At 38.4% G+C, this 144,179-nt stretch overlaps 2 protein-coding genes across 10 annotated transcripts; both read right to left on the bottom strand.

The window, feature by feature from the left end:
• Positions 1 to 37,682: 37,682 nt before the first annotated feature.
• On the bottom strand, positions 37,683 to 104,369 carry mtss1lb (MTSS I-BAR domain containing 2b). 6 transcript variants are annotated; one of them, XM_048185210.1, is made up of 16 exons: positions 103,770 to 104,369; positions 90,668 to 90,729; positions 90,484 to 90,557; positions 52,599 to 52,683; positions 51,210 to 51,301; positions 51,051 to 51,125; positions 50,122 to 50,130; positions 49,255 to 49,412; positions 47,822 to 47,929; positions 47,604 to 47,701; positions 44,459 to 44,678; positions 42,007 to 42,081; positions 41,579 to 41,728; positions 40,977 to 41,153; positions 38,588 to 38,753; positions 37,683 to 38,504 (listed from the first exon to the last, which is right to left on the bottom strand). In XM_048185210.1, exons 1-16 carry the CDS (start codon positions 103,851 to 103,853, stop codon positions 37,744 to 37,746), a joined length of 2,394 nt encoding a protein of 797 aa, XP_048041167.1. In that variant the 5' UTR covers positions 103,854 to 104,369; the 3' UTR covers positions 37,683 to 37,743. The 6 variants fall into 6 exon arrangements, with proteins under 6 accessions (XP_048041167.1, XP_048041169.1, XP_048041168.1 ...); XM_048185212.1 differs by having other exon boundaries at positions 44,459 to 44,591; positions 103,770 to 104,367; XM_048185211.1 differs by lacking the exon at positions 50,122 to 50,130 and having other exon boundaries at positions 103,770 to 104,368.
• Positions 104,370 to 135,322: 30,953 nt separating this feature from the next.
• cpeb1b (cytoplasmic polyadenylation element binding protein 1b) lies at positions 135,323 to 144,023 on the bottom strand. Of its 4 annotated transcripts, none has more exons than XM_048185202.1 (12): positions 143,928 to 144,023; positions 142,828 to 142,996; positions 141,871 to 142,068; positions 141,107 to 141,315; positions 139,276 to 139,528; positions 138,944 to 139,057; positions 138,545 to 138,649; positions 138,138 to 138,274; positions 137,395 to 137,593; positions 137,066 to 137,160; positions 136,736 to 136,816; positions 135,323 to 136,655 (listed from the first exon to the last, which is right to left on the bottom strand). In XM_048185202.1, the coding sequence occupies exons 1-12, from the start codon at positions 144,006 to 144,008 to the stop codon at positions 136,545 to 136,547; spliced, it is 1,752 nt and encodes a 583-aa protein (XP_048041159.1). In that variant the 5' UTR covers positions 144,009 to 144,023; the 3' UTR covers positions 135,323 to 136,544. The 4 variants fall into 4 exon arrangements, with proteins under 4 accessions (XP_048041159.1, XP_048041160.1, XP_048041162.1 ...); XM_048185203.1 differs by having other exon boundaries at positions 138,560 to 138,649; XM_048185205.1 differs by having other exon boundaries at positions 143,812 to 143,944.
• Positions 144,024 to 144,179: the final 156 nt, after the last annotated feature.

The raw sequence follows: 144,179 nt of genomic DNA, 5'->3' as shown, positions 1-144,179 counted from the left end.
CTTTCCTTAAAATTTCTCTGATAAGCTTCATGTAACACTCTGCCCTGCCCCCCTTAAAAAACTCAGACCAGTCATAACTATTGTTACATGTCAACAAGTGTTGAAGCAACAATACAAGATCAGTTATTGTGATTGGCTGTAAAAATTTAAAGAGATATGACCCTACAACCTTATTTGGTCCATTTTACCTGATAGCCCATTTTAGCTGACTTCACCCCTATTATTATTATCATTATCATTATTAATTAAATAATAAATCTGCCCCAAGCACAAAAGTGAAACTCCACCTATGACTCCACTCTTCCACCAAAGCTTTGGTGATTCTCGAACACATCTGGGGGAACATATGGTTACATGTGGTTTGCCATTGCAAGGACGATCGGTTGTCCTTCCTGTCTCCCTGTAACACTTTCAATTCACATTGCACCGACAGATGCAATCCAACGCCGACAGTCACCAGATTACAGCATGCCACTTCTTAGACATTCTAATTCCAATTCAAATTCATGTTCAATCAGTGAAAACGAGCTCCAACAGAGTCCAACAGGGGTAACACAGGGGCTCCGACAAAAACCAACAAAGGGTCTGTTGCTGTCTGTCGGTGTCTGTTTGTGCGGTGTGAATTGGCCTTTGCATTACGGACATTGCAGTTTATTGCTCTGGCCATATCTGCTGTCCTCACGCCTCCCTGCTACAGGACTAAGGCATGTTTAATTGGATTTTACAAAATTATCTTTAAAATACAGTATCCTGAAAAAGGGATTAAGATGTTCACATGTATTGCATAAATAAATAAAAAACAAAAAACAACAACATGCAAAGAGTACATTTCTGTGAACTTGGCATGTTTCTTTTTTTTTATTTCTTTTTTTTTTTTTTTTTTATTGTGGACACTCTTATATGTCATCGACCCAGGAAAGTGTTTGGACTGAAACACTCCCCACAACCAGCCCTTCCTTATGGATCAGAATCATAACAGCACAATCCTGAAGGGCTGAATAGTATGGGAAGCCAAACACACCAAAAGTGGTACGAGGCAGCGGGGTGTTACAAAGCTCGCGCCGCGCTGACATGTCATCTGCGAGGATCAATGGACCGAGCCGCGCGACCAACTCGTCAGCGCAGCGCGGACGTGTTTTCTAGCGCCACCCAATGGGCAGCGCGGCGCGAGCTAATCTCATCCAATAGTATCCAGCTGCAGACCCGCAGCACCACAGTTTCAGAACCGCAGTTTCATGATGTCTACAGTATTTAACAACAATACTTTTAAATAAAGTCATTTTTCTGTTCATATAGGCCTAATATGCATAAGATATCATGATGTACAAAGAGCAAAATTTTAAAACAGCCTATATGCTTAATGTCAATGAATGGATACAAACACAGTCGTGTATAGGCTACTGCGAGAATAGGCTACAACTACGCCGTTTTTATTTTTAAATTATTTTCTCCACGTTATAAATAGGCTAATACAATGACACAGAGTTTGAGAAGATTTTTTTTTTTTTTTTTTTTTTTTATTAATTCAAACATATATTAATACATGTGTAACATTTGACTGTATATTTGATCGTATTATTTCGCGCTGCGCTGACGAGTTGGTCGCGCGGCTCGGTCCATTGATCCTCGCAGATGACATGTCAGCGCAGCGCGAGCTTTGTAACACCCCGCTGCCTCGTACCACTTTTGGTGTGTTTGGCTTCCCATAGAATAGCATTGCATTTGGGAATCCAGCACTCATGCCTTACAGCATGTCTCAAAGTAGAGTGTATAAATGAATGCCATTATAACTGGATGAATCATTTCTTCATCAGGAGTGTTCATTCAGCTTGGCAGCTGGAAGCCAAAACCTCAGTGGGAGTAAAGCATTACGAAAAATTTCTCTGAACCCTTTATATAAAACTAACGATGGAATAAACTGCTCACAACAGCGACAAACATCATTGTAAAATGCAGCAGTTGTGTATTCTTTGATGCCAGCTCTCCCTAAGTGTGAAATATTAAGCATGTGAAGCATTCAGACATGTTATACACTGAGAGTATTTAGATTCACTGGAGAGGCGAACAAAACAGAGAGTCTTTTACTGCAAGAGGGCCTGCAATTCACAAGCATCTAACAAGTGTGAAGAGTCATAAAGAATCAATGGAATATGGATCGCGAGCAGTGTATGAGGACTACGGCAGTATATCGATATGAAGTGCTTCTTTCTCTTTATGGCTCAGGATAGACTTTTAAGAGATCTGCAACATCAAAGGAGGAAAACAAGCCATCACAAGTAATGTAGATCAACAGTCTTTGAAACAGCAAAACATCAAAATCTGAGAAAAGATGAAAGTACAGGCAAAATATAAGGCCATTGTAGTAAACATGAGCAAATTGATGAGAGATATACATGGCAGCTTTCTTTTCCATTGTTCGGTGATCTCTTTCAGGGACTTGGAGAGGGGGCAATTTCACAGAAAAAAGCGGGTTCATTTTTTTTTTGCCGGAACAGATAAACGTGAATATTGTACGTTTTTATGACATAATGTGCCATAAAAAGCATCCGTAATCATACCGTTTTAGCTTGTTTAAGTCTCTCTTTGAGCTCTTTTACCGTGACTCGCTTTTCACGGGATTCGTATCCAAGGCTTCCTCGTCCTAAATACAACTCCGTATCAGCTGAGCTACCGAGAAAGCTTGTTATGTCAGGAAAGTGAAACATATAAGAGAGGCTGTGCTGTATCGTGAATAAGTCACGGCTGAAGGGCGCTGCTAGGCACGATGCAAAGCGAAGCGTTTTTATAAAATGGTTACCACACAATACAAATATTAAAGCCAAAAAAATATGTATCAATGCAACTTTCATGAAGTAAAATCACTAAAAGCCTTCCTTCCACCGGAAAAAAATAGTCCCTGATCGTGAACAGCAACAGAAGTTACATTAATACGCCATTAGATGGCAGCAAAGACTGTCTTTAAGAGTGTGTCAGTCAGTAGCGAAGACTTTTATATTGAAAAGACTGAATTGTTGTGAACACGGAACAAAACGCAAATGACAAATGCTTTGACTAGTGCTGTCAGTCATGGGAAAACCCTTTAACTGTTAAAAGGACAAGATATTGGACATTTAAACAGATTTTTTTATTATGAACATAGGACTGACCTGAAGGAAAAAGCTAAATCTAAATGCAGGTAATAAACTCGCTCACTCAATCTTTTTCTCACAATACTCTTCTACATAATACAGTAAGCTTCAATGAACAATATCAATTGAGAACAAACTGTTTACTTTGCTATGAGTGGTTGATAAGTGTGTTGTGTAATGATACACAGAACCGTTGAGTGAAGCGGTCATAGCCGTGTTTTTTCTTGAATAAAACACAGCTATTGACCAATCAGAATCAAGGACAGGAACTAACCATTTTATAATAGTATATAAATAATATTAAAATTACACTTATAAAGCTCAGCAGATTTTTTACGCTGAGTGGAAAGTTGTCAGCCATATTATTAATTTTTAAACATATCGCAGGTTTATAGTTATCAGTATCACGAAAATCCAGAAAACATAAACAACCACATTAAACTAATAGTGGACAAAGGAACCAAATGAAACTTAGGGCTTAAATATGTGGGGAAAGTCATCAAGATGGACAGAAACAGATGTGTGGAAACTAATTAACAGCTTCTCAGGCAAGCAAAACAGGAACAGAATACAGTGAAAACGAAACCAAAACAGACTATAAACTTTACAATTGAGGCAACCCATGATTTTTTTTTTTACATCTGTTGAACATCCTTGCTACTCTGAACTGTTTTATTCTGAGATGATATATGCTCATCTAGCCTTTGAAAGCTGACACAGTTCTTCGCTACAATGTCTATTGGTCAGACCGCTGGAGGACAGGAGCCCCCAGGGCAAAGAACATGGCGAATGGCTTTCATTATGATTGGAATCCAGATCTATAAAGTGGGGCTCCAGATGCCTCTCTGTTATTTTCAGGCCCTCTGGCAACAGCTTCCAAACGTTGGAACATATTCAATTATATTCATCACACAGTTGACAAATATAGAACAGATTTGTATTATTTAAATGCAACCTGGGAGAAGGCAAAAAAGACTGCGAGCGATAAAAATTACAGAGAAAATATGCAAATTGTGTAAGAAGATTAAGAAGATGAGCAGGGGCTGGTGAACGCAGAGCAGAGGGCTTATGACGAGAGCAGAGAGGGATGATGTAGGAGAAGATCAGAAAGACATGAGGAAAGAATGTGGGAGAAGAGAGAAACTTGGAAGAAGGTGAGATTGGATGGGAGCAGGACGCTGAAAGGGAAAAAATGAAAATTAACTGAATACAAACAGCAATGAATAAAAAAAAACAAAAAGTGGAGAGAAAATGGTTCTGGGGAAGACAAAGCCTTACAAAACTGCAGGCTGTTGTTTAAGGATTCAGATGTTGCTACAAGGAAAAGAAAGAGAAGACTGGGTAAAAACAATGATTTCTTCAACTTGTCCACTATAATTTTCTCTTTATACAATAAGGCATAGGGTTTCACACTTTTGGAGAAAAAGTTTTTAAGCTTTTTGAGAAAAGTGTTTAAAAATGCTGTCAACATAATGCAAAATATATATTTTCTGGATTTTTTATTTTATTTTTTATTTTAGTACAATCACAATATATCTGCCTATATATCTGACTTTTTGTTTAGGAAGAGGGTCTCTAAGCAGGGGATCCTCATATTTGGAGGTCCTGGCATCACAAAAAAATTCTAATAACTCCAAAAACTCTTCCCAATCAAATACAAGTTCTGCCATGAAACTCTAGATGTCGCAGGCTGATAGGTCCTTAACTCTGCTTGCAATCACCTTGGCCACATCCAAAATCACATGCTTTCTTGAGTAGGCCCTTTTTTTGAATAAGTAATTACTTCACGACTGCTAAAAAGTATGTTCTATATAGTGTGAGTATGTGTAGTATGAATGCAATCTGGATGTACTACTTACATTCTCCATGCTCATTATCATGTGACCTATCAGCGTCAGTTACGTCGTTTCACTGCTGTTTCACAACTCCTCTCCCGTGGTCTCAAGGGATAGTAAAGTGTCCATCTTATGCACACTTCAGAATCTCGCCAGTAGTAGTATCCAGGTACTGTTTGCTTACTCTTTTATGAGTACTGTGAATTCAGACATACTTCCTTTGTCACATACTGTTTTTCGCCTACTATTTGGTAGGGAAGTATGCAAATTCTGATGCAGCCAGTGTTCTCTAAAGAGCAGTGATGATTGGTTCCTGCTGTATCAGCAGCCGATGAGCTTGCTACTCAACTTTCAAATACTTGGTCAGCGTCTGCGAAGCAGTTTGCGGCGTGCTTTAACCCTTAAATGTATACCTCGGGTCTTTACTGACCCGGGACGTCATTCACTACCCTCCTCCTCGTTAATTTTTTAAAGTTAGACATCAACCTTCTTGGTATTCCTCAATCAATTTATTATAAAGAATATAACAAGAAAAAATTCATAAAATTATAAAAGAATGCTATTTTTGTATTCATTTTTTGTAAAAATTGTATAGGGTCGCTAACGACCCGAGGTGTGTATGAGTATACATATATTTTTTCTGCACAACAATAATTGAATCTTAGATGACGGAATAAGTGCAATTCACCTTTATTCCACAAGGTGGCAATGTCTGATACACAATGCTGAATTGACGACTCATTCAGACAGAAAACGAAATAATAAGAAAAACATGAAATGGCTCAGCGATTTACTGCAGAACAAGTAGTGAACGCAATAAAATATGACTGTAACTGTTACTGGATGGATCTGGTGAAGCTGTTAGCGTTCGAAATATTGATTTTGAAGATGTTGAAAATTATATAGTTTTGAGAATATGTTTGAGATCGCGAATAGGCTCATATTCGTGACCTCAAACATAAAAGTAGCCTATTATTTGCTGCATTTACTGGGAAATGAGCTCTGACGAGGACAGTGGTGATGGCATAAAACATCTGCTCAAATGGAGCCCTTTCAAGCTCCAAAAGGTAACAAAATATGCTTTGTTTTATTCTTCTGTAATTGTTACTCTAATATCAGAGGGGTTTTATATTATCACGACAGGCAGAGATCCTTCCGTGTTAGATATTGATCTGGGTCGATAAAGACCTGAATATGTAAGAATGATTGGCGAAACAGTCATGCATTTAAGGGTTAAGAAACCCTCCACCTTCCCCAGGACCACTTCCACCAGATCTGCTATGGGTAATTTATGTATGCTATTGTACAGCAGCAGCATGTCTTACTTGCTCACAGCAACGTGTCATGTATGTATTGGTAGCAAGTCCCATACATGCTTTGCAGCAGCAGCAGAAATAACGAACTGCAGTAGAAATAGCAGTAGCAGCAGCATGTTAACATTGTCTTATCTGTTACCATCCATTTCTGCAGCTCTTTCAAAGTATATTTGTCATCCATTTTTTGCACTTTACTGTTTCAGCTTCATATCACATTTTATGAAACCATCTGTTTCTCCTATTGTTTGAGTTTGTGAAGAAATAAATAGCAGTTTGTAAGGCAATGTCTTACTGAAGCTGCTATCTTGTTGGAGCAAAGCATCTCATTCAGGCATAAAGTTTCATTACGGCTGTGCCTCCAACATATCAGTATAACAGATCAGATGAGATGATAACAGTTCAAAGAAGTGTGATATGGGGAAAACAGAAGAACAGAGGATAATCTGGAAGGCAAAGGCAGTGAAAAATAAATAAATAAATAAATATTCATCAAGGATCAGTACAACTAATTATCAAGTACAGTCTGAGATATTCCCATATATAGCTCTAATAAAAGTGATGTTAGCTATTTTTAATACCTCACATAATATGTTCCTGCTACCTTAATGATTATTGAAATAGTAGATGTCCACACAAATCACATCTGTCTAAATGTAGTTTTATGCTTTTTAAACAAATAACAAGAGTCAGGGAAATGGCCCAGGTTGCAATTGCTTACAGAAGCTTTAACTCGAACAGCCTAAAAAACTTGTCCAGGTTATATTTCACAAGAAAATCTAAAGGCAAAAAAAGGGGGGAAAAAAATGTATTACACATTAAGTAATTGACTATTACTATTAGTATGTGACATGAACTAACAATGAAAAATATTTCTAAAGCATTTATTAATCACAGTTAAGGGTTATCTTAACACTAATACATGATTAAAATCAAAAGTTGTTAGTTAATGTTAGTTAATGCATTAACTAACAATGGAACCTAACTGTAAAGTGTTACCGTATGTTATAAAAATTTATGTTTTACATTGTAATATTATGCCTATAACAGTAAGGCAAATCCTAGCCTGATTCATATTACTGTAAAAAAAAAAAAAAATAAATAAATAAAAATTGAAAATTTTTCACATCATGGTATTTGTTGTACTGCTTTTAATTTTTGCTAAATTAAAAAAAAAGAAAAAGATTCCCATTACTGCATTATATAGTAATGCTGTATTTATTCTTTTTTTTCTTCTGATTTTGGGCTAAAAATGTGGTGTTATTTATCAACTGGTGTTGGGCTGTTTACCTCTTGGTGTTATTTACCCAGCCAAACCAAGGTGTTTGTGAAGTTTGTGTGGATAAAGAGCATCTTGTTCACCCCAGGTGAACGTCTTTCCCATGCAGCCTTGAATGAAGCACCAGTCTGTGAGAATCAAGAAGAAAGAATCTTTGATTTCATGATGTGCACACCTTCATATTGTGTCTGAAATAACATTTTCTTCTACACTGCTCTGTTTGGTCTATCATTAAACCTGCAGTATTACTGTGACAGCATAGACTACAGTTTGTCTCTGCCACAGTATATCAAGCATGATGTAGATGTGGTGGCTCTTTAGTCAGAGTGTATTTAATATTCTAGCTATATTACTCTCCATGGTAATACATTATTGACTACAGCGTAAGGCTGCACACTACAGGTCATGGCCTGTAAGTTGATCAAAGCGAGATTTTCGGTCTCAGGGGAGTTTCACGAGTCACATTTTCTCTTTTTCAAATGTCCTCTTTGAATATAAATTAATGTAGTTTTTACTGCAAATGACAAATTCCAGCAGAAGAAACATTTTGTATACTCACAAAGAGTGATAGTGTTAAATACATAATTTTGGTTTTGCTCTTCTTGTAGGGTTTGCTTGAGGGTGAAGCATATTCAAAGCAATTGTGTTTGTTTCTGAGGGTCAGAGTTTTGTTCGGCATAATGAATTCTCAATACTCAAAACAGATGAGGATGAAACACTGTGGCCTGTGGGGAAAAAAAGCATACAAAATATCAGCGTTTATTTAAAAGGCTATGAAGAACGCACTGCCAGCCTGACGTGCCAGGTTACATTTTTCACAAGCTATTTCTAAATTTGCGTTGCTAAAATTCTAAATGGCTTATTGTCTGTATCTTATATTTCTTCTTTTCATTAATTACTACAGCTTCTAAGCAAACATAAAATGTGCAAAGCAAAGAGCTAATTAACCAAGAGCCAAACTGAAAATGACTGCATTACCAAAATGTTCATCAGAGACCATCATAAATGTGTCTTTCAAAATCCAAATGCTTCAGCCTACTTTCAAAGAAGCAGTTTGTTTTTTGTCCTTTAATGATTCTGTCATTAATGTGAATATTCATGAAATATTCCTTGAACTAGGAACAGGCAATTGAGTCAGTTTACCCTGTGGGCTTGTCTCTGTATTTTGCCTTTTCAGAGGTCTTTCAAGTATTATTGCATTTGCAAACCAGTAAACACTTTGCAAATGTATCTCTTAAATCTGCAAAAGGAAACAACACATTTCTCACAGCTTGTTTTGGAGATTGAAAAGTGCACATAATTGCTGAACACACAATTAAAAAATAATTCCAATTAGCAACATTACCTCCTTCAAGAAGAAACTGTGTCCAAATAAATTGCTGTTAATTACACCCATGGAGAATATGTTTTGGTTAAAGAAGCTAATTAATTCTTCTTTTTGTCCTCATTCCTTCGCCTTTAAAGTGTGATGGAAAAATGCTGAATGAGACACCTTGCCAGATCCAACAAAAAAGCCATCTATTAAAACATGACAGGGAGTCAGTCTTTCAAGATGGCTACTTAAAAAGCCCTGTGTTCGCATGCCACCCTAAGCTTGTTTAAAAGTGAGAGTGAGTCTTTGATGAATAAATACTATGATAAAGAAAAGGTCACGTCACACCTAAGCAGCCCTGTTGAGTGTCATGATACTTCTTGCCCTTGTTTTTCCCACTGCTAACCTGTTTCAACTGCTATCATTTCCTCTTTTTTCTTTTTTTCCTGTTCAGTCATCTTGAATAACATACCATAGGAAGGTGAAAAAAGTTACTGATTCTATGTCATTCTGTTGAGTTTGGTCTCTGACAAGAATGAGGGAGAGGTGCATGTCAGAAATTATTAATTTCCGCCCTTCCATTCAGCTGTACTTTTCAGAAATCCATGATTCCTTAAATTTTTATATCGGCTAAAACAAAGCATACAAAAATATTGCAAAAAAAACAAAATGTCTATCAATAACATCTGCTCCAGCAAAAATGCAATCGTTTCAAAATGGACCCTTTTCACATACTGTGATTTAAACAAAATGTTAATTTAGAACTCTGCATACCAATAGACCAATAGCACAGATACGTGTGTAATATTGGTTTTAAAATAAAATAATTCCACAGCAGAATTAACTATTTTGTATTTCCGAGCAACACACAGTAATGGTGTGTCGTTCCTGAATGAAAGAGTGTTTTTAAAGAAATCGGATGAGTGAATGATTCAGTGACTCACTCATTAAGGCGGCTGTACTTGTTTTATTCTTGAATGGATCAGTGGTTTTAATTAATTAGTTGGGTGAATAATTTAATCACTCACTCATAAAGACAGTCACATTTTTCATTCCTGATTAAGTGTTTGTAAGCAAATCGGTTAAGTGAATCATTCAATGACTCACCCATAAAGCCAGACACTTGTTCATTCCTGATTAGAGCTGTGTTTTGAACAAATCGGTTGAATTAATAGCTGTCTCATTTCGAAGGCTGCGTCCTCCAGAGGTTGCATTTGAAGGCTGCATCATCGAGGTGGTCTCATTTAAGAAAGGTAACCACTAGATTGCAAAGTAAGAAAGAAATTAATTTCAGTATTTTATACCTCACAAGAAATAACAGTCAATTTTATTATGGTTACTTTTCTTAAATGAGACCGCCTCGATGACGTACAGTATGCAGCCTTAAAACGCGACCTCCAGAGGACGCAGCCTCCGAGATGAGACGCAGCTAATGATTCTGTGACTCACTCATAAAGGCACCACCTACTGGTGTAAAAATGTAACTTGCAGAAAATACACACTAAATACACAGACTGATTGTCTGGAACAAACACAGACAAGTGGAGTGATATAAACAGTGAAAAATCTCAGTGCTATTTGAACTGTATACCAGAACTAACTGTTGTATAATATACATAATCTCCACCTTACTATGAAGCAGTTTAAGTAAATAGGCAGTAAATTCCAGAACCACTTCCATCAAAAAAAACCCCCATATTTGGCAATTCTCCTAAAAATGGCCAAATAAATGGCCCTGAGCTCCTTCTGAAAACAGTGTATCATTTTCAGCTGCATAGTATTGATGGGAAATTCAACAATACAAAAACCATATTGATTTCCATTACCCATTCAAAGAGAGAGAGAATAGGGTATAAAAACGCAGCTATGCACATTGTTTCTCCTGTCTGTGAGGCATGCTACAAAAGAATAGCAGACCAAATTAGTCTTATTAAAAAAAGAAAGGGAGAAAAACAGAGAAGCAGAGGTTGTTTCATGAGTTGAGCTTATTTAATTAATGGTGTTTTTGTGAGGTATCGGCCATATGCTTTTTCTTCTGCTAGAGATGAGTCTGTATCGTCCATGCTTGGATAGAACAGACAGGAAGGGAGTATTGATATGCTAATGTTGCTCCTCATTAGCTGCAATTAATTAGAACTGGCCGACTGGGCACTGCTGTGTTAGTGTGCCGGCGAGCCGTGCTGTTTATCTGGAAATAAGAGGCACTGCACCGTGATGCTAAAAAGACTGACTGAATGACACAGAGGAGATGATGATGTGAAAGAAAGAAATAAATACCAAGCACCAGACCTTGATGAGGAGTCACATCATGACACCATAAGAAACAGAATGGTGCTGCTCAATGGTTTTGTAAAAAGAGAGAGAGAAGGACAGGGAGGATGATAAGTGTTTTGACTTTTTCTGACAAGTCTATCTTTTTTGGTAAGTATGTTTAGACCCCAGGAAACAATAAAATTATAACATCAGTATGTCTGAAGACACTTAGAATAACTTAAAGGGATAGTGACCTAAAAATGAAAATTCTGTCATCATTTATTCACCCTTGTGTTGTTCAAAACCCGCATGATTTTATTTCTTCCATGGAACACAAGAGGAAATGTTTGAAAAATGTTGGGGTCAAAACAGTATTGGACCCCTTTTACTTTAATTGTATGGAAAGAAAAAAAAAGGAAAGTCATTCAGGTTTTCAAACGAAACGAAGGGGAGTAAACGATAACAGATTTTTAATTTTTGGGTGAACTGCCTCTTTAAGACACATTGCCTTTCTGTTCCTCTTATTTTGTATATTCTTTTTTCTCTGTACCAAACAATTGGATCCTTGGCTCTGCAGAACACAACACAACACAACATCATTTACCAAGCAAACAAAAGTTGACAATACAATGTAATTAGCCCAAAACATAACAGAATTAGTTCACAACCCAACAGAAGCAATTTGCCCTGATGGAGCAATAAAGAATTTGTAATTGTTTAATGCAACAGCTGATATTTTATTGAAATCTTGCATTCATATGCATTTCTGGATTCCTGGTTTGCCCTTTCTCCACAATTTCATATCTATTGTTATTAATTTTGGTCATTTTCTGTACAGATATAAATGACTGAGAAAAGAGAGATGGCTGCCTGCAGGTGCTTGTGTATCACACCTGAATCTGGAATAACACTGATCTACTTGCACTGAGATGTGTATAGAGATGATTAGAGAGAATCTACTTACAGTACAGAGACCAAGAACAGGTGCAGCCAGTTTTGTTACACTGTTCTCTGAAATACTTGACTTTGATTGGTCAATTACGACATTCCGTGGTCAAATATTTCTCTGAAATCACTGTAGGCCTAATGGTCGTCATTATGAAGTATTGTAACATTGCCTCCAAGGTCAAGCAAGAGTCTGGATCTAAATGTAAATAAAAAGGTGTTTAATGGCTCTAAACATGATAGGCTACATATCCATGACTTGACCGTGGAAAACATGCAGTGGTGTGTAACGAAGTAATAATACTGTACGTTGTTACAGTACTTGAGTATTTTTTGGGAGAATCTGTACTTGAGTTTTTATATTTCTGTCAACTTTTACTTTTACTCCACTACATTTCCTAAATAAAATGTATACTTTTACTCCAATACATTTTCCCAAAGCATTTTCGTTACTTACTGGACAATAAAATTGGAAGAACACAGACTGCAAGCAACCATGTGCAAACAAGTGCTCGCACAACCGCGGTTGATTTCATTTTCCGGATGGGGTCCGTTGCTGGAGCTGAGAAGAGTGCGCTGTCATTATAAAGTGCGAGAGCGGCCTCTAGAGGCGAAATAAAAACTATCACTGATGCCTCGTAGAGTTTGTTTTGACACGTGACTTGAAGCTGCATGCTGCACAGAGCAGGACATTTCAATAATGGATTTAAAACATAGACAACAAAACGGTATGTTATACAGTGTACACCAGTGTTTCCCAACCTGGGGATCGCGACCCCCACTAGGGGTCGGTAAAGTTTTACGAGGGGTCGCCAAGCTCATATCCTATAACGTAATTCTAACATTCTCCTAATGTTATTCTAACACTATTTTAACATTCCCCAAATGTTATTTTAACGTTCCCTTAACATTATTCTAACGTTCCCCTAACGTTATTCTAACATTTCCCTACCATTATTATAACGTTATTCTAACATTCCCCTAACGTTATTATAACGTTATTCTAATGTTCCCCTAACACTATTCTAACATTATTTTAACATTATTTTAACATTTCCCTGTTATTTTAACACTCCCTTAATGTTATTCTAACGTTCCCCTAATGTTATTCTAACGTTCCTATAACGTAATTCTAACGTTCTCCTAACGTTATTCTAAGATTCCCCTAATGTTATTATAATGTTATTCTAAGATTCCCCTAATGTTATTCTAACGTTAGAATTATGTCATAGGAACGTTCAAATAACATTAGGGGAAGTTAAAATAATGTTAAAATAATGTTAGAATACGGTCAGGGGAACGTTAGGGGAATGCTAGAATAACATTATAATAACGTTAGGGGAATGTTAGAATAACATTAAGGGAATGTTAAAATAACATTAGGGGAATGTTAAAATAACGTTAAAATAATGTTAGAATAACGTTAGGGGAACATTAGAATAACGTTATAATAACGTTAGGAGACCGTAAGCATTATGTTATAGGAATGTTAAAATAATGTTAGGGGAACATTAAAAGTACGTTCTACAAACCAAAACCTAACATTCTATTTCATTTTAGAAAACTTTCCTGGCTAACCAAAAACAAACCGTAAAAAAGAACATTATGGGAACCAGAAAACTAATGTTCTGGCAACCAAAAATTGTTAGCTGGGCCCCAGTAAAAAAAAGAACGTTCCCCTAATGTTAGTATTTGGCTCCTGTATGTTTTTTTGTTTTGTTTTGTTTTTCTGAGAATCAAATAACAACGCAGGAACGTTCTTTTTAGGTTTTCTTTTTGCAACCAAAAAACAACATTCCCAGAGCATTGCAGTGTGGTCATCTTTCAATAACCTAAAAATAACTTATATCCACCTTATTCCTAATGAGCCTACTGTGTTTTGAATTAAGGGGTGGTTCAACGCGATTTCACTTTTTTAACTTTAGTTAGTGTGTAATGTTGCTGCTTGAGCATAAACGGTATCTGCAAAGTTACAGCACTGAAAGTTCAATGCAAACGGAGATATTGTCTTTTAAAGTTTAATGCCTACAAACACGGCCGGCTTTGGACTACAATGGGTTGGTGACATCATAAACCCTGCAAAATGCGCCCCCGGGAACACGCAACAAAGTGGGCGAGGCCATGTGGTGCAGCATAATGGAAGCAGAAGAGTTGTGTACACCGGACGTGAGCGGCGCGACACGTCAAAAGATAATAGAACCCATTATAATCTGTGATATTTTCTACACTGGATGCAGTACTGAAGACAGCTTCCAGAATCTACATGAGTTCAATGCTGGATAGCTATTACTGAATGCACAAAGGCTATTACTGAAAGATGAAGCAGTTCCCACTTTAAAAGCAGAAGCTGCTGTTTATTGCCCCAAACTGTAAATACATTTTATTGTTTGTACATGTCTTTTAAACCTATAGTTCTGTTGCTATTTTTGGTTGCATCAAGGACATATACAAAGAGCAACTAGTTTTTGCTTCGCTAGCCAAACACCAACAAACTTCTGTGTTCATAGACAAACAGTTGTTCATGCTATAAATTAAAAGCTACCTTTACAAAAATGCGACTACTCAGTCATGTATTCGGCTACAGTAAAGCTTTAATCAGGATAAAACTGTATATTGAAAGTACAGTTTTATTGTGATTGACCCTCTTCATCTGGGTCTAATTCAGGCTCAATTTGATAAAGCAATATAGACGCAATTATTTACATTTTAACTGAAGCAACGAATGGTAAGGGGCGTGTCGTTTCCGGACGCTTCAGCGAATCACGATACACTCAGAGCCATAGAGCGAGTGGCTCTGGATACACTGGGCCAGCTACCAACCTGCTAACCAATCTGAGCACATTGCGTAATTTGGAGGGAGTGGCTTCATAGAAGCAGGAAGTCAAACGAGCCATTCATATGACAGTGGAAACAGAGGTGTAGAATAAAGATAAAATATATGAAAAATACAGCGTTTTCAAAAAAACAAGGCATTAAGTAAGACATGTTAAACTCTGCCCCAAAAACACAATCAAGCCTAGAAAAAAAAAACACTTAACCACCCCTGCTAAACTGTATTCATCGCACACAACACAATAGGCAATATTAATATAATAATTTCTTAATTCCACGCTTTTTCTTAATTAAAAATAAATATTATTAGGCCTATCCATTTCTGATAATTCCAGGTTGCCATGGTCGCGCAGGTTGTTTACACATTTAACTCGTGGCCACGAGACAAATATATCGTTCCCTCACCATATGATCTTGAGGCCACGACTTTACATCGTGTGATCACGACATAGAGATGTCGTTACCTCAAGTGATCGCGTGGCCACGACTTATTGTCATGTTCCCACGAGTTAACATGTTGTGGCCACGACAAAACTAAGTGAACCAAACATGTCCCCTCCCAGTACCTTGTTGATGCTTTTACACTTTTAAATGTCCTTTTAACGTTTGATGGTTGAAGGGTGAGTAGAATAAATGTCATCTCATTGTACCCAGTTTTTAAAAAAATGTATTATTGCGTTCATAGAGCACTTAATGGAAGCGTCATGGGGCGTAGGAATAAGGTGGAGCCGCTCTGGGTGGATAGAGCATTTATTATAATGTTGATAAGCCTCCATCCAATTTCTATATCGCTATACTGGGTTGCGGGTGAGCTGGATGATTACTGATGTACAGCATTACTGACGTTAGAAATTAGAATATCATTAGGGAAACTTTAGTATAAAGTTAAAATAACCTTATACGAATGTTAGAATAACGTTAAGGGAATGTTAGAAAAACATTAGGAGAACATTAGAATTATGTTAGGAATGTTAGAATAACATTAGGGGAATGTTATAATAACGTTAGGGGAACGTTAGAATAACATTAAGGGAATGTTAAAATAACATTAGAATAATGTTAGAATAACATTATAGTAATGTTAGGGGAATGATATAGCATTAGGAGAATGTTAGCATTATGTTATAGGAATATTAAAATAACATTAGGGCAACTTTAAAATAATGTTAGAATAACGTTCTACAAACCACCATCTAAAGTTCTGTTTCCATTTAGAAAACTTTCCGGGCTAACCAAAAACAAAACGTAAAAAAGAACATTCTGGGTTCCCGCTTGGTTATTTTTATTTTATTTTTTTATTTTTATTTTTTGAGAATCAAATAATAATGTTCTGGTAACGTTCTTATTGCAACCAAAAAAGAACGTTCCCAAAAATAACGTTTATTTCAATGTTAACATTAGGGCAATGTTAGAATAATGTTCCACAAACCAAAAACTAACGTTCTATTTCCATTAAAGGGGTCATGAACTGCGTTGTTTTATTGTTTTATAATGTTTCCTGGGGGTCACTTATAATGTTAGTATGCTTTTTACATCCAAAATTGTCATAATTTATAAATAAAAGGCATTTTTCCTACCCTGATTTTAGCCCTCTGGTTTGAACGCTCTGTTTTGAGGGGCGTGTCTGCTCTGAGACTTGTAAATGCCCACTGCTGTGATTGGCTAACATCTTTCCATTTGAAATAGCCAAGTATTACTCTTTCTTTTACCTCATTTTTACTATTACAGCTCTCAAGGTTAACTAATCGTGAAAAGTGTTACATTACATTTAGATCTATGGCATTATATTTAGATCATGGCATAAAAGGTTGCAGAGATGAACACTGTAGCTGATCACAGACATGTTGAGTGAATGAAAGCAGTGATCTCGTCATTGCAACTCAATTTCTGCACACTAACTAAACTTTCATCTTCACTAACAGTGCAAACGAGATATAACTAAGAGATTATTTTGCAGAGTTTTGCACGTCAGTCAGTGGCAGGAGCCAGGGTTTTTTCATAAGGGTGGCCAGGCAGGGGCCAGCAACTGGTCTGGGGTGGCATAGAAATCTTCATTATTTCAACATAAAAATGAGTCTAACTATAATGTAGGCTATATTAATAAAGGGGCTCTCACTATAGCTATTTCAACTTGTTCAGTCAGCTTGTTCTGGTTCTCAAAACCCCCAATAGCTTGTTCTCCATTGTTGCATCTTCAATAGATGAGACGTGCAGCAGATACTGTAGTTCAAAGATTATTCAGCCTTCATTGAATTTCATGTATAATCAATGAACTCTTCAAACAATTTTGTTTCAAAAACTAACCAAAAAAGTAAACACTTAATGTTTAACTTTCTATATTGTCAAAATAAATAATTGCAACAGTTCTATCATACCTAAATTAAACTCAGTACAAAAAAAACAAACAAAAAAAACTGACACACAGACAAAGAACATCTGACTGTATGAATCATTACATATCAGATCAGGCATTGTAATTAACTCAGTTACTTACATGTTGTCGCGTTACTGTCGAGTCCAGGCACTGCACAATATTTTGTAATCCTCAACGGCATGTTTATTGCTTCCCAGCTAACAGGGAACGTTCCCATAACTTTCACTAACGTTATGTAAAAGTTTTGTAAATGTTAGAAAAAACATTTCTAAAATATTGTTTCAGGAACATTCTTATAATGTTTTCATAGTTAAAATACATTCTCATAACGTTGAGAGGAAACATTCTTAGAACAACATTGTTGGAACGTTCTTACCATGTTATTTGTACTTGACTGATGTTCTCATAATGTTGAGCAAAAGCGTTCTCATAACAACGTTCTTGAAACGTCTTTATCACGTTATTTGTACTTGACTGATGTTCTCATAATGTTGAACAAAAACGTTCTCATGACAACGTTCTTGAAACGTCTTTATCACGTTATTTGTACTTGACTGATGAGAACATACTTTTAATGTTATTATTATTTGCTGAATGTTTTCATAATGTTATCATAATACGTTCTGAGTACAACGTTTATAAAAAGCGTCCTTACATTGTAATCTGTACATAATGAATGTTCTCATTATATAGAGAAAACGTTGTGAGAACAACATTCAAGGAACGTCCATACAATGTTATTTTTTACTAAAAGAACATTCTCATAACACTGAGAGAAAACGTTCTTAGAACAACATTGCCATAGCCGTAACGTCTTTATGATGTTATTAATATTTGCTAAATGTTTTTGAAGTTCAATGTTTTAAATGTTCTTATGTGACCATAAATTACCCAAATTGGAATGTCCCCCTAAAGTCATATAAGGAACCTTGAACTGCAGCACTTTCATTACCAAAAGAGGACGTTTATGTCACAAATATTCTGTAAAATGTCAGAATTTTTGTCACTTTTAGAGAACTTTTAGGCAAAGTTAAACAAGGTCACGAGAACATCACCTTCTACGTGTGTGCTTTATAGAAAATAATAAAGAAGTCACCGTTATAGAGGTGAGTGTTTGCTTTAGGTGGGCTCTTGATTCTTGACATATAACATTAGTATTTCTCTGTCTGCTTCAACTGTGTTATCAAGACGAACTAGTTATAGCAATAAATGCAAGAGAATTTCTCATCAGTTGGCTTGGGCTGTTAAGTGGTAGTGATTCACTGATAATCACTAAAGCCTCAAACTGTGAATGCATTAACTGTTAGTTTTATTAATGCTTTTTTTTTATTTAATTCTTTATACAGATGAGTTTTGAGGAGGATTTTTCTTTCTAACTTTAACACAGACATCATGAATCAGCGTATGATCCTCAACAATGGTGACACTAAACAAAAATCTTTTTTTGTGATGTTCAGAGTTAATCTGTATATCTGAAAATTTTGTCACCATTGTTGAGGATCATACACAGAATCTTGATGTCAGTGTGAATCTATATGATGCTGTCTGAATAATTTCTGCCCAATAATGAAAACTTTCAAAATATCAAAACATTACAGGATACATTATCATTGGACTACAACATAAAAGAAAATACAATATTCAGAGACCAGAGAATAAGGCCACTGACTGATGAGAAAATCATCAACAATGAGCAGCCAAATTCATATGATCAGATATCTCTAACAATTTCTATTGCAATGAATGCTTTAAAAACACAATTCCAACAATTGGGGGAAAAAAATAATCTAAATGTCAAGGGTCAGGAGCCCAACTAAAACAAGCGCTTACCTCCATAACGGTGACATTTATAAATTTGATAAAACACCAACACCTCATTAAGAAGATTTGTATGAAAGAAACAAAGTCAGAGTGGTTTGTAATGTGAAGATGCAGAGATCTAGAGAGATCTGTTAGTGTTTAATGCTGTTTCTGTTATCTGAGTTTTGTGAGGTTACCATTGTGCTGGAGAGTAGATCCTGTGCTTCAGTCAGTGATGATCCAGAAACACTGATGATTTGCTGCATGTTACTTTATGTATATATATATTAAATGTACTTAAATATTGAAAGTAAAAGTAAATGTAAAATATAAAAGGAGCAAAAAATATTATTAAAAATTGTTCTGTTATATTTAAATGTTGAAATGAACATTGTTAATGTTGAAAGTAACATTGAACAATACTTTTATTAACCTTATTTAATGGTACATATATATATATATATATATATATATATATATATATATATATATATACAGGGATGGGCAGTATTTATGATACATGTATTTCAAATACGTATTTCAAATACAAAATAGTATTTTGTAATTTGTATTTGAGAGGGTTGATGAAAATGGCTTTGTATTTTGTATCAAAATACTTTAGTGTTTTGTATTTTTGTATAGTTGTCTTCTTATGAATGACTTGTTTGTCATTGAGTCAGTGTTGCTGAGGCAAAGTAGGTCCTTTGTTACCAAACACCAAATAACTAAATTAGGATATAATTATGAGTCATTCGCAAACATTATACTGTTGGTTACTTTAAAACTAACCTTCATCTGGGAGATCACAGGGATATGTGAATATCTGATCTGTTAAAGCCACAATATGTAAATTTCCTTGCTAGAGGTTGCTTATTCAGTCGCTTATCCTTGATTTTGTGGAATCATAGGAGGTGTTGTCTTCACGTCTACAGCCAGTGGAAAAGAATCAGAAATCGGTCAGAAATCATGTTCATGGATGAGATTATTAACGTTACCGATTGATGTTGGAGCTGAACGAGACTGCTGGAGTGAATGTTAATGAGAGACGAGCGCGACACAAGCCTTGAGAGCAGTGGAACTTTTATTATGCCACAGTCGCTGCTTCCACTTTTTTTCAGTCTAGCATATGTGGAGTAACACAGCGCTGTTGTCTGTTGATGAATGAATCCAAACAGTTCCTCACTTGTCTAATAAAACACATAATATACTAAGGCGTCTTTGATGTTTCCATGGTTTCGACAAAATAAAACCAGAAATCGAGGGTAATGATGTCATTGATAGGCGACGCACAGACACGGTCTGTGTCCTGTTTAAAATTGCTTAATTCTCTCGATTTAATAATTCTTGGAAACATTTGGGATAATGTAAGTACACAAGTCAACAAAATATATAACACTGTACTAGAGGTTTTTAAATATTTTAATCCAAAAATCCTACTGTACATATTGTGCCATTAACTGGTTGCATGTCAGATTTTTTGCATGACTCGGGCAGAGAAAAGCTGTCACTATCAAACATTGTTTGTCAGTCAGTGTAATGGTGAAGGGATAGATCAAATAGGACAATTGATGGAAGGTTTGTGAAGAAATTTCACGCTCCCTTGTAAAAGTATCTTTTAGTATTTTCAAAATACATAAATACAGTAGTTTATTTTGATACATGGTGTGGCTGCTATATTTTGTAGTTTATTTTGATACACTTGAAATTTAGGTATTTGGTATTTTTTTGATGTATTTTTGCCCAACCCTCTATGTGTATATATATATATATATACACATAGAATTTTACTAAAGTAATATTCTAAACAGTGACTTTAACTTCTACCAAAGTCATTTTTTGGTAAGATATCTATACTTTTACTCAAGTATGGTTTGCGAGTACTTTATCCACCACTGAACACTTGACTTGAAACAATGCTCTTGACCTTGACCAGTAACACCATGAAAGGCACATACAAACAAACAATAATCCACACAGGGCAAGACTGAGCACATGATTATATAACTGATAAAAACATGCAACACCTGAAGCTATTTAGCATGAACAAAAGAACTACAAAAGAACATGAATTCATGAATGGCAAATTTAAAAATAAGAGACAAAGTACACAATGCTGACAAGTATATTCATGTCCATTTATTATTTATTTATTCATTCGAAAAGTGGCTGCTGTATATTAAGTGGGAAGTGTTTTTGGCATTAATGACCAAGTGTACATTATCGTTCAGGCTCAGCCTTTATTCAGAAAATGTTATATTCAGATTCTGTATCTGTGTTGAAGAGGATTATAAGATTCCCTTATTTCTGAGGTCATTTCACAAAGGATTAACAGTTCTATCTTATTTCTGGTTGTGTATTAGTATTACCTGTAGATTTCAATTTCTGTAGCCACTCCGAAGTCTTTTGCTTTTGACTACGGCCGAATCTCCAGTTGTCACTGATGATTGTCATTTGGACCTTTTTGGATTACAATCCTCTATCAAAATGATAAGTTTAATTATTCAAGCTGCTGTGAGAAAATACTGTAAATGACTACCAGCAGCATCCTCACATGCCTACTAGCTGGGACTCCTTCCTTTCTGTTTACAGATGTGACATAATGACGCAAAGACAAAGGCTGCATGCTCAAATTTCCCGCGGAAACCCACCAGTTTCAATAGTTTTGAGCACTGGCTGATTATAATTGCTCAAAAAATTATTTTGCATAATTTTTAACCAAAAACGTTACGGACTGCAGCTTTAATCTAAAAGTTTTACTCCTAAATGTTCTTTTGAAATGTGTAAAAAAAACAAAAGAAAAAAAAACACTTGAGAATGGTAATGATCAGCATTTGATTTTATTTTTTTTATGTTTTTTCTCCTTTATTGCTTTTAAAATTTAAATGGGATTCATTACCATTTCTGAGCAGATCTTTGATGATGAGGCATGGCCATAATGTGCACACACTAACAGTTGTACTAAATTAAGTTTCAGTAGATGACTTTAAAATGACTGTATTGTGTATTTTATCTTTATTGTAAAATAAAGGTAAATGTCACTACCTAAAATATTAAGGAATGCAAATATTCATTGCAAAGTATTCAAATAAGGGTGTTAAAAAATGTTCAGCAAGTTTTTTTTTTGTGTGAAAAAAGTATTGCTTTTATTCAACCAAAGTAAAGACATTTTTAATGTTAAAAACAATTCTATTTCAGTGCTGTTCTTTTTAACTTTCCATTAATCAAAGAATCCTGGCAAGCACCACATCTGTTTGATAACATTGGTGATAATGAGAAATGTTTCTTGAGCAGCACATCAGCATATTAGAATGATTTTTGAAGGATCATGTGACACTGAAGACTGAAGTAATGATGCTGAAAATTCAGCTTTGTCATCACAGGAATAAAATACATTTTAAAATGTATTAAAACAGTTAAAAATAGAACCTGCAGTGTTCCTCAACTTTAAACCAGTGGATACAGTCTTGCAGAAAACAATCTGATTTCTTCTTCTAGTGTCATTTCACTAAAGTGGTGATCCCAAACCTGTCCCGAACAGATAGTGGATAAGAGGAAGCGCTGAGTCATAAGGCTGATCTCAGAGCAGAAGATGCAGGTGATGATGTCAGAGCAACAAATCCCATGACTGTAGACTGGCAGCCACACCCTAAGGGCTTCCTCTGCTGTCTGTCTCAAACTATGTGTGCTCTAACTCTCTATCTTCTCCACACTGCTCTCACATTCTTGCCATTATTTTCTCTTCTCATTCTTTACACTGTCACACCTCTTTACAACGTTCCTTCACATTCTCTCCTCGTTGCCATTTTCTTTCAGTGGCACAAAGGATTGATAGTTGCTTGGCATATTGATTTGGACATTCTGATGTGGAGACCCTCACAAAGGTTTCATCTCCATTTGTCACTGCACAAAATGTATACATTTATACATGTCATCCTGTCATCTCATTTGAGTACGTCAACCCTCAGCCTATCACAATGATAATCAGACCCTGCTGTCTGCGCTCCTACATCCCTGTAATTGGAATTCAGTGTTATCAGACCAAATTTTCAGTTGCGCATAATAATTCCAACTGTCTGAAAGGCTGCAAAATAACTCGTGTAGTAATAAAAGATGTCTGTTTACTTGTAACAGATGGCTGTTCTTTGTAAAGAGCATTGACATGCAGTTGAAGCACATACTGAAGAGCTTTACTTCTCTTTTTTAATTCCATCACATCCTTACTGCACAGTATTCATTTGCTTTCTTATCTTCACACTCAGAGGGACATTCAGTGCGTGGGTTTTATCAAGAGCACATCTTAACCTCTTATCTAGTTTAATAACTTTGTAATGCCAGCAACGGGGTGAATTGCTTTGATGGAATAAATAATGCTGGCAAGGGTGCATTGTGATAGAGTAAGTTTATTTTATAGATTAAAATTTATAGACAGACAGATTTATAGAATATAGAATTTATAGACAGACATTTATAGATCTTAAGAGAATAAAAGGCCATGGAGGGTCATGCATCATTCCTGCTAATTTAACTGTAAAATGTAACTGTAGTTTTACTGTAATAAGGGAAATCACAGATTGTCCAATTTACAAAGTCTTATTATTTAGGATAAGCTACGTAATCTTGATTGCTTTCTTTTCAATTAATGTAATTGTATAAAATGTGCAGTCTAGATTAAATTATGTAGGGCGAATGTGAACCAAATGAACACTCATTTTTTTTGTAGTTCCCCGCATGCTTTGCAATGGGGAAAGTAAAAATGGTAAAGTTTAGTGTTTTGTGTGTGTGTGAGTTTGAGCAGGTTGAACTTGAGAAAAGGAGGAGACTTGATAGTGTTTAAAGTGGACCTATTATGCCCCGTTTTACAAGATGTAAAATAAGTCTCTGATGTCTCCAGAGTGTGTATGTGAATTCTGAGCTCAAAATACATCACTTTTTTTTTTTTTTTAAATAACTTGCTAAAAGAGTAAATGCTAAAATTAAGTGTTATATAATGTTTTTTGTGCAAGATTAATGGTAAGGGAGATTTAGTAGTGATTAATGTTTTGTTATGCTAATTTAGAAGAGTTTCTGATAATGTGGGTTTTTGGAGAGTTACCATTATGGTGACAAGTAGCGCATGTAGCTTGGTATGAGAACAGACAAGTTACATGTTTTAAGTTGCTGTACTCATTCAGTAAGTGCTATACCATGCTATTGTTAACATATTAGCAAATTAGCAAGTTGGAATTTTTAGTGAAATAAATAACTCATTTGATTTGCAAGAACCCAAGTGAAAAAGTTAATTAACTAAGTATTTTATGTTAAATTCTATCAAAATGTATGAGTTAGCTAATTCAGTACTTCAAGTTAGGAGCAATTAACATGAATGAGTACTACAAACTCAAAACTTGATAGTTCTGCTTACTTAAAATTGGGAACATCGTAACTCAAAAAAATTGATGTAACTGATTACTTCAAATTTTTTGAGTTAGCCCAACTTATTCTGGTTTACGGTGCTGCCAAATTCACACGATTTCAGTAAATGAGGCTTTATCCCAGCCATAGGGGCTCATGATGGGTCCATAGTGGGCTCTAAGTGGGGCTCATTTGTGTGTTCATTATAGGGGCCCACATGGCTCCACTCTCTTCTGGTCTTCTCCTCGAGAGGAGAAGGACCGGAAGCTGCACCTAATGGTTCGGGTCTTACTCTTGCTGAGGCAGAGTAGAGACTAGATCAAGGGGTTTGTTGACGAGTTGAAAGGGGTGAAATTCCTAGTGACCTTCGGCGGCTGACGGGAGACTGCTGCGGGATTATAATGATGTGTTGTCTTTGACTTCATTAGATTCAGCAGCAATTGCTCTTCTTGTTCTAAGCCAAACAAGAGAGCAGGGGATGGCTGATGAGGATGAAAATGGTGAGCCTCCTGAATCCCCAAAGCCACTCTGCCCCCGCGTATATACAGCTGTGTGGGATTATGGAACGTGCCTCTGGCAGACTGCAGCTGCCATTGGAGCAGGTTAAGAAAGAAACCGCTCGCAGATTTCTTTTTTGCCATAATCCTCCAGCCACCGTAAGCTTTCCATTCCTTCTTGATCTTCATACTGAGATCAAGAAGACATGGAAGGACCTGTATTCAGCTCGCATTCACCAACATCAGCAGGTTAATTCGCTGATGTTGATGGAGTGAGTATGGGTACGCGTCGATGCCTCCTACTGACGAGATTGGTGCAACTATCTCGTGATATAGGCAGGCTCCAATGCTTTATACACGGCAGCAGGTCAGGCAGATGTTGCTTTACATACAATGTCTGTTTGTAAGCATATCAGTTGTAACTGCTGAAATTGGCTTGGTAGTTCTCTTTATATTTATAAACCTATGGTTTCCTGTATAGTATGTGGATTAAGGGCCCTGAAGTTCCATTAGGTTGGCTGGAACGATATATTATTAAGGGTAGTACTTTGTTTGTCCGCTTTTTTGAATGTGTTGGCTTCATTCTTTGCATAATTCACTGAAGACAATGAAGCTACTGTTCATATGTATTCAGATGTGGGCTTTAACTAAGCCGCACTGTTAGCCACCTTTTGGTTAATTAGCTTTCTCCTCTGGTAAATGCTAGAGTTTTGACATTAGCTTTCACTAACTTCAGATAAATCTATGTTTAGCGTCGGCCTTACAGGCCACCTGACATTGTGTGCTTGGGTTGAGCTTTGCTCCTCTGAGCCTTATTGTAGAAATATAGTATTCTCAGAGTTTGCCCCTTCTCAGTTGAGAGTCGTTGGTAGAGGCTGTTGCCGTTGTTAGAATTAGTAAATTGAGGGAAAGAATTAGTAAATCGTGCGCACAAATTAGTACATCGAGGGAACGAATTAGTAAATCGTGAGCACAATTACATTTTTTTTCTTGCACGTCATGTGTGGGGCTCTGTAATATTGCCTGTTGGAATGTATAAGCTCAGATTGAGTTTAATAAAATTAACCTCACTACATAGTTTGGTAGAATTAGAAGTAGTGAGGTAGAAGTAGAAGAAGTAGAATATGTTTTAGTTAGAGTTTGCTCACTTGGAAACTAGCACTGTCATAGGATGACGCCCGTGTCATTCTGAAGTCGCAGGTCCTGTTTGGACCTCCCTCAGAGCATGATGGTGTAAGTTTGTACTCCTCTTGCTTAAAGAGTAAAAAGTGTTTTTACTGAGTACACTGCTTGTTGGAATGTGTGGATAAGATTAGCTCAGGTTGAGTTAAACTAGTTCACCTCACTGGATGGTTTGGTTCTCAGATTTGGCTCCCTTAGAGCTTAGACACTGCCACTAGCTGACGTCTGTGTCATTCTGAAGTCGCAGGTCCTGTTTGGACCTCCTTCAGAGCATGATGGCATAAGATTGTACTCCTCTTGCTTAAAGAGAAAAAAGTGTTTTTAGTGAGTACACTGCTTATTGGAATGTGTTGAGGTAGACTGTAATATGTGGGCACTCTACAGCCTTATCTGCTAGTTAAACTCGGTGTCATTCTGAGCGAGTTCCATGTTTGTGGGATCTTTCTTATCAGCAAGCAAGCTGTTCTAGGTGTGTGGCCTTCACCCCCCCCCCCCCCCACCCCACCACACACACACACACACACACACATCTGGGTGTTCGTTAAGCAGATTGAGCATGTAGTTTCACATGTTGGCTTTTCGCAAGGCTGCTGTGAGATATTTCTACACAATGTAAAATTTGCATCATGTTGCAGGCCCCAGAAGGGGCCTCCATGATTTTGTGCCTTCAGTACGGTTTATCTGTAAGGTTGAGCTCTATCCCCCTATTGTCCTGCATAGTATTTAGCTCCCTAAGCTGGTCAGTGGTTGAAGGCCTCTCTGATGCCTCCCTATTGAGGATCAACCCCCAGGCTGGTAAATGTACTCCCCTTGTTGGGTGCCTTTATAGTGCATAGCCTCCTCAGTGCAAATAGTCAAGCACTGAGTAGATCCTAGGATTGAGCAGAGTGTTACTCCCCTCAGTGGTAAGGGTAAAAAGCGCTAAGCTGAGTCCTGCTCTCCAGGATGCCTGTCTCTACGCTCTGGTCTGAGTTGGTTACTGCCTCTTTGCAATCACTCTTACTGGATATCTTCTTTGAAGAACGTGATTTGAGACTATGTGATCAGACAGGTTGTTGGCCAAGACTAGGTTGCTTTATTGAGACCAGGTCAGCCTCCCTGGTGGCATTCAGGGTTGACTTTGTTCCCCTGACAAGTGACTGGCTAGGGTTCCTTCGGGCCCCCTGTCCACATTCCCTTAGAGGGGCCTTTTTTCTGCAAGAAAATTTGGTACCAGAACCCTTTGAGCGGCCTTGGTAGGCCTTCTGTGGAAGGCCTCTTTGAGGCTTATAGCTTGGGCTGTTGGCCATAGGGAACCATGGATACATACGTAACCTGAGACGTTTTTATGCATGTTTGGCCTGAGTTTTTGTTGCATTTACACTGTTGGTCCCCATTGGTCTGGGCCCGATTGGCTGATTCCTGCTGCTGTGATATAAGGACCACCCCAAACACCTTATGAAGGCCGACTTTGTGCCATTTTGTTTGTTGCTCTGGTTTGATTTCTCTTGTGTTTGTGTGTGCTTTGTAGAATTTGTTTTTGTTCAGTTCGAGTTATAATTTTCAGTATTGCTTTTGCCTTTAGTTACCTTATGTAAATATTATTTGTAAATATTCTAAGGGAAGTAGGGAGTGTGACGCCATTTCTTTTTGCATATGTCTTTATTTTATGTTTTGAGTTAAGGGAGTTAGGGAAGTTCCTTTGTAAATTTTCTTTGATGATTTTTTTTTTGGTTTAGGGAATTTAGAGGGTACTTAAATTAGTTATTTTTGTTTGTTATTTTGGCCTGGTCCACTCCTGAATTTAATCCCTTTGTTTGTTTATTTTCATTATGTTGTGTTAATAAATTTACCTTTGTTGAAAATTTATCATCGAGTGAGCACACATTCATTTATGTTACTGCTGGCCCTAGACGGTCGTAACACTGACCAGAAGTTGTCACCAGGTTCAGTTCACTTGGTTCAGTTGATTCAAAGCTTTGAAAAGCTTTGTTTCGCCCATCACAATAGCTGCATCTCATTTCGGAGGCTGTGTCCTCCCGGGGTCACATTTGAAGGCTGCATTCATCATCAAGGATGTCTTATTTAAGAAAACCGTAATAAAATTGACTTGTATTGCTTGTGAGGTGCAAAATACTGTAATTTCTTTCTTACTTTGCAATCTAACAGTTACTTTTCTTAAATGAGTCCACCTCGATGACATATGCAGCCTTCAAATGTGACCTCCAGAGGCCACAGCCTTTGAAATGAGAAGGCTATGTACAACTCCAGCTGCTACAGAAAGGATACAAAAATGGCAGACTCTGTGCTTCTCATTCAGGGCTGTGTCTATGCTAATAGGGCAGATCGTCACCGGCTGTGGGTGGGGCTTCTCCCTACGATTATGTCATTGTAGGGGGGAATCTGAATCAGCTCATTTGAAGAGACTGCTTTTGATTTATGGGAATTTAAAAAAAAAAAAATGAATGAGTGGATTTTTACCATGAGGCTGATTGCACTGCGGACACACATTGGTGTTCAACCACCTTATAAAAGTGAATTTTGCATAATAGGTCCCCTTTAATGTTCAATTAACCATTGTGTTGAAGAGTGGAGCTCTTGCTCAGGGTGAGGATGGGTACATAAAGGCTGCGTTCACACTGGCACAAAAAAAAAAAAAAAAAAAAAATTACTCACATCATCTGACACAGATCGGAATTTGTTGCACATGTGTAAACACAAAAATCTGCACAAGATCTGATTTTATTGCATCTGTTCTGAGCCACTTCCAATTTTGGTTTTAAATCAGATACATATCCAATATTTGGACATCTGACCTGTGTCTAAACACATATATCCAATTCCTGTTGGAATACCAAGCCACCACAAGCTGAGGGGCGACACATTTGCCCACAAAGATAATAGGCTTGTTTGACTTCATGCAGCGCTGCGCATACTGATCGGCCGCTGACTTGAAGCAGTGCCAGTTAGAAATGTTGTCTGACTTGAGACAGCACCGACCGCCATCTGTATTCAACTTAGAAAGAAAGCACAACACAGTTCAAAAAGCTTACGCTATGTCCTACGACGGCCATCCCTATTCAACTTACGGACAAAGCATTTTTTCATAATTTGAATATGAAGGCAGTCTGGTGGAAGACTAGATATTTTACTTGTTAAATATGGATTATTATTTTTTTTTTACATAAATGCATCACTTCAGAAGGGTTTTATATGGATGAATGTGGATGGAAGCACTTTTGTCCGCTCATATTCGTTGGTCAATTTCACTGCCATTATAAAGCTTGGATGCGTCAGGATATTTATTAATATATCTCTGATTGTGTTCATCAGAAAGAAGAAAGTCATATACACCTAGGATGGTTTGAGGGTGAGTAAAGCTTGGGCTAATTTTCATATGAAAGTGAACTAATCCTTTAAGCGGCTGCAGATTAAATTGTGACTCATTCAAGTCGTCTGGAATGTTCCTCATAATACCCAATTTCCAAAATAGGCAAAACCATCAAGAAATGCCTAACCTGTGAGCACACTTGATGCAATTTATATATTCTCATTTAAGACATGAACTTGCAATTAATTTAAATGAATGAAAACCTTGACTTAAATGTGCACTGTCTAGTCAAAGCCTATAGGAATTTTGACTGAAAAAATACCACAACATTGAAATAGCAATGAACGAAGAATTAGGCATTGAGAAATTAAAAGATAGAGAGAAAGTAATTTTTTTTATTTGAGGAAAATATAAAATATGTTCTAATTGAATATATAGATTTAGTATATTTAAGTCAGTAGTTTCAAAATCACGTTCTTTCTCTCCTTTCCTTCCCAATAGCTCTGGATTGTGTAGGTGGAACAGAGGCGTGAAGAATCCCCCCTTGAGTTCTGTGCCAGCTCTCTGTGTTTCCTTGATAAGTGGCAGGATAGTAAGGCACAGAGTGGACATGAATTTCATTTCACATTTTATTGAACACATCCACACATGTGGGAGAAGGGTGGAAGGCGATAGATATAAATGTATTACAGGCAATAAGAGCAGTCAGGGGGTGTAGGGGGCAGATTAGTGGCTCCTCTTGTCATGGTGGGAGAATGCGTACCTTTAAAAAGCTCTCAGTTATCTGAGGTAAGGGGGTCAAGCATGTAAGGGCCCCTCTCATGTGATCCGCATCACCAGGTTTGCTATGAGGGATTCTCCAAATTAAAGAGATTTCAGTAATTCCAAAAGGAAAGTTTGGGAACGGCAGTGCTGGTGAGTAACTAACTAAAATAGCGACATTACTTAACGCTAAAAATTAGTTAGCTAGCAGTCTGAGCTGTGGAAATAATCAAACACAATCACCTAAACAATCCTTGTGCTCTCTCTGTCTCTGTAGCATTGGACATTGGTTCATTTGGATGGTTCACATAACTAATTAAAACACCATTCACAGATTTGAGTCCCTGTGTGTGCCATTTTTGACTCATTTAGGCCAAAGTTGGGTGTTTTTGTTGTATTTAGTGTAGGCTAAATTTGATAATGTCATCCTAATTTAATTTTCATTTATTTTAAACTCCTCATTGTTTTTGTGCAAGTTCTCTTGTGTTGGTGTGCTTTTTTCTGGTTCTGGTTTTCCCCACAAACTAAACAGACGCTAACCTGCCCGTGTGTGTGAGCGAGAGTGTGTAAATGTTTGTGTGTGTTAGCCATGTGATGAAATGGTCATCCATCCAGGGTGTTGCTATTTTCCATGAATGTGCAAGACTTCTGATTCATTAATAGAAATCCAGGAACATGTTGCACTTGGTGAAATCAGGTTCTTAAAAAATTATGTGCGGATAAATCATTTATAATAAATACTGCAATATTCCATTAAAAAAAAAAGGGAATTGTCAATTTTGATTTCATGGTTACTTTAAAAATATATGGACCAAGATGCTGGGCTAAATTCCAGGGCTGTGTCTGAAATCACATATTTTCTTGAGTAGGTATACTTATTTTGAATAAGAAATTATTTCGCAACTGCTAAAAAAGTATGTTCTATGAATGTGTGTATGAATGTAATCTGAAAATACTAAATACACCATATTGTCATTATCATGTGACCTGCCAACGACTTGCATCAATCCTCTCTCGTTTCCATTAAGTGTTCATCGTATGCACACTCCAGAATCTTGCTGGAAGTGGTCATCAGGGGAATTTTGCTTAATCTTTTATGAGTAGGGAAGACCGGGTATGGTTGTAACACTTTTTACTTAAGCATCTTTGACTCACTGAATTCTTGAGCTAGAGTGCTCAAACAATGTACCCACATTTGTTTAGGCTATTACTAAAGGCACCAATTCAAACCTCTAAAAAAATATCAAAGCCCTTATTAGTTGATGTCAAAAACATGGTGTGACTTTGTTACAATCTGCCCCACTACTGGCTTAAGTTGTAACAATTAGACAAAAGAAGCAAAAACAGTAGTCACACCATGCAATATGCTTCAAAAACAGGGTTATTAAAATAATCCAAAAGAAAAAATACAAAACAATGTCTCTCTTTCTGTGACTGTCATACCCGGTCTCGCCTATATTGTGAATTCGGACATACTTAGTTTGTGACATTTTGTATTTCACAAGTAGCCTGATGTGATTTCGGGTGCAGCCCAGCATTACCACGATAGTAGAGGTTTGAAGAATGAATGGATAGATTGACTGTTGACCTGTGGTGATTCAAATGTTGCTAGACAATTTACTCAAATGAGATATCAAGATCATTCTCACTTGCAGGGTTCAGTAGACAGCCAAACGGTAGGCTATCCAGCATGGATATGATCGTGTAAATACGCCGTGGTAAACTGAACGAGCTCGAGCACTCTTTTCTCGTTCTAAACTCTCTAATCCCTTTATTGTCCCGTTGAATATCATTGTTAAGATTTCTTAAATTAATCGTGGCCTACTTATTTTTAATTAAAGTTGCATTCGTGTGGTTTAAGCACACTCCAGAGAGATGACGAGCTCAGAAGACGTTCTAATTAAGTTGCGCAAGTGTTTTCTATAGATGAAGCGACTTGACTATCATTAAAGATACACACTTGAGCTCTGAGCAGTCCAGTGTGCAGCTGGGACAGTCTTATACACCTTAAGGGGCTTTCTCGGCAAATAACACAAAAGCTGAATTGCCAATCTCGGTCTTTCTCTCTACTGTTGAAAGTCGTTATTATAAGGCTGATATGCACAAGATTGGCGCTTAGAGACTGACTTGTAATTTTAATTACAGAGGTTTTGCAAGTTGTTTATTTTTAAGTCTGAAAGACAAGATTTATGTTTCAACTTCAAATTCTACACATAATATTGAACAATTAGAACAAACTTTCTGTTGATTCTTGAATTGCAGTCACAAATTTAGTCACAAACGCTTTGGCGCCCCCTGGCGCCTGAAATAAACCTTGCACGCTCTAAATGGGAATGTTAATCAATTGCCACATAAAAGTCAATTTTTGTGACACAATTTTGACCTTTTTGTCATTATTTCGACTTTTTATTTAATAATTATGACTTTGTATCTCATAATTTCGACCTTTTAAAAAGAAAGATTTTTTTTGTTTTGTTTATGGGCTTCCATACACCATTCCAACCCTCCCAAATAGGAAATTGATTTTCTTTCTTTTATTTCCCTCACAAAAAATGTTAACACAATGCAAATGAATATTCTTCACCTCACACTGTTTAAGTACAACTTTTATTAATACTGGAATCATCACAGTGTGTTTTGTTACATTAGCTGTGACTAAACTTAACAAAAATTAGAAGGATAAATATTACCAAAAAGGAAATTATGTTATCAGCAACAGTGGCAAATTAGCCTTAGGAAAACAGCACAATAAATTAAAGCAGAAGAGTAAGCGAGAAAGCAGAAATAAGAAAGACAGACACAACAGAACCTGTAGCGTTACTCAATTTCAGTCAAGAGGATGAAGGAGGGGATGGGCTCGGACGAAAAAAAAAAAAATAATGCACACGTCATATCTTTTACACGAAAATGAAATTTAAAAACATAATCAAGTACACCGGCTGAGTGTTGAGCCGTAGAGCCTGCGGTTTGTGGTCTGTTGTGAGGCATGTGCGTGATGCTACTTGTATGCGAGTGGAAAAGAGAGACTCGCAGCTAATGGCGTAAGACACACGGCTCAGTTTCCATGACACCCGGTTGCCAAGCCCTCCCTCCACGAGGCACGAGCGCGAGGCGGAGATGACAGCGAGGGGAAATCGCAGCGTCGTGGCTGAACCGAGCGTGGGAGACGGGTGTCTTTCAGGGCATTTTCGAAGAATAGCGGGTGGATAAGAATGATGGGGGCTGCATGTGTTGCGGGCTAAATGAGCATTTCATCCCTCTGTCACCCGCGCCACAAAATCATTTACTGTCAGTAGCCATTTTAGAGATGTGAAACACAACGCAAAAGGAAATGGCATGACAGAGCAAAGGCTGGACTGAATGAATATCAAAAAGGCATAAAGTTGCATAAGGCTAACATTATACTTATTGATTGTGCTAACTCTATAGGATTTGGTCAAATATTTAATGTAAATAAAAATGATAGCCAATTCAGTTCTTTTTTTGGCATTTGCTTGGCTTACCAACATATAGGCTTTGTAAAGGCAGAACTGAAGACACTTGTTTAGTTTAAAAAAATGTGTGTCCTATGTGCTACTTACTAATGGTTCTCCAGGCAAATCCCCTCAAAATAATAATCTGTAAGGGATGCATTTATTTATTTCTGTTTAGATGAAAGTGGGAGACAGTTGAGATAGCTCTTCATAAGAGCAAAGGAGGAAGTTGTGAGATGATGTTAGGATTAAAATAAAATATTGCCCTCAAAAATCACATTTACACATCATCAAAGCACATATACTTATAAACCGCTTCTTCCCTGATAATACCTGATAATAACCATGCAGGGGTGCTCCAGGAACAAACCATCCCTATCTCAAGAGAAAAAGTAACTATTTTACGGGGTGGTGATGTCGTATTAAATATATATTAAGTTTGTACAATGTGATTTGTACAGAAAAGTTTGACTTTTAGAAAAAAAAAAAACAAACAAACATGAAGGTCCAAGTCTAAAGCTAATCATCAGTGAGGCATAAGCCAGATTGTACGAATGATACTGTATGAATTCATACTAATGATCCAAAATTAGCCAAAAAACATAAAATAGTTACGAATTTCCACAAGAGTATATTGGACAAACTGAATTCTGAGCTTCACAAATTTCAGCTGCAAGATAACAGATCAAAGAAATCATATTTCTACACCTAAATCGTGAGCCTGCCTTATAGTGAGCAATGATCATATTATGACATTCAGTGGGAGACAAATGAACATGATGTCAAACACTGTAAAACAAAGAGAAAATGTGTTTATATTCACCTGAGAACCAAAATAGTCTATCTGCTGAGTGAGTATGTGGGTATTGAGAAGCTGAAGGCTGAGCTCATAAGTGACAGTGACCGTTTTTCTCTCAGTTCCCTCCAGAGGTGCTTTTAACTGTCATCTTCCTTCGACCTCGGGAGCAGAAACCCACAGAGACTGACGTTACAATAAAGAGACAACAGTAAGCCAACTACCTGCAATCAAGCTTTTGTGTCTTTTCCTCCTTCTCACTTCTACGCTTCGCTTCCCACCTATTTCTTTCAGCAATTATTCTCTGCTGGCCTTGTCTTTCTCATGCTTACTCTTCTCATTCTTCTTTCTCTTTCACTTCTCATCCACTCTCCATCTTTCTTCCTGTCGTATTTTCCTGCCTTTACGTGTCTGTGTACTTGCTGCGAATTGAACCTCTGAGAGCTGTATGTTTGTGATTTGCAGGCCATGAAGCTTCACATGAAATATGTGGATATGTAACAGATATTTTTTTCTATCTTCGTCCAGCAAACTTCACTGTATTGCTGCCAAATCAATGCACTTATCTTTGATTCTTCACCCACCCCATTGCAAGACAACATTTATGTGGGACATTTGTTTTTAGTGAAGCAACTAGTACTGTTCACCGTCTTATACAGTATACGCATGTGTGTGTGTATATATATATATATATATATATATATATATATATATATATATATATATATATACAAAGTTCTGACCTGCTCTTTCATCAGATGGCAGTGTGGGCTTTGAATTGCCGTAACCCTGTTCTTTCATTCCGGCCTGCTCTCAATACGGCCTTTGAGTTCCAGAACGGCACTATTTTCGGTGAGAGATCGGCACACTCGTACATACTGTCACAAAGCAGACATACTTTTTCCTTTTGAACACGCTACAGGCATTCCTAAAACAGAGTGCTGCAAAATAAATAATTCAAAAATAACCCAAAAGTCAGAGAAAGGAGCAAGTGTCTGGCGCAACAGCACTATTTATGACTGCAGGGGTTATAGGGATTCTTGGGAGAACAGAAAGTCACTCACAAACAGACACTACATGACTAAAACTATGTTTTGACCTCCTACATATCACTTCCACATCCAGTATCATCACAGAGCATTGTTTTTCTTCACGTCGGGTGAACCGGGGTAACCAGCGACCTTTCGTGTCATAGGTATTTACTCCTATATCATCTATAACAGGCAGTGGAATGCTTTTATCATAAACAACTGGATGAGTTTCTTTCCAGAGTTCATTCTCTCCACCTCCTTTATTAATCCCTTTCTTCCCTCTGCAGATCCAAAGTTCATTCTTATGTCCCAAAAAATGGCAGCCAGGTGTGTGCCTTCATCTTAGCTCGTTCTCTCCACCCCTCCTACAGATGTATCAGGGGACTGTGGTTTGAAGCTTGACAAGTAAAAGAACATTCCTGAAAAACTCATATTTTTAGAAGCTCAAATTGGAAATTAAATATAATGCATAAACCAATTCCCTTTCAAGATCATTAGTCACACTTTACAATAAGGTTCAACTGGTAAACAGTTAATGCAATAGGTATCATAAGCTAACAGTGAACAACATATATGTCTAGGTTAATGGAAGTTTATGAATAATATCATTGAAAAGTTTTTAAGATTTTTAAATGTTTTTGAAAGAAGTCTCTTATGCTCACCAAAGATGCATTTATTTGATCAAAAATGATATTGTGAAAATTTTGCAATATCATTACTAATCGAAATAACCGTTTTCTATTTTAATATATTTTAAAATCAAATTTATTCCTGTGATGGCAAAGCTGAATTTTCAGCAGCCATTACTCCAGTCTTCAGTGTCACATGATCTATGATCTATCCTGCTTAATTTTTTTGTGGAAAACTTTTTTTTTTTTTTTCAATTTAACGAATAGAGAGTAAAATAAAATAATTTCATGAATAGAGAGTAAAATAAAAATCTTTTGATAAATTATAAAAGTCTTTACCGTCACTTTTGATCAAATTGTGTCCTTGAAGAATAAAATTGCTAATTTATACAGCCTGAAACATAAGTAGAAATGAGCATTAACCTAGATTAATAAATGCTGTTCATTACTAGTTCATGATAGTTAATGCATTAACAAATAACATTAAGAAATTGAACCCTACTGTATTCCAAATCATTCTTCCTACCTCCTTCACATCCCATCACTCTCTTTTTCCTACACCATGACATTGCTACTCATATCTGTCTCCCTAAGTACCAGGGCATGTGACCGCGGCGTCTCACAGCATTCACCACACATAGTGTGGCCACAGTGACAACTAGTGGTCTAAACTACACCTTGAAAGTGCTCTGCATCCTTTCTATTTCTCATTTTCTTTTAAAATAAGCCATAATTAGACTCGACAAGAAGTCTTCGAAAGCATCTTCTTCTCCGAAGACACCTGAACACCAAAAATGTACAGCTTTAGTAAAAGCTGATCTTTGAAACCTTCCCCCAACAAAGGAAAAAAAGCATTATTGCTCCACATTATCGTGATGGTTTTTAAACCCTAATTCTACAAAAATCCACATACCTGACATGAAAGTTTCCTACTCATAGGAACTAGGAGGCGATTACCTGCTCCTAAATAAAACAAGACCACGGAAGTGTACAAACAAAAGATAAATCCTGTCCCTCTATGTAACACGAGCTGACCTGCAGCAGAGCCCTGCTCACCTCCAGACTGCAGACCAACACACAACAGCGATACCACTAGACTTTCAGGATGCGATGTCAAATTTTACTGGAGGTGAGGGTGGGGTTAGAGAGAGCGTTGTGGAGGGCAAAGATTTGCAAAGAGCCCCTGCGTACCCCGTGAGCTTCTCCAGCACTGATTCCCGGGGTCCATAGTTTGAGGAGGGCCGTTATTCTAGGGGGACCATGCGAAGATCTGGAGTGGACCACAAAAATCCCCCAAACATCCTGGCCCCTTGTTCTTTCAGTAGTTAATTGTCTCACTACAGTTTAACTATCCCGCGGTGATGAGCGTGTTAATAAGACAAACATGCGTTCGGACACGCTAAGAGTTATAGTGGCCTGAGCCTGCTGTTACATATCATTTACTTTTTTTTCATTACTGTTATTCATTATTTCTATAATGACTTTAAACATTTAATTTTTTAACTCTTTTTCATAGCTCGCTTTCTAAAGAGAGTCATTGTGAAGTTTTTTTTTTTTTTCTGGGTTACTTCGCTCTTATTCTCCCATTTCTCCAGGAGGCATCACAAAATCCGGGGCGCCGAGCGATCGTTGGAGACGGTTTTGCGCAGTCGCACCCCTCGACGAATAGACCTCAGCATGTCCTCACCCTCCTGGGGCACTGGCTCGGCCTCAGGGCCCGGCGGGGGCTGGTTCGGAAGTGAGGGGAAAGGGAACTGGCCCTCACCTAAGGCGTGAGCGCTGGCCACCAGCTCCCCGATCTTCTCCACCAGACTGTGGCGATTGGCAGCCAGCAGATGATCTTCTTCGCCCGGTTGGCCGTACACACTCATCTCTAAGCCGCCCACGCCCCCTGAACCCCAGGCTGTGTTAGGCAGGCTCAGCCGCTTTGGAGAGGCCTTCACGTACTCCAGCGCTCCTGGGGAGGCGTCATCCGGCACATAAAAGACACATTCTTCGCTGCCCACTCGGGCGGGAGGGCCTGCGTTCCCACCAGGTGAGTCAGGCACAGTGGGGGTCTTGACTGGCACGATGGGTGGGCGTATAGGAATAGGGCCAGCGTTGGAGAGGGTACGCCTCACCCCAGGCTTTGTAGATGGTGTTCGGCGGATGGTGGCTGTGCCGCCCCCTCCGCCCGGTGGTCCACCCAGAGCGCCCGCTCCGCTGGGCAGGCCTGCTGTGCTAGCGGGACGCTTAGTCTGTATCATGCGGCGGTAGTTCTGGGCAATATTACTGTGGCGGGGAATCGTGGAGGATTTATCGAATTCAGCCTGACCGTCAGCCTCAGTGTCTCCATTCACTGAGTAACCATCGTAATCGGAGCCTGACAAAGAAAAAAAATCCCACTTAAAGAGGAAATTGCTGTGAATTACTGAGTAAATGTGGGTGTTTCTGACAGTGTATTACCCTGTGAGGGGATGGTATCTTCTGAGCAGGAGGGAGTGGTTGTTTGAGTGCTGTATCCACTAGAGTACTGAAGGGAGTCTCGGCTGCTCTTCTGCTGCTCCATGCTGAGGCCTCGTGTCAGCACCATAGCTAGGTCACTAGCAGCTGGAGAGACCTCCTCACCATGCTGCACCATAACACAATACATACATACAGTTACATCAAGCACAGACTACACAATTTTAGTTTAATGTGTACGTGTATATATACCTAGACTCTGAATATTAAACTATGAAAAGTGAATTAATAAAATGAAAAAAAAAAAAAAACATGAATGAATGAATGAAATGGATTATGTAAATTTTATTGTGAGACACGATACATTGTACATGAATTGCAATTGTCCCACAATTATGGAGTGAACAACAAACAAAGAGTTTTTTCAAAGATTGGAGTACTTGTTTATCAAGGAGAAACCACTTAGTGCTGCACAATTATTAGAATTTCTAATCATGATTACAATTACGGATGCCACAATTACATAATCGTTCAAAGGCGCAATTACAAAAAAAGAAAAAAGTCCATTACATTATTCTGTGTGCTTAAGATGTGTGTGTTTTTTTCTATAGGTTATCTTAAGGGTTTTTCCATTGTTTAAAATTTAGTTTTAGTATAACATTATATTACCATGCATATTTTTACTTTTTTATTTAAAGAAGAAACCAAACCAATGTATAGTTGACATTTGAGGCTTAATTTTATTTTACTGCTATAGAAAAGCAGTAAAAGTTTTTCAGGAAGAGTGTTTTCAGCTTGTTTATTTTCATATAAAATATGGCATGCAGTTGCTTCAAACATTGGTATAAAGCTATTTCAAAACATCATTCAATGTAAATTGTAATAATCGTAATTAATAATCGCAATTACAATTTCAAGGAAATAATTGACAATTTTGATTTTTGTCATAATCGTGCAGCCCTAAAACCAGTGTCGGTAAAAAGCATGATTGATATGAAATATCAAAAAAAAAAAAGAAAGGAAAATAATTAAAAAATATATTTTTACTGTGCGCCATTTCCAATCAATAATGTAAAGTAGAAAAGTAGAATTAAAATGTTTATTTATTATGCTAACTGTGAAGATGCTCTGAAAATTCATAAAATGCAATACATCAATTGAGATGCAGTGGAAATGACTCTGTGATTGAAAAGTTTATGATATTGCAAAAAATATAAAAAATAATTCTGATGAATCTATGTCCAATCTTGGACATGGTCAATGGACAAACTACAGTGATAGTTATTACAGTGGTTTATTGTGATGACTTTTTTAAATGACCTTTCTAGTTGTTTGTCATTACATGGTTTTTAAAATTATTTTACTCACAAATAGCAATTTCTACCCTCGTATACTTTATTTTAGAGCTTGACATAACTATAAAAATTTATATTTTTATTATTTTCCATGACTTGACCAGGTGTATAAATCACACTTTTAAAATTCCCTCTTATAAAACGGGACAGTTCTGGCCCTTGATTCTGATTGGTTGAGCCCAGTTCAAAGCGTTGTAAAATTCCCGAAAACATACAGCTGACTGAATTACATGTATCGCTGCGCCACTGAGTGTCTTCACAACAACTCTTAGCAATGTAAACATATGTTTTTTCTCAATTGATTTTGTTCATTAAAGCTTACTGCATTATGTAAAAGATTATTATGAGAGAGATATCGAGTGACCAAGTGTATTACCTGCATTCAGATTTAGCATTTTCCTTTTTCTGTGTTTACAACAAGATTCATTATAAAAGTCTTTGCGACTGAGTGACTCCATGCCGCCATCTAACGGCATAATAAATGTAACTTCTGTTGTTCACGGTCAGGGGCTATTTTTTCCAGCGGAAGGAAGGCTTTTAATGATTTTCTTCATGAAAGTTTCATTGATACATATGTTTTTGCTTTAATATTTGTATTGTGTGGTAACAGTTTTATAAAAGCAATAAGCCCAGTGAAGCCGTGGTTTACAGTGAATTTTGTAACAGCTAAGGGCTTATTGCTTTAATATATCCAGGTCTACAAGATCATGAGAACTCTTAAAAATAGCAGTTGTTAAGGGAATAAATTCAAATAAATCTGATGTCAGTTTACATTTTGATTTTTAACTGTTTTAGCTTAATTTGAAGTAATTTAAAAAATAACAATAATAATAATCATTTTAAGCAATCATTTGACCCCCTTGGAAGTGTGCTGGTTAGGACCCACAGCCTTATTAAGTTCTCAAGGCCAGAACCATCCATATTTGAAAAAAACAGCCCTAAGCAATCAGGCACATTATGTCTTCGCCAAATAAAAAACGCTTGGCATTTTTTAAATAAAAATTTGCATGATGAATGTTTCATATGGTGAAAGTTACCTTGGCAGCTATAGTAGCCGGGGTCATCCTTGGCCTCTGGGGGTCTTCTGAATGCATCCCAGAATAGCCCTGTGACTGAGGAGAGGTTTCTGTCTCCCTCAGCCTATCAAGAGGCTCCTTCCTCCTCTGAAGCGTGCTGGCCAGCGGTTGCTCACTGGAACCTACCTTGGACCAGTCCTGAGGAAGTACAAGCGGTTAGTTCGAGGCAGTATAAAGCAACAAATGCAACGGTCTCAGGGGCGGGAGAGAAGACTGGCCCACGATCCAGCAGTTTGAGTGTCCTTTCAGCAAAAAGAGTCTTATGTGCTTTAGAAAAAGCCCAATCTCAGTGTTTGCTTGGTTAAACTAACATGTACCTTCCGTGGCCTGCTCGGTTTAGCAAATCTCACAGCCGGAGATTTGAAACCAGGATCAAACAGCCAACAGAACAGGTGCGTGTTAAAAAGCAAAATGAGGCAATGAATGAGGTTAAGCAGAATGAAACCAAAACAGAACACTGTCAAGAAGTGTTATTCAGGAGGCACATATTGAACACACACGTACGCACATAAATGAAGAGGAAATAAACAAAACTGCAATGAGAAGTGCCAATGAAGACAAACCTTCCAGCAAGGAACCTTGGATGTGGGAGAGGGTGTGTTGGATCCAGGGGAGCGGTTATAGGGTGGGGACGCAGGAAGTATGACAGAGAAAGGCCTGATGGAGCCAGTGTGAGAGAGAGCAGGGCGGAAGGTAGCGAAGGACGAGCCAAACTGCGGAATGGAGAGATAAGATCGAGACCGTCAGAGTAGCGAGAGACCCCCTTCCCTTTACACGGGGGTATGGGAGCCTTTGTGTGTGTGGCTTTGCAGATACATGGCAGGGAAGATCAGATCTGATGACAACACAAAGCTGAAACCGGCAAGAAAGAAAGAGAAGACCCCAACCTGCCAGTCAGCATCAAAACCCTCACCGGTCAGATGGACAGTACAAAATATTACTGACAGTTTCAGCATATGTATGTCTGACGGACAGAGTGCTCCGTACTTACTGTGGTTGGAGAGCTACACTCACTAACTGACTGGCAGGTCTCAGACGCTTCTGAGGACGCTGAACTTGATGACTTCTGCAAGAGAGACAATAAAAGGGCCTCTGTCAAAGTTTGAATTCTTTGGATATGTTGTGGTATACTGCTATGCACACTTCATATATAAACAGATAAAAGACATGAAGTCCTTCGGCTTGTCATATTTAGTGTTGCTACATGAAATACTATTGGAGAGGAAAAGAGTTTGGGGTCAGTACATTTTTTTTTTTTTTTTAAGAAATTAATACTTTTATTCATTAATCAATATGTTTATTCATTAGGGTGCACTAAATTGATTACACTGTTACAAAAAGAAAATTCTATTACAAATAAATTCATCAAAGTATCCTGAAAAAAATGTATCACATTTGCCACAAAAAGCAGAATCTAATGAGAAAGTTTCTTGAGCACCAAATCAGCATATAGGAGTGATTTCTGAAGGGTCACGTGACATTGCTGACAATTCAGCTCTCATAAAAATAATTACAATTTAAATATAAAAGTTAAATATTACTGTTTTTATTTTTTTTAAATCAAATGCAGCCTTAAAGACATTTTTAAAATCTTACCAGCCCCAAACTTATAAATATTTGTAATAATTAACATTTATAATGCTTAACATTAATAATAATGTTTTAGAATAAATTTTTTTCATGTATTTTAATTATTACATGAAGCAATTCATTTTTAATGCTTTAATGAAACGCAACACAACATAAAAAACAGGACATACAATAAGATTTAAATTTAAAGGGTTAGTTCACCCAAAAATACAATTTCTGTCAATAATTACTCACCCTCATGTTGTTCATACCTCTCGAATTTCATCAAAAATATCTTAATTTGTGTTCCGAAGAAGAATGAAAGTCTTACGGGTGTGGAACGACATGAGGATGAGTAATTAATGACAGAATTTTCATTTTAAAGTGTACTAACCCTTTAAATGCTACTTTTTTCTTAGTGCTTAGTGGAGCACATTGTTTCTCTCTCTCTCTTTCTTTCTCTCTCTCTTTTGTTTAATGATTATGTTGCCATCTGCTGGTTGTTTTCATATATACCACATTTTAGAGTTTTTTTGTTTAATACTTTAACATCCTGGTTAGAGGCTTAAGTAATAAACCTCTGTAATTAATTCAGCCCAAAACTCTTGACTGCTTGACTAAAAAGAAATTAAAAAGATTCAGGGTTGTTTATTCATGTCCTTAAGCTACCATCTAAAAAATATATGTATGAATCAAGGTGTGTTTCTGAATTTTCTATGCTAGGTTGACCCTCAATATGCTTATTCTTCAGTGACACATCCCGGCCATGTATTTGATAGATTTACAGCCAGGAAAAATCGCCTTTTGATCCCATGGTAAGAGAGTAGCATGTAAGCTCTGAGACGAGTGAATTTCTCTTGCTTTACTGGAAGAAACCTGCTTAAGAAAGTACATAATCTGCGTAAATAATGTAAAGCCTATGTTCCACATATGAAGCTTCACAAGCAAATTTCAAGCTCTTCCTATAACACTTTTTCCAGAGAATGCAAAAAATCTGCCTCACCCACATTCTGACCATTGGTCAAGAATTTTTTGAAATACAGTATGTATGAGTTTTGTCCACAAGAGGTCACTGTAATCTTTCAGATACAGACAGGGAATCTTGCTCCATGTTTAAAGTTGGGACACAGATGTGTGGTAACAATGTGGTTTCCTCAAGCTATTATGTGGGGCATCAATTTCAGCTTGTATTGCTGAAAAACAAACAGCGGCGAAAGTAGTTCACCCTTACAACCTTCAACCCCCCCTCCAATTTATTTTACATATACAGATTATTTTACATATACAGTATTAAATTGATCAAAAATGTCAAAGATTTTTAATTTAGATTTAATTTAGGCTTTATTCAAATATGATCATGAATTTAGGATCATGTGACAATGAAAGACTGGAGGAATGATGCTGACAATTCAGCTTTGCCATCACAGAAAAAAATTACATTTTAAAATATATTAAAATAGACAACCGTTATTTTAAATTGTAATAAAATTTCATAATTTTGTACTGTATTTTTTATCAAATAAATGCAGCCTTGGTAAACATAAGAGACTTCCTTCAAAACATTAAAACATCTTACTGACCCCAAAACTTTTGATAAGTAGTGTATATGATGAAAAGGAACCAAAAAATGGGAAATAAAATATTTTTGTGCGTCAAGACAACATTTTTTAAACATCTTACTGACCCCAAACAGTAGTGTATATAAATAAATATTTACCATCTATTACAACAATAGATATGGTTGCTCTATTGTTTTACATGGGTTAGTTTGACTGATATATCACTCAGTTAAATGTACTGTATAACTTCATATTACCAACATTCTTTAAGACAGCAGGACATAACTTAAACACAAATAAACTAGAAATAAATACCTGACTGGTTATATCGGAGGGCATGGGTGATGGGGGTTTGGAGTAGACGTTGGCGTCCTGGGAGATGAAGCCAGAGTCGTGGGAGGAGACGCTGCTGAGGCGGTGTGCAGCGGTTGTTAGCGGTTGGGCCAGGCTGCGGTAGCGACAGGACGAACTGGGTGAGTGAGTCTGAGAGCCACCAGAGGATCGAGAGGCACTACTATGGGCGCTGTTTACACTGCTGCAGGGGCAAGGGAAAGTGCGACAGGGCAGAGGACCAGGGTACAAGGGTGGGGTACGGAGGGTCAAATATGGGCAGATTATATGCCGATAAGTGTGAACCACACCCACAAGATCAGAATGAGCATGAGAAGGTTTTACAGGATGACAGGAACATGATTGACAGATAAAGTCAAGCATTTTGTAAAGATTGATGTAAAGAAAAAATTACGTGATAATGATATTTGAACAAATGAACAAATGTTTGAGAAAAAAAGTTGTTGTTGAAAAGGAAATGGAGGAACAAAGGTCTCAAGCAGGGGTTGATAGGTAAGGATGGAGGTCAGGGTGGGGGGCAGAGGGAGAACATATGTAAGACAAAGTTTGACAGGTGTGACACAGGGGGCCTAGTATGGAGATTGAAGGCTGTGTTCAGATGTGTCGGCGCTTTGCAGCCGACGCACTTGAATCAACCCCCGTGACTCCATGCGAGGCGGCACACACAAACACAAACAGGTACTAAATGATACTATTATAAAACGAAGCTGTAATTGGCCCTGGAGCCAAAGCAAAGCACTAATGGTCTAATCAAAAACTCTAAAGGGACTGGTTATGTAAAAGCGATCTTGAAATGCTTTCACTTCTTATTGAAATAATTGTTCCATCATATTCCGGGTTAAAACAGGAATATTAGACAGATTCTGCTAATGGGGTTTAAAATGTATTTAACCTGGAATATTCATTTAAAAGAGCACTGAAGTTACGCTAGTCAATTAGAAAACTAGTAAAATCATGTTACACAAGCTACTTTAGTCTAATTTTGTTAATTGTAATCACAAGGACTCAATGGATGAATAACATGAATCAATAAGCATTAAAGGTGCCATCGAACGTTTTTTTTACAAGATGTAATATAAGTCTAAGGTGTCCCCTGAATGTGTCTGTGAAGTTTCAGCTCAAAATACCCCATAGATTTTTTTTAATTAATTTTTTTAACTGCCTATTTTGAGGCATAATTAGAAATGCGCCGATTCATGCTGCGGCCCCTTTAAATCGCGAGCTCTCCGCCCCCTCCTGAGCTCTCGACTCTATCACTGCATAAACAAAGTTCACACAGCTTGCTGCATGCATACATCGGATTATGTGAGTATTGTATTTATTTGGATGTTTACATTTGATTCTGAATGAGTTTGAGGCTGTGCTCCGTGGCTAACGGCTAATGCTACACTGTTGGAGAGATTTATAAAGAATGAAGTTGTGTTTATGAATTATACAGACTACAAGTGTTTAATAATGAAAACAGCGACGGCTCTTGTCTCCGTGAATACAGTAATAAATGATGGTAACTTTAACCACATTTAACAGTACATTAGCAACATGCTAACAAAACATTTAGAAAGACAATTTACAAATATCACTAAAAATATCATGTTATCATGGATCATGTCAGTTATTATCGCTCCATCTGCCATTTTTCGCTATTGTTCTTGCTTGCTTACCTAGTCTGATGATTCAGCTGTGCACAGATCCAGACGTTAATACTGGCTGCCCTTGTCTAATGCCTTGAACATGAGCTGGCATATGCAAATATTGGGGGCGTATATATTAATGATCCCGACTGTTACATAACAGTCAGTGTTATGTTGAGATTCGCCTGTTCTTCGGAGGTCTTTTAAACAAATGAGATTTATATAAGAAGGAGGAAACAATGGAGTTTGAGACTCACTGTATGTAATTTCCATGTACTGAACTCTTGTTATTCAACTATGCCGAGGTAAATTCAATTTTCAATTCGATGGCACCTTTAAATTATTGCCGTTGAAAGCAAGGCTTTTACAGGAATACAAAATAACATTCGAATGACCACAGTGCTCTGACTCTTGCAACTAAAATGCAGTCAGGGGGTTACATGTGATGTTAACATACAGGGAGACTGTGTAGCGCAGCAGCAGTAGCACCAGCAACCCTCTCTCTTTCTTATAGTACACACATGCTTGCATTCAAAATATACACACACTCTTCCACAAAATATAACCCTGTTGGAAAATTAAGTAATTAGCTAGTTACTAGCTAGTCATTTAGCTTATAGGCGTACAAGATGGTTATTGGCATTAGCATCCCCTTAAAGGGTTACTTCATCAAAAATGAAAATTGTCATCATTTACTCACCATCATGTGATTCCAAACCCTTAAAGACTTTTATTTGAAATACAAATTAAGACATTTAAATGAAACCTGAGAGATTTCTTTCCCACTGAAGTTCCATTTAGCCAAAACTTTGATGCTTCAGTATAATTGAGATTCTGTTTACCATATTTGATGTGCTCAATGTATGTATGTTGATCAGTGTTTAAACGTGAATAAAAGCCTAATTTAAAAAGAAAAAGTGATTTAAAAAAGTGATTGAGTTTTTGTCTTTAAAAAAATGGATTAAACAGCTCAATTAATATGGATTACTCTTATGATGTCTTTATGAACTTTTTGAAACGTCATAATGTTGGTGTAATGGGCTTTCAGTAAAGGGACTGAAATCTTTTAGGTTTCATAAAAAATATCTTCATTTGTGTTTTGAAATCTTGTAAAAGTAAGTAAATGATGACAGAATTTTTGTATTGTTGAGTGAACTATCCCTTTAAGATGGTATGACCAGCTGGTTTGTTGGTCCAACATGGTCTACCACCTTGTTTCAAGGCACATCAAAGCTTGATTTTCCAGCAGGGCAGTTACAAGTATAAGCTTCCATATTTTGTGGTAAACTTTACTGTCATTTTGCAACAAACAGCAATTTTCAAAGCAATTACAACAATGAAAAGCCGAGCAACATAGTACACAGCACAAGCAACAAATCCATCCAGCAGAAAAAAAAGGCTAATAAGCATAAATAAAGATTTAATAAGTATGCTAACATCACTGTCTCATTTTATTTCTTTATCAATCTTGCTCTCACCTGCACATGCTGCTTTTCCTGGAGCCAGAGCTGCTGGGAGAGGAGGGGGGAGTCTGGTAGGACCAAGAGTAATCAGAACCCTTAAGGTCTTTTATTACCTGAAAGAAAGAAATAGAGAAAAACACACAGTCATAATGTTAATAGTCTTACTATAGTTTGTTTCTGTAAAGCACTGCACATGCAACATGATGACTGAAGTATATAAGGAGCATGTGCACCTGCTCGCTGGCTGGGGGCAGTTTGTGGGGGTCTGAGGTTAACACGGTGAGGTCATCAATAATGGCCTGGAGATGAGTGATCTCTCCCAACATGGCAATCTCTCCATTCTGACAATTACACAAGGGCAAAGAACCAGGTCATTTAGATGTTATCATTCTTAGATTACCTTTATTAAGTGCCTAATGCCATTCAAATGACACACAATAACACGTTCTAAGAGCATATGTTTTTGTGTGTGTGTGTGTGTGTGTGTGTGTGTGTGAGAATATCTGCTTAAAGGGATAGTTCATCCAAAAATTAAAATTCTGTCATCATTTACTCACCCTCAAGTTGTTCCAAAGCTGTATAAGTTTCTTCTGTTGAACACAAAAGAAGATATTTTGAAGAATATGGGTAACCAAATAGTTGATGAACCCCACTGACTTCCATAGTATGGGAAAATACTATGGAAGTCAATAGGGCCCCACAACTGTTTGGTTACAATCATTCTTCAAAATATCTTCTTTTGTGTTCAACAGAAGAAACTTATACAGCTTTGGAACACCTTGAGGGTGAGTAAATGATGAGAGAATTTTAATTTTTGGATGAACTATCCCTTTAAGACTGGTTCTTCATTACCATTGTCATATACAATATAACAATCAACATTTTTATGAAATGTTTACGCTTTACATTTCAAAACATACAAATCTTTTGATTTAATGTTTAAATAAGTTTTGTAGATAAATGTAATTATAAAAAATAATGTTGTGTTTGTATGTATGAATTCCTTTACAACAATCTAAAATTATATATATTTATTACTAAGTAATTAGTTATTATGTCCATCATACACTACCGTTCAAAAAACTTTCAGAATTATGAAAAAAGTGCCATAGTTTCCACAATATTAAGCAGTACAAACATTTTAAGAATAAAAAAGGTGTCTTGGGAGCAAAATCACCATATTAGAATAATTTATGAAGGATCATGTGACAGTGAAGACTGGAGTAATGACTGAATAAATTACATTGGCATTAAAAAATAAATAAAAAAATTAAGTTATTTTAAATTGGAATAATCTTTCATAACATTACTGTTTTACTGTATTTTTATCAAATAAATGCAGGTTCCTTGCTGAGCATAAGAGACTTCTTTCGAAAGCATTGAAACATCTTACCGACCCCAAACTTTTGAACGGTAGTGTACATGGGAACTCTGACACCTGTTGAGGCTTTGTTAAATGGTACTGCATTTACAATTAAAAATCCCCAAAAAATTTTCCTTCTTAAAAAAATGTCCTTTCCATAAAGGGATTTCCTCAAAACAAGCTTTATTTTGCCAAGTAAACTGAGGATGAAATTAAATGTGCTCTCAAATCTAAAATCTCAAGGTCTTTTAATGAGCGGAGCAGCTGTACAGTTCATGTAAGTGACGTTGAGGTGGGCTGTACCACTACAGGCTGCAGGAAGCTGATGAAGGTACAGAAGCGTCCTCTCTCCTCCACTAGAGCACGCCGCACCGCCTGCTTCTCTGTCTCCTCCATCAGCAGGTACATGTCATTCACATCCTGCATTGCGCTGTCCAGCTGAGGCTGAAGGTCCCCCCGGCCTAAAGGGGGCGTCAGAGAGCATAACAGAAAAGAAGGGAAGGAAGGATGAAAAAAGATGGAGAATGGACAGAATGAAAAATGGCCAGTATCAGACAACATAGAAGGTCAAATGGAAAAAAATAAGAAGATTGTAAAGGACAACCAGAAGAAAAAAAATGACAAAAGGGAATACAGCATTAGAACATGAGGATCATTTCTCTTCCAGCCTCCAACAATACAGACGTAATGTGAACACAGAACAAAACGAACTACTCCGACTAGCACCTACACAACAGATGGAGACGGACGGTTCTGAACTCTGCGATCGAATGTCTTCTACACTTAATGAAACACACGGAACCTCCCAGAAGAAGTTAAAAGGTTAACTCATGCAGTCTAGATTGTTAGAGATGGTCGTGACCTTTGCTAAGGAAGCAAAGTCAGTTATCCGCAGTAGAACTGCTTCCAGGAACACAAGCAGCATGCATGCTGGGACGGCATCAGCAAAATCATGCACAAAGCAAACCCTCAGGTGTTATCATGGGAGAAATCACTTGTTGTAAGTTGTCAAGCCAAAATCTCATGTGGGGGTTAAATCCGACGGCCACAGAACTGTCTGCAGACGTGAGTGGGTCTTTTTCGAGTTGAGGCCGGGTTAGAGGGCCATGCAGAGAAACGAGTGAGAAGAATCTAAGTGAGCTACAGCTTTGCGTGGAAAAACATACTTACCCTGTAGTTCTATAGAGGGAGAGTAGATGAAAAAGAGAGAGAACACAACACGGGGGGAATCCAAGAGAGGGTAAAGAACAGAGAGAAAGAGATACAGAGAAAGAGAGGAGGGAGAGCACTGTGTTAGGGTTAGTATTAGGAAGCAATTCAGCTCATTTCACTGCCAAATTGTTTCAGAAAAGCCAAACCACCACAGCAAATCGAATCAAAACAAAATTCAAAATACAGCCAAAAATGTAAGATTTAATGAGCGATGGATCCAAAAGGAATTCAAATAGGTAGTCTTATCAAACTGAATGGTCTTAAAAGGAATGAGATGCTGGACTTGTAACAAAATAATAAAAGGGAGCTTTTCCTTTAACACTGGACTCTTCCTAGTAACACACAGGATTGTCAGCCTATCTTCAAAAGCAGAAATTATTGGCTGCTGGGATATGAACACAAACTGCTTAGCAAATGAGGTGAGAGTTGCACTTCTGCATTTCAGCCAGCAGAGGAGGTTGCTTACATTACAGAGGATTGTTTGCCTGATATAAAGGGATCGGTAATTTCACCAAGCGCATTCGCATTGTGCACTCTGTGCAGTCTATGCGGCTTTAAAAACAGCTCCGAGGTTCAACTGTCCATCATCAACCATTAGAGCCACTAAAAACACAGTGAACACTGATGGCATCCAAACAGCTGGTTGTTCTGAACGCCAAATAAAACAGCCGGTTTTGACCTTGAGGTAATGTCCTTGAGTTATTCCCAACACATTTCTGCTTTGCAACAGGGCAGTGTTATGTAATATTGATCTGATCCATCAGATTCACTGACATTAAAACACTGGTATGCTAGTGTGTTGTTTGTTTGTGTGACAATATTTCACAGAATCAACTGACCGATTTTTTTGTCATGCTGTAAATTTCTTAGTGAAAAGAAGGTGTTACCTTTCTTGGCTTTTTTCTGTAATTTCATGGTGTCTGAAGATTTTTTCTTTATTTCATGACGAGACCGTTTGTACTCTGTGAAAAAGAAAGTGTGTGAAAATTTGTGTTGTCTACTTTTTAAGAATTGACATATGGCCAAAAAAAAAAGTGCTTAGTCACCTTTGGCATGGTCCTTGTCCAGTTGATTGGCTGTCTTCTTCCAGTCTTCAATGCGGTCCTGTAGAGGAGTGATCAGGCTCTCCATCAAAGCACTGAGAGCAATGGAGAGAGGATTATGTTCTCGACCGTTCATAGCCGAGTCAGAGGTTTCTCATTCAATTACAGAGGAATATGAACATTCTCAAGGAAACATCAGCAACCCTGTGGGGGGTTCAGACCATGCAAAATTAAAGCTTTGGTTTACAGTGTGGCTTAGAGTCTGAGGCCACCATTCATTAGTTTGTCAGATGGAATTGTCTGCAGATGTCTACTAATAAAGTGTGAAAATGTGTATTTGTGTCCTCTTGTGTCATACTGGCATGTAGACTTTGAGAGTGAGTCTGTGATTACAGTGTTCAGAATAAAAGAAAATAAAACACTGATTTACTGATTTGACCACGAAATGCCATAATGGAGTGCCTCAGGGATGATTTTTGTAGACAAAATCCGGAAGCGAGTTAGCATTTTAGGACTTCCGGTTCCAACGCCGTCAAGTCTATGGGTTTTTTGAATGGGTTTTTGCTAAATCGCCTGAAATAAGGTCTGTGGTTAACAAAGCCTCTAAATACTTTCACGTTTTGATCTACGACATAAAACACACCAGTTATAACCCGCTTGTGATTTTTTTAAACTTATACTGTGTCTTAAAATCGGCGGTTGCTAACAAATTGCTAAAAGGGACTACTTCCTTTGGCGGGGACTTTAGACGTCATCATTAAAAACGGGACATTTGGACAGCATTTCTCATGAAAAAGTGGATAAGTATTCATAACAGCACAGATCATAATCAGCGAGCATGTTTTTAAATAAAGTTGTTTTCTAAATAAAGTTTGAGTGGTGACGACGTTGATCCGCGACCATGGTGTGCTGTAGTCCGTTTATAGCCTACTGTTAGCCTTTTATATCTAACGACTTTATTTAGGCTTCAAAATCTATAAATGTTGTGTTAACTTGTAAAGATTATCTTGATAGACAAAACGTGTAAGTGTCATAACCCTTTGTTAAACACAGAGCTTATTTTCTGTGATTTTCCAAAAGTCTATGGGAAAAATGCATAGGCTTTCAACCGAGGGAACCTCGAACTTCCGGGTTGGCCTACAAAAACGCGTCATCCCTGGGGCACTCTATAAACCAATCAGAATTGAGTATTCCAGGTGACTTGTGATAATGCTGCATAATAGACACCACTGTTGTAGCTTCACATATGATTATATGAAATCTTTTGGCCCTTGTTCGTGCTCTAGTATGTTTTTGTGTTGTGTATAATCATATGTATAAGTATATCTGTGTAGTTTATAGACTTTTAAACTATAACACAGGAAGTAGTTAACAGAAGGAGTGTGGTCGTACTTAGTAAAATGGCGTAGTTTCGCCTCAATGCTGCGATGCCTCATGCACATGCGGGTCAGCGCTGATCCGATATCCCTGGTGGCACCTACAGGATGTACAAGAAAGAAAAAAGAAAACCTGTCAGAACAACACTAAAATTATTACACTGAATTTACTGCACCTTTATACGCTGCACTTTGATCACGACCATCAAGTGTACAACTTCAAGTCATTAAAATATTTAATTCATGACAACTCTCCGAAAAGTTTTAGCATGTTATTGAATATGCCAATGTTAATGTATTTGGTATCTGCTTTGCTGCTGCAGAGCAAGTATAGCCTTGGAGACATACATAAATGATCCTGTAACAGATCTAGACAGGTGGAGCTGGGGGAGGAGGAGGTTTTCAGAGGAACTCAGATAGCGCGTTGCAGGACTAGCTTACATCAAACAATGAACCAGACTATTTAAATGTTGAACAAACAGTTTCATTGGCTGCAGGATCAGCAGAGGCCAATCAGCTTGTGCCATGCAGTAATGATGTGATTGCTTGTAGTTAATAGACCTATCAGCCTGAGCCCTCTAGAGTTTCATGACTGAATTAGATGTATATCATAAACATGAACCACATTCATTTATGCTCACTGCAGTCCAAATAGAGTTGTTTAATTTATCAGATTCCCCAAAGTGTGTGTGTAACCTGTAGCTACAGTATAAATTAGGCTATTTTTAGTAGCATGTTGGGGAAAAAAAAAAAATGCTTGGAAAATCCTGACCCCAGTATTTATAAGAGGCAGTGTGCTTTCTTCCAAAGAAGGTGGCCTGGACAGCTATTATTTTCCTGAAGTGTTTAAGATGTCAAACTGAATTGTTGAACTGAGAAGTCTGTAAGTGTTGCCTGGAACCACACCAGCCTTTTAGATTTAACTGTACAATGACCTTCAAAATAGGATACAAATTATTTACAATATAAAAACACTGTATTTCATATGACTGTCACAACACAATATGAAAAGATGAAATGCCATGTCATTGTATCAATAAACATTAAAGGCGTATGTTTCTCTGTTAACAGGGAATGATTTACCCATCTTTTCTCCAAATCAGTATTTTCAGCTCATTCTCAGGGTGATGAAAACCTACATTCCAGCATTAAATCCTGGTCTGTGCTGACCTCAGATCTCCAGTACCAGAGGAATGAGATTCATCCAGATTAGAGCAGTTCAGTAATCTAGGCCTTACAGGGTTAATCGAGGCCTTTCAAAGAGGCACAAACCCTAACAAATCAACTCTGACCCTCAAAAGTTAAAAGCTCTGCCTTGAACATTGGGTTGAAGAGCAATCTATGTTTTACCATTTATGGAAAATGATACAGACCTATTTGTATATCTTACTGGTATTTATTATGTATTTAATAATTATTTCAGCCCATATTTATGTTAAGGCAAGACATTCCAGGTGAATAAAAAAAAAATAGCCTAACTAATAGTTATCACCATACTTCCCCAGTGGATTGATTACAATGAGAATTGCAAACATTTTTTGTATTACAAGTTTTCTAAAATGTTATGTTTAAATATGCAAATGAGGCATTATTTACTTAAAAATGCACTCATTTGCATAAAAGTATAGTAGAAAAATCTGAACATTGGGTGAAGTCAGGTTCAGTATTCTTGTTTCATTTTTTTTTTTTTTTTTTTTTTTTGACATATTAGAGTCAAAGGTTTTTACAGAGGGGATTTTGGGTATCTCTTTTTATCAGTCCATAATTAAGAAAATACTGTGAACAGTCAGAAAAAATAGATTTTCACAGTTTTTCTTTGAAATAAAATGTTGTATATAATGTATAATTATATATGAACAAATCCTCTTGTAAAAACCTTCAGAATATAGATAGGAATAAAACTGTAAAGTTTGGTGTATGTAAGTGCTTCTGAAGTAGAGATATGGCTCAGTGTAAGAGAGAAAACTCATTTTGAGAAAAAGGCCTTTAAAAATATGTATTGTAATTGAAATCTATAGTCACAAACAGATAAAGAGCCAAAAAATGCTTAAAACTGGATTTAGGAAGTTTTCTTAGCACTAGTCTGAAAAAACACTTTATTAAAAGCCAAAAAGCCCAAAATCGAAAATAAAAACAGTGTTTTAGCCTGTAGCGTCTCGCCTTAAATAAATAGCTGAAATTAATTAATACTGAAACGCCAGACTTTTATTGCAGAAGTTAGTGTCTTGACAATATAATCAAGACAATAGAATTATGAGAATAATTTGAGACATTGTTGAGATCTTTTGACACTCTAGATGAGACATGTGAGATCACCTAAGCAAAAATCTGTTCTTCATATCCATTTAATCTCATTGCTGTCTATGAGAAACAAATTAGATTTAAGATATGTATATATCTATAGATGATTGGGCGAAATCACAACAACCTAGCATTGACATGCCTTTGTCTCATATTGCCATTATCTCTTACCAACTATCAATTGCCATTTTGCGATAGCAGTAATGTGTTCACTAACACAGATTTTCTACATGGCTGCTCTGAGTGCATTGAGTTAAACATGCATGCATGCCGACACACACACGCACAAACACACATACTTGTATATGTGGTTTACGGGGACTCTCCATAGACGTAATGATTTTTATACTGTATTTTCTATCACCCTACACCCCTACCCCTAAACCAACCCATCACAGAAAACTGTGCACATTTTTACTTTTCTCAAAAAAACTCATTCTGTATGATTTATAAGCCTTTTGAAAAACGGAGACATGGGGTAATGTCCTCATAAGTCACCCTCTCCTTGTAATACCTATGTCATACCCATGTCATTATACAAATTTGTGTCCTGATATGTCACAAAAATGCGCAGACGCACACACAAACACACACACACTCTCTAAAGGGCACACATGCATACAAACACAGTGTTTCTCCAATGAGAGCCTCCAGTAAGCCACGAGAGAAGCTCCATTCATAATTAACACATTCCTGCCTCATGCCTCCTGTTCTACCCAGCAACCATTCATTAATCCATCCCACAAACACACACAGCAGAGTGAGATGATACAGTGTCTAATGTCAAAGTGTCACCATACCTTAGTACCTTTTTCTTCTCACCATAAATAGTGAGAGAAAATTACGAAAGACAAAAACCAGGAACGAGAAAGCGTGAGAACGGAAAGAGCAAGTGAGGTTGCACATTTTAATTGCTTCTAAATTAGTTTGTGTCTGTTGGCAGCAGCGGAATCAGATGTTTTTCTGTTTGTTTTTTACCTTCCACTACATCCAAAAACAAACAACCAAAAAAAGTTGGCATTAAATTAAATTTCTACATTAATTTTTTTTGTGAATGATTCATCCTTGCATGTTACATTTTTTTCTATCTTCCAGTGAAAACATCAGACTTCTCTCTGGTGATGTATGCCCAACTTCTCCAATCATTTAGTCGGCTTAAACCCTGCACCGATCATCTGCAAGCTCACATTCATCAGCCTCCTTCCTATCAACAACAGATGGATAAAACCAAGTCCTCGCTCTACATTTGTTTCTTTTTTGATATTCCGTTCACTTGGATGTATGTCAAAATACGGAAGAAAAGATCTGATGCATTGCTGTTTCATTGCGACTTTAACGTAGACAGCTAACATCTGGCTAATGCTACAAGTTCTCCCTGCGCATGATCAGTTCTCCCAGTGAGTGTCTGTCGTGAGCCTTTTCAGAGAAAATATCAGACTAAAATGTCTCTGACGGTCACTTGAGAATGTCCGGCTCAGCGTATGCTCTGAAGCAGCGTACTGTTGTTACCGCAGTAATCTGTACAGAGTGGCAGAACTCACACAGTGCTGTCGCCTCCATCTGTTACAGCAGCCTGTGTTTACTGTTGGCCTCATCGCTAAGACCCACACTGCCACACTAGCCCCCACATATTGATTTTTCTCATGACATTTAGTCACCACAATGTGAAAATGACCATCCTGGGGAAAGATGAGTGGAAAGCATTGACAAATAGGTGGACTGTTGTAAAAGAGTGGATGAATTCATCAAACATTCCCTTACCAAGTCTAAAATTTTCACAAAGGCATCATCAATACAATGAATAAATCCATACAAATTTAATGTCTCATAAAAACTCAAGGCATGAAAGGCATAAAATACGGGCTCTATTTTTTATTCATCAAAGAGTTTTGAAAAAACATATATCAAGATTTTCACAAAAATATAAACTGTTTTCAACACTGATAATACATAGAAATGTTTCTTGACTGGCAAATCAGCATATTATAATGATTTCTGAAGGATCATGTGACACTGAAGAAAATTCAGCTTTGCATCACAAGAATAAATTAAATTTGAAAATATATTAAAAAATAAAAACGTTATTTTGGTCAATTCTCACTATTAACTATGAATTTCCCCTAAATAAATGATTAATTACTGCTTATTAATAGTTAGTAATGTAGTTGTTAAGTTTAGGTATTAAGGGATGTAGAATATGGTCATGCAGAATAAGGCATTAATATGTGTTATATAAGTACTAATAAACAGACAATATCATAGTAATATTCATGCTAATAAGCAACTAGTTAATAGTGAGAATTAAAGTGTTACCATTATTTTAAATTCTAAAATTATTTCATAATATTACTTATTAATTTTGGATCAAATAAATGCAGTCATGGTTAACATAAGAGTGGAAAATGGAAAATACTAATAGTTTACAAAAATTCTGGATGATGCCAATTTAGCCCTACCATCATACTGGTGCATCATAACCCATACTGCCCACCAAAATCACTCTTATGGTTGTGTGCTCCATATACACCAAAAGTTATTCACAACAGAATATTTGCTAACTCGCCAACACCTGATAATAACCATGTGTGTGTTTATGTGTCAGCGTGTGCTGTATGATCATCTTACATAATTTTACATCTGAGACAAAAATGGATGAGATCTGCCTTTTGGGAATTCCTTCTGTGGCTTCTGAACTTAATTGAATAGAGTAACTGGATAAACAAGGCCATTTACTTGGCTGACGACCAGCAGAAAGGCATACAGAGCACTTACACGAGAGAGAGAGAGAGAGAGAGAGAGAGAGAGAGAAAGAGAGAGAGAGACAGTGGCAGGTCTATACTGTTTCAGAAAAAGCTGACGTACAGGTGCATTTACTCAATACCATCATCGTTAATCTCGACTTGCCATCTCACTACAAACAAAGCAAATCTAAAAATTGATGACAGTCAACGCATAAAAAAACCACTAACATAAAGATGAACACAGAACAATGCTGAATGTACATGCTAAATGCAAATATATATGAACAATAAACAATATTGGCACAGCATTGGTTCACTACTTCTCCAATGCAAAATCTAGGTCATCAAAAGGAGTTGTGTTTTATTGCCATTGAATAGGCAATAAAAAGTAGATGTACTGAGCCATATACAGTAAATGAATGAAAACAGAAACATGTAACAGCTCTGCTAATATTCAAGTATTGTGGGGAGTTTCTTCTGTCCAGTCTCTCTGCTATTTCCAGGGCAACAGATGGTGAGTGAGACATGTAGAGCAGTGCAGGTCTCAGGACAGACAGGCCAGTGAGTGCTGCAAAAATCAGTCAGTCTGTGCAGAATGATGGGACAGATGCCGCCATGACAAGGCACTGTGCTGCTCTCCAGGAATCATCTATTGCTGCAGAAGCCTTCTTCTTTTAAATTATGTTGAAATCATTTGACATTTTGAAAGTTTTGACCATTTTGGAATGTTCTCTAGATATAATTACTTTATATGTAAATGAAAAAACAATAATTGACAAAAGAGCCAACACTCTCTTATGGCAATTCGCAAGTATTTTTTAAGTTTTAGCGAATTTGTATGAATTCATGCAATCTCATTGTACATTTTCATACAATCTAGTTACTAAGGGTTCACTTTAGGGTGGACCTTCATGCTTCATGATGACTTCATACAAATTCATTGAAATTTGCCACCAATCATGAGTTCAGGTTCAGGACTGTCCTCCAAAAAAAATGACCCTATAGGTCGTTTTTTAAGCACCATATTACGACCTATATTTACGTTTTGAAGTCATACGCCCTCTAGTGGGCGTAAAAATAATGACAGTGTCGTGTTACGTCTGTCGTCATGCAATGACGTATGACTGTCATTACCAATCAAAATGCGTGTTCATTTAAATGCAGTGTGTGGACTTTTTACACCATTTCTCCTATTTCCATTTACCAAAACTAATTTTTATTAATGACTACACCCACCCCACCCCTAAACCTAACCTTAGTGATTTATAGTGCATTTAGGCATTTATGAGCACATGTGTTCCCTGGGATCGAACCCACGATCGCATGATCACATGATTGCATATTGTTATTGCAATGCTCTACCAGTTGAGCTACGCAAAACCTGAAATATGACGCAGATAAAAGGGAACAATGCATTAAAATGAAAGTGTCCTGTTGTCAATAGGGCGCAACTATAGAAAACGCTCCTATGGGTCGTATTTCATGAATTAAAATGAAAGTGTCCTGTTGTCAATAGGGGCGCAACTTTAGTAAACGCTCCTATGAGTCGTATTTCAGGGAAGTGACAAACGACCTATATGGTCGTATTGGTTGGAGAACATGTTGGATAAACTGATAAATATTTTCATGTTATGGTCAATAACAGATAAATGCTATACATTACATATACATAAAAACTTCTATACTATTTTGCCTAAATAAATGAAAAATAAAACAATAAAAACTAAAATAAACACTACAAGTAAATTTTGTACAGTTTAAAAAAATAATGTACAGTATTAAAAAAAAATCATATAATGAAATACCATCACTATACCATGGTTTCCATCACAGTATGGGCTTTAAAGGGAATGTTAGAATATGCATTAAAAGTGATTTTATCACATCTTTCTTCACCTGTATATTTCTTTCTTTCCTCTCCCTCCTTTCAATGTCCCAACCCCACACCTCCCCTTTCCTAGAAGTAATTCAGACATCCCTTTTTTCTCCGTCACGAGACCTGATGATGTGTGGCGCATGTTGCCTCATGACTCCCTGTTGAGCCGCTGAACATGAAAGCCTGTCAGAGAGACTTCAGCCTGCAGGGCCTCAAACCCCTACACAGACCAGCCTTCACCTCTCCAGAACATTCCTGCCCTCATTTAACCAGACCTAACCTTTGACGCACAATATTTTTTCTGCTAATAATTACTAATAACACAAGTGCTTTAATATGTACCTAAATCAAAACAACAGATAGTTACACTAAGTCAGCAGGGATTCTGACAGACATTATACAGTAATAATCATGAACAGGACTCTACTATAAATCAAGTCCACTTCATACTGACACTTTACTAGAATAGCATTTCAGCTAATCTACATCATAATCCACCTCTCAGGCTGTTTTATTGGTAGTTCTCTGAACTGAAAGAGACATTAGAGTTGCCCTAAGCTACAATAATCATATGAGATCAAGCATTGCACCTAATACTGGCAGAGAGCTCTTGAGTGATGTCCACATCCATACACGTGTATAAACACAGAACAGAACTGACAGAAAAGGGCAACATTCACTGAGAAGAAAGAGGTAGTTGTTTTTCTTATATATCAATAAACTCTCACACCCTTAAAAAAAAAATGACGACAACAACAACAAACATAATTCCAGTAGTACTTTAATGCACACACACTTTTTTTAATTCCAGTGCTTAAAGGTGCTAAAGAAGATGTTTTGTTTTATACATTTTTGCAATATTACTTGAAACTGTCTTTACTAACTGATAAAAGACTATTTATTAGGTGCACTGAAAGGAATAATATTAATATACATCATCTGTGCATGAGGCAGGGCCTTAAAAACATCAGCCAATCGTTTATGCGATCATTGACGATTGGCCCTCTGGCTTGTCAATCACTGCCGTGACGTTCCTTGTGAGAGATGTGCGCGGATTGGCCCTCTGGCTTGTCAATCACTGCCGTGACGTTCCTTGTGAGAGATGTGCGCGGATTGGCCCTCTGGCTTGTCAATCACTGCCATGACGTTCCTTGTGAGAGACAAGCACGGCTGCGCGCTCCAGTAACTTTCCACACTCCACAGGCGCCGCATGCAATGTTTTTACAGGAGTAACAACTGCAGATTATGAGTTACCTGCGGTGAGTCCGACATAATGAATCCACTAACACGACACAGCGAATACCGGTGGTAAACACTCGTGTTTACGAGTGTTTCCGAGTTTTGGGAGGCGTTCCTTCGAAGGAGGGGGGTTGTTCTTACGCATGCGCTAATTTCAAAAACTCAGTAACAGGCTTTGGTTTCTCAGTCGACGAAAAGATCCTCTTTAGCACCTTTAAATACACACATGCAAGGTAACAAATGACCTTTATTTTACATTAATATTATTATTAAACCGTCAAATCAATTCAATCATTCACTGAGGGAGAACTGAGATTATAAGTCACAAAAAGCTAATTTTTTCATGAATCACTAACCTCAATGAGGCAATGGTGCTATCATCATTTTGAGTCATACACAAGTGTTTCCTTTGCCTTGCTCCTATGGCTTTATGCCCTTCATGCTTTGCCATAGCAACAGGAGACATGAAATCCACTGAAGGATTTGTGCCCGCCAATTTTTTTCTCTCTGCACCATTCATATAATGTAGCCATGCTCTCACACAAACACACAAACAGGTCAAGGTTTCATTGTTATACAACTGCATGAACATGCTTCATGCTTTTTTAAAGTAATTTACACTGAGCACAGACAATGATCAGAAGTGATCATTTGCAGATTATAAGTATGATTTCTGTTTGTTTATGGAAGAAAGAAAGAAATTCTTGAGGACAGTATGAGTTCATGTAGAGACACCAGTACTGACTCAAGTATACAGGCCACATTAAGAATTATAGATCATGAAGAACTGGTTCCCAAGGGTTAGATATGGCATTGTGGGGGCTTGTTTGTTTGTATGGATGTATACAGTAAGCCCAGCAGTGCAAACTACACAAGCTGACCTAGTTCTCAGGCCAGTCTGTCTCTCTTTGCATCAGACATCCGTGGACATCTAGAGAGAACCCTGATTACACAAAATCTACAAGAAAATACAATAACAAAAATAAAACACAGAAACAATATTTATGGAATAGTTATGATCCAACTATTACCTGTTAATCACTTTTTGAGCATAGACCTGGAAATGAAGACTTAAGTTTGGTCTCTTTTTTAGAAGTGGTAGAAGTTTAAGTTTATTATTCTGAAAAATGCATAAAAATACTATTTTATTTTATATGAAATATGTATTTTCCAAAACATGTTTCTTTAAAACTGTGAGAAAATCAAAGCCATAAATCTAAACAAGCTGTGTTCCAAATTTGAGGTTGATATCACAAATAATGAGCTTTCAGTAAGATTTTGTTTGGGCACAGTACCAAATGTTTCCACTAGATGAAATTCCCATCCCATTTGTTTCCAATGTGGTCAGGACCATTTAACCTTTTCGAATCATGTCCATGATTTGTGTGTGTGTGTGTGTGTGTGTGTGTGTTCAAATAGCAAGTGCCAAAACCTTAACCAAGTTTTGTACCATTCCGATTAAGTAAAAAAACAAAACAAAAAAAAAACCTTAAAATTATTCAGTTAAAAATAACAGAACAGCACCGGGTTAAGTAAACATAATATGACATAACTGATATGTAGAGATCTTAAGCGTTTGATGCCTGTGTGCAGGACATTCCATAGGTCAGAGGATGGGGTCGAGGGCTGAATTTTACACACTATGCTAACAAAGTGTCAACCAAATTTCATATTAAAAGCCACTTGTTATTTTGTTTTGTATCCCACAACCGAGGCAAATTCATTTCCTTAGGCAGTACTGCCAAAATCGGTTTGAGAACAAAAGATTCATTTCAGGCAATCTAGTGTGCCAGGGTTGGGGGCGTTAACATTATTGCGAGACATCCAAGTGAGACTGAAGACAGGATAAAACACTGAAGCATGTTAAAATCATAATTTTCATCTTGTTTTCTTGTAAAAAAGAAAAAAAAAAGTATCTTGATATCCTTAAAGAAAGACAATATAATATGAGAAGCAAAAGATTATCGAAGATAATAATTCTTATCATAAAAATTTCTTGAATAATTAGGTTTATTTTAGGTTCACTCGTGCGGTTATTGTAAAAGAGGCATGGATACACTACATACAATTAAACAACAGTACTGTGCTGTTCAAGGTTGCATTGCTGAACCAAAGAAAAGCCAACACGAAGAAAAAGACAACAAACGATGACTGCAGCAGCACATGAAACAGCATAATTCATGCAAGCGATTCCCCTCTCAGTATGTGTCTGTACCTCAGAGCTTCTGCCCCAAAAAACTGCTTCTGATTAGACTGAGACGCTCGGAAAGCACAGCATAGAGAATCACTGACAATTACTGACACCAAAATCTGCGTCAAACCTGACAGCACATGAATTTCATCAACTAAAGAAAAGGCGGATTACATGCATAAAACATGAAATGAAAAGACTGTTGAGAGAGTTGGGTAAGGAATCGGGGATGATTTGACCCAATTTGCATTGATAATCATTCATAATCAGTAACCCAGCAGTGCTGGAATGGGAATGTGGATGTGAAAGAGCAGGCAAGTACTTGCAAGTAAAGAAATTAAGAAATAAATTATGTAATTTTACTGTACAGTAAAATAATTAATATACTTACTATGAAATTCTTACAGTGCAGTTGTATCACAATTGTATATATTTCTGTCTTAGATAATAATAATTATTTCTACTACTACTACTATCTCTAATCTTATTATCATTATCATCATCATCACTATATTTCAGATCTTAATTGCAACTGTTGGCCAGTGTAAACGTAATGTGGACTGAGAAAATCTTACAACTGAAAAGAGGTTTGAGTCCACTTTAAAGTTCAGGTACAAATCAATGCAAAACATTTTTATTCTCTTTAATTTGGTTAATAAAAAGGGGTTGGAGCTCTTAGTTTTGCCCTCAAAGTGCACCAGATTTCATTCAGTATTATCAGCAGCTTTATCGCGTTGCTCAGGAGCTAATTTACCCTCCTCCATCCCCAGCTCCACATCTCATCCTGTCAGGATTTGTCCTTCCGATTCCCCTTTAAAAATGTTGCACATTAAATTTAAACATTAATGATATCTGCACACCTTTATGTTGGTTCTGTTCTGTTTACCCTAAAGCTGGGCACGCATTTAACGACTAGCTAAAACATTCTAAGACTGAGCTCAACACACAGCGATTGTTTCCTGCGACTGAAGCAGATTTACATACTTACACACGGGATTTGAACACCGACTGTAATCGCAGACTGAGCGCAACTGGCTCTGACTGGACGGATTTAATAAGTATCAATTTACATTCATAATCGGCCTTACAATCGTTAAGTGTGTGCGCGGCTTAAGGGATTTATCGCTGCTCTCCCTGCTCTTTTACAGGTGCATGGATGGGCAGGGAGTTCTTACCCCAAACAGAGCCATACCGCCAATCCAACTGTATGCTAACTGTCAATCATCTTTGACGATAGTGGTCCTGAAGAACTACCATTAAATATCCAGGAACCCTAATACTAATAATTAGCATGGAAGTCAGTGACATGCTATACATTTTTATATTTTGCTCTTGCACATACAAAAACAAACAAAAACATGCTTACATATGTAGTGTGGCAATGCAGGGGCCACTGGCTGAGCTCAGTTCCTGGAGAGTGACACGTAAGGTCAGGTGAGATGATGCGCTGAGTCAGAGTGTGTGTGTCACTTTGCATTACAGTAACTGGGCTGACTACAGTGGTGAACCGTACCTCACATCATAGTCCACATAGTCTCATCACAAGTCATTGTGGGATTTATGCATGAAAACTTTTACACATTAAGCATCTGAGAGTGAGATCTGGATAATCTAAAACCGATCTTAATTCTAAACTTCCCTGAAATATTGTATTAGAAGTATTCAACATTTTGTATTGACTGACATATTAATACAAGCAGACAGTGGGCTGACATGCTGGAAAGATAGGCTGTTGTCTTTCTGAATAATACTGTCCTCATATTTTATTGGCAGTGAGGCAGAACATCTGGAAGAGTTCACACTTATCCTCAGAGAACACTCATACAGTCCAGTGTAGGGTTGCACTCTCACTTAAACTGATGCATTAAGTTTACATTATGGGCATAGTAACTATTTAAGTTGAAACTACTACTACTCTGTTAGCGTTGAGTTTGGGATGCATTAAATTGATTAAAAGTGACAATAAAGATATTTATAATGGCACAAAATATTTCTTTTTCTAATAAATGCTGTTTTTTAACTTGAAAGAATCCAGTAAAGAAATGTATCACGATGCCCACAAAAATATTAAGCTGCATAACTGTTTTCAACATTGATAATTATAATAAATGTTTCTTGAGCACCAAATCAGCATATCAGAATTATTTCTGAAGGATCATAAGACATTAAAGACTGGCGTAATGGCTGCTGTAAAAAAACAGTAAATTACAATTATTCAATAAATGACATTTTAAAATATATTAAGTAGTTGTATTGAATGTATATAAAAAATGATTAGAAGGCCAAAAAATAAATGCAAACTACAAAAAAATCATTTATTTGAATTTATATTAAAGTAAATTCAAATAAATGTTCTCTCTCTTAGTATTAACAAGTGCAAATGTCAATATGTCAATGTCTAAAAGATTAGAAGTATGTGAGGTAAAACATGAGCTCACTTTTTTAGTTTCAACTGTTTTTTCCTGGTTGGGTGCTTACACACATTAAAGGCATTATGAAATCAAAATTGACAATTCTCTTCTTAATAATGTGTGCAGTGATGTGACCTGTCACTCACATGGGATCACAGCAATATCTGTGCAAAGCAACAATCTAATCTATTTCCTATGAACAAAACCAAGTCCTGTTTTCTCATTTGAGAAGCTGTTTTTCTCATCACTATAGGAAAGAAAAGATGATCACAACTTCCGTTTCATACCGATTTAAGTTTTTAAGGTTACGTTTCAACAGTTTAATGGTACAATGCTAAAACATTTATAAGTGTATGTTTTTTTAGTTCCCATTTATGCTACGGCTAATCTAAGTAACTTATGCACAGCTAGGTTAACAGGCCCCTGAACACAAATATCCACAAAGCTCCTTTCTATTTACATAACGTATGTGCATTTAATGCACAGTTCTCAATCACCTTACTGCGGTTTGCATAGATATACTCTTTTGAGAATTCAAAATGTGAGTGAGATTCCAAAAATATCAACAATCCATATTCTTTCAGGCCCAGGAGGAAATCTGTGTCTAAATAGCAAGGTCAGTTCATATCTGAGAAGAGCCAAGTGTTTCCAATCTTCTATCAAGCCATACTGTCCATTAACACACATCAGCAGTTTAAAAAAAAAAGTCTAATTATGAGGGAAAGAAAGTAGGTCTGCAGGCCTCAATGTCCCTCTGATTGAGGCCAACCAACCCTCAGAGACATTAAAGCACCAATCATGTGCCATCTAATCGAGACATGAAACTTTCCATCACCAAAGTTAGAAGCATAGATCCAGATCAGCCAGGCCCTCTGGTCATTCATTACCACACAACACTAGGTCAGTGTGCTCCTCTCGCAACCTTCTGATCTCCCTGACCAGGCCTCTTTTTAGACATGAAGAAGCCTCATTCAGCATCTGTCACGGAATACCTTTCTATCGCAGCAGCTAAATGAAAATCGCCACCGTCATCCCAGGCCCCTAAAAAAATCCCTAATTGACCGCTTTCAAAAACTCAACCTGGATATTCATTGACCTGAAAGATGAACAAAACCAAACAAGACTCCTCAATTGCTCAGTTGAGTATTGTGTGATTAAATCAGTAACTTTGAAGTGCACATTGTTCGTTTTAACACTCCATGGTGAAATCACATTAACACATTAACCTTCCAGTCACGTCTTATCAACAGTCTTCAGCGTCAGAAAGAATTTTCAACTCTAAACTATCATAAGGCTGTTGGCTTCCGGATGGAAACTCAATGCAAAGAACAAAGCATCCATGAACATAGTTAGCGAGAGTTTAAAGGCATTATTTGATTGGTGTTAAGGTGAATTCTGGGTGAACCTTTTCATTAGCTGGTCTAGCAGCATTATGAGCTATGCTGTAATGCAGATAATCGGGAATGTTGGCTTAGCCTATGGCTAGCACTTCAAAGCTTCTGATCACCTGCTTTAACGTGAACCGAAACAGACGATTGGCCCCGATGTGCAAGACAAAATCCAGTGGGCCAATCAGCGCAGCTGTTAACTATGGTGGTGTAATGGAGGATGATTGGAATCAGCCGGGCTGCGGGCCATGACAGGGTCTGGGTTTGATTAGCAAGAGCTTACCCAGCCCTCCTGAGGCTGAAGGGAGAATGAAACAGACAGAGGGCAAGAAATATTTACTCTAAAAGGAAGTTCTTGGCAAGGGGACACTGCTGTGGCTAAAAATACTCCAACGCCACTGCCGACACCAGATGTCCTTTTCATTAAAAATAAAAAGTATGGGGGAAAATGAAGGGAAAAAAACTAGACAAGAAGTTTTAGCCAAACAAGAATTGCATAGCACAACCTCACCCCTGCCTATTTCTTGGCTTCGTCTTAACCCTTCCACAGTTGAACTTTTCTTTAATATGCTCTTGGATCAATCCACCCCAACTTGCTCACTCTTTCTTTTTTCGTCCTGGCTCTTGCGGATATTTGCCAAAGTATTTCAGGAAACACAATGACCTCATGGCTGACGGATCCATGTACAGTAGGCGGTAAAAACAGCAATCGGAGGACATGAGCTCACCAGCACTAAACAATACAAATGTTCACTCATTTGAGCTGTTGCCATGATGCACAGTCCAAACTTTCTATTTTCTTCACCCCTTCCCACAGTCTTTGTACATATGGAGGAATAATGTTTCATCAATAAGGATATTGTGAAATGCTGAACTTCTTGAGAGGAAGATCAGCGTTTCCCTTTGAACATTACATTTTTACTAGGGCACGAAGCCAGTGAAATACCAGTATGCCCCAGTAAAACATTGCTGATCAATTTTTGCCAGTAGATGAAAATTACTGAATAAAGACTTGAGAATTATTTCCCCTAATAATATTTCAGCAGTAATGTGTGTTTCCATCAGCTATTTAGGATCAGAACTATCAATGCCAGATTCGTGACTGATTCACTATTCATCTAATCGAGTCTGAAAATGTTTGTGATTGATTCAATTTGATTCATTTCAGACAGTTCACTCATACAAGTGAATCAGACGTTTGCAGTGGTTTCCAACTTGATACATATGAGACAAAAATTCTAGGAAACAAAACTTTAAAACATCTATCTTTGTCGGTGATTAAATAACTCTTTATTGTATGTGCAGCTTAAGTTATGACTGAGCGTTGAGGCAATTTATATCCATATATCCATAACAGTATATAAAAATATAGAGTATCAAAATATGGGCATGCTTTTTTTTTTTTCTTTTTGATGGGGGGCCTAGAAACGCCCCTGGAAATGACATCTCTGATTGTTTGTTATTATGTATGAATGGAAATTATTATGTAAAATTACTTCAGACTCTGATGTGACTCTGCTATGAATATGAATATGCTATGGAAATAACAAAGCCACATTCTAGAGCTTCTAATTTCAATGAATAATAAAAAAAATTAAATAGCAATATTTTTAATGTACCATACACTCTCCTATAACTATGCAAAATAAACAAGTAAGTTTTGTTTGTGCTAAAAATTGACATTTAGATCCTCTGTCTGTTGGTCAAACATTTATCTTTGCTATATGATTAACAGGCCACAGTTCACCAAACCTAAACTTTGGTATTCAGTAAAAATGAAACTTCTTTGCATATGCTTGCACTCCTGCAGACTGTAAAGTGAACTCACAATTATAATAATGTACTCTAGGGTTACACCACCTGAAACATCAACAGCCATGAATGCACTCTGGAATGTGATGTAGTTTCTTATTTTGTTGTCTTGATTGCATTCCAGAAATTACAACATTCCCGATACAACTGTGCATGATTATAAGTATGTAAAGCACTCTGGAGATAAAGAATTTGGTGGAAATCTCACCCAATCTCTAGGGACAGAAAATGACTAGTTAAAAGGATGTGACCCTCTGATGTTTCATGTCAAGCTTCCTGATGCACAGATAATGACTGAGGAATGGTGTTGAGATGAGATCACGAAAGACTTGTGCATGTTGTATGCATGGGAATGAGAGAAGAGGAAGTGTGTTTCTGCATCTATCAAGACAGGAGAAGTGCTGACGGGATGGAAAGAGGAAGGCTCGCAGACACTCTCCAGGGCAAGAGAGGCCAAACCAGGGGTCAAGGTCTGGATGGTCATCTCTTGCAGTCAGTCCTGGCTGTTGATGCTGAAACTACACCATTATGTGTAGGTTATAATCTTGTTTTTACCATTAACGGTCCTTCAGATGAAACCGTGTACATGTATGCTGATTTAAAATAAAAATAGTAATAATAATAATTCCAAAATAAGTTATAAAATTCAGTATATTACAGTAAATACTTCACGAGTAACGTTTTTTAATGGAGGGCTTTTTACAGTATGAAATGGACTGTTTTTCAGCTTCGCAGTCATGTTGGAAAATGACATCAATTTCAGAACGATCATTCAAATGGCATTTACGGCTCAGCTGACAGCCTCAAAAAAGTGTTTCCAAAAGAGGCTTCCAATTCACATACTTTTGGGGCTGAAGATGCCAGCCAAGCAACTGCCATTGAGATGAATGGGATGCTAATGGACAGCTTTTCCCAAATATATTAGAACTCCCTGGACAGAAGCCTCCAGACTACACATATGGAGAGCAGCTCTGAGAAGGAAGAAAAACAAGCCAAAAACTGTTTTACTCTTCCTTTAACTTTTCTTCCTTCCATATTGAACAGACAGATAAAGGGCAGGCAGTGGGGTTATCACATGAAGCATTCAAATATTTTTGAAGATAATGCTAGTAAGTTTCAGCTCATATAAGTTATTATTATTATTATTCATTTAAAAAAAAAAAACATATTCTGTGTGCTATGAAACAGTAATGAAGCCCTAATGATGAGGAATTCGCCGGCTAACAGGGAACCTTCTCAAAACTTCGGATAACGCTCTAGGTTCTCTCAAAGTTATGAACAAACATTATTCCAGTAATGTTAATAGAATGTTTGTTCAAAGTTATCTGGTCTTTAACAATGTTCTTAAAACATTAGCATAAAAACATTAAAGGTGCCCTAGAACCCCTTTTCAAAAGTTGTAATATAAGTCTAAGGTGTCCCCTGAACGTGTCTGTGAAGTTTCAGCTCAAAATACCCCATATATTTTTTTTTAATACATTTTTTTAACTGCCTATTTTGAGCCATAATTACATATGCACCGATTAAGCGCGCGGCCCCTTTAAATCTCCTGCTCCCCCGTCCCCGCGAGCTCTCGACTGCCTTAAACAGCAAACACAAAGTTCACACAGCTAATATAACCCTCAAAATGAATCTTTACAAAGTGTTTGTCATGCATACATCGATTCCTGTGAGTACAGTGTTTATTTTGATGTTTACATTTGATTCTGAATGAATTTGATGGTGCTCCGTGGCTAAAGCTAACAGTACTCACTGTTGGAGAGATTTATAAAGAATGAAGTTGTGTTTATGCATTATACAGACTGCAAGTGTTTAAAAATGAAAATAGCAACGGCTCTTGTCTCCGTGAATACAGTAATAAACGATGGGAACTTTAACCACATTTAACAGTACATTAGCAACAAGCTAATGAAACATTTAGAAAGACAATTTACAAATATCACTGAAAAATATCATGATATCATGGATCATGTCAGTTATTATCGCTCCATCTGCCATTTTTCGCTATTATCCTTGCTTGCTTACCTAGTCTGATGATTCAGCTGTGCTCATCCAGACGTTTTGCCCTTGTCTAATGCCTAATATGGGCTGGCATATGCAGATATTGGGGTGTACACCTCGACTGTTACGTAACATTCGGTGTTATGTTGAGATTCGCCTGTTCTTCTGAGGTCTTTTAAACAAATGAGATTTATATAAGAAGGAGGAAACAATGGAGTTTGAGACTCACTGTATGTCATTTCCATGTACTGAACTCTTGTTATTTAACTATGCCGAGGTAAATTAAATTTTTCATTCGATGGCACCTTTAATTATATTCATGGACATTTTATTTATATTCTTTTTCTAACGTTTATCTAATGTTTTTTAAATGTTACTACTTGTTTCAGAATTTTAAAAACAATAAAAAGTAATGTTTGCAAAAAGATAAAATGGAATGTTTCCTTAACGTTCATAAAAAGACGTACTAAAAGATTGAAAATATATTTTGTATGGTCAGAAAACTTTCAGAAATAACGTTTTCATAACTTAATGGGAACGTTAGCAAAATGTTTTAAGAATATATTTTTGTTAGCAGGATCAGACGAGAGAAGATTATTTACTGTGCAGAACAATCAAATAATCTACAAAAGACATTATATAAATCTATATAACACTACACAACTGTCTACAGCACAGCATAATCAGTGAAGAATTGTATATGTGAGCATGTGTATAAATGCACATGGATATGCATGCCTCTTTCACATCTCACACATGTGCTACTTCTAAACCTGATGGATGCAATGATTACGCACCATCTGCTAAGCTTTGCCCCATACACACATAAGTAGAGGCATGCCAGGTCTCATAAAAACTCGGTCTGTGTGCCACAGTGACAAAGAGGATTACATATACGACCACAGACATGGTACAGTACACACACACACACACACACATGCAATAGTGCTGTAATATCCACTAACTACTAGCCCTGCTATAATCCCACTGTAACTGACTGTGCTGATCTAACCACTAACCCTGTGGCATTTTAAACACACAAACAACATACTGACACATGCTGCTCTAGCCAGATTGTCAGCATCTTTATGAAAAATTTATTTCATTCAGAAAATTCCCACGATAGCGTAACTATAAATATATCAATCGATAAACCGTCTCATATTCTCCCTCACATACAAACATTACTACAATTCAACCTATAGAATATAATATACAATTTTGTTTAACAACTCAGTAAAAGAGTCTGTCCTTATAAAAATCATTGTCTCATAAGATTAAAAATTGGGCAGAACAAAAATATATGTTTTCACATACAGCTGTAAAATCTGTATTAGAATTGAATAGAATAGAAGGGACTTGTTCTTAAACTTCATGCACCCTCAGATCCTTTACTTTGGCCTCAGATATGAAGATTCTGGGAATTTGTTTGTTTGTTCTGAAGGATGAAATCAAATTCTGTTAGGGTCATTAAAGCAATTCTGTTAAATAACATATACACTGAACTACTCAAGTAAACAAAAAGTTGCTGTCAGCGAGCTCATTACAGGGAGCAGAACAGAATTCTGGGTATTTCAGGCATTCCAAACACTCCACAGGGTTAATGGGATTCTTGCAACTCCTTAAATTTTTGGGAAATCCTTGACGTCTGCAAAGCATGTACTGTAGGAATCTTTGCAACGGTGTTACAAGCACCAAGAGTTGAGGATCTAATAACAAGGGGTAAATCTCCAGCCTGCTTCATATCAAAAGAAAAAAAAAATGGTTGGTGACAATGAATTTAATAAGAAACTGAAGAATACGGTTGAGAGATTTCATGTAAAAGAAGAGGGAGCAGTTGATAAATAAGTATAGGAAGACAAAAAAGATCAATTTGTTCTGGGAAAATAGTGAGATGCCAACATGTTGCCAAATGCTGCCATTTTGTGTAAATTTAGCATCATTGCAGCATGGGTTTTAAACACTTTCCTCTCTGTCATGGGTCCAGATTTCCCTCTTGCGCTAGACGGAGGGGCTCTCTGAGAATGGCCTTGCTAACAGCAATCCCATCTGGCTGAGCTCCAGCCCTCCTTTTTCTACAGGCTGTGGGAAAAAACGTCCGGCACTGCAGAGCTCTGTAATCATTTCACCAGGACTGAAAACCCAGAGCCCTCGCTGACCTTTTCCGTGTCCAGCGTTTCAAACATGACAAGACAATGGTAACAAACCAGACAAACACACCAATGGCCAAGAAGGCCATTCACAGGAAAACTTAAAGGACACAGAATCTGTACCCTAGCGCGCTCCATGTACCTCCACGGGAGAGATTCCCCACAAACCCTACAGAGTGAAAAGAGCTGCCAAACCCCAACCTCTCCCATTCTCTTTGGGCCTAATCGGTATGCTTTCATGTATGTTGGTTTTCCATGTTTTATGGGGACATTACATTGACATAATGATTTTTATACTGCACAAACTGTATACTGTATGAACTGTATATGTGAATGAACAAAAACGAAATGATCCCGGAACACATTATCGCGGTATTATCCGGAATCTGTGTGTGAAAGGAGCTTTTGAGTGTTGCTGTCATTAAAGCAAAAGTAAATACTAAAAGTAAAATCCGAAATTTGTTATGCTGATATTATAATCTGTAATAACAATGATCTGTAATTATAATTTGTATTAAATTAGGGGGGAAAAGCTTTTTCTGTCTCAGACGTTTGGTGCCCACTGTACACACATTATACTTAAAGCTTCAAGTAGGCCACTAGTGTCTGTGCGTTAGAGATGTCTATTTCTAGACATGAACGCATGCAGCAAAAAGAAGCAAAGTAAAACAAAGAAATGAGAACACACACAAGGGCATATAAAAACAACAAAGCCCAAATCAGGATTACGAATTGCAGAGGCGACTGAATGCCAACACACCCAAAGTGCCAACAGAAATAGAAGTGAAATATAGAGAGATACAGGTAAAATCAGAGAGAAACAACAGGAAAAAGTAAAAATAACAACAGACATAATAAAAAGAGAGAGGAGTCGCCCAAAGACGAAGAGAGAAGCATTAAAAATGTGCTCCTTCCACTGGGAACAAGAGAAAGAGGACAGGAAAGAGATTAAAATAGTAAAAGATGAGGAAGGTTAGAGATTGAGAAAGCAGAACACGGAATTACAGTACAGCCAATTCACATATCAATCAATAAACCTGTCAGTGTCTATTCATTTTGTCTCAATTCATGCTCTAATAATCTCATCATTCAGATCTATATTCATTATCTCTGTCCAGACAGGGTCATCTCTCAATCCCACGGTGTACACAGCTAATGTGGTGTGTAGACTTCATGACTTCAACAGTTTTATAGCTTTTCAAGACAATATCAGGCACTGTTAGAAAATCACATGACCCTTCAAGACGTTCTGTGACTGTCTAGGGTGCAGGGGTAGGGCGTAGAAATATATGACACACTTATTATGCTGGATTGACATGTACATGTAAGTGAGGAGAACACAAAGGGCGCAGTGCAGACAAAGCAGAGGTAGATCAAAAGCTCCATGACTGACATATTCAGATTGTGGATGGCACAGCATGAAGGAGACATAAAGACAAGACAGAGAGAGAGAATGCCAGTGTAGGGTTAATGAAATGTGTGATGATAGTACCAGCTGAGCCAGCAGTAGAGCCTGTAGAGGTAGATCACGCCTGAATGCTGATTCTTAATAGCAGGGATTATGCTCAGTCCGGACCGGGCTCACCCACTGATCACCCTCCAGCACTCACGCTCCACATACGCACAGATTAAAACACATACATTATAAACACAACTCATATCGCAGTCATCTGTCATTATCAGTGGACTCATACAGCGTAGACATTTGTATATTTGGTTGTTCTAGGCAGTTTGATCCTGTTAGTTCCATGGCAACATTACACAAAATCCACTGGCACTGAAAAATGATGGAAAATTAAATGTAAGAAGTTGCTGTGGAATATATACGTACAGTGCTCTGAGGACTAAAGAGAAACAGCACTTTGTCAAAAACCTCTGGATGAGAAAATACTTGAAAATACAACAAATAAAACAAAACAAAGATTACAAAACACAATGTGAAATTCTTCCAGATGGAGGCAGCGTCTCTTTTGCTTCCTTAGAACTCAATGTATTCTCAAGGTGTGTTCATAACACAAATGTTTGGAATGAAAATTCGGCCAGATTTTAGCATGCATTTGTTTAGACCAATGCTGCTACGGGCATGTGACCAAAAAAAATCTTACTGTTTTTTTGTTGTTGTTGTTGTTTTTTAAATCAGTCACATTGCTGCATGCAAATGTCTGAGTCAGTCTGAACAGACACATTAACAGCTATTCAAATTAAAAAGATTATTGCACTCAATATTTACATCTGTACATGAACATTTGTATTGGTGTGAACAGGCCTTCATAAAGGTCAAAAAGTGTGAATGATTGGCTAATTACCCTATCAATGCAATTTTGGTTGCCTATTATGTTCACAAACATTCACACATGGGCCTGAATGGATCAAAATGGCAGAAATGGATTGAAATGTTGAAAATGTATCATTACTTTTCATGCTGCCAGATCTGCAAATACAGAGAACAAACATCCCAGACAGCAACACAGTGTCGGGCCAGATCCGGCCCACATCTGTTCTGCGTGTAAATCACATGTACCAGATGTGGGCCGGATCTGGGCCACACTATGTTGCTGTCTGGGATTTGACTAAACAAGAGCAAATGGCCTTTTCTATATGACTTGGCAACATTCAATTTGAAAAAAGACACTTTTTTTCAGAGAAAAAAAGGACACAAGACAACAACAAATTCATTGGTTCATTGGGACTACCTTTCATGGAATGTATATCTAACCAAAATCTAGAACTGGGTGTGACTATGTCTATGGTTGATGTGGAAATGAGTTCATCTGTCTTGACCACGTGAGAACTGTGCTTGTGCAGCTTCACTTCATTTAATGCTGTTTTTAGGCTGGAATTTTATAGCTCTGAAAGTTACAGTATATTTCACAGTGCAATGAACTCTTTTATCTCAAAAGATCAAAGAAATCTCCTTATGATCTGACCCATTTAAATTATTTTAAATGTAAATGAAGTCTGATACAATGTTTGCAATACATCTTTCTTCACACACTGGTTCAAGTTAAAAGGACGTCGTTCCAAACTTCTGTGGAACACAAAAGAAGATATTTTGAGATACAGGGGTTGGACAATGAAACTGAAACACCTGGTTTTAGACCACAATAATTTACAGTATGGTGCAGGGCCTCCTTTTGCAGCCAATACAGCATCAATTCATCTTGGGAATGACAGATACAAGTCATGCACAGGAGCCAGAGGGATTTTGAGCCATTCCTCTTCCAGAACAGTGGCCAGGTCACTACGTGATGCTGGTGGAGAAAACATTCTCTGACTTGCTCCTTCAAAATACCTCAAAGTGGCTGAAAAATATTTAGATGGTGACTGTGCAGGCCATGTTCAACTTTGCTTTCATGTTCATCAAACCATTCTGTCACAAATCTTGGTGTGTGTATTTGGTGCATTATCATGCTGATACACAGCACCACCTTCAGGGTACAATGTTTGAAACATTAGGTGCGCATAGACCTCCAGAATAGTTTGGTAGTCCTTGGCAGTGATGAGGCCATCATGCACAGTAGGGATGCCATGATATTGCAGGCCAAACCATCACTGATCCACCGACCCCCCACCGTGCTTCACTCTGGGCAGCAACAGTCCGGGTGTCAAGCCTCTTTTGGCCTTCTCCACATCGTAACTCCCACGGATTTGGAAAAGACAGTGAAGGTGGACTCATCAAAGAACAATACATGTTTCATAATGTCCACAGCCCAAGATTCGCACTGTTGGCATCAATGAAAACAACATTTGGTATTGGTACGAGTGACCAAAATTTTGGCTATAGCAGCCTGACCGTGAATTTTGAATCTGTGGAGCTCCTGACAAACAGTTTTGGTGGAAGCAGGAGACTTCTGCAGATGTGGTTTTATCTTTTTTTGGATACAATCCGGGTAGTACCTGGACATCCCTTTTAGAGGATGTCCACAGTTTATGGTTACCGTGGCAACTGGATACCGTGGCTTTCGATACACCACAAAGACTTGCTGTCCTGACCACAGATGAGCCAGCGAGATGCACACCAACAATTTGTCCTCTTTTGAACTCTGATATGTCTCCAATTATGTTGTGTGGATTGCAATATTTTATGTACAGCTGTGCTATTGCTCTTCTAATCCAACTTTAACACTCTGCTCTTACTAATGGAATGTTAAATCAGTGAAGATTTGCCACCAGGTCACACATATAAAGGCGTGAAATCACAAACAATATACTGTTTCAGTTTCATTGTACAACCCCTGTGCGTTTCAGTGTCTTTTGTCCATACAATGTAAGCCAATGGTTGGTCACCAAAACTGTTTGACCAACTAAGGACCAACATAAACCAGCTCAAACCAGCTGCCATGCTTCAAAACCTAACCAGCATATGCTGTTTTTTCAACAGGGATATATACTGTATACACACACACAGATGCAAGCACGCTCTCAAGTCTCTCAAGTAAATGCTTTTCATCTAAACCCCATCTCATCCTAACTCTCTTAAAAGCTGAGAGTTTCTCTTGAGTGGGAAACTAGGCCACCTCCACCTCTCTGAGTCAGCCATTTGTTTTTGAGAATGTGCTACAAAAACAACATTATTGTCTTTAATTAAGCTGCGTTCACAATGCTCATCTATTTGCTTCTCTTCCTCCCTCTGCATCCCTCTCTCTCTTTAGCCGCTCTGTGAGGACACTTCCTTGTGTCACAGGCTTTCTTTGTGCCTGCAGCCAGCAGCATGTACGTGGGAAGCAGCAGAAACTAGACTCCGCTGCCAAGGCAAGTCTCCCGTCTTCTTAATGAGAGCTGTGGGTATGTGCGTGTGAGCGCATGGGAGTATCTATGTGCAAGACAGAGATTCTGTTACTAATGACAAGAGACACATCCTCTTCACAGTTCACCCACAGTGTAAATCCTGATTCTGATTCACCTTCAGTCTTCACCTACAGCTTCAAGGTTTGAGCTTGTATCCTCCGATGAACGCTTGCATTCATTCAACGCTGTAAAAACACTGAAACAGCTTGTGACAACAAGCAGCTCTGCTTGTAGCCTACCATGTTACTCTTTGCCACTCTGCAAACACTGTAAATGACTGCAACATTTTTTCCCAGTTTCTTAGCAACACTATAAGCAACAGGGGCACCTCTGTCTCTGTTGCTAGGCAACAATGCAGCGATCACCCTCCCCTTGCGATGAGCTGGCTGGCAGTGGGCTATAGAGTCTACCTGTGTGTCATGTGCCACTGCACCGCATCCAGTGTTTCAGATTAGCTTGAGGAAAAACAGTCCACATCCTGTAGTTAATGAAAAGAGCACCAAGAAACCCACACACCCAACATGGATTAGTCTATTATTACGAGGGTCTGGTCATATTGAGCTGTCAGAACCAATCAGAAGATAGGAATTAAGGAAAGACAGAAAAAGATGATACAGTTACATGAGGGAGAGCAGAAAATATCTCTATAAATGCTATAATTCACACCAGAAATCAGTCTTTATATAAAAATGAAGGTCTTTCATTCAGGTTTTGAGATCTCTTTCAGCTTCTGAACAGCTTTGTGGATCCTCTCAGGGGGACAGAGCTGTAGGGTCTACACAGGATGCTATCTTAATTAGGTCTATAACTCAAACCACTGTTAATATTTAATTGCCACTAAGGCAAAATCGAGCCTCATAATTTCCATATAGTACATGCTGTTTCAAAGCATGTTCATGTACGGATGCAAATGTACTGTCATGCCCGGAACTAAAAAAAACACAGAAGAGCTGGATCCAAATGCAGATTCTTTAATAAAATAATAACCAAAGTTCGGTACAAAAAACATGGGAACAGAGAAACAAGGAAACCAAAACTAAGCACATATAAGAGTAAGGAAAAACCCCAACAATGAACACAGGAAACACTAATATACACACGGGTAATTAGACTAACAAGACTCCGGGCAAATTCTAATAGGAAGTGAGCATCCCTATGCCCTATTTACTCCGAAGGGCAGAGCCCTTGAAGTGGGGACTTTGGAGGTAGCAGGGCACTTGTGTGTCATAATGAAGCAGTTTGGACCGCACTTGGCAAAGGGAGCCATGAAAGACCACGTAATTTCCTCATTAGCTTCACATGGAATAAATACAGATAAATGTACATTTATAATGAAGTTTTTATACTCTTAACTTTATAAGTTAATCTTTAAACAAAGCATTAAACACATTTTTTTTTACCTATGAACCTTAATATGAAATGCATGATGAAAATGTCTGTAATATATCACAACAAAACAAAACAACTTGAATTATTCTGTTTATACGTTAACAGCTCTCCCGCCATATCTAGATTTAAAATGAATCGTGAGGACCCTGAGTCACATGACCATAAATGATTACATTTCCTTGAAGTGACCATCGTATGTTCCCTTCGCTAATGGACTTGTGCAAGGGTCCTTCGTGAAAGCATTCAATTGTTCACTTTCATTTGAAACTCCCCTACAAATGGCGTCCCCTTCCCAAAGTGCCCTTCAAGGGTGCCAAAATGCTGTTTGGAATTTGCTCAGAGGTAAAACAATCAGGGGGAACATGAAACAGGAATAAACCTAAAAGACTACAAAAAAAAAAGTACACTGTAAACCAGTGGTTCTCAAATTTTTTGGGTCACGACCCCCATGTAAACTTTCCAAACCCCACCCCACTTCTGACTCTCAAATAATTTCACTAAAACGTATAAGTAACAACCTGTCACTCACAGCAATAGCAAACGACAAACAATCCTGCGTGTCTCTGTGTGAATGAATGGAGAGGTTTCGTCTGATACACAAATTCACACACATGTGACCCTCACTGTGTTTTCATTGTCTGCCCTGCAAGATATCCAGCGTTATCGTCAGCTGACTCCCAGGTGACTCATGTCTACCTATAGGAATATGGCGCCTACTACAGCACCCGTATATAAGCTCCTCAGTATTATCAGCAGCTATTGCATTCTCAGGAGCTAATTACCCTCCTCCATCCCCAGCTCCTCCTCTCTTCAGGATTGGCCTTATGATTTCCCTGAATCAAACTATTCTTGAAATATGTGTACATGTTAAATTATTGACATTAATTATATCTGCATATATTGGTTCTGTTCTGTTTACCCTAAGGGGGGTTATTGCTGCTCTCCCTGCTCTTATCCATGCTAGGCTGCATGGATGCGCAGGGAGATCTTGCCCAGAACAGAACCATACCGCCTTTACAAACTCTATGCAATTATCAATCATATTTGACGACAGTGGTCCTGACAGAAATGAAGACATAAAGACATGAACTTCATCTCCAGAGCTGCTTTGAAAAATCTAGTCGTGGCCTAATGGCTAGAGAGTCAAACTGATGATTCTCAATACCGGCAAGAAATTACTGAGGTCCCCTTGAACAAGGCACTTATTCCCCAATCGCTCCCTGGCTGCCCACTGCTCTGGGTGTGTGTGTGTCAACAGTTTGCAGTGTGTGTGCACTAACTGGATGGGTTAAATGCAGAGGACAAATTCCGAGTATGGGTCACCATACTTAGCCTTCACATATCACTTTCACACTGAAACTGAAACCACAACTGAAAGATCTTCGCAACAAACCATCAAAATAAAAGTTTGGTTTAACTTCAAGAAATTATGACAGAAATATATCACTACTGATATATTATTTCAGGTCTTGCATTTCACGTTTTGCAGTCTCTACTAATGAGCTCATGAGTTGAATCAGGTGTGATAGATGAGGGAGACATACAAAATGTGCAGGGCTGATGGTACTCCAGGACAGGTTTGAGAACCACTGGCCTATGACACCTAGCAACACCCAGTAGTGATGTTTTGTTCATGAATATATCAGTATTTTTTTATGAATCGGTTCAATGCGTAAATGATTCAATGACTCAGTCATAAAGACAAGTCACTTGTCGCCACCTACTGGTGTAACGATGTAACCTGGAGAAAGACTATGTTTACCTACACACTGACTGTATGTCTGGAAAACAAAGACAAGGGGAATAATAAGCTACATTACTTGTCCAGTCAAATTCTAGGTCCGGAGCTAACTGTTCAAGCAGCTATTGAAATACCGTAGGATGGAGTGAGGAATGAAGGATATTGCAGCCAACAGCTCAAAATAGTTTCAGTGAAGTTAAGAATCTAAAGTTATAGTGCTTGTAAATTACCTACAGTAAAACAGCAAAACTGACAAAGAAATGTGGGTCCATGTGAACAAATGTCTGTTTCTCTTCAAAGAACCTGTTCATGGAAATCTTTGCTTCAGGCTTTTCGATGAGGGGCTAATTTCAAGCATCCTGTCTTTTGTTAATAGTGTTTCTTGATTATAAGGTTTTAATGATAGTGTAGTTTGGGAGGGTGCTGAGTGCTGAGCTGTACAAGTCTCTCAGTGTGAACAGGTGTTCCCTAGAGGAGGTCAGGAGTGTGTGTGTGTGTGTGTGTGTGTGTGTGTGTGTGTCTCTCTCTCTCTCTCTCTCTCTGTGTGTGTGTGTATTTGGGGAGGTATACGGGGAAAGCTGAGTCAGGCTCACCATGCTGGCGGGAGGTCCTGCACCATCAAACCACCCTGTAGAATTAAAGAGCAGCAGTAATTTTCCTGTAATAAGAGAGTGTTGATGGGAAGCACAAAGCCAGTGATGGTTTGTAAGAAGAGATTCTATCTTGCCTTTTTTAATACTTTTTCTGGCAGCTGTTGCTATCAAACATATATCACAAGGCTGTGTTGTGTATTGTATCTTTTCACTTTTCTTTTCCAATCACACAAACCTTCTTATGTCCTTAAGCTGCATTATATTACTAAACAGAGCTTGCATTTTCAAAATATTCAAAACACTCTGTTTAACACTCAGTTAATGCATCCTTTTCATGAGAAAAGAATACACAGTTGTAGAAGGAGAAGCCATAATAGTGTCCGGCTGTACTGTACTCAAACGGGATCATTCAAGGTCATTGACTGTTAAACGTTTGGCTATGGAGATATAGACTGACAGACACAGATGGACTTCACTTGATCATAAGCCATTTAAATGCAGCATCAGATTATACTTGTTTGTGACAAATGAATGTAAAGCACTTAGAGTTACTACAATTATAAAAGTAGTTACTTTACAAATTGGACAGTAATGAATTATGGTGAATTAAAAACTGTACATTTAGCATTCAGAATGGCACCTGCTCCCTTTTATTTGGTTGACACACACAGATGCTTGACGTTCATGAAGCAAAACAGATGAGAGAAATGAAGAATGCTAATTAAATTTAGAGATGGCGAAAGATAGTTGATGTTTAGAAAGAGTGGACATAGCGTATTTACATACATAATATAAAGATTGCATAAAAATAGGACTATAGGAATGAATCACCAAATGGATAATGTTCGTCCTTCCATTTTTCATTTGGTAAAGATCAATATGGAGTCTGGACATTTTTAGAAATACAAAAGTAATGTAATGTAAGACAATTACAGTTTTTATAATTATTAAAGTAATTCCACTGCAGTTTCACTAACTGATCATTTATTATTTTATATAATTATTTCAGAAGTAACATCCCCAACACTGTTCATGTGTTCAGCACAACTGATCATACCTTGGCATTTTGTTCTTGTACTATAATGACAGCTAAGGTGCTCCTGTTGCGCAAGTTTTATTAAGTATTTGTGACGAGCAGGGCGGGCGAGAGCCGTGAGGGAACGGCGCGAGGTTGTTTGCAAGTGATAACGAGCATCAGGAATCTACGAACCGTGTTACAGTATTATTCATGCTATATACATTTGTGGACCACTCCAAGCAGAATTTACTATCTCGTGTTGATATTACAGAGTATGCAATGGAAATCTACACTAGACCCTATCAGAAATAGACATGTTTAGGCGACTGAGAATGTTCCTCTCAGACTGTTTGGCTGGTGTTTGCTTACACGGCCGTGTGAATGGTAACACCCTGCTGCCTACAACAGTCTACTTAAAACATCTGGGGAAATACTAACCCCCATCACACACACACAAACACACTCAGACACACAAACTGATCCTCCAAATAGCTTGCTCGTTGCTGAGCTGGCAGACAGTTTTTTTTTTCATGTTCTCTTTGACTATGAGGGGCAGCCATTTTGCCCCCTGGTGTATGAATCAGATTTATGATGTTCATAATGGTTGCTACTATTCCGCTCATGCAGGCAGGGCAGTAAAACACCCCTATGAAGTGCCGGACGAGCCTTCCGCACCGTGCACACATCTGCAGACCGTTTTTTTTTTTTTTATGAGCCCCCGTGCCAGGCTTCCAGGACAGACTGTGATCTATCAGCATTTATTCCCACCACAGCCAAGAACAGAGTGGGAAAGAGAGTCTCTGTGTGAGAGACTGAGCTCGAGGAGAAAGAGAGAGTGAGAGGAAGATCGAGAGGACAAGCCAAAGCACTTTTTGTTTTGATTCTGGCTCATGAATTAGGGTTTTCACACACACAGCCAGACTCCCTCCACTGAATCCGTCCATACAGAACAAGATTATTATCTAGGCCTCCCGATGCTGTGTTCTTTCGCCCTGCCACTTATTGTACACATGCGAAAAAGCCCAAAACTTGGCTAAAAGCCCTGATTTTGCTTAAAGGAGACAGTGTGAGACCATAATCTTAGAGGGTTAATTCACCCAAAAATGAAAATGTTGTCATCATTCAGTCATCCAAACCAGTATGACTCTGAGGAACAATTTAAATGGTTAGTTCACCCAAAAATGAAAATTCTGTCATTAATTGACCCTTCAACGGGAGTTTGATTGACAAGCGATCTAACCAATCAGAACGCCGAATCCGCCATTTTGTCTGACAAAGCAGTCAGGAGTTAGAAGATTAACCTCGGTGGACTTAAACTTGAAAAATGGTGTGTATTGATGTCTTTCCGTGTTTGAAACAACATTCATTCTCATGTTCATTCATGTTTATTTGATGCTATAAATGAACTAGTAGGAAGATATGATCGGTTTACGAGCCTCTTGAGCTGACGCACTACAGCAATCTGCCACGACCATGGTCACGACACATTAAAGAGCCACAAAACGGTTTTTATTGTTTGAATTTCTTAAAAGAACTAGACAGTTTGAAAGCTGGGACATTGTTTAATATCATAAGTAACCTGCTTTGTCTTGTCTGTCGACGTGTTGTCCGCGATGTATTTTTCACTGCGTGTGGCATGACAGCGCCACGGCTTGTCGGACAAAGCAACAGTAACTAAGGGGGGCGGGTCTTTGCGAAGGGTCAATTACTCACCCTCATGTCATTCCACACCCATAAGACCTTCATTCATCTTCAGAACACAAATTAAGATATTTTTGTTAAAATCCAAGAGGTATATGACTCGTCCATAGACAGCAATATAATCAACACTTTCAAGGTCCAGAAAGGTACTAAAGACTTTGTTAAAACAGTCGATGTGACTGTAGTGGTTCAACTTTAATTTTATGAAGTGACGAGAATACTTTTTGTGCACAAAAACAAACAAACAAACAAAAAAACGACTTTATTCAACAATCGTTTCTTTCTTCCCTGTCATTATCCTTAAGCAGGTGCTGCAGTTAGCACAGTGAAGGCTTCCGTGTTTACGTTGGCGGCTCAGTATTGGCCAAAGCTGATCACATGAGCAGCACGACACGTGTGTGATGCTGACGCAGGAGCCGACCAATAATGAGTCGCCGTTCTGATGTAGAACCTGGAAGCGCTGGACGTAAACAATGAGAGAATGACACAGAAGAGTTGAATAAAGTTATTATTTTTGTTTTGTTTTTGTGGTCTTATGGATGTGGACCGACATGAGGGTGAGTAATTAACAAGAATATACATTTTTGGGTCCAAAACAACACTGACTCCTCCCCAGTGGCTTTCACTGAATGCAAAAAAAAAAAAAAGACATTTTTTAAACACGTTTTTTTGGGTCCACAGAAAGCTTTAGAATGACATGAGGGTGAGTAAATGATGACAGAATTTTCATTTCAGGGTGAACTATACCTTTAAGTAATTCTACAGCCAATGTGAGAACACAAGAATAAGAGTTGGTGACGAAGAGAGTTAGCTAGACTCAATCTCGGAAGGAGAAGAGGAGGAGGATGAGCTGAATGTAGAAGAACAGTAAAGAAAGTAAATGAGAAGCAGATTATAGGCAGTTACTGGCAGGAAGCATCGGTTTCCTCCCTCACTATGGCGGACCCCCATTGAGAGGATGAAGGCCTGGAGTGTGTTTGTGTGTGTGTGTGTGTGTGGTTGTGTTTGTGTGTTTGCTTCCGTTTCGTTGTGGTTCACTGCCATCCCCTCCTCATTGCTTCGTGGCAGTCTGTGGCGCTGTGATGGGGAGGGGGTGAAACTTGTCCCAAACATAAACCTTAACAGCTAAACATGAATATGCAACCCAGGCTCATTGGAAAAATGTGCCTGTGGCAACATTTCTGCAAAATGATATTACATTGCTTTTTAACAGTGAGTGGCACTAAAAGCTCAGTTAATTTTATCTGAAACAGAAGAACGTGAATCTGGCAACATTTTATTACATTGGCTGGCTGTTGTATTGTGGCAGTTTAGAAATTAAGTGTCTAGTGTGTGGCACTAAAAGTTTAATGCTCTATTCGCCTTATTCACCTGGCGGCCATTTTGAAAACTCGAACGCCGTTGAGGGGTACACAAACCCGGAAGTTGGACTCCGATACAGTACTATCAATCAGTAGCAGCAAATATTAAAAATATAAAAGGTGTGCATCATAGCTGACATGTAGATTAACACTTTACAGCTGGTTTTATGGCTGTTAATTATTCCCTTCAAATGTTATTGAAGTTAGAATCGTGCATACTCGGATGTACGGATGTCGGATGTAACTTTAGAGACAGTCCTTAAATTTGCGAATATCAAACGTCTGACGCCAAACCAACTTTATGCCAGTGACCAGGATGCCTTCTGATATTTTTTATCCACTCTCGACATAGTCCCTTATCCTCTGGAAAATGGTGAAAGGTTTGCCCACTGTTGGATTTTTTCCTGTGTGACGAGCACTGGGGAACACAGCAGTGCCGCGCCATTGCCGCTAAGAGAAAAAACGCGAGAATTCCCGGAAGTGGTAGGTGTACCCCTCAAGAATGTTCGAGGTGAATAAGGCGAATTGTGTTTGAAAATAATGTACACTAAACCTACACTAAACCTTATCCTAAACCTAACCAACAGAGTTAACAAAAGCAAACGTATAAATTTTTTGAAGCAAGCATGCCATTAAAAGTCTTTGAGATCATATATCATGACTTGCGTTTCACCAGACTCGTACTGTACTCGAGCGCACCGCATGCTGTACCAGGTGAACTACTGAGCAAGTTTACTACTGTACGTCAGCAAAGCCAGACATATGAAGCTGATTGTATGATGCATCAAAATGTATTAAGTGTTTTGAGGTCATAACATATAGTATTGTAGACGGACCATGTAAAATTTCAGCTGGAAACTGCACTGAATTGCATGTATAGGTATGATTTTTGAGTTTTATGAATTTTTTCAGAGTCAGTTTTGATAATGGATATTTTAAAGGTCCCGTTCTTCGTGATCCCATGTTTCAAACTTTAGTTAGTGTGTAATGTTGTTGTTAGAGTATAAATAAAATCTGTAAAATTTTAAAGCTCAAAGTTCAATGCCAAGCGAGATATTTTATTTAACAGAAGTCGCCTACATCGAACGGCCAGTTTGGACTACATCCCTCTACTTCCTTCTTTAATGACGTCACTAAAACAGTTTTTTGACTAACCTCCGCCCACAGGAATACACAAGAGTTGCGTTTGTAGAGCGTGTTTGTTGCCATGTCGTCGAAACGCTGTTATTTTCATCCCGCAGTCCAATCACCGGGTCTGATTCCGGCTCAAATTGATAGGGTAAAATTAAAGACATGTTTACAATAACACTGAGCGCGTGCATCTCCACGTTATGGTAAGAGGCGTGACCTTTCCGGGCACGGTGCGCTCAGAGCTGTCGAATCACAACACAGGAGCCGCTGGCACAATCAGAACTCGTTACGTATTTCTGAAGGAGGGACTTCATAGAACAAGGAAGTCATCAGCACGTTTTTATGACAGTGGAAACAGCGGTATACAGATAAGTAAATTATGTGAAAAATACTGTGTTTTTTTACACGCGAAACATGAACACATGTTATATTGCACACTATAAACACAATCAAAGCTTCAAAAAACCACGACAAACGGGACCTTTAAAGTAATCGTTAAATAATAAGGGCCCCAATAAGGACCTTTGTGGGTCCCTTCACCCACAACATTTCAGGTTGCTCAATAACAGCCCTGCTTGAATGGAACCTTTCAAAAATGTGATGCATATATTATAATACATCACCCTATCAGAGATCACTTGACATTTATCCTGTTACACGATACCCCAACCGTGCCCCAACTCATATTCTCTCCTTTTGTTTCTCTCTCTGTCTTAAAATATCTCGCAGCAGCCCTGTGGTCAACACACTGTTTGATCCATAGACTATGTCTGCTTGCCTCGTGCTCTCTCTCTCTCTCTCTCTCTCTCTCTCTTTTGAAGTTGTTTCAGGGCACGTCTGTGAGGTGTGTTGGACCTTGGTGGCCGTCCTCCTTTTGGCATTCAACAAATTCACATCAATCAGGTCACAAGATCACTAAGTAGTATGTGACCCCTTCTTTCCATAGAGAGACATATGCTTAAGAGCACTCACCTGTGCCATGAGTATTCAACTCCCTGGTTATCTAGTCCATTTCTATAAACTCCACATCATCTGAATCCACTTTTATTGGCTAATGAAATATAAAATGGTGTTCATATCATTCTGAAATGTAAATCTGTGAAAGTTGTTGTCATCCTTTCAAGTACAGTCATTCTCAGTCTATTGTGAGCCAAAGGCTAGATGTGGGCTGATGCATGTCTAAATCACAACAGAGGAAATTTTACTCAAAAGCTTGATTATCAAATCACTAAAACAGTGTTAAAGAAGAAATGAGTGTTGCGAAGCTGCATCTGACCTATCCAGGACACTAGCTCTGTGCTACATAACTATACTGTTAACTATAAGTTATACAGTCTATAATTTACTGGCATGTGTCGTTCTCATTCTGGTAAGAGCAGTGAGTTACTTAACAGTGAACATGAGAATTGGCCAGACATGAGATGTAAAATGCTATATTTACTGAGGTTTATGCTTAAAACAAGTGAAAAAAAATGTGTTAATGGAAAAACAACAAAATCCATTTATATTCAAGACTCCTTATTTGAGAAGTTAAAGAGTTAGTTCACCCAAAAATGAAAATAATGTCATTTATTATTCACCTTCATGTCGTTCCACACCCGTAAGACCTTCGTTAATCTTCGGAACACAAATTAAGATATTTTTGATGAAATCAGATGGCTCAGCAAGGCCTGCGTAGACAACAATGACATTTCCTCTCTCAAGATCCATAAAGGTACTAAAAACATTTTTAAATCAGTTCATGTGATTTCAGTGGTTCTATCTTAATATTATAAAGCGACGAGAATATTTTTTGTGCGCCAAAAAACCCAAAAATGACTTTTTAACAATATCTAGTGATGACCGATTCCAAAACACTGCTTCAGAGCGTTATGAATCTTTTGAGTCAAATCAGTGATTCAGATCGCGTATCAAACAGCCAAACTGCTGAAATCACGTGATTTTGGCACTCCGATGCACTGATTTGATTCGTAAAGCTCCGAAGCTTCAAGAAGCAGTGTTATGAAGTCGGCCATCACTAGATATTGTTAAAAAGTCATTATTTTTTTTTTTTTTTGGCACACAAAAAAATATTCTCATCGCTTTATAATAATAAGGTAGAACCAATGTACTCACATGAACTGACTTAAATATGTTTTTAGTACATTAATGGATCTTGAGAGAGGAAGTATCATTGCTCCCTATGCAGGCCTCACTGAGCCATCGGATTTCATCAAAAATATCTTAATTTGTGTTCCGAAGACAAACAAAGGTCTAGAACGACATGAGTAATTAATGACATTATTTTAATTTTTGGGTGAACTAACCCTTTAAAGGTCCCGTTCTTCGTGATCCCATGTTTCAAACTTTAGTTAGTGTGTAATGTTGTTGTTGTTAGAGTATAAATAAAATCTGTAAAATTTTAAAGCTCAAAGTTCAATGCCAAGCGAGATATTTTATTTAACAGAAGTCGCCTACATCGAACGGCCAGTTTGGACTACATCCCTCTACTTCCTTCTTCAATGACGTCAATAAAACAGTTTTTTGACTAACCTCCGCCCACAGGAATACACAAGAGTTGCGTTTGTAGAGTGTGTTTGTCGCCATGTCGTCGAAACGCTGTTATTTTCATCCCGCAGTCCAATCACCGGGTCTGATTCCGGCTCAAATTGATAGGGTAAAATTAAAGACATGTTTACAATAACACTGAGCGCGTGCATCTCCACGTTATGGTAAGAGGCGTGACCTTTCCGGGCAAGATGCGCTAAACTGCTGTCGAATCACAACACAGGAACCGCTGGCACAATCAGAACTCGTTACATATTTCTGAAGGAGGGACTTCATAGAACAAGGAAGTCATCAGCCCGTTTTTATGACAGTGGAAACAGCGGTATACAGATAAGTAAATTATGTGAAAAATACTGTGTTTTTTTTACACGCGAAACATGAACATGTTATATTGCACACTATAAACACAATCAAAGCTTCAAAAAACCACGAAAAACGGGATCTTTAATATTATTGGAAAATAATACACTGATTGATTGAATACATTTTGGAGTATATGAATTTAATTTACACTGAGAGAATATGAAAGTTTAAGAAAAATGCACATTTTTGAACACTGCATGAGGCAAAAAGACATTTATCTGCCCAAATGTTTGTAATAAAATATCCTGCCTTCCTTTCTTTTAGCCTTGTTCCTCTGACTATTTAATGCTCCTTTCGTTTATTGTTCTCACTTTCCTTTTGCTTTTTGCACCCCAACAGCCTCCATCTGAAGCTTGTGTCACAAGTGGGATTGGATGCGATCCTTGTTGCCTTTATAAGGCAAGCAGGAAGGCCCCCAGCTCCGTCAGCTCATTAAAACACAACATGCCCACACACACCCATCATGACGCAGATCATCATACTCCTACAAACACAGTCTTTACCTTAGGCAAGCCACAAGACAAGATGAAAAAAAAAAAAATAATCAAATCCCAGACCAAGAGAAAAAAGCACAAAACAGTAATATAATCATAATGAGGCTGGTGGTTTATTTCCAAACAAGTTTTTTTTTCATCAGTTGATTCCCCTTGAAGATCTTGACTCTGTCAAATCATTACTAAAGCACCATGCCATAAATAACCAAAACACCCAGCAAGCCTCTCTACAGCTATGAACCACGTCTTTGTTCCCTCTCATTTATCCATTATTGTCAAGGATTTATAACATCCGTTTCTTTGTGCCATGAGAACATGCTGTTCAAAACTCAACAGAGATAAAGATGAATAATGCAGTTATGTTTAATTATTTGCTGATAAATCTAATACAGCCACAAAAATAAGTTAAGCTTTGTCTTACATGCACACAAATACATCCTCACACACTTTGTTAGCCAAATGAGAGCATTAAATCTAGAGGGTCTGGCTCTGTACCTTCTATAATCCTTTGTTTTGGACACTCAGCATCTACAGTATCTCTCTCTCTCCAGTAGTGTTTTCTGCTATGCATAACCCTCATAATGGGATATACATACTGCATGTTGGACAGAAAGAGCACACACAAACCCATACACACGCTCTCACACATCCCTAATCATGCCTACCTCTTGTGTTGGTTGCCATGTCCGCCACCTTCTGAAAGGCATCCAGGAAGGCCACTGCTGCTAGCACGGTGGTTCTGGAAAGCACACAACCAATGGGATAAACTGATGCCGTTGTCTTTTCTCAGCATTCAATAAAACCTTCCTCACATGACAGGTGTGGATGTGAGCCGGAGACTGAACTTACCGGAGTTGAGAGTGCAGCTTGGTGGCCTTGGCACTGAAGTCTTCCCAGACAGGATATGAACACTGCAAAAGAACAAAGATACAAGGTGAGTTATGAGTGTGTTACTTTGTGTAAATGTGTGTTCAATGTACAAGACAGTAAATGTATCTTTTTTTTTTTTTAAGTTCAGTACATTGTTCATACACGAACGTTCAAAAGTTTGGGGCTGGTAAGAATTGTTCATGTTTTTTGAAAGAAATATATTATGCTCACCAAGGCTGCAGTTATTTAAACAAAAATACAGTAAGACATAATATTATGAAATATATATAGATATATATTTTAAAACGCAATTCATTCCTGTGATGGCAAAGCTGAATTTTCACCATCATTACTCCAGTCTTCAGTGTCACATAATCCTTTAGAAATCATTTTAATAAATATGTTGATCTAGGGTTTAAGAAACATTTATTGTTATTATCAATTGTGAAAACAATTGTGCTGCTTAATATTTTTGTGAAAACTGATACATTTTTTTTCAGGATACTTTGACTAAAATAACAGCATTGATTTGAAATAGAAATCTTTTGTAACTTTATAAATGTCTTTATTGTCACTTTTGATCAATTTAATGCACCCTTGTAGAATAAAAGTATTGAAAAATATATACAATATATACAACATATATATACAATCAAACCAAAATTTATTCAGACACCTTGAACATTTCATTCATTAATACAGTTTATTCACTATAGTTTAAAAAAATGGTAATAAAATATGACAATAGCAGAGTTAAACTGTGTCAGAAAAAATAATCTCAATTATGTTAAGATAACACTTAAGCAAAACATGGTAAGGTCAAAGTAATTTTTGGTTCCAAATTTCTATCAATTTTACTGGTAGTCCACTGTATGAAGAATTTTTGGGTATAAGATGTCAGTTTACTTTATTTTGCTATCCTCACTTACATAAATTAACTATAGTGTTCTGCACTCAAAAAATAAAAAATAAAAATATATCAAAAAATGTCTGATATATATATATATTTGTGGCATCCATAATACTAATAAATAGCAAATGTATGGGGAAAAAGTGCCATCAGTAAGAATAAAAATAAAGGTCAATGTAAATATATTTAATTGAGTCTGTGTAGTAATTGCACCAGGGTGTTGGCTATAGATAAAACACTGTAGTCATGAGGGCCTTTACATATATAATGTGTATGTATCTATATGGATTTGATAATTTGCAGGGATGTGGTTTGTCCTGGGGCAGGAACAGGAGTGTCGCCTGACGATAAGGGGACGAGCCATGTACATCTCTGCCTAGTTGCCACGGAAACGCAGCAGACGAAATATTCTGTGTGAAGTCTGCTTTACAACAGGCCACGGGCTAAATGCAATATCACAGTAACCGAGCAGAAACTAACAAGCATGACGATAAGTACACACAATCTTGTGACTGTCATCCTAAGCTGTAATGGTGTTTTTCTCTCTATAATGCTTCAAAAATGTTCAAAATACTAGAACAGTAATATATTATGAAACTCTAAGATTCTAACTGATTCTTTTTATTTATTCTAACTGATATTATTAAAATTTAATTCTTGAACTGTTCAGTTTAAGACTGAAATTAATAGACATTTTGCTAATTTTTGCAACACATCACAATAACAAAACATGGTGTGTTGTAATTACTTGAAAAAAAAAATGTGGTGACTTAAAAATATGCTACATGTGGTAACATTTAAATTAATTGTATTAAAATGTAAAAGTGTTATGCAACATTACTGAATCAACCTAAATATGGTAGGTTACACCAACAAAACTAAATTTAGCAGAAAGACCAGGTAGAAATAGTTAACAACTGCAGGTTACTTTTTACAATGTGGTAGTAGCATGGTATTTTTTATATGACTTTACAGTATCATGTAAACAGGGGTGTACTGCTACGGTGTGTACACCAACTATCGAATATAAGCATGTGAAAATGAATTAGCATTTCATTATTTTTTTATATCTTGGTGTGTGTTTCATGGAGGACATGTTATGAAGATGATATTGTAATCAGCTTTCAAAATATTAGCAAAAGTCATAAAGTATCACCTTGCTACTTCAATGTTAAGTATGTTTTTGAGATATTAAACCCAATAATCTTCTACTATTATCAATCAATCAGCATTCTCAGTGATCTCACTATCATTGTTTCCTCTCCACTTCTAGCTCTTTTAACAGTATCTCCATGAAGCAGCTCCTGGCCACAGCTGTCTTTGTTAGCATCTTAAGACTGCTGAGCTCAGTTGGGCTTTGAGCAGGGCAGATTCAGACCGCTGCGTGTCAAGGGGTGAAATTAGCCGCACTTCAGAGCATAGCTGGAGGTCAATACTGTGCTTAGCAACTGGAAGAAGGCCCCTCCCCTTCCTCATACACCCACACATTACCCAAATAGTCTCACCTTGCCCCACAGTCAAAAAAAGCAAGAACGATTTTGAGATGAAGAGAAAAGAGACTGACACATGGGGGACTGGAGCAAAATAGCCTAGAGCGCTGTTCGGATGGGATTTGTTTCATACATGACGTCTGGCTTTCTATTTTTAATTCAGGACGTCTGTGATTTCATATACTGAATCGGACGGAATCGGGATGTCTAATTTTTACTACGGTTTTACTCATTTTTAAGTATTAAGTAATTGAATGGATGATCCAGTGAAATAAACAATCAGTCTCTCTTTATTCATTTAATTTATCCTATTATGCTTTTTTACCTTTCATGTAGTGTGTTACATTCACATTTGTGGATGTAAAAGGTCTGCAAATTTTCAAAGATCAAAGTGCACAATAAATAGAGTTCTTGTCTCCCAAAAGAAAGAACCGATTCTGAACTGCTTGAAACGAGTCGTCAGTAATTTCAGTCTTACTTCCTTCACAAACCTATGTAGGTTTGTAACAAATTTGCATAGTGTCTTCATTGGCTGTCTGCGAACAATGGCTACTTTGACCCGCCCTCAAACAATGTAGTTGTAGGAAGAGTTTAATTGTGTTGTCGACATGTCAAGAAGATGCTGTTTTCTGTGCTGAGAAAGCAAATCTACTTTCCATGCAATTCCAAAGGATGAGGAATTGATACAGTAAAACCGACGCCATAGTTACTGTTCGTATCACTGTGTATACAAGTACTGAGAAGACTCCAGAGCTGAAATTCAGATATGGTAATAGGCATTTCGGTTCTGACACATACTGTTAGCAGTAGACCTTTTTTTTCTTTAGTTACGGTAGGCTATGTGATGTTTAGTTTAGAAGGGAATCAAAATAAAAAGTATGTATCTGTCAAACAAGAGAAAGGAAAGGAAAGGAAAGGAAAGGAAAGGAAAGGAAAGGAAAGGAAAGGAAAGGAAAGGAAAGGAAAGGAAAGGAAAGGAAAGGAAAGGAAAGGAAAGGAAAGGAAAGGAAAGGAAAGGAAAGGAAAGGAAAGGATGAAGAACAGTACAGGACAGTGGAGGAGCATAGATGGGCCCAGTCACTGGTGACATTACAAAAGCTGCTGGTACGCTGACAAAGATTGTGAGCGTCTCTCCTTTGATCCAGCATCTCATCCTACTTGCTTGATGTCTGCTAATTTGCTCTGAAATCTGAACACGTTACTCCAGAGGGGACCCTTGCAGTGTTTGAAGTGCTCTAATCTGCAGCACAGGACAGAGGTTCATCATCTTCGGGGGCTTGTGGGAGAGTGATAAGGCACAGGACCGACCCCCCTCATCCATCCCCGGACATTAGCATATTCACTAGGCTAATCCAATAGCAATGTTTCCAATTATGCAAATACTGTTAGCTGGCTCATTTTCACTAAAGTTATTTCCCATCTTTCTATCCCTGTCTTTATTCAGTCTCTTTCTTGACTTGCCAAGTGATCCACAAACAATTGGGTAAGTACCTCTCCCCAGCATTTTAGATAAAACATGCTCAGATGGGCCCTGTAAAGGAAGCAGGCTATTTTCTGTTTTGCCAAACCAAGTGGAAAAACAGCAATAAAGGTGCATTTTAATAAGGCCAAAAACAGCCAGAATCCTGGCAGATGATTAAAGCTTAAGCCATTACATTCATTCCATCAGCAACAGCACAATATAGTGATGCTACAAAATCTGCAAACATTACAACAGCCGGCAGCTGCTGAATTTTGGTCAATGACAATTAAGAGAAAAAATCTATAAATAAATAAATAAATAATCCGGAATGCCAAGTACCTAACTGTATCAAAATATCAAAATGAATTAACATTTCTGTCAAATAAGAGTAGTATGAAGTGTATTTGTGCATAGACCAAAGATGCATTTCCCAAAAGCATCGTAAGCCTAAGTAGATTGTAGCACCATTGCCACCAATAGTCTCTACAATCAACTTAGCTCCCGATGCTTATAAGAAATGCAGCCCAGGTCTAGAGATACTTTAATTCCATCAACATTATTAAAAATCTCTGAGAATCACATTGTTCATATTAGGTGTATCAACTGCAGATGCAGAGCAGGGTGAAAATGAGTATTGATCAGCCACTGCGTTGTTTGCTCTCATTGGCCTTAAAGGGTTAGTTCACCCAAAAATGAAAATTCTGTCATTTATTACTTACCCTCATGCCGTTCCACACCCGTAAGACCTTTGTTAATCTTCGGAACACAGGTTCTGTTATAGAGGTACAGGGCAAACAAACCCTGTACCTTGATAATGTGAGGAGGATTACATTCAATTGATTATAATGATGTGCTTATAAAGGTCAGCACAACATGTTCAGGAATACTTCTTCCTCAATTTGAGCTCCATCATTGTCAGTGATCCTTATATAAATGATTCCTAAATTTCAGAACTAAAGTAGCTGTGTCTGCTATGTAATTCCTCTAAACCAGACTATAAAAGTAACACATGCAACTAAAAGAGGAAGTCTAGCTCCAAAGATGTCTATGAAATCACCAGAGAAGACTGATTTTGCTGCTATTGATCTGGCTTAACAAAGGAAGCCCTCTCTGGCATCATTCTTGCTAATGGAATCCCATGAGGAGCCACTGCCTCAGATCTTAAAGACACATTCTGTCAAAGTTCAAATGACTCATTTTCATTTATGCTCCTAAAATGAATAGCTCACTGCTGCCTTAATTTCTCTTTTCTCCCCCACTGCTTTCACTGGTGATTGCCGAAGACAAAAGCAGAGCTGCATTAGACTAATTCCATTTCTACAACTGAATCCATTCAAATGCTCAAACAAAGGCTTGAGCCATTAAACAATAATTGACTTTTTATATCATAATTCATATATTTATCCAGAGTATCACTTTTGCAGCTAAACTCTGTTGTCAGCCTTTTCTTACTCCCAATGTCCAAGTTGAAGTATTCAGTATAGTTGTACTGTATAGCCGCTTTTCCACCATCGGGCCAAACCTTTCTCTTTTCTTAAACGTTCTATTCCGTGCCAATTTGGCCCAGCCGGTACGGATATGGTTTTATTTTCCACTGTGGGACTGATAACAGAGCTCTTAGGAATGTAATACAAATGTGTCAGTCGTTGCATTGGTAATGCAAGAGTTTATAGACAATATATGATGTAAAAAGCGACCGCGTTATGGAGGATGATCAGATATTTCTTTTAATTTTATTATTAATTTGTGTTTACGTCGCTCAAATAATGCGCTTCAGAGAAACTGGTAGCCAGGCAACAGACAAGTGACCAATCCATGAATTCAGACATCACTAAACGCACTCTCCCAGCATGGTTAGCCAATGGTGATGAGAATTGTGGGCCAAGAACGGTTTGTAACTGTGCCGTGCCGAACCAAGCTCAAGTGAAAATACAACTTGAACCATTCCTTATTGTTCTTAGAACTGATCCGCCCAATGGTGCAAAAGCGGCTTATAATTACCTTTTTTTTTTTGGAGCTTAATATTTTCTTAAGGTGTTTCAACACTAAAGGCAGGAACACACCAAGCTGATGCCGACGAACTAGTGGTGATGAAAGCAGACTGTGGGGTTGGCTCACGTCGGCAGCGTCTGGGTCCAAAGTTGGCCTGACACACCAAACCAACGCTAGACAGCCGACGGCCAAGTAGCACGTCAGTTCTGCGCCTGCTTAAGATGAAATGCCTTTCCGTACCAGCAGGTGGCAGTATCTGAACAGCCAATCAGAATGATCAGATGGCCGGACGGACTGACAAGCTCCGACACCGATTCAACATTTCAAATCGGCCGAAAAAAAGCCGGCGAGGACCAACTTCAGCTGACGGTGCGGAACACACTGAGAAAACTTAGTCGGCCGACAAAGAAAAACTGCCCGATGGCTGACCGTCGGCTTGGTGTGACTGTAGAGCAGTAGTTAGCTTCTTTGCAACAATAGCCATGTTTCCAACTATATATTTGTATGGAATTTTGGGATATTGCCTAAAAAATGCTGAAAGGAAATGCCAAAATGTGCATACATTCTGAAATAAAAATCGGATACATTTTTAAACCATGATGGAAACTCATTTACCGAATAAGTCACTTGATGTGCAAAAAAACCCCAAAAAAACCCTCATGTATCTCATGCCTCATGTGATTGGGAAACTGAACTAACCAATGGATCAGTTTCATTGCACAGCATATCAAATGTTGATTTAGTTATTCTGAAATGCCTGAATCTGTCATCAAAATGGTTTGGCATTGGTATGACCTCCCACAACTGTCTCAAATGATTGTATTCACAAACATTAGGCATCCGAACGCAATATAACGTGACAGCATTTTTGTTCTCTTGAACACATGGAATGAAAATGATGCTTTATTCACGAATGTTGTATGCGATATTCCAATTTTGCGCATAAGTTCAATTTGAAACTTTGGATGGAAAAATAGGTAATGGCATCTTACAACAGTGGAAAACTAAAGACATTTGTTGAGGGCTGCAGAGTCTGAGAGATTAACTGTCAGTGTCCGGTGGAGGGACACTTGGCACTCTTTTTTATTGCCTTTTCCCTATCACATATTTTAGTAATCATCATAAATTATGTATAATTCAAAAGCTTAAACACTCAAAATTCATCTTGTGTTTTGGACATTATGTTAACATGGAAAGTGTACTCTAAATCTTTTTTACGGGCTCAATTTTTTCAAAATTGGAACACAAATTGGTAAGACATATGGCTTTGATTTTTTTTTTATAAAATATACATTTTGTATAAAATTAAAAAAAAATGTTTAGTTCAGTACATTTGCTTTACAGTAAACTTAAACTTTCATTTTTTAAGTGCTTCCACTTCTCCAATATTCTGCTGAGTTTCTTATAGAAAGACTTTAGATCTGTATTCCAAAGCATTCACAAATTACAAACATTTAAATTCAGATCTATGCTCAGAAAGGAGGAGACAAAATCAAATCAGAGACTCATACTTGGAAGGCTCATATGACTGTAACAAGTGATCCATGAGGACTGTGCCCTGATCAGCAGCTCATTAAGAAGTTCTTAAGAGGAACTCTGATATCATTGTTAATGTTTTCATTTGCACTATGTGAGTTGAGAAGCTTAAATGTAGGCGATAAATATTTAATTGTTCTATATTTATGTATTAGCTGGGCATCTATAATACTGTTCCCCAATATCAATGTTAACACTGTGCTTTTAAAATGATCTCACTGATACAAATTAATCTACAGATTAATGTTAACACTGCAAAGTCTGTATTAATAAAAATGTTTATGGGGTTAAATTTTGCACAAAATAAAATGATATTGCTAACAGATTGTGCATCATGTTTCTTAAAGACTATGGAAAATCACCAAACTTGAATTACAGTGGCAGACAAGCAGTAAATTGTTTTCAGATTAAACAGTGAGATTGCATGCTTCATAATTTATGACCAAAGTAGTTTACTTATTCTAACATACTAATACAAACAAATTATAACACTTGGATGCTTTTTTAGATAAAGGGGTCTAAAAAGAAGATTTGCTCCATTTGATTTTTTCCCCCCTCAGCTATAACTAATGAAGGGTCTATGACAGAACCTCTGAGACCTTGATATGCTCTTGATAAGACAATCTCTTCTCCTCTGTCACCTCCTCCACCTCTACAACGAGCTGATAAAAGGATGAATGGGGAAATGGAGGAATGCACGTATTTGGAGAACAGACATCAAGGGGCTAGTGGAAGCCGTGAAACGTGATTGGGTGTTCTGCTTCCGCTGGGCTCCTTTGAAGCGGCACTGATTGGCTTTGTGCCTTTGTGGGCAGAGGACAGAAACTGCCAGTGTGTTCAAAGCTGTCAGGCCCTCAGTACAGTACACACAAGTCTTTGGTGCGAACGAACGAACGAATGAATGAATGAAAGATGGAAGCAAATCATTTCTATTTCTGACATTTACCACAGCAGCCTGAAGTCATGCCCTAATGAATAATGGAAATCACTTAACATGAGCGTTATGCGAGCTCTCCTTTTCTCTCCTCGTCTCTCTTTCTCTTTTTCTCATCTCTAATATAAATGTGTCTTTCCTTGAACTGCTCATTTTCATTTCCCTTTCCTTCCAATTTGAATCCTTCTCTAATATGTAACCATCAGTAATTTCTATTGTTTTGCTGATAATAACAAAAACATACCGACATAAGGATGAGAGCAGTTAGGCACAGACATAGACTGATTCGAGTGTATATAAACATATTTTTCTCTTTCTAACACACCCACCCCACCAACCCAACTCAAATCTGTTCTTGTTTTCCTGCCTCAAGTTCAATAAGGGTACTTAGTCTGATTGAAAGCTATACGACAGAAACCACTCAGATATACTAGATGTATATCCTTATGGTGTATGTAATTTAAAAGGAAGGGAGGTTACTGTGATTGACTACCAGTCAGAGAAACGGTGCAACTTTAATGACAGGGTTGTCATCAAGCTGAAAGAACAGGTGCCCTTGAGTGCAACAATATCTGTCTACAGCTCTGGCTAGAGCTATAGTGAGAAACAAGTATGTCTAGACTTGCAACGAACAAAGACACTTTCACACAAATTCACTAACTTTCCTTTAAAACTTTGGTTTTTAAACACCAAGAACCAACACATATGATGATCCTCTTGTAAAACATAAAAGAAACTATAGCTAATTATTATTATTTAAAATATATTTCAGTGTCAGATGATCCTTCAAAAAAATCATTATAATATGTTGAATTATAATAATAAAAATGTTTCTTGATTATTAACATTCACAGACTTCCAAGGACCATTGCTGATCTCTGGGGTCTAAAGAGCAATCAGGGTATATGTGCCTCTCCTGTCCCTTAATTGCCACTGCATTTAAAGCTCTCTGTTAACACCCCTGATCCATTGCCATTAGGCTGCACCATGTGTGAAAGATAAAGCTCTAAAATGAAATGCAGTTTAGATTGATACATATTCAGCTGCAGGATCAGCTGAGCTTATAAGGCAACCCAGATGGGGCTCAAACCCACAATCCTCAGCTCTAAAATCTGATGCCCTACCAAGAGGCCACTGGGCTCGTATAACAGTATTCCCAACAGCAAAGATCCCCGCTTTGAACCTGTGCCGTAAAATGTTAATTTGACACATATTTCAGTGCTTACCCATAACCATCACTCTTTGGGAGATTTTCCTCACGTCAGCAGACATAAGAGATGAGATGAGTTTGACAGTCCAAACAAAGACGCACTGAGTATTCCTGGAACATTGCCAAGAAAACTCCTCCATCCAAAACAAGTTGATTCATCTTTAACAAGCTTAACAAGGGGCCGGTGAAAACACATGCTCATTTAGATATCTGTTATTCCCAAATTAAGAAATAAATAATGAGTGGACATGAGTTGAGTGGTCACAAGGATTCTCAGCCTCATTTCTTGAACAAAGCAGTAAAGGTCAGAACGATAACTATAAAGATAACTATAATTTGTTTATCAGTAAGCCACATTTTCAGCTGTTTCTTCAACTATGGGCACTTCTGGCTATGTGGATGCTCTCTAATTTCTTTCATTTGTCCACTGATAATGTCCAACAGCATGCATCACAGGAGCATTGTGTTTATTTTTTCTCATTTATTTCTGTAAAGCAAGTAAATAATGAAAATTCCCACTGCAGAGCCATTTCTGACACATCTTGCACAATTTGACAAAATAACTTGACTGGAAATGAGGCCCAAAAAAACATATTTACCTTTATATATTTTTTAATCACACATCACATGTCACATTTCATCTCAAGTATTTTCCTTACACACTGCAAAAAAATGTATTTTTGAGTATTTTTGTCTTTGTCTCAAGTATAAATATCTAAAAATCCTTAGATAGATTTTCTATACAAGAAAATTACATAAGAAATTTAGTCTTGTTTTCTTGGGGGGAAAAAAATCTAAATTAAGCGCATTTTGCTTAAAACTAATAAAATTATCTGCCAATGGGGTAAGAAAAATAATCTTAATGCAAACGGAAAACAATAATTTTACTAGTTTTAAGCAAAATGCACTTAATTTAGAATTTTTTCCGCCAGCAAAACAAGACTATATAGCTTGTGTCATTTTTTTTAATAGAAAATGCATCTTGATTTAAGAATTTTTAGATATTTTGACTGGAAACAAGACAAAAATACCAAGTAAAAAATTTTTTGCAGTGCAGACACTTAATACAAAATGATCATTCTTATTTTTATAATGGGTTTTCATATTTTAAGACTGCAAGTTTTTCTCTGGGACAACAGTAACGATGATCACTTAACAAAAAGAAAAGTAAATTTAGCTTAGTTTTATTTACATTTAAATTTAGTTTAACTAAAAATCAACCCCTGGAATATAAAAGTCCCTGAAGCCAAATAAACACCCCTATGACCTCAGGTCCATTTCCAGGCAAACATTCAAAGGATTACTAAAGGCATAGTTCAGATTCAGTAGCCAGGCGGAATGAGATCTAGACCAAGTGCGTGAGTCTATGTGAGCGTCTCTACTCTAGGCTGGTATGCACAACTCAGTGTGAGGCATGCGAATGTAAACAGCAGTGATATACAACAGGTCCAGCTGGCAAACAGACAACTGTGTGCTTGTGTCATCATCACGTCTAATGCTGGTGTCCCTCTCGCTTGCTTAGGGCCCTTTCACCTAAAGAAGGGGGGTAAGAATGTGGGCCTAAATATGACAGCCCACTCCACTTCTCAACCCCTTCCATCTCATTTCTCCATCCCCCTCCCTTCAAATCCGATCATCCTCCCCCCATGATCCAGAGCCATACTCATAACAACCCTTTTACAACAATGTCCTCTCAAGAACCAGACACAAAAACACACACGTACAGCTCTGCATCAAAGTCAGTTTGATGCTGATTTTGACATTTTTTCACATTCCCAAAAGAGCCTTGTATGGCGAACTATTCCTTCCTGTTCCTATTTGACAGTAATCACTCACACATAGTTACATTTTTCTCACAGGCTAGTTCCCAAACAGCACCCTGCAGATCTGCTGGGTGAAGAAGAGTGCTAGTAGAACAGTGAGCTGAATCTATACTTCATTGATTCAGGTGGGGAATTAGGGCCTCTTATTTATCCCAGTACTGTTAGGATCTCAGAGATGAAACAAAGAAGATCCAGCTGACATTCTGGTGATGAGACACATATGACAAGTGAGCGGTCATAGCCACAGGCTGCCCACAACCCACAAACAAAGACACGCAAAAGCAGATGCAGAGAGAAGACAGTGGTAGATTTCCAGATCTTGGCTCTTGAACAATAACTTCATTTTTGTTTCATTACTCAATGAAATGCCTGCACTTTCTTTGAGTAACCATCATAACATTGCTGAACTTTACTCTACACTAGCTACAGTCATCCGCTACAGTACTTTTCTGCTTTTCTCATCTCAATACAGCAACATGAGAGGCTGGCGAGGGTATGTCTGCATTGGATCCATGCGACAACGGGTTCCAATCACAGAGCGAGCTTGAGCGAAACCAGGAACAGTGCAGCATCTGAATCAACATACATCTTAAAGGTGAAGCCTGCATCTGTATCGCTTTAAGTCATTCACTACTGTGCCAGACACTGAAATGAGAAGCTCTGAGGCAAACATCATCGACCCACTGTGCCAATGCCACTGTCTGCTCAATAGACAGACAAGCATGATAGCTGACCCATATTTGCAATCCCTCATTTAATAGCAAGGAAGCAAATGGGACCATGAGCATGCTGGAGAAGTAAGAGTTAAATTATGAATGAGAAGAGAATATCTGTGTAAGCAGAGCAGAGATCAGATGCAGATGGGGTGGGTGTGCTGTTTAAAGCTGTTAGATCTGAAGACAGTCACGTCTGTTTGTCAATACAGTAAAACACCGTGATATTAACCAGCAGCTTGAAAGCTTCTCAAGAGAGAAGTCATGTGGTCGCTATTCGGTCTCACTGGATGAACCTGCATGAAAACGAGTCCCAAAACCCGGTCAGCAGACATTCACAACGATCGTGTGCCCTTTTCTCGATGTGGTTAAAATATGAAACCCGACTGAAGATCGATACGGTGTTTTCACGCGAGCGCGGCCGCTCTTTTACGCTCATAGACCTAATGATATGACGGCACGCTGCGATCCGTCAGACAGACGCAACAAATCTCACGGTGTGTGACAAGGAATGGCGCGCGGCTGCATCTGCTTAATCAGCAGCAGTTCAGTCCGTTTCCCATTGTGGGAGTGAAGCCCCCTCCATTTCCACTCTACATTCCCGTGTGGATACAGTGTATTCAGCCGCACCGGCAATGTATCGAGCTGGACGATACACAACATGCCTTCATAATATAACGAAGCCATAGGCCTGTATACGTATGTAGACATTGGTGGATGTGTGTATCTTTGTATTTATGAATATCTATCTATCTATCTATCTATCTATCTATCTATCTATCTATCTATCTATCTATCTATATATCTGTAAGAATAGTGAATGTCATACAGCGGTAGTTCCCCTGTCATTTAGGTCTTAACGTAAATAGGCGATTGTATATTGCATTATGGTTATTTGCTCAAAGCCACTTTAGTGATAAAGGGTTTCAGATTTTCACCATCTGCATGCTGGTCACGCTCATTAAGAATATACGGTCTCAAGTGTTTAAAGCGTCGTGTCAAACCTCTCACCTTCATATCATTGACAATCGCCTGGAATAATCCACCAAGCGCCCCGCACTCCTTCTCCACAGACTCCACGTTTATATTATCCATCTTCAGCGAATACAGAGCAAAAAGAAAAATCCTTGTGTTAAATTACTTCCACAATATCCCGAAGAGAGAGCTAAAAGCAGGAGAGTGTTTGTGGGCGAGAGCTAAATTTCAGCAAAAATCGCTGTCGGTTTGCTGCCCAGAGGATTGAGGCAGATGATGGGAGAGACGAGAGAGAGGTGGGTTACTCTCTCTCTCTCCTCGGCTCCGAATCTACTCTCCGCGGTTGGAGGAGGTTAGGCTCGTGGATGGCCCCGCAATAGTCACGGTCATCTTCGGACAACGAGGCGGAATCGAGCTGAATGGAAGTGAGAAGCGGAGAGTGTGTGTGGAGCGGTGCGTCGTTGCGCCACCCGCCCGGCAGAGACTGGTGATTGAGTGAACTGAGGAGCAGCAGCAGCAGCAGCGCGGCGCGAAGGGGCCAGTAACTCGATCTATGCGAATCGTATTGGGCAGAACTGTTTCTCTTGTCACATGGAGGCCGGAGGGAGGAGAGATAGGACACAAACACACAACACACAGACCAAAGCGTGCCATTCGGTCTGTACAGTCTGAAACATTTGAAAGACATTTTCATAGGATTAGCCTATATAATACATAAAAATAGAAGCCTATATAATTATGCTTAAATTCTATTCTATTCTATTCTATTATTTATAATAACTAATAATTATTAGACTATAAAAAATGATTGTATATTAAACATTTTACATAAAAATAATAATAATAATAGGCCTTATTATTATTCAACCTGTTATTGCATATTGTTCTGTGTATCTAGTCGAGTATGAGGAGTGATTAGCTATTAAAACTATTAAAAGATAGTTAGTTCAACGTTTTCCAAACAGTTTTGGTGACCATTGACTTCCATTGTATGAAAAAAGAAGAAAAAATTCTCAAAATATCTTCTTTTATGTTCCAGAAAGGTTTGAAATGACATTAGGGTGAGTAAATGATGACAGAACTTCCATTTTTCAGTGAGCTATTCCTTTAATGAAAACCCTATCAGTTTGGACATAAAGGGTGGGATTCAATCTGCATATTCAGAGACTTCATTAATGCCCTGAAAAATGATAATGAAGCTGAAATAAGATTTCATGATTATGTCTTACTGCTGTGATAAAGACCCAATCATCTTGTTCTCTTGTCACAGTGGAAGGGGGAGGATGAAGCCCTCTCACAAAGGTTCAAAAGCAAGGTCACAGTGCTTGAGTGGCCTTTGCCTCTAAAACCGGGTGTCATATTTACAGAAATACTTTAAGGGTCTCTCCCTCTTAACTCCTTTGGGAATTCTCTCACATTACACCTCTGCTCTGCTGTTTGCTAGAATTAAGTCAATACACTGTTCATGGCCACCACGGCCACCGGTCATTTAATTCCTCCTGTCATTTCTTATTCGACTTATAACAAAAAACAGAACCATGTCTAAAAGCTGATATGTGACAGGGTGTACAGCAAACAAGCTAAAAAATCCCAGAACTAAGTTTTTATAAGCTGTCGACCCCCCAAAAAAAGAGCTTTCGAGGAAACAAATGTGGATACAGGCAATTGAGACAGAGCGCAACGTGTCATATTACTCTGAGAACTACGCCCACTGGAAGCTTCACATCTTATTGCCTGTATACACTTTTTTTCTCCTTAAAGGCTGGCTTTTATGGTTCGGTAACTTATAAAAACTTAGTTCTGGGTTTTTTTTAGCTTGTTTGCTGTACAATTGTTGTTTCTCTCTTTTTTTAGAAGCAAGAAATGACAAGGAGGCAGCTTCATGCAATACAAAGTCAATGGAGAGGGTTGGATTGTTAGGCCACGCATGTCTCTGTGCATTATACGAACAGAGAGATATAATCAGTCTGTTTATTGCCACTTTGCATTAATGTAAGTCACTTTGGTGAGAAAAGATCTACCTGGACAAATGTACAAATTTAAAAAGGTCACTCTAAACCTTTTTCTCTTTTGCCCTCTCTCGCTCCCTGTCTGTGCTGATCTTCACTGTCTTTGCCTATAACAAGGTTCCCCTCCATTTCATACATTACTCAGCAAGACAGCAAGACTGCCTGCATCAGCATCAAATTGTCCTGCCAACAACCATGCCGAACCACCTGCTTTAGCCATCCTTCATCCCCATTGTTATTAAAATACATACATTATCATATATCTTGCATATTTCCTTTCTTATTTTTCAGAAAGTTGCAAATTGTTCAGTATCTTCACATTCACATATCTGACAGCGATTTACTGTCCATGGACACATACTGGCTCCAAATGATGTTCAGGGACCACAGTGCTGATGTGGTTGTTGGAACTTGTTTTATATGTAAGTTAGCAATGACGCAAATCCCCAGAGATCTGAGTGTGAATTAGAATTTTACCTGAGAGAGACAAAAGTAATAAGTAGGTACAGAAATGTAATCAAAAGTAGATTATGGTTGGTGAAAATGAGCTTTTTTTTTCTTCTTCTTTTTCTTCTAGAGATTCTCCCCAAATGTGTTACTTGTGTTATGTAATTAGTCATGTTTCGAAGATATCTATCAATGTGTTTTAACCAAAGCTATTATTCCTATTTTTTCTTCTTTTTTTTTTTTTTTCTTTTTAAATATATAACTTCTTTTTGTGTGTGTTCCTCAGAAGGTCATACAGATTGGAATAACTGTAAATGATGACAGAATTTTCATTTCTGGGAGAACTATCCCTTTAAGCATTAAGTTTGGAAGAATGAGACTTCAGTGGAAGCTCAAAACATTTTTTTATTACATTACTGGTTGCTGTTTGTATTCAGAGACGAATGCAAACCCCAGTATTTTCCTCTATTTTAAAATATTAATTATTGGCTGTTCTGTATATTATTTTACCTTTTGCTGCACCCAGCACATACAGATATGCATTCCATTCCCAACTGTTCTTTTTCTTCCACACAGAGTAACACAAAGCTTTAATATAGACTTAACGAAATTCCAAGTATATTACATCAGATTCATTTCAAGTGGAACACAAACCCTCCTCCAAACCCTGATTCTTTGGGTCTTTACACTATTAATACTTTAAATGGAGAGAGAATAACAAGGAAAAAAAATAATTCATTTTGTCAAACTATTTCTGGGAAAGATTTCAAATTTTCAAAGCCAAAGAAAACCACTGTCTCATATTTTGAGTTTTTTTTTTATGCAGTCTTCCAAATACAGTCAGGTCAATCACTTCTTCAGTGTTATTGTATACTATAATATGTAACAACCCATACTTGCTCAATGATGCATTAACTTCACAGCACCAATGTTATTTTGTGCAACAGCCAGTCACAAGAGGTTATTAGGCTCTCCCACAAACAACTTGGGCACGACCTCAGGGCATCGTGACAATTCATTTTTTACTTTTCCACTCACAATGAACTGTGTTTACATTTGAATTTTTGATTTATGACAATTCATGGGGCCACTGTGAAAGGTATCAAGGTTTAAGGCAACAAAACCAGCATGTGTGGATACCAGAGCCACATATAAAGCAAGAATCTAATGACTAAGGGTGTGCATTGCTCTGCGTTCCAGTGGCTTTTGTTGATGTCTTTTTGTTGAGTCTGATCTTACGATACACACTGACTTGACAAAAGTGATTGAATGCTTATATACTACTGTTAAGTTAATATTGAAGTAACTTACATTTTAGACATAACAGGACTTTCATACTGCGCTTAACCCTGGGTTATCATGCTCTGGAGCAGGGTTAGCACCGGTGCCAAACTTGTGCAGTGTGAAACGATGTTACAACTAGATGCTTAGCAACTGACAACCAATCGAGTGCCTTATATTCATGCACTTTGGGCAGTCACGGAAACACTGCGTGATGTATAAACATTCGTATCTGTGTGATAGGAAAAATGTCAAAAGGCGATGGAAAACATGACAATTGGAGTGAAGAAGAGACCGTCATTCTTACCTTTATAGTTTGAAAAGTTCACTCAGAGAAAAAACTTGATATTACAGTCAGCAATGTGTAATATGAGGACGCGCAATGCTAGAGCCTTTATGTAAACAGGTCAAATGCTGCGTTTTCCAGTCAGTGCTGACACCGCAAATATGCAGATAAGGATTTTAGCCCGGGGTTTAGGAATGTGCAGTGTGAAACGGTAGCTTATGAATACCATGGATTAACTGTCAACCCCGGGGTATAGTATGAGCAGTGTGAAACGTGAATAAAGATAACCCAGGATTCCGTTTACCAGGGATTTAGAATGACCCAGGGTTAACTACTTCAAGTCTGAAAGGCCCTAATATTGCCAGTTCACATTGTAAACTGAAATAGTTCCAAACAAAGTTAAGCAGAACCTTTGCAATGCTCAATCTTGAATCAGTGATTTTGTACAAATTGGTTGAGTGAATGATTCAGTAATTCACTCATAAAGACATAGGCTTTATACATACTTCCCTACTATATAGGTGGTGTATGTGTATGTGAAAAGAGTAGAATGTCTGAATTCATGAAAAAAAGTACCCAGATGACCTTCCTACTTCTGACGAGATTCTGAAATGCGCATCCAATGGACACTTTACTATCCCATCAGGCCACGGGAGATGATTTGTGAATAGCAGTGAAGCGATAGGTCACATGACAATGACATGGCAAATGTAGTATTTCCAGATTGTATCAGACAATATGCAATTTCAGATGCAGCTAGGGATTTGTTTTCATTCCTGAATGAATCAGTATTTTGAATGAATCAGTTGACTGAATGATTCAAGTATTCACCCTTGACCTGGATTTTCAGGATTCAGGATTTCTGTGACCAGTCACTGAAAAATCCCCACTATGAAAACACAGACTTACTCAAACAAACATGGGCAAGCAGAGTGATACAAAACAGAGAAAAACTAGAGCTATTAGACTACATATCAAATTAGAGAAATTACTATCATATTTTCATTTTAAAACTTCAAAAAACATCTCAAAATTCGACTGCCTACCTGGACATCAGCAAGCTGACTGAAGTGCCCAGTACAAACGGATTCAGTGTCCTCCTAAATTAATAGGTTTTGTGGTTCCGTTAAGATTATTCTTTGATTTAAATGTTGGAGACCAAAAATATATTTCATTAGCACATTTCTACATTATCCCTACTTACCCATCTTAGCCCATAAACTAGGTCAGAATGAGTCATACAACCCACTCTCACTCTCTCTACATACCCCCCTCCCCATTTTCCTCTCTCTATGCTCTCCTTAGCTCTGCTAGACAGTACAGAACCGCCCACAGTTCTCTTTCTCATGTTTGAAGTCTATCATACTCCTCTGACTAAATAGATGATTTTCCACAGGAGATTTGACCAACAGTAAACCAGTAACGCCCCTCTGGGAAGTTTGACGTCAGTCTTCTAATTCTTCAGCATCTTTATGGGCAAACTGTTACATCCATGTGAATCATCATATGGACACATCAAACTATCAGACATCTTCACAGAAATAAAGGCTTCTTTCATTTCACTTTAGACCACTAAACGCAGCATAATTGTGTTTTCCATCATCCATCTCTCCATATACATTTCATCTATTTTGGTTTATATAATCTTTCTAAAAGGCCACATCTCAGCACAGTGGCAGATGGAGATTTCCATAAAGAGTGGTGTTGTGGGTAACTGAGAGGTCTCTTGAATAAGGATCATTAGACCCTTGGGTTTCTGGTAACAAATCTAGCATGTCGGTCCTCAAAAACATAGAAGTCACAGACTTTGGATGCATTGCAAACCTCACAAGAACAAAATAAAGATGCTCTGGCAACAGTTTATCTGAAAACATACCCTTTAGAGTGCCTCGACACTTGCCAAATTCACTCAAGAAACACCATTTTTTAATGAGTAAGCGCCTTATACTTCACTAACGAGAACACAAACCCTCATTATACATTTTTGAGGCATAAATTAAAAGCAGAATGTAGAAATTGACCATACTTATTACCATTACAATTTGGCCATGGCTACATGACGTTGCTGATATATATTATCAAAATTTTATATTGTCAACTTTATAGCCTTTTTTTTACTGCTTAGAAGCAGAAACATGAGCAAAACCTGCTGTCAAACTGGGGGAGGGAGACATTAAGGCTTTGACTGATTGACTAAAATACTGACAATAACTAGAAACTGTATTTTTGTGACAGCTCATATACATTCAGACATCATCAGACACAACAACACTAGTGGAAATAACAAAGTGAACTGCACATTATAGCTTGCATGACTTATTCATGTGTGACTGTGCATGTTGGGAACTGTCCTGCTTACATTCATTTTGTAACCATAAATGAGGATGGGTACAACAAGAAAATGTTGTCTCGCAAAGACTAAGAAGGAGGCACACTTCATAATATTCGCAATGAAATCTGCCGAGACTCAGTATGGAGAATGGCATAGAAGAGAAGATATCGTTGAATAAAGTCATTATTTTTTCAATGTCTTTAGTACCTTTCTGGACCTTGAAAGTGTTGATTATATCGCTGTCTATGGACCAGTCATATACCTCTCGGATTTCATCAAAAATAACTTATTTTGTGTTCCGAAGATGAACGTCTTTCGGGTGTGGAACGACATGAGGATTTTTGGGTGAACTAACCCTTTAAGTTCTGTATCGATTGCAAAGTATTGCTACTGACCTATATAAACCCTAAATGGTTTAGCACCTGTGTATTTGACTGATCTTCTATCACACTACAATCCATCGCGCTCTTTAATGTCACAAAACTCTGGGCTTCTGGTTGTACCTAGGACATATAAGTCCACTAAAGGAGGCATAGGATTTTCACATTTGGCTCCTTAGCTCTCAAATAGCCTTCCTGATAATGTTTAGTGCTCAAACACACTCTACCAGTTTAAATCTAGATTAAAGACAAATCTCTTTAGCCACGCATTCACATAACGCATCTCATACACTTTCACTCCAGTTATATCAGATCAAATGCACATGACTATCTTTTGCTTGAAATGTTGAACAGCAGCTATGCTAATTATTTTTCATTTGCTTGTCTGTTTCTACCAGGATGCCCATTTACTTCCCGGTTACTCCAGCTCCAGTTTGGATCCAGCCTCTTACAAACATTACAGATGACCCAACACCTGTGAAAAGATGACAGATTACTCTAAATTGTATGTAGAAACATGTATTTTCTGTAAAGCTGCTTTGAAACAACATGTATTGTGAAAAGCGCTATACAAATAAATGTGAATTGAAATTGCATTGAATTGACAGACAGCTCTCAGTCAATGCACTCATTTAAATTGCTTATTGGAGTGAATGACAGATACAGAGAAACATCATAGTTATTTTGTTCTACTGAATAATGACCCAGCAGCTGATTGTGACACATTTATTAGCCTTAAGAGTAAAGGTAGCCTATTTGTGGTTTTTGTTGTCACTTTGAATTTGAATTAGAAGTGGCAAATTAATAAGATTCATGTGCTGTTATTTTTTTTTAATAGAATACAAAAAGGAATGGTTTAATATAGGACAGATTAAACATATTGCCAATCTTGACAATTACAGTAACATAAGGTTTGTCTATATTCTCAATGAGTGAATATGATCTGGTAAAAATTATTTGAATTAAAATTCAATTCAATTCAATTCAATTCAATTCAATATTCAGGGGTTGATCTGATAGGTAGTGAATATATTGTTATATTGTATATTGTTCCTGAATCCTGCCTTGCTTAGTATAAAAACAATATATTAATTAAAGCTGCAAGCAGTGATGAAAGGGCCCTCGCACCCGGGCTCACCGCCACCTGGTGGACTAAGGAAAACAGTGAACAGTGGGCGATATTCATTTAAGAGGATAAATAAAGGAGAAATATAGCAAAGTCATTTTGATGCACCACACTTCCTGCTGCCAGCAGTGGGCGCTTTGACTATAACTGAATTTTGCCATGTAGATGTCTTCAGGCCAGGATTATTATCAAACATGTGAAGTTTGGGGCAGATCAGACATTGTATGCCTGAGTTACATCAACTTCCTGTTTTGTGGCGTTAATCACAAACATTAACACAAACACTTAGCCAAGTGTTGCATCATTTAACGTGTGTCTAACATGTTTGGTACTTCATGGCATATTTAAATGTGTTTCTGGGAGTGAATTATAGTGTAAAGCATGCCATTTCCTGTTGCCAGCAGGTGGCGCTATGAATAATTGAATATTGGCATGTAGATGTCTTCAGGCCAGGACTCTTATCACTAATGTGAAGTTTGAAGCAGAGCGGACATTGTATGCCTGAATTACAACAGCTTTCTCTTTCATGGCAAAACATCAGACTTTGTCAGGCCACCACGGACACTCCCTTCAGTGAAAACTCAAGATCTTTGATATTTAACGTCGCAAAGGCCTTTAGATTAGACTGACCAAATATGATGTTGATCTGATTAAAGCTTTAGGAAGAGTTCGTTAAAATACAATGTTTGGAAATGGCAAAAACTGCAAAAATTTTGAAAATATCTCACTTCCTGTTGGGTTTACAGATTTTGCACCCACTGACTTTTTTGTAGGGATTGAGCTGTTACATATGTCTACCGAATTTCATACCTGTACGTGAAACATAGCGCAAAGGGCGCTTAATTGAAATTTTGTAGGTAGCGCTATTGAGACATTTTGTCACAATACTAATTCTGAAACCCACATCAGATGTAAATTTTCAGCACTTCTGATGCGTGTGCAAAGTTTCATGAGTTTTCAAGCATATTTAGGCCCTCAAAAAAGCGATTCATTTCGAATGAGAAGAATAATTGACCGAGCAAGTACAATAGGGTATGCTAATATTTTTTATTAATAATACCCTCATTAGGGACTGAGCCCCCCTAATATTGAAATCCTAGAATTGCCCCTGCTTAAAGGCCCATTCACACCAAGAATGGTAACTATAACGATAACTATATTTGCGTCCACACCAATGAACGATAACAATCTGTTTATTCTAATCTCACGCATTTCAAAGTGTGTACAACGTTTTTGCTGTTCTTGTCGCATTTAGAGGCTTTAAAGGTGCCCTAGAATGTTTTTTTAAAAGATGTAATATAAGTCTAAGGTGTCCCCTGAATGTGTCTGTGAAGTTTCAGCTCAAAATACCCCATAGATTTTTTTTTATAAATTTTTTTAACTGCCTATTTTGGGGCATAATTAGAAATGAGCCGATTCAGGGTGTGTGGCCCTTTAAATCTGGTGCTCCACGCCCCAAGAGCTCACGCTTGCCTTAAACAACATAAAAAAGTTCAAACAGCTAATATAACCCTCAAAATGGATCTTTACAAAGTGTTCGTCATGCAGCATGTCTAATCGTGTAAGTACAGTGTTTATTTTGATGTTTACATTTGATTCTGAATGAGTTTGAGGCTGTGATCCGTGGCTAACGGCTAATGCTACACTGTTGGAGAGATTTATAAAGAATGAAGTTGTGTTTATGCATTATACAGACTGCAAGTGTTTAAAAATGAAAATAGCGACGGCTCTTGTCTCCGTGAATACAGTAAGAAACGATGGTAACTTTAACCACATTTAACAGTACATTAACAACATGCTAACAAAACATTTAGAAAGACAATTTACAAATATCACTAAAAATATCATGTTATCATGAATCATGTCAGTTATTATTGCTCCATCTGCCATTTTTTGCTATTGTCCTTGCTTGCTTACGTAGTCTGTTGATTCAGCTCTGCACAGATCCATCCTGCCCTTGTCTAATGCCTTTCATAATGTTGGGAACATGGGCTGGCATATGCAAATATTGGAGGCGTACACCCCGACTGTTATGTAACAGTCGGTGTTATGTTGAGATTCACTTGTCTTTTAAACAAATGAGATTTATATAAGAAGGAGGAAACAATGGCGTTTGAGACTCACTGTATGTCATTTCCATGTACTGAACTCTTGTTATTTAACTATGCCGAGGTAAATTCAATTTTTGAATCTAGGGCACCTTTAACCAGCAGATGTCCTCAGCATGCTATGTTTTGAGTGAATAGCTAGTGTAATCAATCTAATCTAACAGTGAATTTAGCTGACAAAGTCAATATAGTGGAATAAAAACAACGCCTAGTCTTTTTCACTGCAACTTCAAAGGAAGCAAGACAAAGTTGTCGAAACTAGCGCTGGATACCTGAGGTAATTTTATGTTACACTGTTTGCTAGCCTGGCATAATGATCTCATTGTTAATACTTCTCACCATTTATTCCGAGATATATCTATTTTCTTAAAAGTGTCCTTGAAAAGAGGGGTTGAATTGTCAAAATGTGTTGGCTTTTTCTGGACCTTTGCGATTAACTTCTCCTTAATGTCGTCTGCCATTTTAAATGCGCAAGCCCTTAAATTAGAATGGATTCTGATTGGCTGTCAGTGTTTTATCGTTCAACAGCTGGAAAAAAATCATTCTGAAAGTGATCCCGTTATATCGTTTATATCATTTCTCTATATCGTTATCTTTATAGCTGTGGTGTGGACTCTGCTATTCTGTTATATTTTGAACGATTTTTAGAAATATATCTTTATCGTTATCTTTAGTTATTGCTCTTGGTGTGAACGGGCCTTTAAAGCTCTTTTAGAAGGATGTCATATGACAGCTCATGCAGTATGATTCTTCGAAGGAAGAACAGATTTTCTCCACACAGGGGTTCTTCTCTCATGCACACAGACACACACCAGTGAAAGAACACGAAGAAACAGGAAGAAAAGTCACCTTCATCCTTTATACTCCCTCTGGGTAAAGCAGCAACACTCTTCCTCTTTCCTTTAGCCTTTTCAATTTTTCTCTCCTCACAGACATCTCTCCAATGCACCCACCCTCCTTTCACTTCTGTTAACCCCCATAACACATCCCTCTTTTCATCCTCTCACATCCTTATATCTTTGAGACGGCATAAATGCGTCATGAAGCATGTTTGGGGGTGAGGATGGAAATGCGGTGCCAATCTGCATGCATAATTCCCTGTTATATCAGCTGAGCAGATGGGCCAGATCCTGTCCCTGGTGATTGACCTATCTAAGCGTTGTGGGTTTTTTTTTTTTTTTTTTTTTTTTTATCACTCCTTCTCTTTCATCTGTTATCCATTCGTCATTCCACTTCTATTTGGAGTAGCTTTCACTCTGTTTTCCTTTTTTCTTTTAATATATATATATATATATATATATATATATATATATATATATATATATATATATATATATATATATATATATATATTTTTAGTCAGCTGTTTGGTGGACATCTAGTGGAGGAAAATGAAACCAAGGCAGTAGACACTCCGTCTCCAACATTCCCGTCTTCCTCTTTCTCTATGCCTCCTTCCTGTGTGTGCTGTGTGCTGAATGTAGGTCTTTACACGCCTACAGCCATCAGCAGCAATCAGTTCTGCCCCAGTTACTAAGGCGTCACATAAGTACACATTCATAACATGCAGCATGTACATGCAGAACATAAATTCATGCACAATCATGAATACACACACACACACACACACACACACACACACACACACACACACACACACACACACACACACACACACACACACAACCACACACAGAGGTTTGTTCTGTTATCAAAGTGAGGACATTCCATAGGCTTAATGTTTTGTTTTTTTACTGTACAAACTGTACATTTTATCCCCCTACACTACCCCTACTCTTAAACCCATGTCAGTATACAAATTTGTATCCTCTAAAATCACAAAAACGTGCTCTCTTCCTCTCTCTCTCTCTCTCTCTCTCTCTCTCTCTCTCATACACACACACACACATAATTGTACCATTGATCCAAAACATCTTCAAACTAAGTTTGTTTGGCTTTGCTATGTTATGCAGAATCTATAAAGTAGGCTAATTAATTTAGTTAAAGCTTCATATGCAGAAATACAGCAAAAACATTTTTTTTTCTTGTGAAAATGCATTAATATGAATTTTGGGAGCTGCATCATACATGCAGTTGCACTTATAAATTTGCACACCACATAATCTGTAATTAAATTAAATTAAAATTAAAATTAAAATTGTATTTAGCTTCTGAAGATGCATGATAAATATTTAAGAATATTCCTCAAAACAAAATAATAATTTAATTTATATAAAATATCCTGTTCAAAAATGTAGTTACACTTTATTTTAAGGTGACATTGTTACAGTGTAATTACATGAATATGTACTGAGTAATATTAATAAACTACATGTACTTACTATAGGGGAGACCAGCTAGGGGCAGTCGTGGCCTAATGGATAGAGAGTCGGACTTGTAACCCAAAGGTCATGGGTTTGAGTCTCAGGTCCGGCAGGGATTGTCGCTGAGGGGAGTGAATATCCAGCGCTCTCTCCACCCTCAATACCACGACTGAGGTGAGACCCTTGAGCAAGGCACCGTACCCCCAACTGCTTCCCGGGCGCCGCAGCAATGGCTGCCCACTGCTCCCGGTGTGTGTTCACGGTGTGTGTGTTCACTGCTGTGTGTGTGCACTTGGATGGGTTAAATGCAGAGCACAAATTCCAAGTATGGGTCACCATACTTGGCCACATGTCACTTCACTTCACTAGTAAGAGTTGGGCGAGTAAACCTCACTCCTCTGGCCTAAAGAGGTGCACTAGTGACAGTAGAGGCCGTGATCTTTAGCGTCCATGTTAGCTCGCCCACATCTCATGGCGGAAACACCAGTTTGGAAATCTAATATGCAGCAAATCAGCATATTAGAATGATTTCTGAAGGATCATGTGACACTGAAGACTGGAGTAACGATGCTGAAAATTCAGCTTTGCATCACAGGAATAAATTATTTTGTCAAATATATTTAAATAGTAATAATATTTCACAATATTACTGTTTTTTACTGTATTTTTAATTAAATAAATGTAGCCTTGGTGAGCAGACGAAACTTCTTTTAAAAACATTAAAAATCTTAGTGGTTCCAAACTTTTGGACTGTACTGTAACTATACGTCATCTTAAAATAAACTGTACGTAAACATATCCTTGGTACTTAATGTTGTGTGTTGTCTCCTTGAGGATCAATGACTGTTTGCAGCCTTTTGGGATGCGTAGGAGTCTCTCAATCAAGTGTCCTTATGTGTCCTTATGTGCCATACAGGGAAAAACAAAATGTGCAGAGCATCCCCCCCACCTACCCCCAAAATTTTGCCAATAACTAATGCACAACAAAAGATTAAGAACAAAGAGTGAGTAAACTTTTAAATAGGATAGGGATGCACCGATAATAAATTTCTCAGCCGATACCCTATTATTCAGAATGATATCTGCCATAGTTCCGATGGTTCGAAAAAAATGCTGTAAACAATACAGAGAACCCTCTAATTTGGTACATTACTAAAATATTAGAGTTAAAATTTATATTTTTTTTTTTAAATTTTTAAATTTATTGTTTGAATTTTGTGATAAATGGACAGAATTTGAAAGCTGAGACTTTGTTTCTTATTATTTAGAAGTAACAAAGCTCTTTGCAATTATTATATGGGAGAAGCACTACAAATAATGTTTGGTGTAGGAAAAAACCGCGGACCTGGCAACCTGGGCTTGAACTACGGGTGATCAGATAGAGCCTACTTTAACATAGCTATTTTTTTAAAAGCTGTTAATACGTTATGGTCGCAAATTTAACTTCTACAGTCCTAAATTCAACACAAGAAATATTTTCTTTACATACAGAATGAATTGATAGGGAAAATAATGTCTTTTATCAGCCGATAAAATACAGATTATTTGCTGAAACATCGGTGCATCCCTATAATAGGATCATTTGTATCTTGGAAAAAATATGTTGCTATATCTATGCCAAATAGCTATAAAGAGTTAGGCTTTTTCTCTTTCCTTGCCCTGTGTTTGCAGTACAAGAGCTTTTCACACTTTGATGACATGACCTTATCATTACCTCCTCTGAGGGTCATTCAAGATGGAAAGAGTGAACCCTAGAGGTGGGGGATCAATGTAAGGATGGATAAAGAGAGCGTACTTTGCCCACTTGCTCAGCCTGGTTCTTAACTGCCTCCCATGGGAGAAATTAAAGGAGATGGCTGAGTCTCTCTCTCTCTCTCTCTCTCTCTCTCACACACACACACACACACACACGCACACACACTCATTACACAGAAATCATGTGAAGAACACATCTATCACATCATATGTGTGTGCATCAATAACCAGCATCCCCCTCTGTTAAATAAATCATGGACAGGGATCCCTTCAGTGTGCATATAACACACATGCTCGAACATCTCATTTGCATGACATCCATATGTGCTTCTAATGAGGAAATAATTAACTAATCTTCATTCTTCATCGTGTAAAATGATAGAATGTTTAAGCATTTTGGTATTTTTGTGACTATTTTATTAATAGACATATTTAATGGATGTTGAAAAAAAACACCCAAATTCACCAACACGTCTTTCTACTGCCACCACATGTTCTCCCATATCTGCCTGAGATAACCAGTTTTGTTTGAATTCCAGCATCCAATTTCTTTCTTTTTTTAATGATCCAGTTGGTTCTTATGTTTAATTGGATCTGAAAATGGGTTATGTTGGTATGGTATCTTCTGCAGGATTAGTGTGTCTCAAAACTGACTCACTGAGGGGATGTGTATTACGCTTCACTGGTTAAGTTTGTGTGGAAAGGAATCATGTTTAGAGAATTTTATAGTTATTTTGGTTAAGTGATTATCAGTAAAATGCATGAAGAGGGGGTAATGATTCTGTATAATGCTGAACACATGCACTGAAAAATGTTGTAATGAAAAAGATGTATCGTGGTGTCGTTTTAATTATTAGACTTCTCAGCAGAAAGTGGAGTGTAGGGATTATAGAGTGTTAATCCTAGAAAAGCTATGACACTGAATGTTTACATTATATAATGTTTCCTTAATCATATTCAAAATGCACCAAAAGCACTAGTTTTGCTAGAGGTCCAGATGCACTCTTAGTGCAGTTAACTTTTTGCATTGTGTTGATGTGATGACACTAGATGACCTTAGGGAAAACGTCACAACCAGCTGAAACATATTAAGAGGTTTGTTGGTGCAGATGTTGGCAATCTACTGGGTGCCAGGTGACAAGAGCACTCAGCTACGTCTTAAAGGGATAGTTCACCCAAAAATGAAAATTTGATGTTTATCTGCTTACCCCCAGCCAATCCAAGATGTAGGTGTCTTTGTTTCTTCAGTAGAACACAAATGATGATTTTTAACTGCAACCGCTGCCGTCTGTCATTGGTATAATGCAAGTCAGCGGGAACTTGGACTATAAGAGTAAATAAAACACGACAGACAAATCCAAATTAAACCCTGCGGCTCATGACGATACATTGATGTCTTAAGACACGAAACGATCAGTTTGACAACGGCAGTGATGTCTCGCTCTCATTGAAGTATATGCGCAAGACATCACTGCCATTGTCAGAGCGCGATCAGACCAAACGAATCGAGTGATGAATGCAGTTGGACATAGTGGTGTATTAGAGGTAAAAAATTATATAAATACTGTTCGGTTTCTCGCACAAACCGATCGTTTCGTGTCTTAGGACATCAATGCGTCGTCACGAGCTGCAGGGTTTAATTTGGACTTGTCTATGCAAGTTTTATTTACTCTTATTGTAGAAGTTCCCATCCACTAGCATTATTTGACTGACAGACGGAAACGGTTGGAGTTAAAAATCATCATTTGTGTTCTACTGAAGAAACAAAGTCGCCTACATCTTGGATGCTCTGGGGGTAAGCAGATAAACATCAAATTTTCATTTTTGGGTGAACTATCCCTTTAAAGGGTTAGTTCACCCTAAAATGAAAATTCTGTCATTTATTACTCTCCCTCATGTCATTCCACACCCGTAAGACCTTCGTTCATCTTCAGAACACAAATTAAGACATTTTTTATGAAATCCGAGAGGTATCTGTCTCCTCCACAGACAGCAATTTAACCACCACTTTCAAGGTCCATAAAGGTACTAAAGACATTGTTAAAAAAGTCGACGTGACAGCAGTGGTTCAACCTTAATTTTATGAAGCGACGAGAATACTTTTTGTGCGCAAAAACAAAGACTTTATTCAACAATATGTTCTCTTCGGTGTCATTCTCATACGTTGTTTACATCCCGTTCCCGCTACGGTTCTATTCCGCACGCACCCGCTCCCGCTCCCGCCTAAAATTCACTCTGTGTTCACCCGCTATCCGCATATAGTGATTTTCTTCCCGACCCATCGGGTCCCGCTAAAGATCGTTTCCAGAATCTCGGATAGGGGATTACAAAAATAAAATGTTGCATATACAAGATTTGTATTTGTTATTTGTCTATTTGCTGTAAACACCCTAAAAAATGACAGAGAAAAAATGTCACAAAGAATAATAGGCTAAATATCACAGAGAAAAATAGGCTAAATTAAATAGCCTACAACATGTCCCTCAAAACTATAGGCTAAGCCAAAATTACATAAACGAAAACTGTTGGCTTACTAGCTATACTGAAAAATGAAATCTTTTTTAACATTCACGCAAGAACAGAATGACGCTGACTGATGACCATTTCAGAATGTCTCTCCTTCAAAATCCAATCACAAAGAATGATCTCTGAAGGTGCGCTCGCGCAGACCTCTAATGCAAAGAACATATCTTGCCAGGTTTCTCAGAACAGGGAACTGGTGACTGTGTGAACGCCACCACTGCAGAAAGTTTTGTTCACTTCAAGTTCAAGCACAGATGCGCTGATGCCAAAGCATCTTGGAAGTGACCGCGTTATTGTCAGACCTAAAATCCACTATAGTTACTGACCACAATCCACCTTTCATTAAAAATGTAGTCCCGCACAGCAAGAAATATTATCGGGTATGATAATGCAGTAATGCAGACCTCTACTTCCAGGTTCTACATCAGAACGCCGGCTCATTTCATCGAGTCACATACCTTTCGAATTTCATCAAAAATATCTTAATTTTTGTTCTGAAGATGAATGAAGGTCTTATGGGTTTGGAACGACATGAGGGTAAGTAATTAATGACAGAATTTGCCTTTTTGGGTGAACTAACCCTTTAACTTTCTCAACACCCCAATGTAAGCCATGTATTCCTTTGTACCACGCGGGGACAGAAAGAACTTGTAATGGGAACTAATGGGTTTCTTGACTTTTTCTTTTTTTTCCTTTTTTTAGTCATAAAAAACCTATTAGCTGAGCAGACCAGGAGTCAGCGCTGGGGAAAGTTTTCTTTTCTCGATCACCACCTCCAGGGAAAGAGCAGGTTCAGCCCACTCTGGGTCTTCCTACATTGTAAAACCAATAAGTTCAGAGTACTCAAAATTATTGTAGACACCGATTACATCAAAAAATTGAAGTAAAGCAACTTAAACAATTTTAGGTAAAAAATAATTATAAATAATTAAGTCAAACAGATTTTTTTAAGTTTTATTTAATGTTTAAGTCCATTGTTTACCATACGTAATGTTTCTTATTTTTCAATGATTTTGAAAACCCAGTAAGTTCAGAATACTCAAAACATTTAATTAAACAACTCAAAGATTATTTTATACTACACAAATTCAATAATTACAATTTAATTGAAATATTGAATAAACTAACACCTAATTTCACAGTTAAGTGTTAGTTAGCAACAGCGCACCAGCATGCGCTAATGTAACCATCAAAGGGACTATCACTATTTACTTGCATGAACTGTTAATCAACATTATATATAGCAGTATATATAGTCTTGATGTTTCACAGCCCATTCTTGACCTGCCCACAGGCACTAGTCTTCACCACGATGGTAACCCTTCAAAATCACAGAAACACCTTTACATACCAAAATAACAGAACACTAAAACAATAACACATCTTCCCCTGTATTAATCTTGTACAAAAACACACAAAAATAACACTCAATTCTAACATTTATTCCCCCTTACAGAGTGTGACGTAAAACATGCTGGGAACTTGAAATCTGCTGCAACTCAGTTTAATGTTGAATGGACTCTTCTGATAACATCGGTTACGTCGGTAACATGACGTCACTTTATATCGCTCAGTAAACTTAAAAATAATAATTTAAGTATAAGGGTCTACTCAAAAATGTTGAGCTACACAAAAATAAAACTAAACTCCTCGTTCAGAAAATGTAATTGTTTTAAGTTACATCAATGATTTAATAGACTTTAATTGCCTGACTGACAGGTGGCATCACCTTCCAGCTTGGGGTCTACGCTGAGGGCTCGGGCTGTGGTGGAGCTGATGAAGCTACCGCAGGCGGACACCCTCAGCAATGGGCAGATGGAGCACGGGACTTCTGCGGCCTGTAGTGATGGAGTCACACTGAGGCAAGATGTGTTTTATCGACTCCATCTGCTTCTTGACTGTCGAGAACTGCTGAATCGCGACAGTGTCACCAAAGAGGCCACCCAGCAAGATGGTCATGGCATGCAGGGTGGAGGCAGCCTATCCAGTGGCATTTTAAGTCTTCACTGTCAGAGACGAAGTGAAATTAAAGGCCCCGGTGGGAGTCTTGGATGATTCCACAAAATGGTTGTGTTTGGCGGGCATAAATGCACGGTAATCACATGCTCCACCTGTGGAAACTCAGTATACCCGCTAGCTAGTGAGGCTGGAAGAGCTTGCAAAGTGGGACTTCACCAGCTCTTCATGCACTTTCGGGAAGAAAGGCACTGGGGCGGGGCGGGGCGTAGCTGTGAGTCACAAACGCAATCCATCCTCATCTTGAGCCCCGAACGAGAAATTAAGTTCGCCATGAGACGAATCACCTAACTCATCCAAGAACTCAACTGAGCGAAAGCAGCATGGCAAGGAATGGGAGACCAGTGGGGATTGACCCGGTGGGAATGGTCCCATTGTTGTCCCCACTTCGCCCTTGGTGTTTGCTGCCACGGCCTTGTGCATAGCAAAAGGACCAGGAAGGGGAGCAACTGAATTGGCTCTCTCTCTGTGATCTGAAAAGATAGTCATGCCATGGTCATGTTCTCACAGCGAAGATGTTGTCAACAAATGCTGTCTCAGTGTGGGTATGACCCAAACACATAAGACAAAGATCATGAGAGTCCAAGGATGAGAGGTATCAACTGCATCCAGAAACACACTGACAGAAAGGCATCTTTAAAAAGACACTTTCCATCTGTGTTTTGCTCTTTTAGAGGAAAGCTTGCTCTATTAGATCGCAGAAGCGCCCAGGGAGAGCTCTCTGCACTCATCTGTGATACCGCTACAATGGAGGGATTATGTAGACAACTGCTTGGCTCCGAAGAGCAAATCTGAATGAGTAGATGCACGTCATCTCTTTTTATACCTGTATGTCTGGGGGAGTGGCGTATGAAAATTCCAATTGCCAATTCTCATTGGCTATTTCTCAGTCTCAGAGGTGTTTGGGGATCCCAAGTGCAACCCTTAGTGTCATCACATCAACACAATGTCGAAATGACTGACTGACAGCGAACCATATTGTTTTTGCTCACAATGTTTTTGGATTGAACAAAGCTGTTGCCTCAGCAGAGAGCTTGATGTTCTGTTGACGGCATGACCTAGATAGATAGATAAGTGTGCCAGTGTATGAAGTCACAGAGCCTCCAATCAACAACAGCAATAAAAGTGTAAAATATATGAAGAAAGAAAGAAAGAAAGAAAGAAAGAAAGAAAGAAAGAAAGAAAGAAAGAAAGAAAGAAAGAAAGAAAGAAAGAAAGAAAGAAAGAAAGAAAGATGTGGTGAACCAAACTGGTGGAGAATTTGAAGTTGTTGGAGAATTTGGAGAGCACAACATGAGCACCAGAAGAAAAAAAGGAGAGACACTATATGTCACGACCGTCAGTGAGAGTGCCCGAATTAGCCACTTGAGGGCACTCCATCCTGGACTGTTTTCACCCCATTGACTACACTACCCATAACGCACTGCCGGACTCATTATCCATTATCACATCATTACACCCAGCTGTCATGTATTTTGTAATCAGTGTCTGTCTATTTAATCTCAGTTGTTTCTGTCCTCAGTTGTGGTTTGTTGTATTTGTTACGTGCACTGTTTTATATCTCTGGCTTGTTGTTTTGTGGACTGATTACCTGGATTTTGACCTCTTGCCTGCCTTGGATTTACGTTTCTGGACTCCCCAATAAATACTTATGCTGCACTTGGATCTTTTACATCTTGTTCTTGTGCACCCGTGACAGAACAAACCACCAGACAACAGATCCAGCAGCATGAGCTTCCGGATTCCTCCGCCAGCCACCACGAGGGAGCGGATGGCTCAAGTTCGGGCTTTGACGGCCCAACGTCAGGACGGCTGGGAGGTAGGATGCTTCGCCAAGGTCTTTTGGACGATGGCGGTGGGGCTGGGGTACAATGATGCAGCTTTAAAGGATTTCTTTAATTGCTGCCTTGACGATCCTCTGCCTCAATGTGAGATGGAAGGGCTACGGATTTTAGACTTCTGGAGATTTGCCGCATATCTCCGCCATCGGAGAGAATGGACCTCACCGAGTCAACCAGGCAGTCTGCATGCTCCAGCCCAGGAATCCGTTTCAGAAGGCACAGGGGAGGTGGGCGCTGAGCCTCAGCTTCACTCCGGTAAAGGGAGGAGGAGGAGAAGGAAGAAGGCTTCTTCCATCCTTCAAGGCCCGGAGGCCGCTCCAGCCAGTGAGTCAGCTCCAGCCAGTGAGTCCGCTCGAGCCAGTGAGTCCGCTCGAGCCAGTGAGCCCGCTCGAGCCAGTGAGCCCGCTCGAGCCAGTGAGCCCGCTCGAGCCAGTGAGCCCGCTCGAGCCAGTGAGCCCGCTCGAGCCAGTGAGCCCGCTCGAGCCAGTGAGCCCGCTCGAGCCAGTGAGCCCGCGAGCCAGTGAGCCCGCTCGAGCCAGTGAGCCCGCTCGAGCCAGTGAGCCCGCTCGAGCCAGTGAGCCGCTCGAGCCAGTGAGCCCGCTCGAGCCAGTGAGCCGCTCCAGAGCCCGCTCCAGCCAGTGAGTCCGCTCCAGCCAGTGAGTCCACTCCAGAGCCCGCTTCAGTCAGTGAGTCCATTCCAGAGCCCGCTTCAGTCAGTGAGTCCATTCCAGAGCCCGCTTCAGTCAGTGAGTCCACTCCAGAGTCCGCTCCAGCCAGTGAGTCCACTCCAGAGCCCGCTCCAGTCAGTGAGTCCACTACAGAGTCCGCTCCAGTCAGTGAGTCCACTACAGAGCCCGCTCCAGCCAGTGAGTCTACTACAGAGCCCGCTCCAGCCAGTGAGTCCACTCCAGAGCCCGCTCCAGCCAGTGAGTCCACTCCAGCCAGTGAGTCCACTCCAGAGCCCGCTTCAGTCAGTGAGTCCATTCCAGAGCCCGCTCCAGCCAGTGAGTCCACTCCAGAGTCCGCTCCAGTCAGTGAGTCCACTACAGAGTCCGCTCCAGTCAGTGAGTCCACTACAGAGCCCGCTCCAGCCAGTGAGTCTACTACAGAACCCGCTCCAGCCAGTGAGTCCACTCCAGAGCCCGCTCCAGCCAGTGAGTCCACTCCAGCCAGTGAGTCCACTCCAGAGCCCGCTTCAGTCAGTGAGTCCACTCCAGAGTCCGCTCCAGCCAGTGAGTCCACTCCAGAGCCCGCTCCAGTCAGTGAGTCCACTCCAGAGCCCGCTCCAGTCAGTGAGTCTACTGCAGAGCCCGCTCCAGCCAGTGAGTCTACTACAGAACCCGCTCCAGCCAGTGAGTCTACTACAGAGCCCGCTCCAGCCAGTGAGCCCGCTCCAGCCAGTGAGCCCGCTCCAGCCAGTGAGCCCGCTCCAGCCAGTGAGCCCGCTCCAGTACGGCATGCTCTCCCTATCAGTCCGGTGATAGCCAAGAGGGCTGTCCTCACGTTCTATGTTTTGGCGGTCTTGCGTGCCTGGAGGATGCTCTCAGAACAGCCTCAGCCTGAGCCCGCTGCCGTCCAAGAGCAGCCCAGCCTGAGCCCGCTGCCGTCCCAGAGCAGCCCCAGTCTGAGCACGCTGCCGTCCCAGAGCAGCCCCAGTCTGAGCACGCTGCCGTCCCAGAGCAGCCCCAGTCTGAGCACGCTGCCGTCCCAGAGCAGCCCCAGTCTGAGCACGCTGCCGTCCAAGAGCAGCCCCAGCCTGAGCCAGCTGCCGTCCCAGAGCAGCCCCAGCCTGAGCCAGCTGCCGTCCCAGAGCAGCCCCAGTCTGAGCACGCTGCCGTCCAAGAGCAGCCCCAGCCTGAGCCAGCTGCCGTCCCAGAGCAGCCCCAGTCTGAAACACGTTGCCGTCCCTGAGCAGTTCCAGTCTGAGCCCGCTGCTGTCCCTGAGTCCTCCGCTCTCCCTGATACGGCCACGGAGACCGTTACCGAGCTGCCCGCTCTCCCTGATATGGCCATGAAGCACCCTTGGCCTACTGCCCTGCCGCCGTCCAAGCCTTCTGCCCTGCCACCGCCCAGATCTTCTGTCCTGCCGCCATCATCCAAGCCTTCTGCCCTGCCGCCGCCGCCCAGGCTTTCTGCCCTGCCGCCACTGCCCAGGCCGTCTGAACCGTTGGAACCAGCCTGGTCAGTTCCTCCGGCACCACCCTGGCAATCAGCCAGGATTCCAGACCCGCTGGAACCAGCCTGGTCAGTTCCTCCAGCACCACCCTGGCAATCAGCCAGGACTCCAGAACCACTGGAACCAGCCTGGTCAGTTCCTCCAGCACCGCCCTGGCTATCAGTTGGACACCCTGGATCTGGCCCACCATCCCTCCCCCTGATCCTCCTCCTGTCCACCTCCCTCCTGAGTTTGTGTTTTTCGTTTTTGTTTTGTCTGGTGGAGCGTCTGGTAGCCGCTCCTTTGAGGGGGGGTAATGTCACGACCGTCAGTGAGAGTGCCCGAATTAGCCACTTGAGGGCACTCCATCCTGGACTGTTTTCACCCCATTGACTACACTACCCATAACGCACTGCCGGACTCATTATCCATTATCACATCATTACACCCAGCTGTCATGTATTTTGTAATCAGTGTCTGTCTATTTAATCTCAGTTGTTTCTGTCCTCAGTTGTGGTTTGTTGTATTTGTTACGTGCACTGTTTTATATCTCTGGCTTGTTGTTTTGTGGACTGATTACCTGGATTTTGACCTCTTGCCTGCCTTGGATTTACGTTTCTGGACTCCCCAATAAATACTTATGCTGCACTTGGATCTTTTACATCTTGTTCTTGTGCACCCGTGACACTATACTTCTTACCCTGTCCCATGCACTCCTTCTCTGTCTCTTTCTCTTGTCCTCTTTCTCACTTTCCCCTGTGCTCCAGCCTTTGAATGCATCTCCTCCTCCTAATGAGCAAAGGCTGAGGGCCAATAGCCCTCTCCATATTCAATGAACTCTAAAATAAGCTGAATTTCAATACGATCCTCAATCTCTCTCTCTCTCTCACATCCTTCAACCCTAGTCCATCCTCCTGTGGTGTTAAAAAAGAGAAGCAATTCAGCTTTCATATACTTTTTAGTCTCTCTCTCTCTTTGAGAAGCACATCATCTACATTTTTTTTCTTTAAATTATTTGAAAGTATATGAAGAAAATAGATGGTTTCATTATGGTTAACCACAACTAATGAGAAAAACCACCTGCATGTCATCCTGCAGACAGAGCCTTTTCATTATATTTTAATCACCAAAGAAGAAGAAGAAAGTAAAGCTTTGCCATGCAAAGAAATTTAGCTTTAGAAACTGATCTTAGGATTTCTATTCTGGCCTACAGGGAAGACCTCACTAAAGACTGGGTTTAAACAAAGGTTTCTGGTACCTATAGCTCTAATTAAAGCACTCATTAGAGACTTAAAATCTCCCATTTCACTGTGAATCCTTGATGAGTAACCTTGGCCACTGAGTGCTTTAAATAGCTGGAAGATGTCATCTACTCAAACAAGTGGGAAATCTGTTTGTGTGAACCTGTGTCTGTGTGCAGAGCACCTGGTTTTAATGATAAGGAGATATTTGTCCTCTCTTGTCTTTTTGTAACCTTCTCAGTAACTTTCTCATAAAGTCATTTAAGTTTAGTCAGTCTTATGTAAATGATAAAAAAGAAAGCACCTTCTGGTGCTGCCTAGCTGAGAGTAAAGTGACTCCCAGATGAATGTGAAGGGCAAAGCTTTTGTCTGTTTTTTTTTTTTTTTTTTGTCATGTCTGAGATCTGTTTTGACAAGGGTAAGAGTTACAATAATAAGTTTAAATAGCCATGTATTGAGGAATAAAACGTTCCTTCATCTTTTGTGATAAAAGAGTTCACTGTACTATGAAAACATACTGTAACTCAAACCTTTCTCTCAGAAAAAACACAATTTATTATTAACTAAGCTAGAAAAACATCTAATTCCAAAATACTTTGATTTCTGACATCAAAAACAGTCAAATATGACCACGAGCAGATACTATTATTGCTAAACACCAAGATAATTAATGAATATCTTGAGTAAAATGTGGTAAAGTTAGTCAAGCCTGTATGTAGCACCTGCTGCTCTCTATATCCTTCTAAGAGCTAAACATTAGAAAAAGAGTGGCTGGTTTATTTTTAACTATCATTTCAGTCTGACCTTAACAGTTTGAGTGGCACATTTCAGTGGTTTGTGCACCTGTCACAATAATGCAGATTTTGCACAGAGGCTGTTTGGACAGCCTGTTCTGAGGTTTAGAGAGACTACTAAACCTAAATTAATGCTCAGAAAAACTAAATCTAAAAAAAAAACAACAACAAAAAAAAAAAACATTAATTAATTAAATAACATGACACAACTCTGCAGTCATAGTCTTGAGGGCAGCTCTCTGACATATGGCACAATAATGCTTTGGGTGACTTGGGTTCATGTCCTGGCTTGAGGTACTTTCCTTATCCTGTTCCCATTACTTCCTAAAATAAAGGCTAAAGGCAAAATATCTAAAATAAATACATTTTCCATTTAGTGGCTAGTTTAATCAGAATCCACTCAAAACCTATCAAAGACGAATTCCAGAGACAGTACAGTTTAGGGTTCAGTGTCATGCTCAAGTAAACAAATGTATACACGCTTTTAAAATCTCATGACCTCTCCAGTTGCTGCTGCTTGGTGTCTCACTATTTCACCAGGACAGAGAGAGCCAACTGTACTACAGTCAAACCCACAAACCCCTTTGAGGTGAAAGCAAATACCTCTGTTTTCCCCATTTACTCCATATCATTCTTTCCTCTCAGCTCCCCATCAAAAAAAAAAAAAAAATGGGGAACTTTTCCATGGAGCACAGCACAGGTCTTTAAAAGCAAGAGGAAAACATTTGAAATTGCAACTGCTGCCTTTTTCTCCCTGTGTTGTATTTTCCACAAGTTACCTCATAATCAAAAATTAATAATAAAAATATTGAATAAGTTTTATCAGTGGTCATTCAGGCAATGGGAATCCACACCATTTGTAGTGGAACTAATGTGGATATTAGTCATGTGTTTTTAAAATAGTGACCCCACATGCTGACTACTTAGCCAGACTGGTTTCAAGATGTTCCGTGCGGACATGGAAATAATGGATGCATATCAAAGCACTTTGACTAACCAAATCCGTCTTATTCTCATCATAATGTCACCATGATGGTAGTTTTAGGATCTTAATCACACAATTATTGAATCCACACTGTTCATGAGTCACAATTTACTCTGATGTGTCATATCCATTAATATCCATTCAACTGACTGCCCTAAAAGCAAAACTTTCTGTTGAGTGGAGATGTGGATTTTTGCTTTATATAAGTGTTCATCAGATGTGAGCTTTCACAGGGTCCTTTGGTTCTCCTGTTTCTGAAGACTCAGCAATGGAGTACAGTTACTTACATGTCTTAACTGCGGTCAGTCTGTCACTTAGACAGCTTTATGATGTTTTGGCTTTAAAAAGTTGCCCACGTTCATCTTCCTGTTGATATTTGTTTTCTGCCTTGGCCATGTAATCAGACAAGAATAGTGGAAATCCACATTGGATCCAGGTTTGCTTAATTTGTGGTCAGTGTTTTGTTCTCTAACTATTCTGTGTGGTCAGAAACCGTTTTGGCGGTTATTTAATGTAGTCAGTTTACGTACTTCAGTGCTGACGCATGCACAAAACCACACACATATTTTCTCTTGTTGCTCATGAGGAACGTGACAAACCAGAGACAGCCCCATATGAACGGGCGGCCGCTGACACAGGAAGAGGGGTTCAGGTCAAGCAGTTCTGTACTGAAGCCAGATTTCATCTAACACTTTCTAACACCCCCCCCCCCCCCCCCCCCCCCGATCAAAAATTCACTGAGCTGCTGAAAATCCAGCATAAACTAGCATGAATTCCATGTTGGTCCAGGCTGGTTTATGATAGTTAGAGCTGGTATAGTGCTGGTCTACTATGCTGGGAACCAACAAACCAGCAACCAGCATGCAAAACATATCATCTGCTGGCGAGTCCTTTCAGCAGGGCAATCAGATCAATTGCATTGTTTACATGAAGGCTTGTCAATCCATCAGTCTGATTACGAATTATTTGGGTGCATGTAAATGTAGCTACTGATCTATTTGCAACAGTTCACTGAAAGGGGACACTTTCAGTGAATAATGAATTAAGACTCAGTATTTTTCATCATACAAAAAAAAAAAAGAAAAAAAAAGTGGCTTAGAAAGACTTAGAATATAGCACATAAGTCATTTGGACCACTTCTGGTGCTTTTATTGTGATTTGTTGGAGCTTCACAGACATAGTCACTATGAACAGGAAGATACTTCAAAAAAAAAAAAAAAAGAAAAAAAAAAAAGAAAGATTCCTTTGACAACAGCCTTTTTGGGTTTATTTCACTAGGCATAACTAGAGGCAGAGAGATGGAAGCATTAGCCTCTGTAAAGATAATGAAAAGCCACAGCTGCACACATAGAGTTACAAATAGCTTTTATATAAGGCACAGCCACAGATAGTCATAAATAACAAGTAGTTTCCAGAATATCAACTTCCACATTGCTGATCATGTCTATCAATGCAAAGTGTACTATCATGCTAACAGTGTGACATTATGATCCCAGTGAGACAACACACACACACACACACACACACACACACGCACTGGAACACTTAACCATTCTCACACAAACATCATGAAGAGCAGCCAAGCCAAGGAGGCAGTGCTGTCTCCATGACAACTGCCTAGAATGTGAAGATCAGCATCAGCATGCTTGTCCACATCTCTGCTGCTCTCTGCCTCTCTCTCGCTTCCTCTTGGACCATCTCTTTCCCTCGATCTGTCAGTCTCTTCATCTCCCACTGGATGAAGATGTTTCTTCTGGATCACTGTGCAACACAACAGACATCAGAGTGATGTAGTGTGTGAGTATAAGAGGAGAACAGTTATGCAGTTCATGTGATAGGAAATGTTGTTCATGCGTAGTAAAACAGATTTAAGTATGAACCTGAATTCATATTTTAATAAACATGAATATATATATATATATATATATATATATATATATATATATATATATATATATAGGTCTAAACTATGAAAAAGTTGAAACACAAGTTTAAATTTATGAATATAAATCCATTATAATATTAGACCATATATGAACAATCGTTCAGAAGTTTGGAGTTGGTAAGATTTTTTAATGTTTTGAAAGAAGTCTCTTATGCTCACCAAAGCTGCATTTGTTTTATTAAAAAATGAAACATTGTGAAATATGTTTACCATTTTCAATTTTAATATATTTTAAATGCAATTTATTTGCGTAATGGCAAAGCTGAATTTTCAGCATCATTACTAAAGAACAGCATTTATTTTACATGGAAATATTTTGTAACAATGTCAACAATGTCACATTTGATCAATGTATGCATCCTTGCTGAATAAAAATATTAATTTAAAAAAATAACACAGTAGTGTATCTGTATGGGAATTCCAAATGTACAAATAAGCAAATGATCGCACCTTCCAGGAAGTCCTTTGTAGAGGGAAAGAAATGTAAAAAAAAATTGCACATCTGGCCCACCCCAAACAACTCTATTACTGTTATCATATTTTCTCTGATCATTTTTTTATTCATCTGCACCTGTGCCTTTTTAGGCTGTGAATGATAATCAAGCAGTGAACAATTTAAAACTGCCTGCACCTGTGGCTGCACCTGTGCCTTTAGACATCTCGATCGCCAACTGGCCACTGTGACCCTGGAGGGCAAAGAGGTAAGGGTCATGCCCTCTGCAGTGGATGTAGATCATAGTACTGATATAGAATGAATGAATGAATGAATGATAGACAGACAGACAGACAGACAGACAGACAGATCGATAGATTTATTAAAGTTATTTATTTTTAAAGTCATATTCTGAGCACAGGACAGTGGAACACCTTAATGGACAAAAGTCTGAGAAATCTAACTCTAATTATCAACTCTAGATGGGACACAGCATTTTATTCTCATGGTGGTTTAGACTGATATTTTTAAATGCCAAAAGGAATCCTCTATTGCAAGAACATGTGTTTTTTTGGTCCAGGTTTTCCATACCTAGGCTATTTAAAGGTTGAGCAGCTCCTTTTGTTTTCCAGAGCTGCAGGGTTTTGCTCCCTCAGGTCTAGTAAGTTTGTAGGATGGAGTGAAGTGGTGGCAGATTTTGCTGAAGCCCCTCCCCCTTTCCCACGATCATTTAGTAGCCCTCTGTCCTGAAGAGAGGCTTCCTCAAAGAGGCACAGCTGAACTCTCACCCTATTACCCTCTGTTTCCTGCATGGGCTTTAGTTTACAAACACAGGGGGATGGAGGAGGTCTAGAAGACACTTCCACAATTCACACGTTTCCGTTTCTCACTAAGTCTTTCTCACACAATATACACAGCAAAAAGACCATCTCAAATGTAATAAAGAGAATTGTACTTTTTATTATCAGATAAAAATATCACACCATGCAACACTTCCAACTTTGTCCAGTATATACAGAATGAAATATAACTTCTGCATGACAATTACATTAATGAAAATTTCAAAGAAAAAAACACAGACACAACATTCTTATAAATGAGAATGTAGCAGAACTGTCACTCCTGGAAAAACAAAATTTTGAGCTTTAAGCGTAAAACTGTAGTATATGCCTGAAACTTTTACAATGATTCGATGCTGCTTCAAAGCTGTGTTTTAAACAGCACTTCTTGTGCACGTCTTAGTACTAAAGTAAGTCTCCACACAGCACAACAGCAGTATCTGTGAACATCTTTCATTGCTTTGATACAAAATGCATTACATGACCACATCTTTTAATTGTCACTAACTCTTTTCTTACTTAAACTTGACCATCACCCAGCTCAGCAAAAAAAAAAAAAAAAAAAAAATCCAAACATTTCCATATGAATAACATTATACAAATTCATTTGAAATCACCACCTCGTAAAATAGTTACGTTTTCTCATGAGATCAGGTTGGCAATTCAGACAGAATCCAATATTTGTGCAGTAATTATGTGTCCAAGATCTAAAAACAAACAAAAACTAATTCGACCAACCACAGTTAATTCCCTCATACAATGTTACCAGCTATTTAAAAGAGGCCAGCTTTGTAATGGCATGTTATTTATTAATTTATTTATTTTTTTAATTAACATGGCTGACAGGGATTGAACAGACATGCCAAGACATTGTTCCCCAAGTGTATCACCATAGATGAAATGGGCTACAGTGTGATGTAAATGAGAACTTGTGTCCAAATGAAAAGACCAAGTTGGGCATTGCCATTTCCTGACCTCTTGCAAATATATACCGATTTTATATATATATATATATATATATATATATATATATATATATATATATATATATATATATATATATAGGCTACTGGTATGTTGTTGCCTCTACAAAACTGTGAATATTTTTGTTGAGAAAAGTGTTCAAGGTTGATTTTAATGTAAATTCTTTTTATCTTATTAACATTTTTATTTAGTGTAAAGAAGACATTAGCCTTATAATTCAACCCAAACTCATAGGAAAAAAATGTGCCTGTGGTGAGATTTCTGTAAAAAGATTTTGCTAGTTGCAGGTTTCACGGCACTTTCAAAGTGAAATGTCCAGTAAAGCTAAAATGCATAAACAAATGAACACGAATCTGGCAATATTTCATTATGTTGGTTAAGTATACGGCACTAAAAGGTTAATGCTCTAATGCATTTTGAAAATGTTTCAGAGAGTCTTAGAGTGTTATTTGTGTAGTGTCGGTGGGATGTGTATAGGGGGAGGAAAAACAGGAGGTTATGTAAATGCAGACGCTCGTCATCCTCCACACACCTGTGATTCCTGGGTGATTCACACGGACACAGCTGGCAGGTCCTTTCTCAGCTCACACACTTTTCCACCCGCACAGCCGCTTACACTGAATTCCAGTCCCCGGTTGGTTTGGAGCCATTTAGCTGTAAATAACCAAAGTTTGGATAGTTGTCCACAAGTCGGAATTCGAACTCGGGTCAAGCGAGCTGCCCACAAGGTTATCGGCACCGGCGATAGGATATTATTCTCAACTTGACCGCAATGTTTTATTTTCTATTTTGCCTGTACATAAATGAACCTTTATGTTATGTCATCGTAGATTAAACTAGAAATCAAAATATGTACTGCATATGAAGAAAAGGCTCAGCTCAGAAGAAAAGCTCTATGCCTCAATGGTGTAGCCTACAGTGTCTTTGAGCGGACTGAGGCGGATTACAACAACCATTTTAGGATTGTTTGTGATTTGGTCTTGGTGGCTCGAGTCCTCTTGACTATTCACAGATTTAGAAGCTAATTTTAGCGCTAAAACGCTGTGAGAAATACTCTTAAAGCAAATATTTAGGAATCCTAAATTTAGGACTGACGCGCCTAAAAGTTTCTCCTATATCATCAAGTTAGGAGTTATATGCTTTCAGCCTTAAAATGTTATGTGAAAATGGACATTTATAGGTTCCTCCAGGCAATAATGGATGGATCACTTCATTTTCTGAGGTCATTTCAGACGTCCCACCTTCCTTATACCACCATCTGGAGCTAAAATACTGTTCCTAGCTGAGCAGTTACCAGCAGAGCTTTGACATAATGGCTGTCTCACCATAAAAGCCATTGGGATATCCTCTTAATCCACAGCTCTCTTCAGCAATTTCAATGGACAGCCATAACGTAATGTTGTATTCAACGCAGAGTAAAACTGTACTAGTCAGTCAAGCAATCCACATTTAGATTTATTAGCTCTAGCCTGAGAACTAGGATTACATTAGTACAAGTTACAAACTATTAATCAGCAAATTACACAAACTTTCACTTCAAGATGGGGTGAGAAAAAAAAAAAAAAAAAAAAAAAAAAAAAAAAAAATTATATATAAAGATATAATCTCCCATCCCTGATCCTCATTTGGAGATTTGCAAATGCAGCACTTCCACCTAGTGGACAAGGAGAATTAATTCATGACAACCTCTCTGTAGAGGTCTTTAAGTGGAGGTATACAAACTTGCTGCTTTGCCAAGCATTAAATTACATTTAACAGGCCTCAAAGAAACAGATACAACAGGAGTAATGCTTAAACACCTTTATTGTGCCCAGTCAAAAAATTCAAACTTCACCCTTTTAAGCAAACTTGGCAGACAACGAGGTAGAATGACACAGGAGCTTGGGAAATAGCTCTGCATGGAATGCATATGGTCAGAAAAAAAGGACAGTCTTGAAGTTCTGAAAGTAATGTTATCCATTCAGACTTTCAGCAGAAGATGATTAAAGTGACATTTGCATTTAGTCTGCTAAGGCTCTTGGTACATTCAAGGGAAGTCTATGGTTTTAAATACAAGCAGCCATATGGGCTCATACCCACAACACCTGCTGATGTACAATAAGTGATTAAAAACCTACCCCTTTACAAAGTGCAAATTAAAAAGTGCAATAAAACTACGTGCAGTCAATGGCCATTCTCATTTCTGGATTAATATATTAAGTTGGTTTGAAATCTGATCAAGAGCAGTAAAAGCAATGCCTAGTGGAGGCACGCACTGAAATAAATCTGGATTGGCAATTAGATATGCAGGGTTATGCGCAAACCTCTTTTACCAAAGAGAACACTGATAAAGGCAAAAATACTCCAAAAACGAGGAGAAAAAAAAAAAAAAAAAAAAAAAAAAAAAAAAAAAAAAAAGCGCAAAAATTAAAAAGCCGCCAGGTAGATTGCTATTCAACCTTTTTCATGCCATACCTTAAAACTGTTTCATGTAAAAATTTATGAAAACTAAAACTGTGAAAAATGTCATGATGAAAATCTGGCTTTTGTGGTTGCATCTCAAACGTAAAAAACACTGGCCAAAAAAAGAAAAAAGAAAAAAGAAAAAAAAAAAAAGCAGCTAGCGTGGAAAGGGAAAAACCAATTAAAGGCACTGTATGGCTTCTGTCTTTTAAACGAGACTTTAGAATGATTTTTACCAAAACAAAATAGCAACCTATATAAAGGGAAAAAAAAAAAAAAAAAAAAAAAAAAAAAAAATCCTTCAACCATGGCCTGAAGTCGCAACTTGGTCAAAAACTCTGGGTCTTCCCATCCACGGGCCCCAGCTAACCCATCTCACTGTGTACAGTGCCAAAGTGAACAAGCCAAACTAAAAAGAAAGTGCAACAGTGAACTTTCTACAGTGTTTCCCCATGCCCCAACTCCTGGGAGGGCCTTTTGAATGGGGGCTGACTCTAGAGCAGTGCCCCGAGGGCAGCAGGCGCAATGGACATCCAGGATAAGGCATCGTGCTGCCATGCGCGTTTCAGTTGGCGTCCCGCTTCTTCTGGTTTCGCATCAGAGGGCGGTGGTTACTGAGGATGTCCATGGAGTGCTGCCTATGCCAGCAGGAGCGACAGTAGTATTTGAAGCAGGTCTGGGGGGGGAAATATAGACCTTCATTATACCAAGACATGCAATTTAAGTTAAAAGGGAGAAGGGGAAAAAATAATTCACCTTGTCCCTGCAAAAGAACGGCCCAGGCTCACGACTGCATGCTTGACAGATGGCATCCTCCAGGTATGGGTCAATCTGAACCTAAAAGGAAAAGCACAAGTTTCTGTATGGTAAAGTTACAACAGCAAACCGATCTCTGAACGAAAACCTTCCATGAGCAACACTACTTTTCAAATGGTCAGTTAAGCAGTAAAGCTACAGACTCTTAGTGTTACATAAGGTGTAAAACACTGGATCTACCAATAACAAATAAAACAAGACCAAGGCCAAAAGGCATAAACTTAGTACTCCATTACCAAAACAAAAATAAAGCTTTAAAAGTTCCTCTACCTTCTTTGTAAATTTGGGCGTCTTGATCTCAACAAATGCAGCACTCACAGCTTTCAGATAACTGCGTTGGTTGTTAAAGGTTACACGTCCAGATCCTGGAAAAAGGAGGAAAACAATGTCAACATGTCAAACCACAATATCATAGTACTATTAGTTACAATTGGAGAGAATTTATTAATTTAAATAATAATAATAATAATAATAATAATAATAATAATAATAATAATAATAATAATAATAATAATAATAAAAATTAATAATAATAATAATAATAATAATAATAAATCAACATCATAAATAAATAAAAAAGGCAAACAAGAAATTCTCACCAATAGGGTACTTGTGCTTGTCTGTGTCAATGCCTGCATACACAACTCCTCCAAAAAGATCATTCATGATGCTTGCTAGGGCCTCAGCATTGAGCATGCCATGCAGAGCTCCTACAAACACAGTGTTCCTAGGGTCCAGCCTCTGAGAGGGGCAACTCACATAGTTACTGTCTGAAATCACCCAAGGGATCACCTGTGCCTGAAGGGCCAAGAAAAGGCAGATTAGCATGTCAAACATCAAGAAAAGTACAATATATTTTACCATATACATGCAGGTTGGGGAAAAAAAGAAAAAAAAAAAAACCACACACACACACACACACACACACACACACACACACACACACACACACACACACCATACCATTCTGGAAGCAGGTCAACAAGCATTGTTCACCAACACAGTAACCTTTTTTGCAATAGTTAAAGGGTTAATTCACCCAAAAGTATTCTCGCTTTATAATAAGGTAGAACCACTGTAGTCACATGAACTGTTTTAAATGGGTTTTGAGTACCTTTCTGGATCTTGAGGGGTTTGGTGAGAGGCCTCACTGAGCCATCGGATTATCAAATATCTTAAATTGTGTTCCAAAGATGAACGAAGGTCTTACGGGTGAAGAACGACATGCGGGTGAGTAATAAGTGATTTTTCAGTTTTGGGTGAACTAACCCTTTAAATTTTAAATTCCCAACATAAACTACTAAGGCCCCTTTGCCCATGTTAGAAAGTCTGATAAGCTTACATCTTTGCAGCGCATCCTTCTGCTAGACATTTTGAAGTAATACTCGCTGTAGCCCTCAGGATGGAGCAGGTCCTCAGTGCAGTCCTGAAGCAGGGCACGCACAGACTTGTCTGATTCAAACACCAAGTACACATAACCTGAAAAAGTGAAATGAGTAACGTTTTGGCGTACTGAGACTTGCATGTTACATTTGCCTATTGCCTCCTTAATTGTATATTGCAGATCAAACTACAACAAGCCTGGGTATGAACATTTTGCAAAGTGTAAAAATATCCTTAATTCCCAGAACAATTACCACCACATGTGTATGAAAGGTTGTTATAGCCACCAAGATGTTGAGTGCTATGAACCACACCATCCTGCCACAGTGCTGTAATAAAATAAGTTTCCTACCCTTTCAGCATTACCTTTGGGCATATTACCTTTCGGAGGGCAGCGAGGGTGCTTGCCATCCTTACCTGGCCACTCAACACTCAGAGGGCCATAGCATTTAAAAGTGTTTATCAAACCAGCTGAGGACAGAGAGAGAAAAGCCTTTAGTCTAGAAAAACAAAAAAGCCATATCTACAGTACCGCTCAAAGTTTAGGATCAGTATCAGTAGGATCAGTCTGAAAGTTACAATTTAAAAATCTCCTCTCTTTTTAAGTTAACTTGTGATGGCAAATTTTCAGCAGTCATTACTCCAGTCAGCATCACATGATCCTTCAGCAATCATTGTAATATGCCAATTTGGTTCTCAAATATTGATAAATGTTGAAAACAGTTGTGCTGCTTAATATTTTTGTGAAGAGACTTATCCTCCTACCTTCAGTGATGTCCCAGGGAACACCTCCCAAAAAGACCTTGCAGGAATAAATGGGATTTTGGTAGTGTCTGGGGGGCAGCTGTCCACTCCATGTGAAGGTAGCTTCATTGATTGCTGTGGAGCACAATTTCACTAGTTGAGCACAACACAAGGCAATTCACCTGCATAGTGCACTGATAAAAACAAACAGTACAGTGAATTGCTGTGCCAGATTTGAACAAATCTGTTCAAGGTGAATGTTGGGGGTGGTTGAGAGGTTTTTGGTGGGAGGGTGAAGGGGTAGGGGATAGCCTATAAGATCATGCACTACAGTAATATGCAACAGGCCATACAAGCCGCCTGTCTGTGAAGCCAGGCCTCTCTTTCAATACTGAAAGGGCTCTCAGGGGTCTTCATCAGGTCCCAGTTGGGCCAGATGGAGGCACCAGGCCAGCGGTGGGACAGACCACCGCTTGGAGTAGCACTGGGTGGTGGGGTGAGAGGTGAGCTGCTGTGGTCCAGACGAGAGCCGAGAGCTAGCTTGAGGGGATCCCTTTGCATACTGGACATAAGGAAGGGCACAGACGGAGAGATCCTCAATGAAGACTGCAAAAGGCAAGAGAGAGAAGTTAGGTTTGCCAAAAATACTACAAGGACCATAAAGAGTTACCATTAAAACCAGCCTTGTCACACTACATTTGGATCACATTATATAATCAAATTTATTGGTATGGTGCTTTTGACAAAGCACATTCCAAAGAAGCTCTACAGTCAAGTCGACACTGATTAAACACTCCAAAGTCAAACATTTTCAAATTAAAGAATGATCACAAAAAAAAAAAAAAAAAAAAAAAAAAAAAAAAACAGTCAAAGAGTCCGTCTTTTTGCACAGCCTGTAGAATAACATACAATGTTGTAATGCTAAAATTGTGTGTGTGGGGGGGGGGGGATTGATTAAACGGTTTACCTTTGAGGGGAGAAAAAAAAAAAAAAAAAAAAAAAAAAAAGATCAAAAGTTTTAGGGAATAAAAAGGGTTCTTAACTTTATTCTTAAGTCAGAAAATCATTTTAGACCATTCTTAATGTTTTGTTAATCCAGCCCCTGATGAGGGTTTAAGTTTTGAATTTAGCAGTCATTTAGGCACCAAAGTTGAAAAATATACGACATTTAAATTTAGTAAAATATTGGTATACCAAGACGACCAATTTTATTAAGGGTAGGCTTCACAATTTTGCAATTCTGTCTGTTTGAAATCTAAGATTACATTAGGGTAAAGATTGTTCATGTCGCCCACCTCTAAGAAGTCTGTACAAGGAGCTGCAAGAAAGTCACTTAAAAGGGTTAGTTCATCAAAATTACAATGTCATTTATTACTTACCCTCATGTCGTTCCACACCCGTAAGACCTTTGTTCATCTTTGGAACACAAATTAAGATATTTTTGGTTAAATCAGATGGCTCAGTGAGGCCTGCATTCACAGCAATGACATTCTCAAGATCCATAAAAGGTACCAATACACTTAAAACCGTTCGAGCGAGTTCAGTAGTTCTACCTTATTATTATAAAGCGACAAGAATATTTTAGTGCGCCAAAAAAAACAAAATAATGACTTTAACAATATAGTGATGGGCCGATTTCAAGACACTGTTTCGGAGCTTTGCAAATCGAATCAGTGACTCAGAGCGCCAAAGTCACGTGAATTCAGCAGTTAAGCCGTTTGATAGGAAATCAGAGTCACCGAGTCAATTCTCAAAGCTCCGAAGCAGTGTTTTGAAGTCGGCCCATCACTATGTTGAAAAGTCGTCATTTTGTTTTTTTTGGCGCACAAATATTTTTGTCGCTTTATAATATTAAGGTAGAACTACTGAACTCGCATGAACCGTTTTAAATATGTTTTTAGTACCTTTATGGATCTTGAGAGAGGAAATGTCATTGCTTTGAATGCAGGCCTCACTGAGCCATCGGATTTAATCATATCTTCATTTGTGTTCTGAAGATGAATGAAGGTCTTACGGGTGTGGAACGACATGAGGGTGAGTAATAAATGACATTCTCATTTTTGGGTGAACTAACCCTTTAAAGTAAATCCCCAGTATGCTAATGCTGAATGAAAAACTAAATTTTTGGTGGTAGAAAAGTTGAGAGAAACGAGACTACGTCAAACATGATCTCAAAACACTTACCAGCAGGTCTGAGAGATGATCCGAACCAGAGCTGAAGCCACTGGTCTCCGAGTCCACAGGGCTAATGGAGTGAGTGTCCAGGAAAGATTGAGAGTTTAAGCGTGCCATGCTGGGAAATTTTTCTAGGAAGTCTGTGGCACCAATTGAAGGCTCGGAGTAGCTTGGAAGCTTGTTTGAGAGCTGGTTGGGAGTTCTCAAAATCCCTTGCACTGAAAATTAGAATCGGTGATAAAGCAAAAAAAACAAAAACAAAAACAAAACAATTATTCACCTTGTATATTATATTACCCCCCACCCCCCCCAGAACAAATCAACAAGACATCACATTAAGACAGCTCATTTCAGCACACTAATGAGAATTACCAGCGCATGAGGCAGGCTGGGAATCTGAGACAAGTGTCAACAAAAGGCTCTACGGGCCTAGTGGGAAAGGTTTAAACCCGCTCTAAACAGGACATGATAGCAATAAGGACCAGAGTCACCTCAGTTCATGCATGTAGGTCTGTAACATCTGACACTAGATTGAACTGGTTCATTTTTTTTTTATAAATATAGAAGTGCTGCTTGAAAGTGACTTTAAAAAAAGTACATCAACCCAATTTTTAAACTACTCCAGAAAGAAGAGTTTAATACTACGTTCTACTAAATTACTCACTTTAAAGGAATATTGCATAAATGATAGAATGGTTTTACTTCAAGGTTTATGTAATGTGGCAACGTTATAAGATTGAGATCAACATAAATCAGTTATACATTTCACTTACATGAGGCTGTGTTGGTCTGCGTTGAGGGATCAGTGTCATGGCTGCTCCACGGTCTCTCCCAGTCAGACAGGCTGAGGGACTGTAGGCCCAGCCCCAGACCCCAGTTATTGACATCAGAGAGACCCCTGGATGAGTCCTGGCCACCGCTGGGAAAAAGCATCCTGCTCCGGACCGCAGACAGGTCTGAGTCAGGGCGATCTGTTAACAGAGTCCAGAAATAAAACACACACACAGTTTGGCCACTCTGCATCAGCAGTGGGAATAAAAGGCATGCACATTCGAGAAAGCATTGGCTCCCTAGGCTCTGGTAAATCGCAGATCGCCTCCCTCCGCCTGGCTAAACTGCACAGAAGCAGCTGTCTCTGCAGAGACGACCCACCCTGCATGTGACCCAGGCTCTGCTGCCCTCACAGCCCCTTGCTAATGACATCAGTCCCTGGCCTCCTCTGATGCCACACCACCGTACATTCCTGACAAATTCTCCTGCAAAGAGACAGCACCCCCTCCCACCTCTGGCTCCCATTCGAGGTGGCAGAGAGAAAGAGAGAGAGAGAGAGAGAGAGAGGGAGAGATTGCCGCTAGCTGCAGGCTAAGAGATAAACTCCAGTGAATCGCAGGACTGTTGCTATTGGCTAAGTAGCTGAAGAATGAGCAATCTGGGCTGCTCATGCAGAACTGGACAGCATCCAACTGCTTGCTCCAGCCCTGATTCAGCATCCTCCGTCTCGCCTGCATGACATTACATGACCGTTGCTGTAATGATTCCCTGAGCACATGAAGCTCAAATGAAGGGCCCAAATCGAAAGTGCAAACAGCACTGCAGCAGATGCATGTGAATGTGGGGAGCGGACAAAAAGGACTGAGACGAAAATGTTACAAATTTGTTATTGTGTCTGCACATATATTAAGGAATGGTTTACTTGCTTCTCACAAAAAAAGACATGCATTACAGTTTACCATTAAAAGGGTCTCGTTTGCTCTTGGCAGTAGGAGTCGTGCACACCCCGCTCAGATCCAAGGAGTTGCCTAGCATGGTGTTCATTCTGCAGAATGTGTCGGCATTGCTGCACGTGGACAGGGCTGGAATGTCAGAATCCAGGCAGTTAAGAAGTCTGGGATTTTCTCTCTGTCAGAACAAAACAGATACAAGTCTCACAGTAATGGTAATATGAGGTACATCCCAATTTGTGTACTTATTCTAAAGCCATTCTGTAGTACAACTGGGAGAGTAGTGCATTTCCCAGATGGATGATGCACTTATTTAACAGGAAAAAAAAAAAAAAAAAAAAGCGTGGAATGTTGTACACTTCAGGCACTCAAATGTTCCAGCTTTACTTTTGTAGCCAAAAAGGAAGGGCTATCAGACTCCAATGTTGAACAACAAAATCTTAATTCTTAATTCTAAATGGTTGAAATAAATAGTACAAGTGCACAGCAGAAAGCACATCACCTGGGACAGAGCTATAGGCCTGATTCCTTCCCTGCCTCTTTTCCACACCATTTCATATTCAGTTAGGAAAATTGGATTTTTTTCCAATTTTCACTAGTGTGATGGAGCATATGCCTGTAAATTAACTTGTAGTGTAATGGCGTCAGCCATTTATGCAGTGAAATTGAACAACAAAGCAGCCAATGATAAGACTGGACAACCCTCATTAATGGCAACTATATTAACGGACTTCCATTTCACTGTACACAGTCATTACGGATTATACAAGCTATCATAATAGCTAGCATTTTTACATGCTCAACAAAAAAAAAAACGCAATAGAGCACTAATTACTTTTACAAAACCTAAACTTTATAGATGTAATAAACGCTATCAAACAAACAAAGACCAACAAAACGTTTAACACACTCACACAATCCCACAGACTTAATAAAAACGTGATGCAAAACTCAAAAACGAATTGGCAAGCTTTCTCTTTCTAAACTACTCACCAGAGAAAACGCCATGGCAGAACTAACAACCAAAATTATCGAAAATAACACCCAGTTTACTTTTCTTAAAGTCTACTTAAACCTTCCGAATTAAATTTTGGCCTAATTTACAACACCTGTGTTTGGGTCAAACACTCTAGGATCCAGCGCTTCTCTAACGTTAACCAATCACAGATTGCACGATGATTTTTATTCATGAGGGGGTGGGCACTTGAAACTGCGTCATTTTTCTCAGGCTAATTTACCGTTTCAAAACGTTTCCGTTAAATGTCCAGATTTAGCTATATTATATGATTTATTACATCGAGTTTTCTGTCCTTACTTCATTTACTCGCACAATTTAATTCTTCTAATTTAGTAAATAATAT

This window comes from Megalobrama amblycephala, linkage group LG3 (genome assembly GCF_018812025.1).
Source record: "Megalobrama amblycephala isolate DHTTF-2021 linkage group LG3, ASM1881202v1, whole genome shotgun sequence".
NCBI classification, from domain to species: Eukaryota; Metazoa; Chordata; class Actinopteri; order Cypriniformes; family Xenocyprididae; genus Megalobrama; species Megalobrama amblycephala.
The sequence above is the reverse complement of the archived record's forward strand: the minus strand, read 5'-3'. Positions and strand labels throughout refer to the sequence as shown.

What these genes read in the sequence shown, in the direction of transcription:
- mtss1lb (XM_048185210.1), bottom strand. Translation starts at nt 103,853, where the DNA reads ATGGATAATATAAACGTGGAGTCTGTGGAGAAGGAGTGCGGGGCGCTT. An exon ending in CCAAGGTTCCTTGCTGGAAG is followed by an intron (nt 41,154 to 41,578) that starts GTTTGTCTTCAT and finishes GTACTTCCTCAG; the next exon opens with GACTGGTCCAAGGTAGGTTC. An exon ending in AGATACCATCCCCTCACAGG is followed by an intron (nt 38,505 to 38,587) that starts GTAATACACTGT and finishes TTTCTTTGTCAG; the next exon opens with GCTCCGATTACGATGGTTAC.
- cpeb1b (XM_048185202.1), bottom strand. Translation starts at nt 144,008, where the DNA reads ATGAATAAAAATCATCGTGCAATCTGTGATTGGTTAACGTTAGAGAAG. An exon ending in ATCATCTCTCAGACCTGCTG is followed by an intron (nt 139,529 to 141,106) that starts GTAAGTGTTTTG and finishes TGCCTTTTGCAG; the next exon opens with TCTTCATTGAGGATCTCTCC. An exon ending in GCTTCACAGACAGGCGGCTT is followed by an intron (nt 139,058 to 139,275) that starts GTATGGCCTGTT and finishes TGTGCTCCACAG; the next exon opens with CAATCAATGAAGCTACCTTC.